Source organism: Mustelus asterias, chromosome 4 (assembly GCF_964213995.1).
Source record: "Mustelus asterias chromosome 4, sMusAst1.hap1.1, whole genome shotgun sequence".
In the NCBI taxonomy this organism is placed as follows: Eukaryota; Metazoa; Chordata; class Chondrichthyes; order Carcharhiniformes; family Triakidae; genus Mustelus; species Mustelus asterias.
In genome coordinates this window covers 4,068,972-4,196,171 of record NC_135804.1, presented here as the reverse complement: position 1 = coordinate 4,196,171, position 127,200 = coordinate 4,068,972, and the positions used below count along the sequence as shown (strand labels likewise).

Below are 127,200 nucleotides of genomic sequence, written 5' to 3'. Positions count from 1 at the left end.
AAATTTATCCTTGCCTTAAAAACATTCAATGAGGTAGCCTCAACTGCTTCACTGGGCAGGGAATTCCACAGATTCACAACCCTTTGTGTGAAGAAGTTCCTCCTCAACTCAGTCCTAAATCTGCTTCCCCTTATTTTGAGGCTGTGCCCCCTAGTTCTAGTTTCACCTGCCAGTGGAAACAACTTCCCTGCTTCTATCTTATCTATTCCCTTCATAATCTTATATGTTTCTATAAGATCTCCCCTCATTCTTCTGAATTCCAATGTGTAAAACCCAGTCTACTCAGTCTCTCCTCATAAGCCAACCCTCTCAACTCCGGAATCAACCTAGTGAATCTCCTCTGCACCCCCCTCCAGTGCCAGTATATTCTTTCTCAAGTAAGGAGACTAAAACTGTACACAATACTCCAGGTGTGGCCTCACCAGCACTTTATACAGACATGGGGAGAATGTGCAAACTCCACACAGACAGTGACCCAAGCTGGGAATCGAACCCGGATGCTTGGCGCTGTGAGGCAGCAGTGCTAACCACTGTGCTGCCCCATGTGGTTGACTCTTAAATGCCCTCTGAACAAGGCACATCCATACGTAGAACATAGAACAGTACAGCACAGTACAGGCCCTTCGGCCCACGATGTTGTGCTGAACCTTTTCCAAAACCAAGATCAAACTATCCCACTCCCGATCATTCTAGTGTGCTCCATGTGCCTATCCAATAACCGCTTGAAAATTCCTAAAGTGTCCGACTCCACTATCACAGCAGGCAGTCCATTCCACACCCCAGATAGTTCATGATCATCCCATGAATGAATTTTTATTGGCTCAAGAAGACACTGACTCCGACTTTTATTTCTTATGGGGATTAACCTAATAACCTGCTAAAACATTCACACTGAGACTCAAAGGGCACTGCTTCCTCACAGCAGGTTGGATTCCTGGTTTGGGTCACTGTCTGTGCGGAGTCTGCATATTCTCCCCATGGCTGCGTGGGTTTCCTCCGGGTGCTCCAATTTCCTCCCACAGTCTGAAAGATGTCCTGGTTAGGTGCATTGGCCACGCTAAATTCTCCCTCAGTGTACCCGAACAGGCACCGGAGTGTGGCGAGTAGGGGGTTTTCACAGTGACTTCATTGCAGTGTTAATGTAAACCTACTTGTGACTAATAAATAAACTTTTAACTTTACTGATCCAGTAACAAAATGAACCTTAACTTTCTTTTTTAATGTTGAAGGAAAGTTACATAGAGAATGGGGAAAAAACACAATTAAATCTTGGATCAACCTTTCCAAGCCTAAGGCTGTTCTTTCCCACATTGCAACTTGAAGAGTTTAAACCACTCACTGGTGACATGAGGTCCCTGTAGTGTTCCGAGTGTTTAGTCACTGGAGATCAGTAAACCTTAGCTCCTCACTAATTGACTCCTTGTCTATTGGTTTTATTATACGTGGCATTCCAAGTTTCTGGCAGCCTGGTGTTTTGTCAGTTGATACCAGGTGGGATCATTGTGTTGGATAGATACATTTCTCCTCAATTCTGACTTGCAGATGGGCCTCAATCTAAGTTAGTATTCCCTCACCTCCAGATCACACTCAACAACCTCAGATAGTTCATGATCATCAGATACAGTTCTGCCTAAATACAGAGCTATTTTTGTCTTCAATTATTGCAATGGGAGCCAACTGGACTTCACAAAATCACCCCCAAGTCAACACAGGATGCTGCTTCACTTACCCTCATTTCAGCAGTGACCTTACTTTGAAAGTATTTCATTGGCTCTTTCATTGGGATGTCCGAAGGTCATGAAGGATGCTTTAGAAACTTGAATTCTTTCTACTGATAATGTATTATCCTAACCTCGGTGGGTAGCTCTCCCAGTTACTGGGTTCAAGTCTCATCCCAGCCTACTGAGCACATAGTCCAAGCTAACACTTCAGGGGCAGAAACCGAGGGAGTGCTGCCCTGTCAGAGGTGGTGTTTCTTCAGAAAGACTCTAAACCAACACCTTGTAGAATTTCCCCGAGCACAATTTGAAGTGTCCTGGCCAATGTTTATCCTTCAGCCTAACTGAGAAGAAGTTATCAGTTTCCTCAAGGAAATCTGTGTTCACCAGAGCAAAGAATAGGAGAACTGGGGAATGTGAACATTTCAACTAGCAGGTACCCTGTGTCTACCACTCCCAGGTCAGGTAGAAAGCAGCGGCAGGTGCAGAATGGAACTCCATATCTTGTGTTCACATGACAACTCTCAAACCTGATGTGGAGATGCCGGCGTTGGGCTGGGGTAAACACAGTAAGAAGTCTCACAACACGAGGTTAAAGTCCAACAGGTTTATTTGTAGCAAACTAGTATATTTGTAGCAAACATTTTGTAGCAAAAATTTGTAGCAAACATAGCTAGTGGCTTTTGCTACAAATAAACCTGTTGGACTTTAACCTGGTGTTGTGAGACTTCTTACTGTGCCAACTCTCAAACCTGCCATCTATGTGTCAGAAAGAACATGGGAACACAATTTTTCAGCCTATTCAACCTGTTTTACCATTCAGATAGATCATAGCTGATCTGTTTCTCAGCCCCATCTATCCACTTGGGCGGCACGATGGCACAGTGGCTAGCACTGCTGCCTCACAGCACCAGGAACACGGGTTAAATTCTGGCTTTGGGTCACTGTCTGTGTGGGGTTTGCACGTTCTCCCCATGTCTGCATGGGTTTCCTCCAGGTGTTCCTGTTTCCTCCCACACTCCAAAGATGTACAGTTTAGGTAGATTGGCCATGCTAAATTGCCCTTTGGTGTCTCAAGATGTGTAGGTTAGGGGGATTAACAGGGTAAATGCGTGGGGTTAGCGAGATGGGACCTGAGCAGGATGCTTTGTCAGAGAGTCAGTGCAGACTCAATGGGCCGAATGGCCTGTTCTGCACTGTAAGGATTCTATACGTGTCGCTTGATACTGTTTGCCATCAAAAATCTATTGATGTTAGTCGTGAAATTTCTATTCATGCCCCTTCCTCACTAACCCCCACCCCTCAGCCTCAGGTGATTTTTGGGTGAGAGAGAGTTGTAAATTTCCACTCCTCTTTGTGTGAAGAAGTGCTTCCTAACATCACCCCAGAATAATGTGGCTCTGAGATTACGAAGCTAAAGTAGACTCTTCGCAGCTTTGGTATCATATTTGACACTGAGATGAGATTCCAGCCTCATGTCTGTGTCATCACTCTATTGCCACTCTATCGCCTGCCCACACTTGGGCAAATCAGACCATAAGGCTGTGCTCCTGCTCTCGGCTTACAAGCAAAAACTGAAGCGGGAGAATCCATCAAAGAAAGTTGTGCAATGTTGGTCTGAGGAATCGGATGATCTCCTACGGGGCTCTTCGAGTCAGTAGACTGGTCAGTATTTAAAAACTCTGTGACCAGCCTGAACCAGTACGCCACTACAGTAACTGACTTCAGTAGTAAGTGTGTAGAAGACTGTGTGCCAAAGAGGCAAATCAGTGTGTTCCCCAACCAGAAACCATAGATGAACAGGGATATCCACCGCTTGCTGAAGTCCAGGTCTGAGGCGTTCAAGTCAGGCAACCCTGACCTGTTCAAGAAATCCAGATATGATCTAAGGAGATCCATCAAAGATGCCAAAAGACAGTACCAGGCCAAGCTAGAGTCCCAGGCTAGCCACACAGACTCACACCAACTATGGCAAGATCTGAAAGACATAACAGGCTACAAGATGAAGGCATGTGAAATTGCCGGCTCCAACGCACCCCTCCCTGATGAGCTCAATGCATTCTATGCCCATTTTGAGTAAGAGGTCAGTGAGAGCATGCCCTCCACCCTGGAAGCCCTGGATGAACCTGTATCTGGGGTCACCATTGCCGACGTCAGGGCAGCCTTCTCAAAAGTCAACCATGGAAAGTGACTGGACCGGATGGGGTACCCGGATGAGCACTCAGATCCTGCACGGATCAGCTGGCGGGGGTATTCACAGACCCCTTCAACCTCTCTTTATGTTGATAGAATAAATATTCCCCCATTGACACTTGATCTCTTGACCCAGCTCATTTCCAAGAACCAGGTCTATCCTTTCTTGTTGGACTGGATACTCTCCATAACATTGTTCAACTCTTCCCCTGCCTCAGATCATTCACTGCTGAAAGCCTCATTCATGCCTTTGTTATCTCTATACTCCCCTATTAACAAACTCCTGTGCACTCCTGTATACAGTCAATAGGATTGGGGACAGGTACAGATTGGATTGTGGAAACAGGATGTTGTGGCAATAACAGAAATCAAGGAAGGGCAGGACTGGGTGTTAAATATTCCTGGGTACAAGTAGTTCAGAAATGATAGCAAAGGAAGGAAAGGCTGGTGGTATTGTTCAGGGAGAGCACTGCAGTGCTGGAGACAGAGGATGTTCCAGAGAATTCAAGGACAGAATCAATTTGGCTGGAGCTAAAGAACAAAAAGGATGCTTGGTGAAGTCTATAGACCGTCAACTAGTGAGAAGGATGAAGAACACATCTGCAGCAAAACTACAGTGAGATGCAAGCATCACGAGAACAGTTTAATGGGGAGGTTTCAATGATCTAAATGCAGGCTGGGACAGTGGTGGCATAAACAGCAGAGAGGAGCAAAAGTTCCCAGATTGTGTTCAGGGAAATTTTCTACAGTAGTGCAGCATGGTGAGACAGTGGTTAGCACTGCTGCCTCACAGCTCCAGGGACCCGGGTTCAAATCCAGCCTCGGGTCACTGTCTGTGTGGAGTTTGAACATTCTCCCTGTGTCTGCGTGGGTTTCCTCCGGGCACTCTGATTTCCTCCCACAGTCCAAAGATGTGCAGGTTAGGTGGATTGGCCGTGCTAAATTGCCCCTTAGAGTTGAGAGGTTAGCACGGTAAATACATGGGATCACAGGGATGGGGCCTGGATGGGATTGTTGTTGGTGCAGGTTCGATGGGCCAAATGGCCTCCTTCTCCATTGTAGGGATCTATGATTAGTATGTATCCAGTCCAACAAGAAAGGATGGACCTGGTTCTTGGAAATGAGCTGGGTCAAGCGATCAAGTGTCAATGGGGGAATATTTAGGAAACAGTGATCATTGTATTGTGAGGTTTAGGATGATGATAGAAAGGGACAATAGGCAATCCAGAGTAAAGATCATTAACTGGGGGAGAGCGAACTTCAATGGGGTAAGAATGGAGTTGGGCTGGTTAGACAGGAAGGAAAGGTCAGCGGGAAACACTGCAGCTGAACAATAGGCTCCCTTCAACACAGAAATAGTCAGGACACAGTCAAGGTACATTCCCTAAAAAAGGGAAAGGTAGGGGAAACAAAACCAGAACTCCCTGGATGAAAAAGGAAAAAGAAATTAAGATAAGGAAGAAAACGTGTGCTTGTGTCAGGTAGAAAATACAATTCAGAACCAGGAGGAATACAGAAGGTTCCGAGGGGAGGTGAAAAAGATCATTTGAGAAGCAAGGAGGGATGATGAGAAAAGACTGTCAGCCAACAGTCTCCTGTCGGCAAATCAATAATGAAAAGGTGGTAAAAGGAAGAGTCGGGCCGATTCGGGATCTGAAAGGGACCTGAAGGGAAAAGGGGACATGGCTGAGGTATTAAATGAATACCTTGTGTCTGTTGTTACCATAGAGGTAGATGCCACCTGGGACAGAGTGACAGACAAGGAAACTCTGTCCCGAGAAGGGTTCAAAATTGATAAGGTGGACGTGTTGAATAGATGGGGTGAACGGGGCCTGGGGGGGTGGGGGCTTGGGGTGGGGAAGGGAGAGGTGGAACCTGGCCTCAGGGAGAAGTGAGTGAGTGAGAGATGAGAGTGAGTCAGTGAGTCAGTGAGTGAGTGTGAGAGATGGGAGTGAGTAAGTGAGTGAGTGTGAGTGAGTGAGTGTGAGTGAGTCAGTGAGTCAGTGAGTGAGTGTGAGAGATGGGAGTGAGTGAGTGAGTGAGTGTGAGAAATGAGAGTGAGTCAGTGAGTGTGTAGGATGTTTGCAGATGGTACAAAACTTGAAAGTATCGTAAACTGCGAGGAAGACTGTGTAGAACTTCGAAAGGACATAGACAAGTTGTTGGAGTGGACAGATTGGTGGCAGATGATGTTCAATGTGGAGAAAAGTGAGGTGATGCATTTCTGTAGGAAGAACATGGAGAGACAAAATAAAATAAGGAGTAAAATTCTTAAAGGATTGCAGGAGCAGAGGGACCTGGGTTATATATGCACAGATCATTGAAGGTGGCAGGACAGGTGGAGAGGGCAGTTAATAAAGCATACAATATTCTGGGCTTTACTAACAGGGGCACAGAGTACAAGAGCAAAGAGGTTATGCTGAATTTATACAAGACACTAGTTAGACCTCAGCTGGAATATCGTGTACAGTTCTGGGTGCCACACTATAGGAAGGATGTGAACACATTGGAAAGAGAGCAGGAGAGGTTTACAACAATGGTCCCAGTGATGAGGAACTTCAGTGGTGAGGATGGATTGGAGAGGTTGGGACTGTTCTTGGAGAGAAGAAGGTTAAGAGGATATTTGATAGAGATGCTCAAAATCAGGTCTGGAATGCACTGTTTGGAAGCATGCTGGTGGAGGAAGGTTCAATCGAGACGTTCAAGAGGATTTTAGATGATAATTTGAATAGAAACAATGTGCAGGGGTACAGGGAAAAGGCAGGGGAATGGCACTAAGCCATGATACTCATTTGGAGAGTGGGTACAGACACAATGGACCAAATGGCCCCCTTCTGCTCTGTAACAATTCTGTGATTCCTCGTCGATCTTCCATTTTCAATCTTCTATAAACTTGGGGTCATCCAGAACTCTTGTCTTAACTCACACCAAGGATGGGATTTTCCAGTGTCACTCACCCCAAAACTGGAAAATCCCGCCTGGGGTCAACGGACCTTTCCATGGTCTGTCCCGCCACCCCCCCCCCCCCCCCCCCCCCCGCCACCCCCCATTACCATTCCCGTGGTGGGCAAGGTGGAAAAATTCCCCCCCAACTCTCATTACTGAACATCAGGTTCTGGTTATCGATCGGTCAGCCAATGGAAACAGTTTCTTTTCATTTACTCTGTCTGAACTTTTTGTGATTTGATGAAGCCTCCACCAATCTCCTCTCCACACACTGTCATTCCTCACTCTTAGAAACATTCAGGATCCCCTCAAAAACCCTTCATCCCCCCTTAACGTCATTGGGTTTTTCTTCATTCTTTCATGGGATGTAAAGTTTATTTATTAGTGTCACAAATAGGCTTACATTAACACTGCAATGAAGTTACTGTGAAAATCTCCCAGTCACCACACTCCGGCGCCTGTTTGGGTACACTGAGGGAGCATTTAGCATGGCCAATCCACCTAACCCGCACATCTTTGGAGTGAGGGAGGAAACCGAAGCGCCCGGAGGAAACCCACGCAGATACGGGGAGAACATGCAGACTCCGCACAGACAGTGACCCAAGGTTGGAATTGAATCCGGGTCCCTGGTGCTGTGAGGCAGCAGTGATAACCACTGTGCCACCATGCCATCCCAAAAAAACTTCAAAAAAGGCATTTCACTGACGGGGTTGGGTGGGGGGCGACACTTTAGAAAGTCCTGGGGTCACGCAAGGTGTTATAGGAATGCAAGTCTTTCTCTCCAGAGATCAAGGCTGGAATTTTACCGCCTTGGGAATCAGAGCGGGCAAGGGGCGGAACATGGAAAGGTCCCTTTGACCTCGGGCGGGATTTTACAGTTTCGGGACGAGTGAGGCAGTAAAACCCTGTCCCAAAGGTTCATCTCCGCAGTGTGACAGGGAGCAAATCCAACTCTGTCAGCAACAGAACTGGCATGTTTGGATCAAGATCGGGGTGGCATGGTGGCACAGTGGTTAGCACTGCTGTCTCACAGCTCCAGGGTTCCGGGTTCAATTCCCGGCTTGGGTGACTGTGTGGAGTTTGCACGTTCTCCCCGTGTCTGCGTGGGTTTCCTCCGGGTGCTCCGGTTTCCTCCCACAGTCTAAAAAATGTGCGGGTTCGGTGCATTGACCCCAACAGGCGCCCCTGGCGACTCAGGGAATTTCACAGTAACTTCATTGCAGTGTTAATGTAAGCTTTACTTGTGATCAATAAACTTTAGATAAAATATAAATGTGTCTCAGGGAGCTTATTAAATGCTTGGATAGGGTTCCTAAAACCCAGAAGTTGAAAAGCAGTTGGTATCTATTCAGAAACGCAGAGATGGGGTTATTTGAAAGGTTGATACATAATTGTGTTACATGCGATGTTGCTCCGAGGTACACGCCCTGGGAAGGAGCAGAGAGAGATAGAGGGGGAGGAAAGTGGCGCAGATCCCCCTCTCCAGGGGAAATCACCGACTGTTGAACGCGGCGAGAGAGAGGGAGAGAGCGGTGTAGGTAGGGCGGACTCTAGGGGGCAAGGATTGTTTGTTGTTGCGTTTGCAGCGTTTGCCAGGACTGGTTATGTACCCGGAGAAGATCTGACACACAGAGGATGGTGAATCTGAGCAGGAAACTGAGAATTACAACCGATGGGAGGCTGGCCCTACCAAGCCTGGGAAGAGATGGTGTTTAAACGCCCTGTAGGAAAAAGGCAGTGTTTTCCCGGGTTGCAGAGGCACTGCTCTCTCTCCCCATCCAGGACCCAATAAAACAGGGAGACAAAGAGAGGAATACATTGACATTTCTCCAGCAAATGCAGTCCTATGGATGAAGACCTGGCGCATGGAGGTTATCGCATACTTGTGCTCAGGTAAGGAGACAGATTACAAATACACCTCCATCTACATTTTGACATTGATCTGAAACAATTTTTTTTGTGTCTCTTGCTCTCAAACTTCATCCCCACTCAGTGTGCTATCATCCTGCTTTCCTCACACATATTCTGAAATATAACAGAAGAATGTGTTGGTCGCAGTTTTGCAAAGAAATATTTGTACATTTTTAAAGAAAGGCTGTTTTGTGTGTCTGGGTGGATGTAAAGGGGTTTCTCTCGAAATACATTGTATCCCACCCCACCCCCTCCCCAAGACCTTAACATCCAATTCAATCAAATCACATTACTCGGGTAGTAATGATCCCTCGGATTTTCCCATTGCCAAGTGTTTGCATGGCCAATATGTCTGTCCCATCGCCCCAGTTATTCTCTCTCAACTGTTCCCCTGGCTGTTTATTCCCCTCGCTCTCTCTCCCGGGGTAGATTAGGAGGTTTCCAGCAGGCGAGGGGAGGGTGAGAAAGGATTGATTTTCCCCTGGGGGTGAAGTAGTTAGATGGCCCTGGGCTCCCAGACCCATGTCCAGTGCATAGGGCTACAATCACTGGTGTGACTCTGTGCTTACATAATGCACTCAGCAACACACTTAAAACAAGTCCCCCTCTCTCTGCAACACAGCCAGATTCAAGTAGCTCAAAGCCCACAACATTACACTCAGAACATGGTTCAGACATTCTGCTTTCATGTTCTGTTTTGTTTGGGAAAGTAATTTTATTTCCAGGGATGTAGAATGTTAATTCAGTCAGAAGCATCCAGGCACCCCGAGGGTTTTTAGGCAGACTGTTAAATTCCCAGCACTGCCACTTCCAATCTTATTTCAGATCTGTAGAGGGACTGGAGAGACAATGAAGATTCACACTGTCACAGGGTCTGTATTGAGGGAGTGGTGCACTGTCAGAGGGTCAGTGCTGAGGGAGTGCCGCACTGTCAGAAGGTCAGTACTGAAGGAGTGCTACATCGTCAGAGGGTCAGGACTGAGGGAGTGCTACATCGTCAGAGGGTCAGTACTGAGGGAGTGCTGCACTGTCACAGGGTGAGTGCTGAGGGAGTGCCGCACTGTCAGAGGATCAGTACTGAGGGAATGCTGCACTGTCAGAAGGTCAGTTCTGAGGGAGTGCTGCACTGTCAGAGGGTCAGTACTGAGGAAGTGCCACACTGTCAGAGAGTCAGTACTGAGGGAGTGCCGCACTGTCACAGGGTCAGTACTGAGGGAGTGCTGCACTGTCAGAGGGTCAGTGCTGAGGGGGTGTTGCACTGTCAGAGGATCAGTACTGAGGGAGTGCTGCACTGTCAGAAGTTAGTACTGAGGGAGTGCTGCACTGTCAGAGGATCAGTACTGAGGGAGTGCCGCACTGTCAGAGGGTCAGTACTGAGGGAGTGCTGCACTGTCAGAGGGTCAGTACTGAGGGAATGGCGCACTGTCAGAGGGTCAGTGCTGAAGGGGTGCTGCAGTGTCAGAGGGTCGGTACTGAGGGAGTGCTGCACTGTCAGAGGGTCAGTGCTGAGGGAGTGCCGCACTGTCAGAGGGCCAGTACTGAGAGAGTGCTGCACTGTCAGAGGGTCAGTACTGAGGAAGTGCCGCACTGTCAGAGGGTCAGTACTGAGGGAGTGCTGCACTGTCAGAGGGTCAGTACTGAGGGAGTGCTGCACTGTCAGAGGGTCAGTACTGAGGGAGTGCCGCACTGTCAGAGGGTCAGTACTGAGGGAGTCCTGCACTCTCAGAGAGTCAGTTCTGAGGGAGTGCCACACTGTCGGAGGGTCAGTACTGAGGGAATGCTGCACTGTCAGAGGGTCAGTGCTGAGGGAGTGCTGCACTGCCAGAGGATCAGTACTGAGGGAGCACTGCACTGTCAGAGGGTCAGTACTGAGGGAGTGCTGCACTGTCAGATGGTCAGTGCCGAGGGAGTGCTGCACTGTCAGAGCGTCAGTACTGAGGGAGTGCTTCATTGTTACAGGTTCAGTGCTGATGGAGTGCTGCACTGTCAGAGGGTCCAGTAGCAAAGGAGTGCTGCACTTTCCGAGGATCAGTACTGAGGGAGTGCTGCACTGTCAGAGGGTCAGTACTGAGGGAGTGCCAAATGTCAGAGGGTCAGTGCTGAGGAAGTGCTGCACTGCCAGAGGATCACTACTGAGGGAGTGCCGCACTGTCAGAGGGTCAGTACTGATGGAGTGCTGTACTGTCAGACGGTTAGTACTGAGGGAGTGCTGCACTGTCAGAGGGTCAGTACTGAGGGAGTGCTGCACTGTCTAAGTTCTATCTTTGAGATTGGATCTTCAGCCAAGGCCTGCTCAGCACTCACAAGTGCACCTGAAGGTCCCAGGGCAGCATTTCAATGGAGGACAGAAAGATTCTCCTCGGTGTTCTGGTCAATATTCATCCTTCCACTGGGAAAACTATCTGGTCACCCTCAGCTTGCTGTGTGCAAACTGACTGCCACATTCCCAACACTACAACAGCAATTGCGTAACCAGAGTACCTGACTGGCTGTGTTGACCTTTATGACTTTGGGGCAGTGCGGTGGCACAGTGATTATCACTGCTGCCTCACAGCACCACGGACCCGGGTTCAATTTCAGCCTTGGGTAACTAATTGTCTGTGTGGAGTTTTCACTTTCTTCCCCCGTGTCTGCGTGGGTTTCCTCCGAGTGGATTGGCCATGCTTAATTGCCCTTAGTGTCAGGGGGATTAGCAGGGTAAATATGTAGGGTTTTGGGGAATGGGCCCTGTTTGGGATTGTTGTCGGTGCAGACTCGATGGATCAAATGGCCTCCTCCTGCACTATAGGGACTCTATGATTCTGTGCCATCCTAATATTGTGAATATTCTTTATAAATAAAGTTTTTCTTTAATCTTTTATCACCAAATGCACGTAGGTGATATAATGTGTGCAATTCCCCTCACTGTATTGTGTGTTTCGCGGTTAAGGGTGTGATAGAAAAGTTCAAAAGTCACTGGTTGAGTAACACCGTGCTCGATAATCTCGTGATTCTCTTTGCGAATGAACCTATTGGATTCTAGTATTGAAAAAGGAGGGAATAGTAAGAATGGTAAGGTGCCTCATGGCAGCACAGTGGTTAGCACTGCTGTCTCACCAGGGACCAGGGACCCGGGTTCGATTCCCGGCTTGGGTCACTGTCTGTGTGGAGTTTGCATGTTCTCCCCGTGTCTGTGTGGGTTTCCTCCGGGTTCTCCGGTTTCCTCCCACAGTCCAAAGATGTGCAGGTTAGGTTGATTGGCCATGCTAAAAAATTGCCCCTGAGAGTCAGAGGGACGAGTTAGGGTAAATGTATGGGGATTGTGGTCGGAGCAGATTCGATGGGCCAAATGGCCTCCTTCTGCACTGTATGATTCTAATAATCTTTGCACCAGAGTTTGAACAAATAATGATGTAACAAGTGAGCCATTGCAATGATGTTTGTGCTTGAAGAACAGGATGCATTAAACTGCCCAATGCGCAATGCAATTTCTGCTACTAACGTGTCACCATGTGCAGCTCCCTATGTAATTGCTTTGGCTGTCTGAGGTCAGCTAGAGGCTAATTGCCTAATAGCAATTCCTGACATCAATTACAGGTCAGGCTGCCTTTGCCTCCCTTGCTTCACTCTCATTCGTTAAGAGTGTCAAAGTCCTGTCTGCCCTTTCTGGGTGGGTGTAAGAATTCCCACGGCGCTACGAGCAGGGCAGCTCTCCCTGACTAACAATGCCTCGCAGCTAGAACCATGAACAATAAACCGCTTACCTGAAAATTATCACATTGCTGTTGTGGGAGCTTGCTGTGCACCAATTGACCCTTGTGTTTCCTGCATTATAAACCTGATTGCACTGTCATTGGCTGTAAAGTGCCTTGGGATGTCCTGAGAATGTGGATAGTGCAGTAGAAATACAAGTTTGTTTCCTCTTCTCTGCAAAGTCTCTGAATATCTATGCTGCTATGGAGGGAGGCGATGGCCTAGTGGTATTATCGCGACTCTATTAATCCAAAAATTCAGTTAATGTTCTGGGGACCCGGGTTCGAATCCCGCCATGGCAGATGATGGAATTTGAATTCAATAAAAAATATCTGGAATTAAGAATCTACTGATGACCATGAAACCATTGTCGGAAAAACCCATCTGGTTCACTAATGTCCTTTAGGGAAGGAAATCTGCCGTCCTTACCTGATCTGGCCTACATGTGACTCCAGAGCCACAGCAATGTGGTTGACTCTCAACTGCCTTTGGGCAACTAGGGATGGGCAATAAATGCTGTCCAGCCAGCGATGCCCATGTCCCACGAATGAATAAAAAAATATATTCCCCCAGTGTCTTTCTATTTCAGGTTGTAGGAAGATAAAAGATATCGTTCTGAAGAAAGCTGTGATTTTCTTGTTTTTCTTTGTTTTACAGTTAGTCTTTTCTACCTTCCTCTCATTCTCGGGAGCTCAATCCGGATTGGTCTAGGAGGGAATCATTCGAACCTCTGTGAGTGACTCTGGTCATGTGACTAATTTACCTGTATTTGCAGCGGGCGTTAATGGGACTGTTTCCCCATTGGACAGAAGAATGTTCAGCAATATATTCGATCCTCACCATCTTCCCCCGTGCCTGCCCCACTTTCTCCACACAGTCCCGACTTCTCACAGTGCCAGGGACCCGGGTTCGATTCCCAGCTTGGGTCACTGTCTGTGCGGAGTCCGCACGTTCTCCCTGTGTCTACGTGGATTTCCTCTGGGTGCTCCAGTTTCCTCCCAAAGTCCAATGATGTACAGGTTAGGTGGATGGGCCATGCTAAATTGCCCCTCAGTGTCAGGGGATTAGCAGGGTAAATATGTGCGGTAAAGGGGATAGGGCCTGGGTGGGATTGTTGTCAGTGCAGGCACAATGGATCGAATGGCCTCCTTCTGCCCTATAGCGATTCTATGATTCTATGATTTCCTCTCTGCTGAATGCATTCAGTTAGTTTCTGAATCCAATTCCAAATTAGTTTAAGTTTAAAGTTTATTTATCAGTGTCACAAGTAGGCTTACATTAACACTGCAATGGAGTCACTGTGAAAATCCCCTAGTCGCCACACTTCAGCGCCTGTTTGGGTACACTGAGGGAGAATTTAGCATGGCCAATGCACCCTAACCAGCATGTCTTTCAGACTGTGGGAGGAAAACAGAGCACCCGGAGGAAACCCATGCAGACATGGGGAGAACGTGCAAATTCCGCACAGACTGTGACCCAAGCCAGGAATTGAATCTGGGTGCCTGGCACTGTGAGGCAGCAGTGCTAACCACTGCGCGCCACTGTGCCACCCAAGTTGTTCTTCCCCAGGACTTTATCCCCAAGTTATGTGACCGGAAAAGTTCTCTCTGACTTCATTTCCTATTTCTAAATTTGTATCAGGTGTGGCTCAGTTTGAAGTACTCTCATCTCTGATTCAGAACACGGTGTCTTTGAATCCCACGCCAGAGTTCTGAGCTCATAATCAAGGCTATCACTCCCAGTGCAGCGTGAGGGAGTGCTGCATTGTCAGAGGTGCTGTCTTTTACATAAGATGTTGAATTGAGATCCTCTCTAGCTCTCAGGTGGATGTAAATGACCCAGAGCATTTTTGTTTAAATAGAACAGGTGATGTTCTGACCAATCCTTATCCCTCCACCAACATCACTAACATTGGTCATTCTCACACTGCGTTTTGGAGAAACATTGGCTGGAATTTTACCGGCACGTCTTCCCCGATTCCGGGGACGGGCGAGGCTCACAGAACGGAATTCTCCGTTCGCCTCGAGCGGGATCGTACGAATCGCGGGCGGACGTGTAAAATTCCGCTCATTGTGTGTGGAAATTGATTGCTAGCAGTGATTAACACATCAGAATGTACTGCATCCGTTATAAAGCACTTTGGGAGAGCCTCAGGGTATGGAAGACGCTATACAAGTAGAAAGTTTCCTTTCCCTTCCCAACACTCTCGCTTTCTTTTTTAAACTTGTGTCCTTTGGGTTTTGGGCCTTTCAACGCAGAGAGCAACTCACCTGGATCAACTTTACTGATTTCCTTCAGCAGAGGGTGGCACGTTGGCACAGTGGTTAGCGCTGCTGCCTCACAGTGCCAGGGACCCGGGTTCAATTCCGGTCTTGGGTGGCTGTCTGCACATTCTTCCCGTGTCTGCGTGGGGTTCCTCCGGGTGCTCCGGTTTCCACCCACACTCCAAAGATGTGTAGGTTAGATGGATTGGCCATGGTAAATGTGAGGAGTTACAGGAATAGAGTGGGGGAGAAGACCTGGGTAAGTTACTCTGTCAGAGAGTCGATACAGACCCGATGAGCCAGATGGCCTCTTCTGCACTGTAGGGATCCTCTGATTCTATGATAAATTACGCCCAACTTCCTCAACCTTTGCCTATCATTTAAATTTCTTATACCTGTAATCTTGTTTGGTGCCCCCTCCCTGTCCAAGGGTAGGTGACCAGAACTGTTCAGATACACTGAGCAGAGTCTGCCCAGTACCCATCAGCTTAGGCCAAGTGGCAGCATTTCCAGCTCCACATCCACCTTCAGGCGGCAGACGAGGCTTAGGTTTCACAAGCCAGACAAAGGATGGCAACTCCAACAGTGCGGAACTCTTTAATTGCCGCACAGGAGCCTGGATTTTGTGCTCAAGTCCTGGAGTGGGATCTGAATCCAAAGCCTACCTGTTCAGAGTGATGATGTGGAGATGCCAGTGTTGGACTGGGGTGGACACAGTAAGAAATCTTACACCAGGTTAAAGTCCAACAGGTTTATTTGGTGCTACCCTGTTGGACTTTAACCTGGTGTTGTGGGACTTCTTACTGTGTTCCGAGTGAGACCAGGAACAAGCATTCCTCCATCTTTCCACATGGGCTTTCTACGCATGCCCGTGCCAATAACTGAGCGTGAAATCTCATTAGGATCAACGATATCCGTTAACGTATTAAAATGACGTTATCCCACATTTCACAAGGGTATTTTTTTCCGTGCAAAAAGATGGTTGTACTTCATTAAGGAGCAGGGATTCTCACTGGTTTCCAGGGACTTGTGTATCCCAGTGGGAACAAGTTTCCAAATGAAGGTGAGACCCCAACCTGCCAGCGAGTGATATGTCAGCAAGGCTCTCCAGAGAGATTGCAAAGAGAAAATTTCAAAGACCAAAGATGGAGAAATAAGGAGGGGTGATCATAAACTGGGTCAACAAATTGGGTTTCAAGGAAAAATTGTTACCCTTTATCCCTGGTGCTGTTAAAGTTGCATTTGATGCCTGGGATAAGTCATCTAGTTCCAATGCCACCAGGCTTGATACCATCATTGATTCCATCATTGGGTGGCACAGTGGCACAGTGGTTAGCACTGTTGCCTCACAGTGCCAGGGACTCAGGTTCGATTCCCAGCTTTGGGTCACTGTCTGTGTGAAGTTTGCACATTCTCCCCGTGTCTGCGTGGGTTTCCTCCAGGTGCTCCAGTTTCCTCCCACAGTCCAAAGATGTGCGGGTTAGGTGGATTGGCCATGTTAAATTGCCCCTGAGTGTCAGAGGGAATAGCTGGGGCAAATGCATGGGGTTATGGGGATAGGGCCTGGGTGGGTTATGGTCAGTGCAGGCTCGATGGGCTGAATGGCCTCCTTCTGCACTGTAGGATTCTATGATTCTATGATTATCTCCTTAGCACAGGACACATGTGAGTCAGGAAGGTGGGTGCAATGAGAAGAAAGGATTTCAGGGTCACTGACTGACTCACCTCTGAGTTAAAAGGACATGGAAGGGTTCAGTCCTGACCAAAGACTTGAGCACTTCCAGAGCAGTACTGAGGGAGTGCTGCACTGTCAGAGGGTCAGTGCTGAGGGAGTGCCGCACTGTCAGAGGGTCAGTACTGAGGGAGTGCTGCACTGTCAGAGGGTCAGTACTGAGGGAGTGCTGCACTGTCAGAGGGTCAGTAATGAGGGAGTACTGCACTGTCAGAGGGTCAGTACTGAGGGAGTGCTGCACTGTCAGAGGGTCTGTACTGAGGGAGTGCTGCACTGTCAGAGGGTCAGTACTGAGGGAGTGCTGCACTGTCAGAGGGTCAGTACTGAGGGAGTGCCGCACTGTCAGAGGGTCATTACTGAGGGAGTGCTGCACTGTGAGAGGGTCAGTGCTGAGGGAGTGCCGCACTGTCAGAGGGTCAGTACTGAGGGAGTGCCGCACTGTCAGAGGGTCAGTGCTGAGGGAGTGCCGCACTGTCAGAGGGTCAGTACTGAGGGAGTGCCGCACTGTCAGAGGGTCAGTGCTGAGGGAGTGCTGCACTGTCAGAGGGTCAGTACTGAGGGAGTGCCGCACTGTCAGAGGGTCATTACTGAGGGAGTGCCGCACTGTCAGAGGGTCAGTACTGAGGGAGTGCTGCACTGTCAGAGGATCAGCACTGAGGGAGTGCCGCACTGTCAGAGGGTCATTACTGAGGGAGTGCCGCACTGTCGGAGGGTCAGTACTGAGGGAGTGCCGCACTGTTGGAGGGTCAGTACTGAGGGAGTGCTGTAATGTCAGAGGGCCAGTACTGAGGGAGTACCGCACTGTCAGAGGGTCAGTACTGAGGGAGTGCCGCACTGTCAGAGGATCAGCACTGAGGGAGTGCCGCACTGTCAGAGGGTCATTACTGAGGGAGTGCCGCACTGTCGGAGGGTCAGTACTGAGGGAGTGCCGCACTGTTGGAGGGTCAGTACTGAGGGAGTGCTGCACTGTCAGAGGTGTTCTCCTTCAGCTGAGATGTTAAGCTGAGGCACTGAGGGAGATGGAAGATCCCACAGCCACTACATTGAAGAAGAGCAGAGGGGTTACCTGGTCCTCTGGGCTTGAATCTATCAATAAACCAACATTACTAAAAACAGATGATCAGCAGACTGCCGTGACCAGGTTGTTGCTTGTGGGATCTTACTGTGCACAGATTGGCTGCTGTATTTCCTTCACTACAAAAGGGGCTGAAATTAAAAATGTGCATCATTGGCTGTATAAGCTCTTTGAGTCATCCTGAGGTCATGAAAGATGTTCCAAAAAAGCATGTTCTTTATATCATTAAGCCTGGGATTAATGTTCACACCCCTCGCTTCGGAATGGTCAAAGTTACACGATATGGTTCCAAAAACCAATGAATTAATTTTCAAATTGATGTTTGGATTCTCGTAACTGCCGAGTGATTCCATTTCCAGAAATTAGTGAGTGTTTGTGCAATAACTAGCCTTAGACCTGTATGCAGGTGAGGGCAAATAATCAGCTCGTTGTTCCCAGTGCTGATCGCAGACAAGGCCTGGCTGTGAGGCATTCCACAGTCGAACAGCCTCCTGACACACAGTTTCTTGGCTTGTACGTAAGAAAATACAACTATAGAGTGAGTTAAGTTTGGGGCATAACTATCCACAGCTTAGAGGTCACTCCTTCCTGGAAACGTGGTAATTGGGAGCTCTGGAAGATAGGAACAGAAAGAGGCCATTCAGCCCCTCGAGCCTGCTCTACCGTTCCATTAGATCATAGAATCCCTACAGCGCAGAAGCTGGCCAGTTGGCCCATCAAGTCTGCACTGACTCTGCGAAAGAGCATATTTCCCAGACCCTTTTCCTGTAACCCTACATATTTACCCCACTAATCCATCTAACCTACACATCTTGGGACACTAAAGGGCAATATTGCATGGCCAATCCCCTAACCTACACATTTTTGGACTGTGGGAGGAAACCCACGCAGACACGGGGAGAACGTGCAGACTCCACACATGGTGGATTTCTACCTCCATTTACCTGTCTTTGTTCCACATCCGTTAACTTTGTCAAACAAAATTTCTCCCAATCTCAGTTTTGGAGTTTTCAATTGACGTCCAATCTCGACAGCTTTGTCAGGGAGAGAGTCCCCAATCGCCGCTATCTTTTGTGTGAAAAGGGTCTAAACATCAGCCCTGAAAAGAACCTCGTGCTAAGTTTAAGATAATGTCCAAAAGAGAAAATGCTGGAAAATCTCAGCAGGTCTGGCAGCATCTGTAAGGAGAGAAAAGAGCTGACATTTCGAGTCCAGATGACCCTTTGTCAAAGCTGGTCATCTGGACTCGAAACATAGGTTTATAAAATGATGAAGGGGACAGATAGAGTGAACGTTCAAAGATTATGTCCTCGGGTGGATGGAGCTATTACAAGGGGGCATAACTATAGGGTTCATGGTGGGAGATATAGGAAGGATGATCAACGTAGGTTCTTTACTCAGAGTGGTTGGGGTGTGGAATGGACTGCGTGCAGTGATAGTGGAGTCAGACACTTTAGGAACATTTAAGCGGTTATTGGATAGGCACATGGAGCACACCAGGATGATAGGGAGTGGGATAGCTTGATCTTGGTTTCAGATAAAGCTCGGCACAACATCGTGGGCCGAAGGGCCTGTTCTGTGCTGTACTGTTCTATGTTCTATGTTCTATGTACCCAAACACATCCTTTAATCATCAAGTGGCTATTCCTTACAGAGGGCTAGAATAATTGCAAGGACTGAATGGCCACATAACACGGAGGAGTCTGTATTATTAAATGGTTTCAAGAACAAGATAGGTATATTTCTGATAAAAAAACGGGGTTAAAGGGACATGAGCAATAGGTGGGGAGGTGGATTTGAGACCAGGGAGAGATCGACCATGATCTGATTGAATGGCGGAGCAGGCTCGAAGGGCTGAATTGTCCACTTCTGCTTCTAATCCCTATGTTCCTCTGTTCCTACCTGAGCCAGGTGCAGACTGGCGCTGGAGGTGCCAGGTGAGGAACATTAGCATGCTGGACTGGTGTGGGGCAGAAGGATTCCTTTCCCTAGGACGCTGGTGCCAGTTCTGGCATAGCGATGGGGTCCACCTAAACCAGGACATGTCCTAATGGAGAGGATGAGCAGGGAGGTGGGAAAGGCTTTAAACCGGGAAGATGGTGGGAAGCAACCTACAAGGGACATGAGCAATCAATATGTGAACAGGAGAGATCGGGAAATAACCAAGTCAGCGAGAACATGGATACCATGGGAATGAACAGAGTTCTAGAACAAGAATCCAAATAGATGGTTAAACATAAAGTGAGAGGAAATCCTATTAAAAATGAGTTAAATTATCGATAATAAAGGAGGAGAGATCATTTGTTGAGTGGAATCAGACACATTAGGGAATTTCTGAGACAAAACAGCAGAAAACTCAGGGCTGGTAATTAAACATTGCACGGTATAAAATATTTAGAGAAGATAGAGGAGGAAAAGGAAAGATAAAGCAGCGTATTGGGGATAACAGGTAGTGACAGCAGCAGAATGAGATATAACAGCAAAAGAAAAACAGAATCCTTATTGATAAAGATAAAAGGTGATAAAGGATCAATCACACTGACTGGTATCGGCTGTAGGCCATCTCATAATGAAAGGGAAAGGGGAGAAGGCAAATGGCGGGACTGATGTATGAGGAGAGATTGACTGGGTTTGGATTGTTTTCGCTGGAGTTCAGATGCATGAGGGAAGATCCCATAGAGATTTATAAAATTCTAACAGGACTAGACAGGGTAGATACAGGGAGGATGTTCCCGATGGTGGGGGAGTCCAGAACCAGGGGTCACAGTCTAAGGAATCGGGGTAGACCATTTAGGACGGAGGTGAGGAGACATTTCTTCACCCAAAGAGTGGTGAGCCTGTGGAATTCATTACCACAGGAAGTAGGATGACAAAACATTGGATGTATTCAAGAGGCGGCTGGATATAGCACTTGGGGCGAATGGGTTCAAAGGTTATGGGGAGAAAGCAGGATTAGGCTATTGAGTTGGATGATCAGCCATGAACGTGATGAATAGCAGAGCAGGCTCGAAGGGCCGAATGTCCTCCTCCTGCTCCTATCTTCTATGTTTCTATGTTTCTATGTAAAATATATAGAACATAATTCATAGAACAGTACAGCACATAACAGGCCCTTCGGCCCACAATGTTGTGCCGAGCTTTATCTGAAACCAAGATCAAGCTATCCCACTCCCTGTCATCCTGGTGTGCTCCATGTGCCTATCCAATAACCGCTTAAATGTTCCTAAAGTGTCTGACTCCACTATCACTGCAGGCAGTCCATTCCACACCCCAACCACTCTCTGCATAAAGAGCCTACCTCTGATATCCTTCCTATATCTCCCACCATGAACCCTATAGTTATGCCCCCTTGTAATAGCTCCATCCACCCGAGGAAATAGTCTTTGAACGTTCACTCTATCTATCCCCTTCATCATTTTATAAACCTCTATTAAGTCTCCCCTCAGCCTCCTCCGCTCCATAGAGAACAGCCCTAGCTCCCGCAACCTTTCCTCATAAGACCTACCCTCCAAACCAGGCAGCATCCTGGTAAATCTCCTCTGCACACTTTCCAGCGCTTCCACATCCTCAGGATTCCATGCAGGCAGATTAGGGAATTGAGCAAAAAACATAAAGTAAATCTTGTGCCCCACCCCCCCACCCCACCCATCTCCCCCCCACACACCCAGCTTTCAGAGCGGCGAGCAGATATGAGGGAATAAAAGTGGATGGCGGAGCGGAAGGCTTGGGGGTGGATTGAGAGGCAGATGCCATTTGTCACCTACCCTCTTCATTGAGATTTTACCAGTGACAGGGTAAGTATGTGGCATCCCATCTGCCCTTGGACCAATTGCTCGATTAATGGCCACTTCAGGGCCTTCTTGTACTGCCGCTGACATTTTACCAGCAGTGGGGAGTGTCCGTGCCACGTCCTGTTCAGGCATCCTGTGCCCAATGGGGAACAAAGAACAAAGAACAAGAACAAAGAACAATACAGCACAGGAACAGGCCCTTCGGCCCTCCAAGCCCGCGCCGCTCCCCGGTCCAGGATTGAATCCTGAATCCAGGATCCCCGCCCAATTTTCCAGCCTATCTACATACTAATATCCTGTCCACCGAGCTGTCCCTCACAGCTACGATGCTTTGTTCATCACAACCTATTAACTCACCCCCACCCCCCCAGAACCTCCTCTCAGAGGGAAGGACCGCCTCCACATGTCCCCACCCCCCAAAAAAAACTTTCAATCACCACACCTGACCCCCCCCCCACCCCCCCCACCCCCCCACCCCCCCACCCCCACCCCCAACCCCAACCCGGCCAGGGCCTGCCTAACTGGCACCACCAAAGCCTCTGGACGTACCTGGTCATGGGCTAACTGCAGTGCCAGGAGTGGCCACTGCTCCCGGTGGCACTGCTGGAACTGGAAGGCTGCCAATCATCAGATTGGCCGACAGGTCTTGGAGTTGGAGCTTCCTCCCACATGGGGTCAGGAGCATAACCTAAGGCAGTAAACGGTAAAGTCCAGTTGTGGCTTACGCGACTGGCAGAGGGGGGCACACTCCTGACTTTTCAAAGGTTGGCACTTCCTCCATAAAAATTTCCAGCCATAGAGTAACAATCATGGGGGATTTAAACTACCCTGATATCAGGTTGGACAGGAGAGGAAGGTAAAGGAAACAGGGGAATGGAGCCTTCACAATGTGTACAGGACTCTAATCCAATATTCAGAGTCGGTTAGCTCAGTTGGCTGGACGGCTGGTTCATGATACAGAGCGATGCCAACAGCGTGGGTTCAATTCCCGTTTCAGCTGAGGTTATTCAGTAAAGTCCTGCCTTCTCAACCTTGCCCCTTGCCTGAGGTGTGGTGACCCTCAGGTTAAATCGCCACCAGTCAGCTCTCCCCCTCAAAGTGGAAAACAGTCTATGGTCCTCTGGGACTATGGCAACTTTACCTAATCCTATACCCGATGAGGAATTGGATCCAATAATGATGAATGAACCAAAGCAAATAAGAGGAGTAAAAGTAGGGGAGCATCCTGGCAATAGTGACCTTAACATAATAAACTTTAAGGTGGTGGTAAAGGTGAATGTAAGGATAATGAAAAGCATAATGGGGAAAAGCTGCTTTTGAGGGAGTGTGAATAAAACTTGGGAAAGTAAAATGGGAGCAATGCTGGCAAACGGGGATGTAGAACAAGATTGGGAAACACTTAAAATTGTGTTCAACGCAGTGCAGGAAAAATATATTCCACTACAAGGAAAGAACAAACTAAAGACCCGTGGGACTCCATGAATGAATACAGGTATAATGAAACAGCTGAGGAAAGGAAAAAAAGGCAGACATTAAGTACATAGATTTCAGAGGAGTGCATGATCAGACAAAACATGAAGAGATTAGAAAAGTCATAAAAACATTTAGGAAGATAAAGAGGAACTATGAAATTAAACCATCTGGGGAGAAAAACAACAAAATACTTTACGGGCAAGTCAATAAAAAGGGAAGGTTGTATTGGGAATAAGACTATTAAGAGATAGACAGGAAAATGTTACAGGTTGTGTTAGAGAGATGACAGAAAAATTAAATAATTCTTTCACTTTGATATTTACCATGGAGATAGAACCTGTCGACATGATACTGAATTATTTGTTAGAAACATGCCAGAGTACTGGTGGATAGCTAATGTAATTCCGATAATTCAGACAGATGCCCAGGGACTTACAGACCAGTCAGGTAACTTTGGTGGCAGGAAAAATAATGGAATCCTGATTGAAGGGGAGAATTGAAGAGCATCTAGGAATGAAAATTAAAATAGTGATAAGTCAGCACAGAATTCAAACAAACTTTGGTTTGAGCAAACTTGGGAGTACGTGTGCAGTTCTGGTCACCATATTATAAAAACGATAGAGAGGTCCTGGAGAGGGTTCAGAGAAAATTTACAAGGATGTTCCCAAAAATATCAGGAAAGGATCGGCCCACAGAGTCAAAGTTCACAATGCAAAATGAGGCCATTCAGCCCATCAGGTCTGCACTGGCTCTCTGAAAGAACATTCCACCTAATCCCATTCCTCTGCCTTATCTCCGTCACGTTGCACATTCTCTCTCTTTAGATAACAATCCAATTCCCTTTTGAGTACCTCGATCAAACCTGCCTCCACCACCTCCTCAGGCAGCTCATTCCAGACTCTAACCACCCTCTGGATAAAAACATATTTCCTCACATCACGTCTATTCCTTTTGTCCATTATTTTAAATCTGTGTTCTCTTGTTCTTGATGCCCTCTTGAAAGGGGACAGTTTCTCACTACTTACCCTGTCCACCTCCTCAAGATCTTCACTATCTCTATCATGTCTCCTCTCAGCCTTCTTTTCTCCAAGGAAAACAGTCCCAACCTCTGCAATCTATCCTCACAACTCCAGTTTGATCCTTGGAATCATTCTTGTGAATCTCCTCTGTGCTCCCTCCAATGTCTTCACATCCTTCCTCAAGTATGATGCCCAGAGCTAGAGGCAGTCTCCAGATGAGGCCCAGCTAGTGTCTTATACAAGTTCAACATGACCTCCTTACTCTTGCACTCAATGCCACAATTAATAAAAGTTGAGGCTGTATATTCTTTATTAACTGCTCTCTCACCATGTCCTGCCACCTTCAATGACTGATGTACACACTGAGGTCCCTCTGTTCCTGCACCTCCTTTGGAGTTTCCTGCTGGCTTTCTTTAATTATCCTACACCTGTCGAAGTGACTACTAATTTTGTCCAGAATTATAGTTTCCAGAAGATTCCCAGTCACTGAAGTCAAACTGACTGGTCTGTAGTTACCAGCTTTATTCTTCGTGAACAAGCGTGTAACATTCGCAATTCTCCAGCCCTCCAGCACCACCCCTGTGTCTAAGGAAGACTGGAAGATTATCACCAATGCCTCTGCAATTTCCACTCTCTCCTCCCTCAGTATCCTTGGTAAGATGCTATTTCGGAGAGTTGGTGCAGGATTGGTGGGCCGAATGGCCTTCTTCTGCACTGTAGTGATTCTGTGATTCTAAGTGCCCCACTGGCATTGGGCGCTGTGGCATTTTCAGGTGAACAAACGAGCTCACAAATACCTTAACTGGTCCATCAAAATTAGAATTTCCTACATTTTTCTCCCAACATCCATTCCAGCAGCTCAATCTTAAACAAAAGATTAAACAAAAACGGGGCAGCACGGTGGCAGAGTGGTTAGCGCTGCTGCCTCATGGCACCAGGGACCCGGGTTCAATTCCCGCCTTGGGTCACTGCCTGTGTGGAGTCTGCATGTTTTCCCCATGTCTGTGTGGGTTTCTTCCGGGTGCTCCGGTTTCTTCCCACAGTCCAAAGATGTGTGGGTTAGGTGGATTGGCCATGCTAAATTGCCCCTTGGTGTCAGAGGGACCAGCTAGGGAAAGTGCATGGGGTTATGGGGATAGGGCCTGGGTGGGATTGTGGTCGGTGCAGACCAGATGGGCCAAATGGCCTCCTTCTGTACTGTAGGATTCTATGATTTTAGACAGCGGTGACTTCATTCCCAACTTATGGCATCATCTCCAAGTCAGCCTTGATGGTGGGATGAACTTTGGAAACTTGACACTTGTTATGTGCTTGGGTTGGTAACAAAATACAACTGGATTGAATGAGAAGGGGTTCGGGAGTGTTTACAATGGGAATGAATGGGTAGGTGTTTGCAGCGTTGGGATTGATGTAATGGGAGTGGATGGACATGTTTTTGCATTCTACACAATGGGAGTGATGGGGGAAAGGGCTCCCATGGGATTCGATACATTGGGGCTGAATAGGAATGGATGAGGGCCATTGGAATTCTGTACACTGGGAATGAACAGGAATGTGTTGTCACAATTCCATTCTGATGTATTGATCAGGAACTGACTTTGACTCGTTCTGCAGCAGAACTTATGTCCACTTCCTTTCATTTCATCAGCTGAACAAAACATACTGCCGTGTAAGAAGGAAGAGCTACAATGTGGCGGCTTGTGTCTCCTCAACTGGTTGCGTTGTAACTACAGGAAGGACTGTGGCCGAGAGTATACCTCCATCAAATTAATTTGTTCAAGTAAGTTCTGTCTTTGGACCTATTTCACGCCACAATGTGTACCAGGAATCAGACACAGCTAAATAAACATTGAATCCAGCCAATTCCATTGACCCTCCTCATCATATTCCTGTCCTCACTTTCCTCATTGATATACAAACTCTCTGTCTTGTATGTTTGAGTGGTTCCCCTTCCAAACAATTCTCACCCGTCATCTCCCAAATCTGCTGAGGTTTGCTGGGATAGGGATCTCCTGGGTGTCACTTGGCCAGGTGATCTTTCACCATGCACAAGTCTCCCAGCTATGGGCAAATTGTCTTGTGGATGATACCTTGGGAGAGATGAAGGCAAAGGGAGTAAACCCTGATAGCACACCCAGAGGAGAGCCCAAAGGCAGATTGATGCCAAACTCTGTCATCTTTCCAATAACTCCTGTAACCAAGCAAATGCTCTGCATTTCTTTGGCATTAACTGGGGAGGTTGAGAGGGGACATTGAGGTTTGGACAGGCCAGAATCTATATAAATTTGCTCCGTTGAAAGGAAACGCCAGTTTTGTTGAACGCAGAGTTGACTACCAAAGCGCAAAGCGTTGTCTCACAAGTTGGATGACTACCAGAGAGAGTACGTGTGAGATAGTTATTTAACTAGAATATTACAACCAAGACCAATCCTGTGCTCAGAGACCATTCAGCCCAACTACTCCATGTTGGAATTCATGCTTCACTTGAAACTCCTTCCACCCTGCTTCACCTCACTGCTATCCACATATCTTGCATTTCATTCTCTTTGCTGTGCGTATCCGGGTTCCTCTTCAATGCAATTATATCATTCACTCAACTCTTCCAGATTCTCACTCTTCAATCGGTACAGAGATTTCACCTGAATTCCTTCTTGTGTTCATTGGCTGGAAAAAGGAGGCAGTTGGGATGCCAGGATTGGGCAGCCTTCATCTCCAATAGAGAATACAGGACCCCACCCACCCCGCCCCACATGCACAGGAAAATCCGCCCCGCCCCCCAACAAATAGAATCCCGGCAGTGCAGATGGAGGCCATTCGGCCCATCGAGTCCACACCAACAGCAATCCCACCCAGGCCCTCTCCCCGCAACCCCACGTAATCCCCCTGACACGAAGGGGAAATCCCACCCAGACCTGTTGCCCGTAACCCCAAGTATTTACCCCGCTAATCCTCCTAACCTACACATCTTGGGACACTAAGGGTCAATTTAGCATGGCCAATCCACCGAACCAGCACGTCATTCGGACTGTGGGAGGAAACCGGAGCACCCGGAGGAAACCCACACAGACATAGGGAGAATGTGCAAAGTCCACACAGATAGTGACTCGAGGCCAGAATTGACCCCAGGTCCTTGGCACTGTGAGGCAGCAATGCTAACCACTGTGCCACCATGCCACATGTGTGGAAAGGGAACCCCCCCCCCTCCCCCCACCCCCGCAATGGAACTCCCCTGAGGACCACCCTCCCCAGCACTGCCCTCTGGCACTGCCCCCTGGCACTGCACCCAGAGTGCCAATGGGCAGTGCAAGGCCCCTGTCCCCCCAACTCACCCAGCACTGCCAGGCGTGTCCCTCTTCCCCCAAGATCAGGACTTACCTGTGCACCCCCCCGCACCACCACCACCCCCCCCCCGCACCCCCCCCCCCCCCCACCCCCCCACCCCCCACCCCACCCCACAGAGTATTCTCTCCGCCTGGTTTTCAGTTTTGATAAACAGTCACACACCAAGTTCCAAAAGAGGGAGAACAATATGATAGGGAAGCCCAGTAATTATATTAAAATTTATTGAAATAAGGTTACCAACCATCCCTGGACAGGAACCTCATTACATCACCAATGGGAGGGGTTGGAGCGGAGATGCGGAAATCGAGAACTCACCAGCAAGATTCCCGTTTTCCAAGTCTTGTGAGATGTTGTGTTCCAGTCCTTGTTTGTGCTCATGACGAACACAGGCACAAAATCACGGCACGTATCTCGACAAACCAGCTTGGTGTTGTGTTTACGTTTCTTTATTGACCAAGTTTGTGTTTGTTGCTGTTGTGGTTGGAGCATTGGTGTGTTTTCCAGTCAATGAATGGTGTTTATATTGTGAAATAATGTACAGTGATCACTGGAGGGATGTGTATATTTACACCCTCAAGCAACATGGATCTTGCAGATATACAGAGGGTAAAATAAGAACAATGTGGGGGAAACACTCCGGTCCGACACCGTCTGCTGGAAGAAAAACAGAGTTAATGGCTGGGATTTTATGATCTCGCTCGGGCGAGGCTCATAAAACCCCGCCTGAGGCTAACGGAGAATTCCATTCTGCCAGCCTGGGGTGCCAGGGCGGAATCGGGGCGGGCGTGGCAGTAAAATTCCAGCCAATGTTTCAGATCAATGACCTTTGATCAGATGCCCATGTTGTTGGCCAGGGCCCCTCTTCCTGCACGCTGACTCTTTCTGCCATCTTCAGGAATCTGCCTTATTGCTGACGTTTCGAGTCCATATGACCCTTTATCGAAGCTTTGAAAAAGGGTCATCCGGACTCGAAACATCCGCTCTTTTCTCTCCTTACAGATGCTGCCCGGCCTGCTGAGATTTTCCAGCGTTTTCTCTTTTGGTTTCAGATTCCAGCATCCGCAGTAATTTGCTTTTTTCCCCAGTACAGGGTTGTAGGAAACTCTGATTTGAATCCACCTGCAGCACTGTGTCCAGTTCTGGGCACTGCACCTCAGCACAATATACTGACCTTGACGAGGAGGCCCTTCAAACTGAGAATTGTATTGGGGCTAGACAAGGACAGGTTGTACTGATTAGTCTTTAGCATCCTTGAGATTAAAAGGCCTCCCAATCAAGGTGTTTTAGACATGGGCGGCACGGTGGCACAGTGGTTAGCACTGCTGCCTCACAACGCCAGGGACCCGCGCTTGGGTCACTGTCTGTGTGGAGTTTGCACGTTCTCCCCATGTCTGCGTGGGTTTCTTCCAGGTGCTCCGGTTTCCCCCCACAGTCCAAAGTTGTACGGGTTAGGTTGATTGGCCATGATAAATTGCCCATTAGTGTCAGGGGGAATAGCAGGGTAAATACTGGGATCGGGCCTGGGTGGGATTATAGTTGGTGCAGACTTGATAGGCCGAGTAGCCTCCTTCTGTACTGTAAGGATTCTATGATTCTATGATATGATTCACTGCTGCCTCACAGCACCAGGGACCCGGGTTCGATTCCTGACTTGGGTCACTGTCTGTGTGGAGTTTGCACGTTTTCCCTGTGTCTGCATGGGTTTCCTCCGGGCGCTCCAGTTTCCTCTCACTCTCCAAAGATACGCAGGTTAAGTGTTTTGGCCTTGATAAGTGCATGGGGTTATGGGGATGGAGTGGAGGGCAGGACCTGGGTAGGATGCTCTTTCAGAGAATCGGTGCATTTTCGATGGGCCGAATGGACCTTTTCTGCACTGTGGGGATTCTGTGATTGATTCTATGATTAGCTGTCTTGAAAGGGTAGTTAAAGGAAACACAGCAAAACATCCCAAGGCATGTCACAGTCAGGAGCCACGTGCAATATTAGAGAAGGTTACCGAAAGCAGCCAGCTTAATCAAGGACCCCCACGCACCCCGGACATTCTCTCTTCCACCTTCTTCCATCGGGAAAAAGATACAAAAGTCTGAGGTCACGGACCAACCGACTCAAGAACAGCTTCTTCCCTGCTGCTGTCAGACTTTTGAATGGACCAACCTCGCATTAAGTTGATCTTTCTCCACACCCTAGCTATGACTGGAACACTACATTCTGCACTCTCTCATTTCCTTCTCTATGAACGGTATGCTTTGTCTGTATAGTGCGCAATAAACAATATTTTTCACTGTATACTAATACATGTGAAAATAATAAATCAAATCAAAGAAAGCTTGATCAGAGAGGTAGGTTTTTAGGAATGTCTACAAGAGGCAGAGAGGGGGAGAAAGTTTAAGGGAGGGAATTTCACAGCTTAGAGCCTAAACGGCTGGAAGCATCACCACCAATGGTGGATGGAAGGAAACCGGAGATAGAGGTCACAACTGGATGAACACAGAGATCTCTGTCTGTCTCACCTGCAAGTTGATGAATGTCACTGATATTGCCTGTCATTTTGTATCTAACTGTGTGCTCCCCAAGTGCAGAGCATAGAACAGTGAGCAGGTGTGTGTGTGTATTGATATATTAATGAAATAAATTAATTTTAGATTCTTGAATCCTTTCTCGTGCTAATCAGTCCGGCGTTCCGCATTTAATTAACCCACTTCCAAAGGTATTTGACCTGACAAGACAACAGATTTCCCAGGAGATTAAAAAACTCCAGTTAAAATGGTGCTAAAAGTGGGTTAAGCAAATTTCAAATTAGATTCTCTGAGAAATTGTTTGCATTTAATTTGCTTTGGTACAAACTTTCTTAAAAAAATCATATTTCTCAGCTTCTGATGTCTGAAATATATTTTCATTTATTCCTTTCTTTTTCCTGTACGTAATCCAATCCCTCCCCTGGATTATCTGGGGTTTTTTTTAAGATATATTTTTCAGAATACTGCCTCCTTTTATTGTCAGTGAGATTTAAACCTGGCCTCCTATAAACCCTAAGAGAGAAAATGCTGGAAAATCTCGGCAGGTCTGGCAGCATCTGTAAGGAGAGAAAAGAGCTGACGTTTCAAGTCCAGATGACCCTTTGTCGAAGCTTTTCCCCAGTAAATCCTTTTGGCCCTGAGGTGGTTCAGAAGAGGTTCACCAGATTGATTCCAGAGATGGGGCGTTTGATTTACAAAGGGAGATTAGGCAGTTTATGCCGATACTCCCTGGAATTTAGAAGAAGGAGATGAGATCTAATTGAGGTGTGAAAGATGATAAGTGGGATTGACGAAGTAGCTGTAGACCGGATGTTACCTCTGATGGGGCAGGGTTGGACAACTCGCTGACGATTCACACTCCCAGCCAATACATCGCTATTTAAATAGACCCTGCAAGGATCAGAACAGATCCATTGGACAAATGTCAAGGGAGAGGTTGTTTTTTGAGCGATAGGGTCTTAGTTACTGTTCCTTCACTGTCACCAGGTCAAAATCCTGGAACTCCCTCCCTAACAGCACTGTGGGTGTGCCTACACCACAGGTACTGCAGCGGTTCAAGATGGCAGCTCAGCATCACCTTCTCAATGGGCAATTAGGGATGGGCAATAAATGCTGGCCTGGCCAGTGAAGCCCACACCTCTTGAATGAATAGAACAAAGATTCAGAAGAGTAAGACGGAACTCAGTTGTACTTATAAGATCCTGATGAGTCCTTGACAGGGTGGCTGTGGAGAGGATGTTTCCTCTTTCACTAGAACGAGGGGTCATTGTTTCCAAATAAGGAAATTGTTTCAAAATAAAAAGTGCCTATTTTGACAGAGATGCGAATACGGTTTTTCTCTCAGAGAGTTGCAAGTCTTTGGAGCTTCTTCCTTTTTAAGGCCGAGCTAGATAGGTGCTTGGTGAATAGAGGGGGGAGGTGAAAGGTCACCAGGTGTAGGCAGGAGGTTCCAATCAGATCAGCCATGACCTTATTGAATGGCAGAGCAGGCCCGAGGGACCGAGTGGGCAACTCTTGCTCCTAATTTATATATTTGCATTGTTCTTATGTGCAGGGAGGTTCATAAACTGCATAAAACATTAATTAGCCTATAGCTAGCATACTGAATACAGTAGGTAAACATCGCATTACATGAAGGATGTGACCACACGAGGCAGGCTACAGAAGAGATTTCAGAGGAGTTTGCTAAAGATGGGGTGTTTTAGCCTCGAGAGATTGGATAGACTGTTTGTTTCCTTTCGAACACAGTAGTCTGATGGGAGGTTTAACTGGAGGATACAAAATTGTGAGGGGCTTAGGTTGGATCGATAGAAAGGACATTGTTCCTTTTTGCAGAAAGGTCAGTCACCACACGGGAAGGGTTTAAAGTTATTGGCAGAAGATCAAAGGAGAATTTGGGAAATTCTTTTCAGCCAGAGCATGGGGCTATCTGGAACTCACTCTCTAGAGAGATGATGAGGACAGAAACATCCATTGCATTTGAAAAACTCAGGACAGGATGGCAGACTAAGAGCTGGAAGATGTATCAGACTGAATAGCTTTTTCTCAGCTAGAATGAAAATGACAGTGCATTCCAGATCCTTCTCTCTTTTAAATCTTTCTATATTTGTGTGTTCTGTCGGCATTTCTAGCCGTACCAGACAACATCAGAAAGAGATTCACAGAATTGCTACAGCAAAAAAAAGAGGCCATTCAGCCCATCATGTCTGCACGAGCTCTCCAAATCAACAGTTAATTTAATGCCATTGTACCACCTTCTCCCCACAGCCCTGCACATTCTTCCTTTTCAGATAACAGTCTAATTCCCTTTTGAATATTTTGATCAAATCTGTCTCCACGACAGGTAGTACATTCCAGATCCTAACCACTCACTGTGTGAATCTGTCTCCACCGCACTCTCAGACAGTACATTCCAGATCCTAACCACTCGCTGTGTGAATCTGTCTCCACCACACTCTCAGACAGTACATTCCAGATCCTAACCACTCGCTGTGTGAATCTGTCTCCACCACACTCTCAGACAGTACATTCCAGATCCTAACCACTCGCTGTGTGAATCTGTCTCCACCACACTCTCAGACAGTGCATTCCAGATCCTAACCACTCACTGTGTGAATCTGTCTCCACCACACTCTCAGACAGTGCATTCCAGATCCTAACCACCCGCTGTGTGAATCTGTCTCCACCACACTCTCAGACAGTGCATTGCAGATCCTAACCACTCGCTGTGTGAATCTGTCTCCACCAGACTCTCAGACAGTGCATTCCAGATCCTAACCACTCGCTGTGTGAATCTGTCTCCACCACACTCTCAGACAGTGCATTCCAGATCCTAACCACTCGCTGTGTGAATCTGTCTCCACCAGACTCTCAGACAGTGCATTCCAGATCCTAACCACTCGCTGTGTGAATCTGTTTCCACCGCACTCTCAGACAGTGCATTCCAGATCCTAACCACCCGCTGTGTGAATCTGTTTCCACCGCACTCTCAGACAGTACATTCCAGATCCTAACCACTCGCTGTGTGAATCTGTCTCCACCACACTCTCAGACAGTGCATTCCAGATCCTAACCACTCGCTGTGTGAATCTGTCTGCACCACACTCTCAGACAGTACATTCCAGATCCTAACCACCCGCTGTGTGAATCTGTCTCCACCACACTCTCAGACAGTGCATTCCAGATCCTAACCACTCGCTGTGTGAAACAGATATTTTTTCACATTACTTTCGCTTCTTTCACCAGTTAATTCAAATCTGTGTCCCCCTCATTCTCGATTCTTTCACAAATAGGAACGGTTTTTCCCAATCCACTCTGTCTGGACTCCTCAAGATTTTGAACATCTCTATCAAGTCTCTTCTCAGCCTTCTTCTCTCCAAGGGGAACAGTCCCAACCTTTCCAATCTCTCGTCATAACTGAAGTTTCTCATCCCTGGAACCATTCATGTGAATTTTGTCTCCACTCTCTCCGGTGCTTTCATCCTTCCGAACGTGCAGTGCCCAGAACCTGCTGCAGTGCTCCAGCTGAGGCCAAGCTGTGCCGTGTCTTTTACAAGTTCAATAACACTGCTTTGCTCTCCACCAGAACTGCTGTGGTGTCTCAGGCCTGCATGCTGATGTTTTCATCAATGGAAAGGGTGGCCACCTGCATGGAACATCAGACCCTGTCAGAGATCGAGTGCGTACTGACCCTGACCAATGTTCTGCACACTCAGGATTGCGGGAACCCTCAGGCTGTGAGTTCTGTGCTTCACTCAATCGCAGCGAGGTGCTCACCAGCTCCTACCCAACAGGGGACAGTAGCTAGGCATGAGAGGGAAGATGGAGGGAGGAGACATGGGAGTGGGAACTCTGCTCCAGGTGCTGTCGGCTCCTCTCCACTTGCTCCATTTAGGTCCAAGCCGCACCTGCTGCCTTCTGTTCGGATAGCTGAGCCTGGCTCTGGGCTAGTTTTGAGTGGGGGATGGTGGGTGGTGGGAGGGGTGGGGGGGGCGGTGGGGGGGGGGAGCGCAGTGGTGGGGTCAGGCTCCGAAACCCAAAGGATGTCATAGAATAAAACACCTGCAGTGCAGAAGGAGACCATTCAGGCCTTCAAGCCTGCACCAACAACAATCCCACCCAGGCCCTATCTCTGTGACCCCACATATTTACCCTACTAATCCCCCTGATACTAAGAGACAACTTAGCACAGCCAACCAACCTAACCCACACATCTTTGGACTGTGGGAGGAAACCGGAACACCCAGAGGAAACCCACACAGACACGGGGAGAACGTGCAGACTCCACACAGACAGTGACCCGAGCTGGGAATCGAATCCGGGTCCCTGGAGCTGTGAAGCAGCAGTGCTAACCACTGTGCCACCGCGCCGCCCCAAAGCCACTCACACAGCTGCCTGGGATGTCAGCCAAGAACATCTGAGTGGTCAGAGCAGGGGAACAAGTAGCCTATCGCTAACTCTGCTGGAGCTACAGGATAATAGGAAAAGAACATAGAACATAGAACCTTACAGCGCAGTACAGGCCCTTTGGCCCTCGATGTTGCGCCGATCAGTGGTACCAATCTAAAGCCCCTCTAATCTACACTATTCCAATATCATCCATATGTTTATCCAATAACCACTTGACCGCTATAGAAAGAGAAAGGATTCATCACTGCACAAGTGAAGCCACTCGGGAATTTAAAATTGTGCTTCATTGTCACTTTTATCTCAGTGTTTATGCATATTTCAAAGCTCTTTTATCCAACCACCTCCATTGGTGCCTGTTTCCTGCCAAGTAACTTTCATGATGTGGAGATGCCGGCGTTGGACTGGGGTAAACACAGTAAGAAGTTTAACAACACCAGGTTAAAGTCCAACAGGTTTATTTGGTAGCAAAAGCCACACAAGCTTTCGGAACTGCAAGCCCCTTCTTCAGGTGAGTGGGAATTCTGTTCACAAACAGGGCATATAAAGACACAAACTCAATTTACATGAATAATAATTATTCATGTAAATTGAGTTTGTGTCTTTATATGCTCTGTTTGTGAACAGAGTTCCCACTCACCTGAAGAAGGGGCTTGCAGCTCCGAAAGCTTGTGTGGCTTTTGCTACCAAATAAACCTGTTGGACTTTAACCTGGTGTTGTTAAACTTCTTACTGTGAAGTAACTTTCAACCTTGGGAAAGATGGTCGGACAAGAAGCTGAGTAATGGCTGTCAGTGACGGGGGTGGATTGTTGATTGAGGAAGGGGATGATGCTGGTGAGTGTGATGTAAGTATGGGGAAACACAGAGAGTTCAGTATTAATGTGCCAGATGGTTACACTGCCTCACATTCGCTGAAATTTGCCTGAATGAGAGTGTCCCGCGTATCCCGGGCAGCTGTGTGAGCGGTTTCAGGCATCCCGACTGCTTCATATTCCCTCCTAATCCCCATCATTCCTCCTCTTCCTGCTCCTCCTCCAGCTGCAGTGAGGAACAGTTCTCCAGTTGTGTGTACAGACCCGCGGTTGAGCAGGAATATTTGATTAGCCACATCCACCACACACGATCGAGATATTTCGCACTGCTGCCTCAATTCTCAGCTTGGGTCACTGTCTGTGTGGAGCTTGCACATTCTCCCCGTGTCTACGTGGGTTTCCTCCGGGTGCTCCGGTTTCCTCCCACAGTCCGAAAGATACGTTGGTTAGGTGCATTGGCCGTGCTAAATTCTTCCTCAGTGTACTCGAACAGGTGCCGGAGTGTGGCGATCAGGGGATTTTCACAGCAACTTCATTGCAGTGTTAATGTAAGCCTACTTGTGACACTAATAAGTAAACTTTAACTTAACTGCTCTACACATTGGGGCGGCACGGTAGCACAGTGGTTAGCACTGCTGTTTCACAGCTCCAGGGTCCCGGGTTCGATTCCTGGCTCGGGTCACTGTCTGTGTGGAGTTTGCACATTCTCCTCGTGTCTGCGTGGGTTTCCTCCGGGTGCTCCAGTTTCCTCCCACAGTCCAAAGATGTGCGGGTTAGTTTGATTGGCCAGGTTAAAAATTGCCCCTTAGAGTCCTGGGATGCGTAGATTAGAGGGATTAGTGGGTAAATATGTGGGGGTAGGGCCTGGGTGGGATTGTGGTCTGCACCGACCACAATCCCACGATGGGTCGAATGGCCTCCTTCTGCACTGTAGGGTTTCTATGATTCTTCTATGACATATCCTACATTTCCACATGTGTTGATTGCTGTTGAGAGCATTCAAGGTTTGTACCCTGATGGGTTCTCAATGCTCAACTCCGTTAGTGGCTTAGCAATCTTGTCCAAGTCAAACTTTTATTTATTCATTCCTGGGACATGGGTGTCGCTGGCTGGCCAGCATTTATTGCCCATCCCTAGTTGCCCGAGGGCAGTTAAGAGTCAACCACATTGCTGTGGCTCTGGAGTCACATGTGGGCCAGACCAGGTAAGGACAACAGATTTCCTTCCCTAAAGGACATTAGTGAACCAGATAGATTTTTCCGACCATCGACAATGGTTTCATGGTCGTCAATAGGTTCTTAATTCCAGATATTTTTAATTGAATTCAAATTCCACCATCTGCTGTGGCAGGATTCGAACCCGAGTCCCCAGAACATTAACTGAGTTTCTGGATTAATAGTCCAGTGATAATACCACTAGGCCTTTGGCTTTCTGCTGTTTCACCTTGATTTTCTCACACACACCTGTTATTACTTCACGCATCAGTAGCTTTTTTTTTATTGGAAGAGTAGTTTGGATGCAGTATGACCTTAGTCTTTGGACTAGAACTATCCATGCCTACAGCTAGTGTGTCTGTCCACTTGAGGATTGCCCTGTTATAATCCTGTGCTAGATTCGCTCTGTTTCTTGACGATTCCTTTGATGATTCTCACTGTTGCCTCAGCCTTTACATGCAGCTGGGGATAGTGCAGGGATTATTGCATAGTGCTGAATTCCCCAATCCTTTGTGAAGCAGCTGAACTCTTCATTCATGAACGGAGGGCCATTGTCACTTGTCACAATGTCGGAATGCCGGAAGTGTGTTTTCAGTCATTCGACAGTCTCACCATTGACATCAGCTGGTCTAACACCCAGTCGTCAGAATGGTAATAACTAGCTCCTGCTGTAGTGAAGAGGTCTATTTCCAGCTTCATCCATTGTCTGTTTGGGATGTCCTGCGTCATCAACAGTTCTCCAGCTTGTTTAGCACTCATTACAAACTCCACGCTGGCTGATGTGGGCTTCAATTTCATCGACCATGTTTTTTTTAATTCATTCGTGAGACATGGGCGTCGCTGGCTGGCCAGCATTCATTGCCCATCCCTAGTTGCCCTTGAACTGAGCGGCTTGCTAGGCCATTTCAGAGGGCAGTTAAGAGTCAACCACATTGCTGTGGCTCTGGAGTCACATGTAGGCCAGACCAGGTAACGACGGTGGATTTCTTTCCCTAAAGGACATTAGTGAACCAGATGGGTTTTTCTAACAATTAACAATGGTTTCAAGGTCATCAGTAGATTCTTAATTCCGGATATTTTTTATTGAATTCAAATTCCACCATCTGCCGTGGTGGGATTCGAACACAGGTGCTCAGAACATTAGCTGAGTTTCAAATTAATAGTCTAGCGATAATACCACTAGGCCATTGCCTCCTCTGTTTGTCCAGTCGAGCACTTCTCTGGCCTTCCTCAGACGTGACTCAATTCCTTAATAGCTGAATGGATGTTCTTCCCTCATCCTAATGACGCTATTTCCTTTGTACAAGATGCCATCTTGAGCTGTCTAGTTATCCCTGAATGCCCAGTGTGTTCCTATGACCCTAGGCATGTCCATGATGTCTAAGACCAACCTTTCATCACTACTCCTTGTAGAACTTGGAGAGTTGCACCATGTGGGGCAGTTCGCTTGACCCGAGCAAGGTGCTCCCACTGGACTCTGCCCTGGCACTGCCCCCGGCACAAGTTTGTTTTGTTTTGCTGAATATTGAAGGGAATGGACCACCGTGTGCCAGTGTCACATCTTCCCAATCTTCATCCGGCATCTCTGAGAAAATGTGGCTTCACTCAAGAAAACATAATATTTAACGTTTACCAAATTCAAACAAAGTCCAATACAACAATGTTCTCTGGAATATGATGTATTATTACACACAGGTTCTGACAGTCTCTGAGAGGGCTTGTAACTTCATGGGGCTTTTTATTGAACACCTGAAAGAGCCTTGTTGCTTTTGTTCTGTTGAAATCTTTAATCAATACTGAACAACGTAATGGATCCAACATAGAGGCCATTCGAAATGAATCATTCTGTTCACATTCTGTTCCAATTTATTCAACTCTCCAATAACGAAATTGTCCTTTGACCACTCTATTTTATTGTATTCATTTACTTTGTTAGTGTCACAAGTAGGTTTACATTAACACTGCAATGAAGTTACTGTGAGAATCCCCTCGTCACCACACGCCAGCACCTGTTCGGGTACACTGAGGATCAATTTAGCACGGCCAATGTACCTAACCAGCATGTCTTTGGACTGTACGGGGAAACCGGAGCACCCGGAGGAAACCCACACAGACACGGGGGGAATGTGCAAACTCCACACAGACAGTGACCCGAGCCAGGAATCGAACACAGCCCCCTGGCACCGTGAGACAGCAGTGCTAACCACTGCGCCACTGTGCCACCCCTATGTAAGCCTACTTGTGACACTACTAAATAATAATAGTAAGCAAGATTAAACACACGAGAGGGAAAAAGAACTGATGGATATGCTGACAGGGTGAGATGAAGCTGGGTGGTGAGCGATTCACAACTGACCCATTTCTCTGCTGTAAATTCAATTTAAAGATTCTTAACAAAGGGAGTTCCTGGAGTGTAGATTAGAAAAGCTGAAAATGCAGGTGGAAAAGGCCATATAATGGGAAATGAGGTTGTGTGTTTTATGGATGGAAGCATTGAATAGAAACACATGGAATTAATGTTGAATTTGTTTCATTTGAGTATTGCATGGGATTCTGAGCAACCCACCGAAGGAAATATGTTAGTGCCACTGATTGGGATAGCGGAGATTCTCTGGAATTGAACCAGGAATGAGAGGTTTTAGTTACGAAAAGCTTGGAGTATTGGGTCTCATTTTGCAAGGAGGTTTAAAGGGGTATCGGGCAAACAAAGATTGTTCCCATATTGTGGAATATCTCGGAGCTCTGCAGAGATGACACTCGTTTCCATGTATTGCAGGTTTCCTTCACAGTGGGGGCAGTCTTACCATTTCACCCCACCAGCCGATTGGTCCGTGCGGAGTTGGGGTTGGGGGAGGGCGGTGTGATAGGCAATAGCAGGGGGGGGGACCGATCGGCCAGAGAGAGGCCGCGGTGTGAAACAATAGCTGAGGAGGGACCGATCGGCCATGGAGGTTAATGGTAGCTGGGGGAGGCAGTGACAGACAGATCTCTACATCTCAGAGCACAGAGATCTGAGCATGTGCAATCGTGCTCTCTGCCTCAAGCTGCTGGCTAAATTGCCCCTTAGTGTCACAAAGATGTGCAGGTTAGGGGGATTAGCCATGGTAACTGCATGGAGTCATGGGGATAGGGTGGGGGAGAGGGCCTGGGTAAGATACTCTGTCAGAGTCGGTGCTGACTCGATGGGCTGAATGGCCTCCTTCTGCACTGTTGGGATTCTAAAAGGGAATTGGATGAGCACCGAAAGAGAAAGTAATTGGCAGGGATACAGGGAAAGGGTGAGGTAATAGGATTAGCTGAGAGCTGAGTTACTTTTTCAGCGAGCCAGTACAGAGGCGATGGGCTGAAAGGCCCACTCTGTGCAGTAACCACTCTATGATTCTCGGTTGGGTGAATAGTTAGCTGCCACGTTCCCTGAATTTTGACAATGACTCAATGTACTTTGGGACGTCCCGAGGTGGTTACGGGGATCAGGCGGGTAAGTGGAACTGATCCACTTCAGATCAGCCATGATCTTATTGAATGGCGGGGCAGGCTCGAGGGGCTAGATGGCCTACTCCTGCTCCTATTTCTTATGTTCTTATGAGAGATGCAATCGGAAATATAAGTTGTTTTAAACCTGTCACTGTACATACCTCACTGCGGCCACGCTCCAGTGAGTCACAAACACCAGGGTCTGATACCAGAGTGTACAACCCTCGGCCCAACTGGGAATCAGCCGCATGGCTTCAGTGAAGCTAAAGTGAGGGGGTCTCTGTTGATTTGGAGAACTTTAATTAAGCCTCTTCAGGTGATTGAAAACCCTGGTGGATTCTGCGCACCAACGAGCAAACTGGAGAGAAGCGACATGAATGATTTCACCAATGCTGCTCAAAGTATCCTGAAAGACAGAGCAGTTGGTCCAGGGCGCCTTGCTGCTACGAAGCAATTAATGATGTCGCAGATGGCTTGGTGTCGACACCAGGTGTCACTTAAATCCTCTCTGTGCTCTTCAAAAGAAACCCAATTTTCTTCATAATTAGTGGTTTCTTTTTAATTACCATTGAGAGAGATTCGCCGATCTGTGAGAGGGCAGCAAGGTGAAACCTGCCCTTCCTAAAGATGGGGTAATATAAACTGCCATTGTTGGTCCCATTGTTAGTCTATCTCCCTCTCTCTTACTAACCACCGTACTTAGTCCCAGTTCTTTTTCTATCTCCCTTCCCTTTCTATTTAAATGTTGATCTTTCGGTTGTTGGAAGCCGTCATTATTAAACCGTTCCAACCTTTGTCGGTCTGCGTGGTGTGTGTGTATAATTGGAATAGATAGAGAGGTGAGAAATGGGACTCTGGGAGATCTTTGCTTTGTCGAGAGGGTAAACTAAATGAGCAAAGATGAGTGTGTGAATGTTTAATGATTTGATATTAAATCCATTTAGCCCCCTCTTTAAGCTGAGGCATTAACATTGCTTGTTTGCAAACAGCCATTCCCTTCGTTATAAGTCAATATGAATGAATTGAAAGCCAGTGCAGACTGCATTCAAACAACAATCTTTGCATCACATAATTAATTTGATTTGATTTGATTTATTATTGTCACATGTATTAACATACAGTGAACAGTATTGTTTCTTGCGTGCTATATAGACAAAGCATACCGTTCATAGAGAAGGAAACGAGATATTGCAGAATGTAGTGTTACAGTCTTAGCTAGGGTGCAGAGAAAGATCAACTTAACGCAAGGTAAGTCCATTCAATAGTCTGACAGCAGCAGGGAAGAAGCTGTTCTTGAGTCGGTTGGTACATGGCCTCAGACTTTTGTATATTTTTCCCGACGGAAGAAGGTAAAAGAGAGAATGTCCGGGCTGCGTGGGGTCCTTAATTATGCTGCTGCCTTGCCGAGACAGCGGGAAGTGTAGACAGAGTCAATGGATGGGAGGCTGTTGGGGTGACATGGTGGCACAGTGGTTAGCGCTGCTGCCTTAATTCCCAACTTGAGTTCAATTCCCAGCTTGGGTCACTGTCTGTGTGGAGTCTGCACATTCTCCCCCGTATCTGCGTGGGTTTCCTCCGGGTGCTCCGGTTTCCTCCCACAGTCTGAAAGACGTGCTGGTTAGGTACATTAACCCGAACAGGCGCTGGAGTGTGGCGGCTAGGTGATTTTCACAGTAACTTCATTGCAGTGTTAATGTAAGCCTTACTTGTGACTAATAAATAAACTTTAATTACAAAGCATTAAAAGCCTTTAAATATTAATGACATGGCTGCTTCAGGAGTAGCAAGGAAAGAAACAACTTGCATTTCTATAGCACCTATCCCACAGCACAGACTGGGCTTTAGTGTAACATTTCATCTGAAAGGCAGCAGCACTTTTGACAATGCTGGACTCGCTCAGTACTACATTGTAGTGTCAGTCTAGATTTTGTGGGCAAGTTTCTGGCACAATGATTAAATGTACTTTGGGATGTCCCGAGGTGGTGAAAGCTACATACCGTACATACCTCACTGCAGCCACGTTCCAGTGAGTCACAACCACCAGGGTTTGATCCCAGAGTGTACAACCCTCGGCCCAACTGGGAATCAGCCGCATGGCTTCAGTGAAGCTGAAGTGAGGGGGTCTCTGTTGATTTAGAGAATTTTGAACCCACGACCTTCTGTCAGAGACGAGAGTGCTACCTACAGACCAGCTCTCATAATAATGGCCATAACTCAATATTTCCATTGGTTCTTCGTATATTCTGGCCAATTTCCAGTGAAATTTCACATGGCGAGTCCGAAGGTTAACATGTTTTTTGATTTGATTTGATTTGATTTATTATTGTCACATGTATTAACAAACAGCGAAAAGTATTGTTTCTTGTGCGCTATACAGACAAAGCATACCTTACTTAGAGAAGGGATTGTGTGATGGATTAGGCTACATTCATGACCTTTTGTAGTTCCTTGCGGTCCTGGGCAGAGCAGGAGACATACCAAGCTGTGATACAACCAGAAAGAATGCTTTCTACGGTGCATCTGTAAAGGTTGATGAGAGTCGTAGCTGACATGCCAAATTTCCTTCGTCTTCTGAGAAAGTAGAGGCCTTGGTGGGGCTTTCTTAACTATAGTGACGGCATGGGGGGACCAGGACAGGTTGTTGGTGATCTGGACAACTAATAACTTGGGAGCTTTCGACTCTTTCTATTTCGTCCCCGTTGATGTAGACAGGGGCATGTTCTCTTCCTGAAGTCAATGACAATCTCCTTCATTTTGTTGACATTGAGGGAGAGATTATTGTTGCCGCACCAGTTCACCAGATTCTCTATCTCATTCCAGTACTGTGTTGGGTAAGATTCTCCAGCCTCCCAGCCACGTGCTTCCTGCCGGCGGGAGGTGACACATTGTTTGCTCACGGCGGGATTCTCTGGTCCCTGTCTCTGGGAATTCCCATTGACATCACCCAACCCCCCCACACTGGCGGGAAACCCACGAGCGGGTGTGCGCTGCCAGTAGGACCGGAGAATCCCACATGCGTGAATGACCGGAAAATTCCGGCCTTTTCATATTCATGAACATTATGCCACGTGATGCCTGAGGATCCTATTCTGCTGCTAAGATGGAGCTGTGTTTAAAGTGGCCTCTGTTTCAATGCACTAAATTCCATTGGTTGTCAATGCTGTGGTGAGTTAGAGATTAATTGTGATGGGGAAGCTTGCCGAGTGCCAGGTGCTTAAACATTTCCCACTCCAATTCGGAAGAAAATCGCCTGCACATCTTTCATTTCCTTTCCTATTCCCGGCAATTTGAATTCTGACACCAGAAAAATGATGACTGCCCCCTAAATGCTGAACTTGTTAAATTTATATCAACTATTACATGCCACTGTTTACTGCTGGGCAGAGGATGTCTGTTCCATAAGTACCGGGATTTTGACTAGAAAATGCATAATGCCTTACTCTACTCTGAAAGCAATACTGTACATCCACCTAATGCAGCCATGTCCAAGCCTTTACCTTCAGGGGACCTATAAGCTCGCGTTACAGTGTCTTCGGGGCAGTGCGTAAACTTTAGGTCCTTTTTTTTATTCGCTCATGGGATGTGGCCATCACTCGTTCAGCCAGCATTTATTGCCCATCCCTAATTGCCCTTGAGAAGGTGGTAGTGATTGGCCCTCTTGAACTGCTACCATCATATGTTTTCGAAACACCCACAATGCTGCTGGGGAGGGAGTTCCAGGATTTTGACCCAGCGACAGTGAAGGAACAATGATATATTCCCAGATCAGGATGGTGTGTGAATTTGAGGGGAACTTGCAGGTGGTGGTCCTCTAATGTACCTGCTGCCCTTTTCCTTCTATGTGGTAGAGATCGTGAGTTTGGAAGGTGCTGTCATAGAATCATAGAATCCCTGCAGTGCAGAAAGAGGCCATTCGGCCCATCGAGCCTGCACCAACAACAATCTCTCCCAGGCCCTATCCCTGTAACCCCATATATTTACTCTGCTAATCCCCTTGGCACTAATGGACAATTTATCATGGCCAATCCATCTAGCTCGCACATCTTTGGACTGTGAGAGGAAACCGGAGCACCCAGAGGAAACCCACACAGACACAGGGAGAACGTGCAAACTCCACGCTGATAGTGACCCAAGCCCAGAATTGAACCCTAGTGCTAACCACTGTGCCACCGTGCTGCCCTGTCAAAGGAGCCTTGGAGAGTTGCTCTACTGCATATTATGGATGGTACACATGGCTGCCACTGTGCGTCAGTGATGGAGGAAGTGAATGTTTAAGGTGGTGAATGAGTCAAACCTGGGTGGCATTGAGCTTCTTGAGCGGTTTTTGCATCTGTGTGGCATCCAACTTAAGATGCCTGACATGTGGCTCCAGTCTGTGAGATGTATGGTGTGTGTGATGTGGACTTTCTGCCGTTGGACTGGGGTAGGCACAGTAAGTATTCTCACAACACCAGGTTAAAGCCCAACAGGTTTATTTGGTAGCACGAGCTTTTGCAGTGCTGTCCCTTCACTCACCTGATGAAGGAGCAGTGCTCCGAAAGCTGGTGAGACCAAATAATCCTGTTGGACTTTAACCGAGTGTTGTGAGACTACAGACTATGTATGGTGCGATCTTTGCTGCGTGATAAAGGAGTTTGAGTTGACACTGGACCTCTTGAGCCTGCTCTGTCATTCAGCAAGATCTTGGCCGATGATTTGCCCCAGTTCTGCTTTCCCATCTTATCCCCATGTTCCTCGATTACCCAAGTGTCCAAAAACCTATCAGCCTCAATCTTAAACTGGCCTAAAGTCTGAGCATCCACGGTGCTCTGAAGAAGAATCGCAATCTGAAAAGGCCATCACCTTATCCTGATTCCCTGCCTCCTCTCCAACCACAGACATAAGGAAAGGATTTGTATGTTTTCTACCGCCTGTGATCAGTATATTTTGTATGGAAAGGGGGGTGTGCTTTATTAACCTTGGTGTGTGGATTCCGATTAAATAATTCAGCAACAAACTTTTGTGAGTTTAAAATAACGAAGATTATTTATTCTCACACACTTACCCCGACTTAAACATGACATCCCACACACTCGTTCACACACACACAAAGGTTAAATACAGATACGGTAATATTCTTTTACAGATTATAGTTGCCTCAGTCTCTGGTTTGCCAATTCTTGCCTCCCACGTGGTCGGTTTGTGATTTCTTGGATGGCTTTGATGCTTTAAATTTGAAGTGAGAGTCTGTTGAAGCGAAGAGTTCCCGACCAGTTGTGGGGTTTCTTGCAGTCAACTAGCCAGGAGGCTGGTTCTCGGGCAAGCTGCAAAACTGGGACAGGTTAGGTACTCCGGCAGGCTGGTGTCTCGCAGTTTCTGTGAGTCTGGTTCGCAGACTGGCTGAACCGATAGTTTGATAGCTTTTGGATTTTTGAAACCAGACAACAACATGATCCCCTACCGCCTCCCCCCCCCCCCCCCCCCCCGCCGCCCCCCCATACCCGCTACTGTCCTCACCACCTGACCTTCGACATGTTCAAGGCATTTTCAAACTAAGAGTGGGTGTTCATTTTGATTCTGACAACCTGTGTTGTATTTTAACACCTTTGAGATTCACCCATTTCTAGTTTGGATGGTAAAACCATCATGATACAACGGAAGGTAGATAGTGACCATTCAATTCCATCTGCCACAAATTGAGTTCCCTTTTTTCCCAGCACCAAGCAAGGAGACAGACAGTATGGAGGTGCGATAGTTTAATGTTGGGCCATCCTCAACAAAGAGACATCTAAATTCTCGGGATGACTGTGAATGTCCACACTCGCTGGAGATTTGCTTTTGTTTGTAGCTCAAATGCCTAAGATCACATGATTAACAGCAGCCATTTTAATAGCTTGCTGGTGTCCAAATTTTAAAAGTATTGACTGAAAGTTGACAGTACGATATCCCTGTACCAGCATGACAACAATCTCACAGCTGTCAAATCCACCTAGGATATTATACATTTAAGGGCAACATGGTGGCACAGTGGTTAGCACTGCTGCCTCAAAGCTCCAGGGACCTGGGTTTGATTCCCAGCTTGGGTCACAGTTTGCACATTCTCCCCGTGTCTGCGTGGGTTTCTTCCAGGTGCTCCGGCTTCCTCCCACAGTCCAAAGATGTGCGGGTTAGGTGCATTGGCCATGCTAACTTGCCCCTTAGTCTCCCGGATGTGTAGGTTAGAGGGATTAGCGGGGTAAATATGTGGGGTTACACGGATAGGGTCTAGGTGGGACTGTTGTTGGTGCAGACAACTGTCAATGGGCCAAATGGCCTCCTCCTACACTGTAGGGTTTCTTTGATTCTGTGATTTCTATGAATGAGATCATCTCTTATTCCAGAGAATCTATGCCATTTTTAATCAACCTCTCATCATAGGACAACACTCAGACCCCAGGAATCAATCTCATGAACCTGGGTTGCACTCTCTCTCAAGCACATACATCCTTCCTCAGATAAGGAGACCAAAACTATACACCAGACCCAGGTGTGATGACACCAAATTCTTATTTGTAGTTCCATGCTGATATCTTCCAGATTGATATTTCTTTGTAATGCATTCTATAAACAACAAATATCTGCAGTTGAGGTTGATGTTTTTTGTGGGGTTCTTCAACTGAAGATGGAACATATTTCCAAACTGGAATCCATTGTCTATTTAACTGTATCCTGCCCAGGTTTAATCTGAATTGTTGCAATGTAAAGCTCCCTCTATTCAACCCCAACACCAAGTCCTTCCTTGCAGTCTCAAAAGGAACTGAATACAGACGGGAGGATGTTCATAGGACTAGGAACTAACTCCTGGCACCATTACTGGCATTTACAGTTGGCATCCTTCATTGCTCAGAGATGTAGACTGTTTAAGGGGAGGTTGTTATTTTACGATACACAGGTGAAGGGTATCGTTTGAGTCAATACCTCGAGTACTTATAAAGGGATAAAAGCAAATTACTGCGGATCCTGGAATCTGAAACCAAAAGAGAAAACGCTGGAAAATCTCAACTGGTCTGGCAGTATCTGTAAGGAGAGAAAAGAGCTGACGTTTCAAGTCCAGATGACCCTTTGTCAAAGCTAAAAGGCACAGAAAGTGGGAGATATTTATATTGCAGGGGGAGGGAATGAAAAATGAGTCATAGCCACAGAAACCAGGGGAAAAAACTGCTAATGGCTGCCCACAGAGAGAATAAATGGCCAAACGGCAGAGAAAGGGTAAGCTGTGACAGATGGGAATGTTGGGGGAGGTGGGGGAAATGGGACAGAGTAGAATGTAGAAGAGGGCAAGCGGGGGGAGAAAAGGTAAGGGGAGGGGGGGATGAAGTGGGGGGAAAGAGTGGAGGGGGAGAAAAATGAAGAAAGACAATAAAGAAATAAAAGGTAGAGAACAGAAAAAAATTAAATAAAATAGAATGAAAACTAAGGGGGCCGAGTTGGGGTTGAGCAAATCATCTGAAGATGATTTTAGCTTTGACAAAGGGTCATCTGGACTTGAAACGTCAACTCTTTTCTCTCCTTACAGATGTTGCCAGACCTGCTGAGATTTTCCAGCGTTTTCCCTTTTGGTTACTTTGGAGACTGATGGGACCATGGCCTAGTAGGTAGGAAGCAGACAGATGTAATGCTGCATTCTGTAAATAAACCTCTTATCAAGAAAAATATGAATGCCCAGTTTCATAGTTCACCAAGATGGTTTGGAATTAATTTAAGATGGACTCTTAGCACCAAGGCACATGTTCATACCTGTAAACCGCTAAAGCTTTGTTCTTCCCCCATTTTCACTTATTTTGCACCTTTTGATACTTCTGAGTAAACACCCCAGAACCCTTTTAAAATCTATTTGAACTTGTGATGTAGGCATTGATGGCTAGACCAACATTTATTTCCCATCCCTAATTACCCCTTGAGAAGGTGGTGGTAAGCTGCTGCCTTGAACCGCTGTAGTCCCTGAGGTGTAGGTACACCCACAGTGCTGTTAGGGAGGGAGTTCCAGGATTTTGACCCAGTGACAGTGAAGGAACGGTGATATATTTCCAAGGCAGTTTGGAGTGTGACTTGGAGGGGACCAGGTGGTGATGTTCCTATGTGTCTGCTGTTCTTATTCTTTTAGGTGGTTGAGGTTTGGAAGGTGTTACCTGAGGCATTTTGGTGAGTTGCAGCAGTATATCTTGTAGATGGGACACATTGCTGCCACTATGTGCCATGTGGTGGAACGAGGGAATGTTGAAGGTAGTGGATGGGGTACAAAACGTTTGAACTAAGAGCAAGTGTTATGGTTCAGAGCAGAAACTCCAAAGTGTTTTATGGAGCCCGCCTGAATCATAAATTTTGCATCTTGAATTTGGCTCGGAGAAGCATGATAGGTTTCACTTCAGGTATGATTCATATGACCCACTCGGGAGCTTTTATCAAACAAAGTTTATTTAAGAATATAGTTAACATGTATAGTAAGAAAATTAGCAAGAACTTTTATCAATTACAAACAAAAAGAAAACAACCACTATAATGTATAACACTTAGAGCCCCTGGAGTGTTGTTGGAACTGCACTCATCCAGGCGAGCGGGGAGTATTCTGTCACACTCCTTGTGCCTTGTAGGTGGTGGACCGACTTCTTCAAATAGTTTCATGGGATATTTAACACCACCCGCATGTTACCTCCATTTAATGTTTCATTTAAAGGGCAGTAAGTGTTCAAAGCTCAATGAGGGAACTGTGCGCAAAGATAAAATTGTTCATTACCAGAGAGAGGCTTTTCCCCTCCCTCAGACCTCATGAATCTTGGAAATTAATTTATGGGAAATTAAAAACTGTGGGACAGGAGGGTGATGTGAACAGATGTCGGTTGGTATTGGTTTCATGCGTTAGGAATATAGAATTAGTGTGCCAGGCAGGGTCCTGTCATTAACCGTGAATTAGCCGCATCGACTGGCTTATTGGAGGTATTATTTTCAGGGATAAGTTTGGCCTGGTGGATTGCATATTGACCTGTTGACCAGTGTTGAGTGGTGAAGTGTTATGTAATAGTCGCAGTGATTTTCTGGAAGTGGATATTGATTGATGAGTGAAACTCAAGGTCTGCTCAAGGTTTGAAATGATCAGATTACCGGTTTGATCGACACCTTCTTCATTTCTGCTCAGTATCAGTCGCTGCATCTGCGAGCTGTCTTCCGAGACCTTCAAGTGGCTCAGTCACTTGAAGGACAAGGCTGAAAGTTAATGAAGTCAGTCTTCATCTCTCCCTTCAGCATAAGACAGCATATGTCTCTGTCTTTCTCTCGCTCTCTCAGATACACGGGTAAGATGGGTATAGAGGGATATGGACCGAACGTGGGCAATTGGGACTAGTTTAGTGGTTTAAAAAAAAGGGCGGCATGGACAAGTTGGGCCGAAGGGCCTGTTTCCATGCTGTAAACCTCTATGACTCTCCCAAATAATCACAGATATATCTGTGTGCAAACTTACATATATACACAGACATTATATATGTGCACACATATGTGCACATGAAGGGGAGACAATGTCCTAATGGTATTATCGCCAGACTATTAATCCAGAGCCTCAGCGAATGTTCTGGGGACCCAGGTTCACATCCTGGCACGGCAGATAGTGGAATTTAGAATCATAGAATCATAGAAACCCTACAGTGCAGAAGGAGGCCATTCGGCCCATCGAGTCTGCACCGACCACAATCCCATCCAGGCCCTACCTCCACATATTTTACCCACTAATCCCTCTAACCTACGCATCCCAGGACTCTAAGGGGCAATTTTTTTTTTAACCTGCCCAATCAACCTAACCCGCACATCTTTGGACTGTGGGAGGAAACCGGAGCACCCGGAGGAAACCCACGCAGACACGAGTTCAATAAAAAATATCTGGAATTAAGAAAGACATGTTGGTTAGGGTGCATTGACCCAAACAGGCGCCGGACTGTGGCGACTAGGGGAATTTCACAGTAACTTCATTGCAGTGTTAATGTAAGCCTACTTGAGACTAATAAGCTTACTTAACTTAAGAATCTACTGATGACCATGAAACCATTGTCAATTGTTGGAAAAACCCATCTGGTTCACTAATGTTCTTCAGGGAAGGAAATCTGCCGTCCTTACCCAGTCTGGCCGACATGTGACTCCAGACCCACAGCAATGTGGTTGACTCTCAACTGCCCTCAGGCAACTAGGGATGGGCAATAAATGCTGGCCAGCCAGTGACACCCGTGTCCCACGAATGAATAACAAAAAACACACGTCATGGTCAGAAAAGGTGAAAAAAGCAAAGCTGAGATGAGGAATATGGATCTATCACAAAGTCATTTCAGAATATGGAACACACCACCTGGTATCCAATCGTCACAAGGAAATTGGATCGAAAGAAATTGCAAGCTTTTGATGAAAGAGTGGGATAATGGGACCCACCTCTCTCCCCACCCCCCCGCCACGCCCCTCCCCCACCACCCCACTCCATGCCCCCCCCCCCCCAACCCCCGCCAGCCCTTCATACCAGACACCCCTGCCTCCCCAAAGGGTGAACTGCGCTTTGAAAGAGTCAGCTTGGTGGTGGGCCAATTATTTCCCTTCTGCTCTGCAGCATCCCATCCATCTCTGATTGTAAAAAGCAGATCTGTATAATTGGAGCGGGGCTGCTCGGGGGTCATGTCAGAAGCACTTCTTCATACAAAGGGTAGTGGAAATCTGTGACTGTCTTTCTAAAAATCTACTGAGGCTGGGAGACAATTGAAAATCCAAGAACAGGAAGTGACCTCAAGGCAGCATTTGGCTGAGAGTGACATCACAGAGCCCTTGCAAAATTGAAGTCGCTGGGAATCAGGGAAAACTCTCCAATGGTTGGAGTCAGACCCAACACAAAGGAGGATGCTTGCGGATATTGGAGGCTAGTTATCAGCAGGACAGAGCAGGACCTCAGCCGGACAACCTTCAGCTGCTCTATCAATGACTCCTTCTCTCCATCATAAGGTCAGAAGTGAGGTTGTTCACTAGGATGTTCACTAGGAGTCTAGGATCGATGCCAGATGGCATCTATCTTAGACTCCTCAGGGAGGCAAGAGATGAAATTGCTGGGCCTCTAACAGAAATCTTTGCCTCTTCACTGGACACAGGTGAGGTCGCAGAGGATTGGAGGATAGCAAATGTGGTCCCATTATTTAAGAAGGGTAGCAAGGATAACCCGGGTAATTATAGGCCGGTGAGCTTGACGTCCGTGGTAGGGAAATTGTTGGAGAAGATTCTTAGAGATAGGATATATGCGCATTTAGAACTGAATAATCTCATTAGCGATAGACAGCTTGGTTTTGTACCTGGGAGGTCATGCTTCACAAATTTGTTTGAGTTTTTTGAGGAGGTGACAAAAACGATTGATGAGGGAAGGGCCGTGGATGTCGTCTATATGGATTTTAGTAAAGCGTTTGACAAGGTCACTCATGGCAGGCTGGTGCAAAAGGTTAAATCTCACGGGATAAAAGGTAAGCTAGCTAGATGGGTGGAGAACTGGCTTAGCCATAGAAGACAGAGGGTAGCAGTGGAGGGGTCTTTTTCCAGTTGGAGGTCTGTGACTAGTGGTGTTCCGTAGGGCTCTGTACTGGGACCTCTGCTGTTTGTGATACATATAAATGATTTGGAGGAAGATGTAGCTGGTGTGATCAGTAAGTTTGCGGACGGCACGAAGATTGCTGGAGTTGCGGATAGTGATGAACATTGTCAGAGAATACAGCAGGATATAGATAGGCTGGAACATTGGGCGGAGAAATGGCAGATGGAATTTAATCCAGATAAATGCGAAGTGATGCATTTCGGTAGATCTAATGTAAGGGGGAGCAATACAATAAATGGCAGAACCATCAGGAGTATAGACACACAGAGGGACCTGGGTGTACAAGTTCACAGATCATTAAAGGTGGCAGCACAGGTGGAGAAGGTGGTCAAGAAGGCATATGGCATGCTTGCCTTTATTGGACAGGACGTAGAATATAAAAGTTAGCATATGATGTTGCAGCTGTATAGAACGTTGGTTAGGCCACATTTGGAATACTGCGTCCAGTTCTGGTCGCCACACTACCAGAAGGACGTGGAGGCTTTGGAGAGAGTACAGAAAAGGTTCACCAAGATGTTGCCTGGTATGGAGGGTCTTAGCTATGAGGTGAGATTGGGTAAACTGGGGTTGTTCTCCCTGGAAAGATGGAGGATGAGGGGCAACCTAATAGAGGTGTATAAAATTATGAAGGGCATAGATAGGGTGAACAGTGGGAAGCTTTTTCCCAGGTCGGAGGTGACGAACACAAGGGGTCACAGGTTCAAGGTGAGGGGGGGCAAGGTTCAACACAGATGTCAAGGGGACGTATTTTACACAGAGGGTGGTGGGGGCCTGGAATGCACTGCCAAACAAGGTGATTGAGGAGGACACGCTGGGATCGTTTAAGACTTATCTAGATAGCCACATGAACAGACTGGGAATAGAGGGATACAAACAAATGGTTTAGTTGGGCACATGAGCGGCGCAGGCTTGGAGGGCCGAAGGGCCTGTTCCTGTGCTGTATTGTTCTTTGTTCTTTGTTCTTTGTAATGATGCACAATGTTCAGCACCCTTCATGATTCCTCAGATACTAAAGAACGAAGAGAACAAAGAAAATTACAGCACAGGAACAGGCCCTTCGGCCCTACAAGCCCATGCCGATCATGATGTCCGAGCTAAACTAAAAAAATTCTTCTGCCGTTACTCAGTCCTAATCCCTCTATTCCCTGCCTGTTCATGGACCCATCCAGATGCCTCTTAAATGTTGCTAATGTTCCTGCTTCCACCACCTCCTCTGGCAGCGCGTTCCAATCACCCACCACTCTCTGTGTGAAACACTTCCCCCACAAATCTCCCTTAAACTTTCCCCCTCTCACCTTTAACCTGCGCCCCCTTGTAGTTGACATTTCCACCCTGGGAAAAAGCCTCTGACTATCCACCCTGTCTATGATTCTCGGCTTTGTACATTAAACAAACTCACTGCAGCAAGTTCGAGTTCATCATCAATATTGCAAGTTACTTTGTAACAACGGGATAATTATTAATGTATTGTCAATCCCATTAACATCTTACCTGGAAAAGAGACAACTTAAACTTGGAGTGTTGTTGCTTCTTTTGAGTGATTTTAACAATTTTACCTGAAAACGTTTTGCTTACTTTTCCTTTCTGACTTCTTATTTCTTTCTCCCATAATCCAATCTTTCTTTCCCTCTCTTTGCTTCTTTTTCATACCTTGGGGTGGCACGGTGGCACAGTGGTTAGCACTGCTGCCTCACAGCATCAGGGACCCGGGTTCAATTCCAGCCTCGGGTCACTGTCTGTGTGGAGTTTGCACATTCTCCTCGTGTCTGCGTGGGTTTCCTCCGGGTGTTCCGGTTTCCTCCCACAGTCCAAAGATGTGCAGGTTAGGTTGATTGGCCATGCTAAATTCTCCCTAGTGTCAGGGGGACGAGCGAGGGTAAATGCGAGGGATAGGGGCGAGGTGGGGTTGTTGTCGGTGCAGGCTCGATGAGCAAAATGGCCTCCTTCTGCACTGTAGGGATTCTATGATTTAACTGTAAGCCCTGCTCCAACTCCATTGTTGTTTTGTTTCTTTCCCAGCCCTTAAATCTTATTAAGTAAATAAACCACTGCTCCCACTAATCCCAGATTCCCTCTTTACCGTTAACACATACAATCATCAGCTGATGTATCCAGCAGCTTAGAGCACTGAATAATGCAGGTGGATGTCTCACTGAGTACATTGCGAGGTTTGCTTTCGGTGCAAATATTGGCAAGTACCCAAGGGGAAACCTCTCTGCTCTTTGTTGAAATGGGACAATAGGTTCTCTCGGGTTCCCCTGACAGAGCGGGCAGGGTCTTGGCTGAATGTCTCAAATGAAAGACAGCAGCTCAAACCATGCAGCACTCCTTCATGCTGCACTGACGCTAAGTATTAATAGGATTAATGGAGATGAACTTGAACTCTGATAGTACATGCACTGGCCTCTCATGGTGTGAGATGAACTTGTTGATTGAATGGGAAGCAGCGAAGTTGATGCCAAAACATTGAATGTATTCAAGAGGTGGCTAGATATAGCACTTGGGCGAATGGAATGAAGAGCTTGTCGTATGAGGAACGGTTGAGGACTCTGGGTCTGTACTCGTTGGAGTTTAGAAGGATGAGGGGGGATCTTATTGAAACTTACAGGATACTGCGAGGCCTGGATAGAGTGGACGTGGAGAGGATGTTTCCACTAGTAGGAAAAACTAGAATCAGGGGCACAACCTCAGGCTAAAGGGACGATTCTTTAAAACAGAAATGAGGAGAAATTTCTTCAGACAGAGAGTGGTGAATCTGTGGAGCTCTTTGCCGTAGAAGGCTGTGGAGGCCGGGTCATTGAGTGTCTTTAAGACAGAGATAGATAGGTTCTTGATTAATAAAGGGATCAGGGGTTATGGGGGAAAGGCAGGAGAATGGGGATGAGAAAAATATCAGCCATGATTGAATGGCGGAGCAGACTCGATGGGCCGAGTGGCCTAATTCTACTCCTATGTCTTATGGTCTTATGGGATCAAAGGTTATGGGGAGAAAGCAGGATTAGGCTATTGAGTTGGATGATCAGCCATGATCGTGATGAATGGCAGAGCAGGCTCGAAGGGCCGAATGGCCTCCTCCTGCTCCTATCTCCTATTTTTCAATGCAGGCAGACAATCTCAGCAGGAGATAAAGTCCAGCAAAGAGATGACAGATGTGGGTCTACATTCACTGATTACAATCTTCTGTAAGGAGAAATTATAAGCTTAGGTGAATCTCATCAGAAGAAATAGACTTAATTTGAAAAGTTCCCTTTGGTCTGACCCTATCATTGAGCTGGTGTTTCAGAACAAACTCCCTGAACTTTCCTCCTCTTCACAAGGTGGAATTTGCAAACTGACGTTACAGGTGTAATACTGAGCCAGACGGAGCAGAACGAGAATCTCACGTGTTACACAGCCCATCATTGGGTTATCAAGGGGTTGTAATGTCACGCTTCAATATCACCGATATCTACAGCCTTCCCTCAAAAGATCCACACTGATTTGTACAACCTACCATTATATAGAATAACAGATACCCGGGATGAGTTACAGACTTGAATCTAATCGAGGGGTTCGGGGTGGTTTATATTTTAGAATAACAGATACCCGGGAGTGAGTTACAGGCTGGAATCTAATCGAAGGGTTCGGGATGGTTTATATATCAAATAACAGATACCCGGGAGTGAGTTATAGACTGGAAACTCATCAAGGCTTTGGGGTGGTTTATATATAGAATAACAGTACCCGGGAGTGAGGTACAGACTGGAATCTCATCAAGGCTTCGGGGTGGTTTATATATCGAATAACAGATACCTGGGAGTGAGTTACAGACTGGAATCTAATCGAGGGGCTCAGGGTGGTTTATATATAAAATAACAGATACCCGGGAGTGAGTTATAGACTGGAAACTCATCAAGGCTTCGGGGTGGTTTATATATAGAATAACAGATACCCGGGAGTGAGGTACAGACTGGAATCTCATCAAGGCTTCGGGGTGGTTTATATATCGAATAACAGATACCTGGGAGTGAGTTACAGACTGGAATCTAATCGAGGGGTTCAGGGTGGTTTATATATAGAATAACAGATACCCGGGAGTGAGTTACAGACTGGAATCTAATCGAGGGTTCAGGGTGGTTGATATATAGAATAACAGATCCCGGGACTGAGTTACAGACTGGAATCTAATCAAGGGGTTCGGGGTGGTTTATATGTCGAATAACGGATACCCAGGAGTGAGTTACAGACTGGAATCTAATCGAGGGTTCAGGGTGGTTGATATATAGAATAACAGATACCCGGGAGTGAGTTACAGACTGGAATCTAATCGAGGTGTTCAGGGTGGTTTATATATAGAAAAACAGATACCTGGGAGTGAGTTACAGACTGGAATCTAATCGAGGGATTCGGGGTGGTTTATATATAGAATAACAGATACCCGGGAGTGAGTTACAGACTGGAATCTAATCGAGGGGTTCAGGGTGGTTTATATATAGAATAATAGATACCCGGGAGTGAGTTACAGACTGGAATCTAATCGAGGGTTCAGGGTGGTTGATATATAGAATAACAGATACCCGGGACTGAGTTACAGACTGGAATCTAATCAAGGGGTTCGGGGTGGTTTATATGTCGAATAACGGATACCCAGGAGTGAGTTACAGACTGGAATCTAATCGAGGGTTCAGGGTGGTTGATATATAGAATAACAGATACCCGGGACTGAGTTACAGACTGGAATCTAATCAAGGGGTTCGGCGTGGTTTATATGTCGAATAACGGATACCCAGGAGTGAGTTACAGACTGGAATCTAATCGAGGGTTCAGGGTGGTTGATATATAGAATAACAGATACCCGGGACTGAGTTACAGTCTGGAATCTAATCGAGGGGTTCGGGGTGGTTTATATGTCGAATAACAGATACCCGGGAGTGAGTTACAGACTGGAATCTAATCGAGGGGTTCGGGGTGGTTTATATGTCGAATAACAGATACCCGGGAGTGAGTTACAGACTGGAATCTAATCGAGGGGTTCAGGGTAATTTGTATATGGAACTAACAGAGGCCTGTAAAACATTTTCAGTCAAATTAGTATCTTTTTTGCAGGAGTATTTCTTCAAATTCAGGATTTCTCGTGTATTTTCACCAAAGCCTTTCGCAGAAGCACAGGTTCTCACTCTGGAGAAATGCTAAATAAAGCTATCCAAGTGTAAAAACAGGGCTCGAACTATAAATACAAATTCTGACAAGAATCTGACCGAGTGCCTTGTTTATAGTTGTAGAATGTGAAATATAATAAAGAACTGATTTCCCCTGAGATTGAAAGACAGTTTCACGTCTGAGGAGTTCAGTATTATTTGTGGTATAAACACCTTTCCATGAATCTGCCTTCAATATCAGCATCTATTACTGAGGAAAACAGCTGCTAACTTCCAACCTTATTCCAAGACAATATCTTTGTTTCAAATTCAAGGTTCATAGCAACATTATAACTGCTTCTTCCTTGAGTCTATGTTTGTGTAGAATCCATTGGATTCCTGCAGTGCAGAAGGAGGCCATTTGGCCCATCGAGCCTGCACTGGGTCTCCAAAAGAGCATCTTACCCAGCCACCCCCCGCCCTCGCTGGTGCGGTGACACATACTTGGTGTTAGACTGTGTAGACAATCTGGAAAGGGAAAGACTGTTACCATCTCCTTAACATGTAGAATCAATGCCAATATATTCTTTAAATTCTCCTTTATAAAAATAAGCCTCACAGGCTTCATAAAAATAATTCATTCAACTCCAGTGAATCTTCATTTTTAACACAAGGAACAACATCTGACTAACAAACTGTATCAAGCAATTCTGGTGAGGCCACAGCTAGAGCACTGTGTGCAGTTCTGGTCGCCATATTGTAGGAAGGACGTGATTGCACTGGAGGGGGTGCAGAGGAGATTCGCCAGGATGCTGCCTGGATGGAACATTTAAGTTATGAAGAGAGGTTGGAGAAGCTTGAGTTGTTTTCATTGGAGCAGAGAAGATTGAGGGGCGACCTGATCGAGGTGTTCAACACTATGAGAGACATGGACAGAGTGGATAGGGAGCAGCTGTTCCCCTTAGTTGAAGGGTCAGTTACCATAAGACCATAAGACATAGGAGCAGAATTAGGCCACTCGGCCCATCGAGTCTGCTCCGTCATTCAATCATGGCTGATATTTTTCTCATCCCCATTCTCCTGCCTTTTCCCCATAACCCCTGATCCCCTCATTAATCAAGAACCTATCTATCTCTGTCTTAAAAACACTCAATGACCTGGCCTCCACAGCCTTCTGCGGCAAAGAGTTCCACAGATTCACCACTCTCTGGCTGAAGAAATTCCTCCTCATTTCTGTTTGAAAGGATTGTCCCTTTAGCCTGAGGTTGTGCCCTCTGGTGCTAGCTTTTCCTACTAGTGGAAACATCCTCTCCACGTCCACTCTATCCAGGCCTCACAGTAACCTGTAAGTTTCAATGAGATCCACCCTCATTCTTCTAAGCTTCAATGAGTATAGACCCAGAGTCCTCAACCGTTCCTCATACGACAAGCTCTTCGTTCCAGGGATCATTCTTTTGAACCTCTTCTGGACCCTTTCCAAGGCCAGCACATTCTTCTTTAGATATGGAGCCCAAAACTGCTCACAATATTCCAAATGGGGTTTGACCAGAGCCTTATACAGCCTCAGAAGTACATTCCTGCTCTTGTATTCTAGCCCTCTCGACATGAATGCTAACATTGCATTTGCCTCCTAACTGCCGACTGAACCTGCACATTAACCTTAAGAGAATCTTGAACAATGACTCCCAAGTCCCTTTGTGTTTCTGTTTTCCTAAGCATTTTTCCATTTAGAAAATAGTCTACACCTCCATTCCTCCTTCCAAAGTGCATAACCTCATACTTTTCCCCATTGTATTCCATCTGCCACTTCTTTGCCCACTCTCCTAACCTGTCCAAGTCCTTCTGCAGCCCCCCTGCTTCCTCAATACTACCTGTCCCTCTACATATCTTTGCATCATCTGCAAACTTAGCAACAGTGCCTTCAGTTCCTTCCTCTAAGTCGTTAATGTATATTGTGAAATGTTGTGGTCCCAACACCGACCCCTGAGGCACACCACTAGTCACCGGCTGTCATCCTGAAAAAGACCCCTTTAACCCCACTCTCTGCCTTCTGCCAGTCAGCCAATCCTCTATCCATACCAGGATCTTACCCTTAACACCATGGGCCCTTAACTTATTTAACAGTCTCCTGTGCGGCACCTTGTCAAAGGCCTTCTGGAAATCTAAATAAATCACGTCCACTGGTTCTCCTTTATCTAACTTCCTTGTTACCTCCTCAAAGAACTCTAACAGATTTGTCAAACATGATCTCCTCTTGACTCAGTCCTATTTTATCATGCACTTCCAAGTACTCTGCGATCTCATCTTTAATAATGGACCCTAAAATCTTGCCAATGACCGAAGTCAGGCTAACCGGCCTATAATTTCCCGTCTGCTGCCTCCCTCCCTTCTTAAACAGCGGTGTTACATTCGCTACTTTGCAGTCACGAGGGGATATAGCTTCAAGGTGCGGGGCAGGAGGTTTTGGAGGGATGTGAGGAAACGCCTTCTTACCCAGAGGTGGTGACGGTCTGGAATGCGCTGCCTGGGAGGGTGGTGGAGGCGAGTTGCTAACTTTCCAGCATAACCCTGGAGTCCAGGAATTGAAGATTAATCTCCGGGAGACAGCTGGAAGCAAAAAAAAGGCTAGGAGAGCAATCAGAGGGAGCATTAAGTGGAGTTGTGAGTCTTTATTTCATTTTCTTTGATTGGTTTTGTTGGTCGGCTGGATTGGAGATGAGAGTAAAAGCTGTTGTATCATCCAAAGATGTGCGGGATAGGTGGATTGGCCGTGCTAAATTGCCCCTTAGTGTCCCGGGCTGAGTAGGTTAGACGGATTAGCGGGGTAAATATGTGGGGTTATGGGGATAGGGCCAGGGTGGGATTGTTGTCGGTGCAGACTCGATGGGCCGAATGGCCTCCTTCTGCACTGTAGGGATTCTGTGATTCTATGATCCAATCATGTAATAAAGGGCCTGTTTGCTTTCTAATTGGTAATGGGAAGGTGGGTGGTTGGGGGGTGCGGGGGAAGGAGGGTGCAGGGGGAGGACGGTTGGGGGGGTGGTGAGTTGGGAGGGGTTGAGGAGATTTAGAAAGGAATAAACTCATTAACGATAGTCAGCATGATTTTGTGAGAGGGAGGTCATGCCTCACTGACCTGGTGGAGTTTTTTGAAGAAGTGACTAGAATGGTTGACGAGGGAAGGGCCGTGGATGTCGTCTATATGGACTTTAGTAAAGCGTTTGACAAGGTAGGTTGGTGCAAAAGCGTTTGACATGGTAGGTTGGTGCAAAAGGTTGGATCTCATGGGATAAAGGGGGAGGTAGCTAGATGGGTGGAGAACTGGCTTGGTCACAGAAGACAGAGGGTGGTAGTGGAAGGGTCTTTTTCCGGCTGGATGCCTGTGACTAGTGGTGTTCCGCAAGGCTCTGTATTGGGACCTCTGCTGTTTGTGATTTATATAAACTATCTGGAAGAAGGTGTAACTGGGGTGATCAGTAAGTTTGCGGACGACACGAAAATGGCTGGACTTGCAGATAGTGAGGAACATTGTCAGAGGCTACAGAAGGATATAGATAGGCTGGAAATTTGGGCAAAGAAATGGCAGATGGAGTTCAATCCAGATAAATGCGAAGTGATGCATTTTGGTAGAACTAACATAGGGGGGAGCTATACGATAAATGGCAGAACCATAAAGGGTGTAGATACGCAGAGGGACCTGGGTGTGCAAGTCCACAGATCCCTGAAGGTGACGTCACAGGTGGAGAAGGTAGTGAATAAGGCATATGGCATGCTTGCCTTTATAAGACGGGGCATAGAGTATAAACGTTGGGGTCTGATGTTGCAGTTGTATAGAACGTTGGTTCGGCCGCATTTGGAATACTGCGTCCAGTTCTGGTCACCACACTACCAGAAGGACGTGGAGGCTTTAGAGAGAGTGCAGAGGAGGTTTACCAGGATGTTGCCTGGTATGGAGGGGCTTAGTCATGAGGAGAGATTGGGTAAACTGGGGTTGTTCTCATTGGAAAGATGGAGGATGAGGGGTGACCTAATAGAGCTGTATAAAATTATGAAAGGCATAGATAGGGTGAACGGTGGGAAGCTTTTCCCCAGGTCGGTGGTTACGTTCACGAGGGGTCATAGATTCAAGGTGACGGCGGGGGGGAGGTTTAACACGGATATCAGAAGGACGTATTTTACACAGAGGGTGGTGGGGGCCTGGAATGCGCTGCTGGGCAAGGTGGTGGAGGCGGACACACTGGGAACGTTTAAGACTTATCTAGATAGCCACATGAACGGAGTGGGAATGGAGGGATACAAAAGAATGGTCTAGTTTGGACCAGGGAGCGGCGCGGGCTTGGAGGGCCGAAGGGCCTGTTCCTGTGCTGTATTGTTCTTTGAGGAGGGCGGGGGGGGGGGGGGGCTGGTGTTGGGGTGGGGAGGTGAGGGTAGTGAGATTGGGAAGAAGAATTGGTAAGATTGACATAGAACATAGAAAGCCACAGCACAAACAGGCCCTTCGGCCCACAAGGTGCGCCGATCATATCCCTACCTCTAGGCCTATCTATAGCCCTCAATCCCATTAAATCCCATGTACTCATCCAGAAGTCTCTTAAAAGACCCCAACGAGTTTGCCTCCACCACCACCGACGTCAGCCGATTCCACTCACCCACCACCCTCTGAGTGAAAAACTTACCCCTGACATCTCCTCTGTACCTACCCCCCAGCACCTTAAACCTGTGTCCTCTCGTAGCAACCATTTCAGCCCTTGGAAATAGCCTCTGAGAGTCTACCCTATCCAGACCTCTCAACATCTTGTAAACCTCTATCAGGTCACCTCTCATCCTTCGTCTCTCCAGGGAGAAGAGACCAAGCTCCCTCAACCTATCCTCATAAGGCATGCCCCCCAATCCAGGCAACATCCTTGTAAATCTCCTCTGCACCCTTTCAATGGCTTCAACATCTTTCCTGTAATGAGGTGACCAGAACTGCGCGCAGTACTCCAAGTGGGGTCTAACCAGGGTCCTATAAAGCTGCAGCATTATCTCCCGACTCCTAAACTCAATCCCTCGATTAATGAAGGCTAGTACGGCGTACTGTCGGGAAAGAGACTGGGAGCCAGGCTGGTTGGAGGCTAAGCCTCCAGGAGTATGTTGAAGCAGAGTTGGCAACCCCGGGGCTGAGGGGAGGACAGCGGGGAAGGCGTTTGCAGCAAGCTGACTGTGCCATTAAATGTCATGTCCATCACACTGTGTCAGGATGGCCCTTTACAAAGAGCACTTGGTCTCCATGGTAACTTATTACGTTAGCAGCAACTTAGCCTGCAGCTGTCAGACATAGCAGCGGGGCTTTGATGGATATATAATTAGCTTCCTGGTCCCTTAGTTGTCTGAAAGAAAATAAACACAAGGACTTTGTACAGCACTCGGTTCGAGGTGAGGGGCAGGAGGATTAGGGGGATTTGAGGAAACACTTTTTTACCCAGAGGGTAAGTTCAGGAGTTTCTCGCGTGTCGGTGCAGACTCGATGGGCTGAAGGGCCTCTCCTGCACTGTATGATTCTATTAGCACCTTCTCAAACACTGGATGTCTCAAAGCCCTTTCCAGCCAATCAAGTACTTTTTGAAGTGTGGTCATCGTGGTAATGTAAGAAACACAGCAGCCAATTTGTGCACAGCAAGCTCCCACAACAACGTGATATTCTTTTTATTCATTCGTGGGACATGGGCGTCGCTGGCTGGGCCAGCATCTATTGCCCATCCCTAGTTGCCCTTGGAGGGCAGTTGAGAGTCAACCACATTGCTGTGGCTCTGGAGTCACATGTAGGCCAGACTGGGTAAGGACAGCAGATTTCCTTCCCTAAAGGACATTAGTGAGCAGATCATCTGTTTATTGTAGCATTAATTAAGGGATTGATGTTTGTCGGTTCAGCAGAGACACTCTTCAAATAACGCTGTGGTATATTTCACACTTGAGAGAGTAGACAGGTCTTGGTCTGATGTCTCATCTGAAAGGTGGCATGTCCAACAGCGCGGCAGTCCAACAGCGCAGCACTGGATGTTTGTACACAATCCTAGCTAGAGTGGGGCTTGAAACTTCAGACTCTGGCAAGACTTCCACTGACACAGTGGGCAGAATTGCACAATCCCCCACCGGCAGGTTTGCAAGATGGGGTGATCTGTAAAATTCCCCATGTGAACCCTCCTATCACCCACTCTGATCTATCAGTAATTGTACAGGGTCGAAAGAGGCCCCGAATGCCCCTGCCAGCGCTCACCACAATGGAGGCCCTTAAGAGCCCTTTCCCAACTGGCCACAATGTTCGGCGAGCCAGTGGGAGAGGTTCAGGGGTTGGGAGAAACCCAGTACATCGCCCTGCTCTGGTTTCAGGCAAGAAGAAGAGGGTTTGTTTATTCATTCAAGGGATGTGGGAGTCGCTGGCTAGGCCAGCATTTATTGCCCATCCCTAATCACCCTTGAGAAGGTGGTGGTGAGCTGCCTTCTCAAGCTGCTGCAGTTTCTAAGGCGTAGGAACACCCACAGTGCTGTTAGGGAGGGAGTGCCAGCATTCTGACCCAGTGACTGTAAAGGAACAGCGATATATTTCCAAATCAGGATGTTGATTGGTTGGAGGGGTATTTCTAGGTGGTGGTGTTCCCAGGTATCCACTGCCTATGTCCTTCTAGATGATCATGATCGTGGGTTTGGAAGGTGCTGCCGAAGGAGCCTTGATGAGTTTCTACAGTGCATTTTTGAGGATTTGAGGATTATCACATCAGATCAGTCATGATCTCATTGAATGATGGAGCAGACTCGATGGGCTGAATGGCCTACTTCTGCTTCTGGAGGTGAGACTCGCTGTACGATTCTTAACCTCTGACGTGCTCTTGTAACCATAGTATTTATATGGCTAGTCCAGTTCAAATTTTTAGTCAGTGGTTCCCGCGGATGTTAATAGTGGGGGATTCAGTGATTGTAATGCAACTGAATATCAAGGGTGATGGTTAGATTCTCTCTTGTGGGAGATGACCATTGCTTGGCATTTGTCAGCCCGAGCCTGGATATTGTCCAGGTCTTGCTGCATTTGGACCTGGACTGCTTCCGTACCTGAGGAGTTGCGAATGGTGCTGAACATTGTGTAACCTTCAGCGAACATCCTCACCTTATAATGGAAGGAAGGTCATTGATGAAGCAGCTGAAGATGGTTGGGTCTAGGACACACCCATTACAGAACCCCTTTCAATCTCTCTAAGTTGGTACATCCTCCCCAGTGAGGGGCTGAAATCCCACCTCCAGCCAATTAACACTGCGCAGAGTGTTACATGGTTGTGGGGCAACCAGTATTAGTGGGGGTGCATTCTCCACCAGTGCTTCAGGTGGTGAAGTGGGATATATTTCTGCCCAGTGACAGCCCTGGCTGCATGCATTCTGAAGTGAGTGTGTGTCCTGTTCATTCACAGCCCAATGTCCTGCCAACAGAAACTGCCTTGCTCCTTTCTCCCTGCGATTAAGTCGAACAATTCTATCATTGTCCTTCGCTCTGTTAGGATTTTCCTTTGTGCCATTTTAGTACTCGCTGTGCCTGCCCCTCCCCCACCCGACCGTCACACCCTCTCTGTCGACAAGCTAGAATCCGAAATTAATGAGAAGCTGTTGTAAAATCCCAATGGAATCCGTCTGCCTTCCGGTCATCTACTTGGATTGGCAACAAACCCAGCAGTTGTCTTTTTGTTTGTCGAGCAATAAACTCTGCTGTCATCGCAAAGCCAATCTACTCGAAGAACACTGGCATGTGACTGAAACACTTACTGATTTCGGTGTGTCTCCTGAGGGATTAGCAATGAGAGGCATCACCATAACTTGGTGGATAACACTCTGACCTCTGAACCAGCAGGCTGCAGGGTTCAGTGTGACCGCAGGGCGGCACGGTGGCACAGTGGTTCGCACAGCTGCCTCGCCGTGCCAGGGACCCGGGTTCGATTCCCAGCTGTGTGGAATCTGCACGTTCTGCCCGTATCTGCATGGGTTCCCTCCGGGTGTTCAGGTTTCCTCCCACAGTCCAAGAGACGTGCTGGTTAGGTGCATTGATTTGATTTGATTTGATTTATTATTGTCACATGTATTAACATACAGTGAAACGTATTGTTTCTTGCGCGCTACACCGACAAAGCATACCGTTCATAGAGAAGGAAACAAGAGAGTGCAGAATGTAGTGTTCCAGTCATAGCTAGGGTGTGGAGAAAGATCAACTTAATGCGAGTTAGGTCCATTCAAAAGTCTGACAGCAGCAGGGAAGAAGCTGTTCTTGAGTCGGTTGGTATGTGACCTCGACTTTTGCATCTTTTTCCCAAAGGAAGAAGGTGGAAGAGAGAATGTCCGGGGTGCGTGGGGTCCTTAATTATACTGGTTGCTTTGCCGAGGCAGCGGGAAGTGGGAAGTGGCCATGCTAAATTCTCCCTCAATGTACCCAAACAGGCGCCAGAGTGTGGCGACGAGGGGATTTTCACAAAACTGGAAGGAAATTGAGTAGTGAGTGTGATACCTGTGGCTTCAGGACATTTCCTTCAATCACAGGAGATAACACAGCGAGTGATTAGTCAGTTTATCAAAAGGCAGGAAGGGGGGGGAAGAAAGAAAGTCTGCAATTCACTCAAAGCACAGACAAAGCTTTAATCCTCAAGATCAGCAAATGATTCGCAGCCCTCTGAAAGATATTGCTTTGCCTCGGAAAATGTTTTCTTTCTGAAAATCCCGTTTAATGAGCTTTCTCCTGCACCCTCAGTGTATGGGTTTGTCGGGCAAATGATGTTTCAGCTTTTCCACCATTTTGGATGCAAGATGATGTTTTGGTAATGAATCTCGACCCAGCCACCAATGAAGGGAACATCTGGGCAGACGGTATTCTCACGATCATCAACCTGACTGCAATGGGCCTGAATCTCACAGCATTGTCACATTGCCAATAGCTTCCTCTCACACTCCCTGTAATTTGTCAAAGATGCCCAGGAGGGACAAGAAGCAGCTTTTTCATTATTGTCCTTCCCGTGCTGATCAATGTAATGGGTGTCACCACGGAGAAAGTCAAGTTTTGTACCCAGGCATCTAGACGGACAACCTCCAATCAGGTACAGCAGAGCGGTGGCACAGTGGTTAGCACTGCTGCCTCACAGTGCCAGGGACCCGGGTTCGATTCCTGCCTTGGGTCACTGTCTGTGTGGAGTTTGCACGTTCTTCCCCGTGTCTACGTGGGTTTCCTCCGGGTGCTCCAGTTTCCTCCCACATTCCAAAGATGTGCGGATTAGGTGGATTGGCCATGCTAAACTCTCCCTCAGTGTCAGAGGAATAGCAGGTTAATACATGGGGCTATGGGATAGGGCCTGGGTGGGATTGTTATCAGAGCATTCTCAATAGGCTGAATGGCCTCTTTCTGTTCTGTATGGATTCTATGATTTTATGAGAGGGTTAGACACAAGTAAAGCTCCCTCTACACTGTCCCCATCAAACACTCCCAGGACAGGTACAGCACGGGGTTAGATACAGAGTAAAACTCCCTGCACAGCGTCCCCATCAAACACTCCCAGGACAGCTACAGCATGGGGTTAGATACAGAGTAAAGCTCCCACTGCACTGTCCCCCATCAAACACTCCCGGGACAGGTACAGCACAGGGCTAGATACAGAGTAAAGCTCCCTCTGCACTGTCCCATTTAAGTTATGCTATGGGCCTACCACACCAACTCTAACCAGCTAAGTGTTGCTATTTCCCAATTAATATTTTGCCCCCTGTCAGTTATTCCTCTTACTCCATTAACAATAACTTATTCTTCTTTACATGAAGAAAGATAAAATATGGGATTGTCTTGGCAACAAAGCAGTTTGTCTCATTTTGCTGCATTGGGAGGCACCCTGCTGACAAAATGCCCAGACAATCCCAGGCTGTTTAACTACGTCAGTGACCTTCTGAGTAAAGTTTGTGTAAGGTCGCTGTGTTCAGAAACGTCTCGGAGACAATCGAAATGGACATTCCTCCATAGAATCAGACAGCAGTGGATTATAACTGGATAATCTGTCTGAGTATTGTTGACTGAGGGATAAATATAAAGCAGGATACCAGGAGGAACTCCTCTGCAGCTCTTCAAAATAGTGTCGTGGGATCTTTACCCCACGGGGAGTGCCGGTCTGACAGCATCTGCGGAGAGAGAGCAGAGCCAACGTTTCGAATCCAGTTTAATATCTCTTCTGAAAGATGGCATCTCTGACTGTGCAGCACTCTCGCAGCAGAATCATAGAATCGGTACAGTGCAGAAGGAGGCCATTCAGCCCATCGAGTCTGCATCGACAACAATCCCACCCAGGCCCTATCTCCGTAACCCCACATATTTACCCTGCTAATCCCCCACTAAGGGGCAAATTAGCATGGCCAATCAACCTAACCCACGCATCTTTGGACTGTGGGAGGAAACCGGAGCACCCGGAGGAAACCCACACAGACACGGGGAGAATGTGCAAACTCCACTTGGACAGCCACCCAAGGCCGGAATTGAACCCAGGTCCCTGGCACTGTGAGGCAGCAGTGCTAACCACTGTGCCACCGTGCTGGCTCAACTCTTAGTGAATACACTCTTAGTGAATACCTTCAAAACTGTGAGGAAGGAGGAGTGGGTTAGGAGAGGGTTAAAATCCACACACAGGGCTGGATGTTAAGGTGCAGTCCCCTTTGCCCAAGCCCCCAGCTAAAATGTCTGTGTGGTGTCCACCCGCAATCTCAAAGCACTGTGGGAAGGATTAATTACTTCAAGGCGAGACCTCCATCCCTATCTCAGGAAAACATCTCGTCTTAGAGGGCAGCCAGCCAATCAGATGGCCAACAGCTCTGTCATCCCAGCAGCACCTGGTTGGCATGGAAGGATCCCATAACACCCAATTGGTCAGCATGAATGGGCCTATCGCCAAGTAATTCACTGATGTTGTTTTATTCATTTGTGCCACATGGGCGTCGCTGACTGGCCAGCATTTATTGCCCATCCCTAGTTGCCCTTGAACTGAATGGCTTGCTGGGCCATTTTAGAGGGCAGTTAAGAGTCAACCACATTGCTGTGGCTCTGGAGTCACGTACATAGAACATAGAACATAGAACATTACAGCGCAGTACAGGCCCTTCGGCCCTCGATGTTGCGCCGACCAGTGAAACCAATCTACAGCCCCTCTAATCTACACTATTCCAATATCATCCATATGTTTATCCAATAACCATTTGAATGCTCTTAATGTTGGCGAGTCCACGACTGCTGCAGGCAGGGCATTCCACACCCTTACCACTCTCTGAGTAAAGAACCTACCTCTAACATCTCTCCTATATCTCTCACCCCTCAATTTAAAGCTATGTCCCCTCGTGCTAGCCAACACCATCCGAGGAAAAAGGCTCTCACTATCCACCCTATCTAATCCTCTGCTCATCTTGTATGCCTCTGTTAAGTCACCTCTTAACCTTCTTCTCTCTAACGAAAACAACCTCAAGTCCCTCAGCCTTTCCTCATAAGACCTTCCCACCATACCAGGCAACATCCTGGTAAATCTCCTCTGCACCCTTTCCAACACTTCTACATCTTTCCTATAATACGGTGACCAGAACTGTACGCAATACTCCGAGTGCGGCCGCACCAGAGTTTTGTACAGTTGCAGCATGACCTCATGGCTCCGAAACTCAATCCCTCTACCAATAAAAGCTAACACACTGTACGCCTTCTTAACAACCCTATCAACCTGGGTGCCAACTTTCAGGGATCTATGCACATGGACACCCAGATTCCTCTGTTCATCCACACTACCAAGTAGGCCAGACCAGGTAAGGACAGCAGATTTCCTTCCCTAAAGGACATTAGTGAACCAGATGGGTTTTTCTGATAATCGACAATGGTTTAATGGTCATCAGTAGATTCTTAATTGCAGATAATTTTTATTGAATTCAAATTCCACCATCTGCCATGGTGGAATTCGAACCCGGGTCCCCAGAACATTAGCTGAGTTTGTCTAGCAATAATACCACGAGACCATTGCCTCAGCAATGCCTTCAGCTATCTGGGCCCTAAGAGCAGGAACTCTCTCCCAAACCTTCCCCATTGCTTGACCTCTTTCTCCTCCTTTCAGACAATCTTTAAAACCTAACTCTCTGGAAAACCACTTTCTGATCAGTCTGATATCTCCCTATGCGGCCCTGCACAGCATCCTGGGATGTTTTACCATATTGAAGGCTCTATATAAATGCAGGAAGCTCTGTTTTAATTATTGTGTTTTAAGTATTCTCAAGACATGGGCTCTGCTGACAAGAGGAGCAGTTATTGTCCATCTTTAGTTGTCCTGAGAACTTAGTACAAGGAACTTTGATACAGCAATGATAAAAATGTCTAGAACACATATTTTTATGATAAATGTTGGACAGGACAGCAAGGGAACTCATTCTGTTTCCCAAAATATTACCTTGAGATATTTTATATCCATCTAAGGTGGTAAACAAGTCTCCCATTGCCAACCAAAAGATGGTACATCTGACAATGTGAGTTGATAAATTAATCCCAAACCAGATGGTGGTGTGAATCTAGATGCAATCCTTTCCTTGATAGAATGCAGCATTACATATGTCTGCCTCCTACACTAACCCAGTGTTCCAGCGGTCTCTCTTTATAAGTGCTCTAGGTAATCAATTCAATTATAATGAACGCAGAATTCACTCAATATTGCAATGGGACTGTGAGCCTCAATTCCAAGGACATTTCCTGGTGCCCTGGCCAACATTTATTCTGCAACAACATCAGCAAACAAGATTATCTGGTCATGATCACATTGCTGTTTGTGGGAGCTTGCAATGCACACATTATTGTCTGCTGTGTTTTCCACATTACCAGAAACCAGTAATGCATTGGCTATGAAACACTGTGGGAAATCCTGAGGTGGTGAAAGGCGCTAGTGAAATGCAGGTTTCTTCTTTCAGTTAGGATTTATCGATGCTACCTGGATGGCCGGTGAGTAGCCTGTCTTTCTCTCAGTGCTCCTGTCAAGTTCCCCGTCAGAAACCAGAGTCGCTGGTTGGATTCTCAGTGGGAGTGTAGAGTACATTACTGTTTGCTCGTCTCTCTTCGTCACTGTCAGGATTTCAAAGTACATCGAATGTAGCGACATGCTCCAAGTGACAGCTGGAAACACAACCGAGCCCTCGTCGCATTTGCCAGACTTAAAAAATATCGGGTAATCTTTGAATGAAATGTTTGGAGTTCTTCGCTCTGCTAAAAGCTTCTCTCTCTCTGTTCAGAAATTCATTCAAACCAGACTGGTAGCCACAATGGATATCCACACTACAACGAGGGCAACAGCGATGCCAATTTGCTCGTGTCGCCCCTGGTGGTGGCAGGAATTGTGATTGGACTGGTTCTCTTCCTATCCTGCATGACCATCATTGTGGGCAGCCTGAGAAAAGACGGCCGCTTAAGAAACTCTCATATCAGGACCGAGGCCAGTTACGGTGAGTCCCTCGCAAGCTGCAACCTCCCCCTTAGCGCTCCGAGTCCAACCACATCGTCAACTCTTCACATCAAAGAGAGACGTCCCTTTGCTGTGTTCCCCCCCAACCCCGCTCCCCGTCTCCAGATGTTTTCTAAGCAAAGACCTCCTCCCGTGAAAGATCGATCTGGACATTGTCTCAATGGTGAGGAGCTAGGAACCATGGAGGAACAGACAGACTCATGGTCCAACTACAGAAATTGCAAAGGAGGTGTACAAAAATAATTCAATAAAGAAATGCACAGTGGTTAGCACTGCTGCCTCACAGGGATCTGGGTTCAATTTTGGCCTCGGGTCACTGTCTGTGTGGAGTTTGAACTTTCTCCCCGTGTCTGTGTGGGTTTCCTCCGGGTGCTCCGGTTTCCTCCCACACTCCAAAGATGTGCAGGTTAGGTGGATTGGCCGTGCTAAAGTGTCCCTTAGTGTCTAAGGGTAGGTTAGGGGAATTAGCCATGGGAAATATGTGGGCTAATGGGGATAGGGCAGAGGGGAGATCCTGGGTGGGATGCTGTTTTGGAGAGTCAGTGCAGACTCGATGGGCCGGATGGCCTCTTTCTGCTCCATGGGGATTCTATGGTTTGAAATATTTTTTTGTTTTTTTTATTCAATCATGGGATTTAGGCATCGCTGGCTGGCCAGCATTTATTGCCCATCCCATGGTCCCCAGAGCATTACCCTGAGTCTTTGAATTACTCGTCCAGTAACAATACCACTACTCCATCATCTCGCCTAATGTCAGGACTTATCTCAAGGGAGCTGGATCAAGACCACATCTGGAGTAAGGGCGTCCACTTCTGGGCACCATATCTCAGGAAGGATATATTGACATTAAAATGGATGCAAGTCTTGTAGTTCAATGAGTAATACCCCTACTTCTGACCCAAAAGCTCCGAGTTCAACTCAGGACATGTGGCCTCAGAAGGAGTTGAGTTAGATCTTCCATGGTGTAGATTCCTGTCGGCAGTTACGGATGGAAATGAAATGTTGGGTTTGATGTTGGAGACCGGACAGTAACAGTGGGACTCTACCCGAGGAAAGATTGGGCTGTGTTGTGAGAGGAGGAGATAAGGGAGAGGAAATTGGAGGAAGCAACAGTGACTGCTGAACCGTATTCTGAACGAATCCACCAATCGCTGACAGCTCATATTCATTTATATAGCACCTTTAACATGGTAAAACCTTCTGAGATATTTCACAGGAACATTAGCAGACCGAAATTGACACCAAGCCCCATAAGAGACAGTAGGACCAATGATTAAAAGCTTGGTCAAGGAGAGGGAAGGTGATAAACGCAAAATACTGCAGATGCTGGAAGCCGAAACAAAAACAGAAAAATGCTGGAAAATCTCAGCAGGTCTGACAACATCTGTGGAGAGAGAATAGAGCTAACGTTTTGAGTCTGGTTGACCCTTCATCAGATGAAGGGTAATCTCAACTCGAAATGTTGGCAGACGAAGGGTCATCTAGACTCGAGGCGTTGGCTCCACTCTCTCTCCGCAGATGCTGTCAGACCTGCTGAGATTTTCCAGCATTTTTTTGTTTTTGTTTGAGAGAGAAGATGAGCTGTTTGGGCCGGGAGTTGAGGATCTTTACTGATCGAGGCACAGTGGTGAATGGTGGAGCAATTAAGATTGGGGGCGTTGAGGAAAACTAGATGAGTACAGAGATCTCGGAGGATTGCGGGGCTGGAGGGGATTAGAGAGATAGGGATGGATGAGGCCACAGTGGCTCTCGAAAACAAGGATGGGAATTTTAAAATCCAGCCGTTGCTGGACCGGGAGCCAGTGAGAGTCAGTGAGCACAGCGGGTGATGGGTGAATGGGATTCGGGCTGGGTTCGGGTACAGGATAGCAGAGTTCTGGATGAGCTCACAGAGGGTGGAAGATTAATTGGAATTAAAAACAAGGCAGCCAATCACAAACCACATTTTGAGGGTGGCAGAGAGCGATTGGACAAGGCACAGGATTCCATCCAAATGTTGTGTCATGTAGCATTCAGCACCTCCCAGTTCAGTAGCCTTTGCCACATAGAAACATAGAAATTAGGCGCAGGAGGAGGCCATTCGGCCCTTCAAGCCTGCTCTGCCATTCATTCTGATCATGGCAGATCATCCAACTCAATAGCCTGATCCCGCCTTTTTCTCAAACCCTTTGATCCCCCCTCACCCCAAGTGCTATATCTAACTGCATCTTAAAAACAATGTTTTGGCCTCAACTGCTTTCTGTGGTACCAATTGCCACAGGTTGACCACTCTCTGGGTGAAGAAATTTCTCCTCATCTCTGTCCTAAAACATCTATTGTGTATCCTCAGACTGTGACTCCTGATTCTGGACTCCCCACCATTAAAAAAAAACAAAGAACAAAGAAAATTACAGCACAGGAACAGGCCCTTCGGCCCTCCAAGTCTGCACCGACCATGCTGCCCGACTGAACTAAAACCCCCTACCCTTCCGGGGACCATATCCCTCTATTCCCATCCTATTCATGTATTTGTCCAGACGCCCCTTAAAACTCACTATCGTTTCTGCGTCCACTACCTCCCCCGGCAGCGAGTTCCAGGCACCCACCACCCTCTGTGTAAAAGACTTGCCTCGTACATCTCCTTTAAACCTTGCCCCTCGCACCTTAAACCTGTGCCCCCCTAGTAATTGACTCTTCCACCCTGGGGAAAAGCTATCTGACTATCCACTCTGTCCATGCCCCTCATAATCTTGTTGACTTCTATCAACCTCCGTCGTTCCAGTGAGAACAAACCAAGTTTCTCCAACCTCTCCTCATAGCTAATGCTCTCCATGCCAGGCAACATCCTGGTAAATCTTTTCTGTAACCCTCTCCAAAGCCTCCACATCCTTCTGGTAGTGTGGCAACCAGAATTGAACACTATATTCCAAGTGCGGCCTAACTAAGGTTCTATAAAGCTGCAACATGACTTGCCAATTTTAAACTCAATGCCCCGGCCGATGAACGTTCATCTTGCATCTACTCTGTCTAGTCCTATTAGAATTTTATCGAGAATTCTATGAGACTCCACCCCCCCCCCCATTCTCCTGAACACAATCCAGTGAATACAATCCTAACCGACTCAATCTCTCCTCATACATCAGTCCCAGAGATAGTGAAAATTGACAATAAATCACTCACCCTGGCCATAAATTGTGAGCTTTGAATAAAATCAGGAACCCGCGTGAACCATGAGATTGTGAAACACGCCACCAGGGAACTATCAGGCTCTGTGCTGACCTGAATTTAAATTTGCAGTGGTCATGTTGATCTAGCTCAATTGGTCGCACCTTGTCACCCGGATCTGCAGCTGCTGCGTTGTTGGACGCGTCTGGGAATGTGATTCACTTCGAATGGTTCAAGGTCGCAGACAGAAACTCTGCTGAGTTCAGGAACTTGTATAAATCTCCAGTTACCCGACTGTTTCTACGATGCAGCTTGTGCCGTTTGGCACATTATTGTCGAGAGAGCCACGGGCTAAATTTATTCCTGTTGCAGTACGTTACATCAATGGGCATCTTGATTAATGTGTAGTAGGGACAAGGGACCAATCTTTTGCCTCGAGCTCAGGTTACTAGACCGGGGGAAAGTCATTCCTTTTCAAACATCACTCACTCCTTCCTGGCTCCACAGCAGGCTGGCACGGTGGCACAGTGGTTAGCACTGCTGCCTCGCAGCGCCAGGGGCTTGGGTTCTATTCCTGGCTCGGGTCACTGTCTGTGTGGAATCTGCACGTTCGTCCCGTGTCTGCGTGAGTTTCCTCCGGGTGCTCCGGTTTCCTCCCACAGTCCAAAGATGTGCGGGTTAGGTGGATTGGCCATGCTGAATTGCCCCTCAGTGTCAGGGGGACTAGCAGGGTAAATGTGTGGGTTACAGGGCTTTGCTGGGATTGTGATCGGTGAAGACTCGATGGACCGAATGGCCTCCTTCGGCACTGTCGGATTCTAACAGATCAGGTGACCCCTCCGCACTCTCCACACACATCCAGTGAGCTGGAAACTGAACAGTGATAGAGTAGGAAATGCCTCTCTGAGAGTGTACCACATAGCAAAACCAGAGCCAGTGGTGAGGAGACACCTTTTAATTGAACTGAGTGGCCGATTAAACAATTCCAGAGGATATTAATTGTCAACCACATTGCTGTGGCTCTGGAGTCACATGTCGGCCAGACCGGGTAAGGACGGCAGATTTCCTTCCCTAAAGGTCATTAGTGAACCAGACGGGTTTTTACAATGGTTCCATGATCATTGTTGCTGTTACTATTATTTCATTCCAGATTTATTTAACGAATTGATTTTATCTTCCCTATCTGCTATGTTGTGATTGCAACTCACGTCTCCGATTCATCAGGCTTAGCTTCTGGATTGTTGGTCTAGTAACATGACCATGGGACGGCACGGTGGCACAGTGCTCAGCACTGCCGCCTCACAGTGCCAGGGACCCGGGTTCGATTCCCGGCTTGGGTCACTGTCTGTGTGGAGTCTGCATGTCTCCCCGTGTCTGCGTGGGTTTCCTCCGGGTGCTCCGGTTTCCTCCCACAGTTTGAAAGACGTGCTGGTTAGGTGCATTGGCCATGCTAAATTCCCCCTCAGTGTACCCGAACAGGCGCCGGGGTGTGGTGACTAGGGGGATTTTCATAGTAACTTCATAGCAGTGTGAATGTAAGCCTACTTGTGACACTAATAAATAAACTTTTTTTGACCACTCTGCTACCATGCCCAGACAGTAATTAACACCATGATGTATTCTCCATGTTTCTATTCCACAGCCCCAGATGGCTTCTCATTTGGAGAATCGGTTGGAGAGCTGCGATCAACGTGTATTGAAGAGTATTCCCCCAATTTCGATTTTGACTCCTATATTGAGACACTGTCACAGATCAATGTGATGTATCAGGATTCCCCTCCACAGTGAGTATCTGCCTACTCTGCTGCCGCTCCCCAGGGAGCCCTGCTATCAGCAACAACAGAAAAGCCAATAAAATATTCTCACGGGGACTGATTCCGATGGGCCACTACCTCGTCCTAACCAGGGTGCTGAGTTTCCAAGTCTACACCTCCAATTTCTCTCACAGTTACACAGCTCTCCTCCATTCAAAGGATCAAAATCGCCCAGGTGTACAGATCTCAACGAGGCTTAACAGGTTTCTTGCGTGCCATATTAGCCGCGGTTTCCAAACTGCATTGAACAAATACTTGAAGGGGAAGCCATTTTTGCAGGCTATGGGAAAAGAGAGGAAGGGGTGGCGTAGTGGTATTGTCACTGGACTAGTAATCTAGAGACCCACGGGAGCCGGGTTCAATATTACAGAGTGTACATATTACAGAGAATGAGGTGCTGGAACCATAAGACCATAAGACACAGGAACAGCATTAGGCCACTCAGCCCATCGATTCTGCTCTGCCATTCAGTCATGGCTGATATTTTTCTCATCCCCATTCTCCTGCCTTTTCCCCATAACCCCTGATCCCCTTATTAATCAAGAATCTATCTATCTCTGTCTTAAAGACATTCAATGGCCTGGCCTCCACAGCCTTCTGCGGCAAAGAGATCCACAGATTCACCACTCTCTGGCTGAAGAAATTCCTCCTCTTCTCTGTTTTAAAGGATCGTCCCTTTAGCCTGGGGTTGTGCCTCTGGTTCTAGTTTTTCTTACTAGTGGAAACATCCTCTCCACATCTACCCTATCCACGCCCTGGAAGTCTTAAAGCACACCAGGGTAGATAAAGTCCAGGGACCTGATGAAGTGTATCCCAGGACGTTGTGGGAGGCTAGGAAATTGCGAGTCCCCTAGCAGAGATATTTGAATCATCGATAGTCACGGGCGAGGTGCCTGAAGATTGGAGGGTGGCAAATGAGCCTTTGTTTAAGAAAGGCTTTCAGGGAAAAGCCTGGGAACTACAGGCCGGTGAGCCTCACATCTGTAGTGGGTAAATTGTTAGAAGGTATTCTGAGAGACAGGATCTACAGGCATTTAGAGAGGCAAGGAATGATTAGGGACAGTCAGCATGGCTTTGTGAGTGGCAAATCATGTCTCACGAATTTGATTGGGTTTTTTGAAGGGGTAACCAGGAAGGTAGATGAGGGCAGTGCAGTTGATGTTGTCTACATGGACTTTAGCAAGGCCTTTGACAAGGTGTCAAAGGTGCATGGTAGGTTGTTGCATAACGTTAAATCTCACAGGATCCAGGGTGAGGTAGCCAATTGGACACAAAACTGGCTTGATGACAGAAGACAGAGGGTGGTTGTAGAGGATTATTTTTCAAACTGGAAGCCTGTGACCAGCAGTGTGCCTCAGGGATCGATGCTGGGTTCACTGTTGTTTGTCATTTATATTAATGATTTGGATGAGAATTTAGGGGTCATTGTTAGTAAATTTGCAGATGACACCAAGATTGGTGGCATAGTGGACAGTGAAGAAAGTTATCTCCGATCGCAATGGGATCTTGATCAATTGGGCCAATGGGCTGATGAATAGCAGATGAAGTTTAATTTAGATAAATGTGAGGTGATGCATTTTAGTAGATTGAACCAGGGCAGGACTTACTCAGTTAATGGTAGGGCATTAGGGAGAGTTATAGAACAAAAAGGTACAGGTTCATAGCTCCTTGAAAGTGGAGTCACAGGTTGACAGAGTGATGAAGAAGACATTCGGCATGCTTGGTTTCATTGGTCAGAACATTGAATACAGGAGTTGGGAAGTCTTGCTGAAATTGTACAAGACATTAGTAAGACATTAGTGAGAGGGGAGAGATACAAAAGGGTCCAGAGGGGTAGCTTTTTCTCACAGAGAGTGGTGAGTGTCTGGAACAAGCTGCCAGAGATAGCAGTAGAGGCGGATACAATTTTGTGTTTTAAAAAGCATTAGGCAGTTACATGGTAAGATGGGTACAGAGGGATATGGGCCAAACGCGGGCAATTGGGACTAGCTTCGTGGTTAAAAAAAGGGTGGCATGGACAAGTTGGGCCGAAGGCCTGTTTCCATGCTGTAAACCTCTATGACTAAGGGCCCGATTTCACCATCAAGTTGTGCCCGTTTTCGGGTGTGAGGCAAGTAGCGCGATCCACACCCGTCTCCGCGCCGATTCCCCCTTTACCAATTGCTGAAAGTGGACGTGATTGGGACCGCACCCGAAACAGTCACGCCGACCATTTAAATGTACTTGTATGCATTTAAATTGACTTATTGGGCTGCACACCCAAACTTACCGGCATTTTCCCCTTTACCGCCGCGTTCGCCCGTCCAGAATCGGCATGAAACAGACATGCTTGGCAAAGGTTTGTTTCGGGCGCTTCAGCTTCTGAAGAGGTAGGTTCAGAGCTTCCGGCGGCTCTCTGACTCAGATCGGTGGTGGGGGGTGGGAAGTGGGTCAGATCGCTCTTTGGTGGGTGTGCGGGGGTGTCCGCTGCCACTCTGCATGCAATCAGTGGGGCGGAGGGGGGATCTGCTGCCACTCTGTATGCGATCGGTGGGGGGGAGAGGGGGGATCTGCTGCTACTCTGCGTGCGATTGGTGGGGGGAGGGGGGTCTGCTGCCACTCTGCGTGCGATCGGTGGGAGGGAGGGGAGTCTGCTGCCACTCTGCGCGGCAGGGGGCCACAATCGGTCTGGGTAGCGAGGGGTCGGGGGGGATAAGGGGGTCAATAATGTTGTGGGGGTGGGACAATGTCTGTGGGGGCCAAGGGGTGAGGTGTTATCCGGTCCAGAAGCGATGTTGCATGGGAGTGTTTTTCTATTTTTTTTACTACGCATGCGCAGTTGAAGGCTCCGATCGGAGTGATAATCCCCACCCACAGGCCTCTGCAGCGCGATTCGGAATCACTGATATTTTTTCAGGCAGAGTGCGTATGGGGGCGCCTGAGAACGGGTCTAAAAGTCGGATCTGAAATGCTCTCATTTTAGCACTTAGAATCAAAATGGTAAAATCGGGCCCTATGACTCTAAATCCCACCATGGCAGATGGTGAAATTTGGAATCAATAAAAATCTAGGATTAAAAGTCGAATGATGACCATGAAAGCATGATTCTTCAGGGATCAGTGCTGGGACCTTTGCTGTTTGTAATATATATAAATGATTTGGAGGAAAATGTAACTGGATTGATTAGTACGTTTGCGGACGGCACAAAAGTTGGTGGATTTGCGGATAGCGATGAGGACCATCAGAGGATTCAGCAGGATATAGATCAGTTGGAGACTTGGGCGAAGAGATGGCAGATGGAGTTTAATTCAGACAAATGTGAGGTAATGCATTTTGGAAGGTCTAATACAGATAGGAAATATACAGTTAATGGCAGAACCCTTAAGAGGATTGATAGGCAAAGGGATCTGGGTGTACAGGTACACAGGTCACTGAAAGTGGCAATGCAGGTGGAGAAGGGAGTCAAGAAGGCATACGGCATGCTTGCCTTCATCGGCCAGGTCATTGAGTTTAAAAATTGGCAAGTCATGTTGCAGCTTTATAGAACCTTAGTTCGGCCGCACTTGGAATATAGTGTTCAATTCTGGTCTCCACACTACCAGAAGGATGTGGAGGCTTTGGAGAGGGTACAGAAAAGATTTACCAGGATGTTGCCTGGTATGGAGGGCATTAGCTATGAGGAGGGGTTGGAGAAACTTGGTTTGTTCTCACTGGAACGACAGAGGTTGAGGGGCGACATGATAGAAGTCGACAAGATTATGACGGGCATGGACAGAGTGGATAGTCAGAAGCTTTTCCCCAGAGTGGAAGAGTCAATTACTCGGGGGCACAGGTTTAATGTGCGAGGGGCAAGGTTTAAAGGAGATGTACGAGGCAGATTTTTTACACAGAGGGTGGTGGGTGCTCGTTGCCAGGGGAGGTAGTGGAGGCGGATACGATAGTGACTTTTAGGGGTGTCTTGACAAATACATGAATGGGATGGGAATAGAAGGATATGGTCCCCGGAAAGGTTGGGGTTTTAGTTAAGTTGGGCAGCATGGTCGGTGCAGGCTTGGAGGGCCGAAGGGCCTGTTCCTGTGCTGTAATTTTCTTTCTTCTTTGTTCTTTAGTTCACTGTCCTTTAAAGAATGAAATCTGCTGTCCTTACCCAGTCTGGCATCTGTGTAACTCCAGACCCCCAGCAATGTGGTAGACTCTCAATACCCTTTGAAATGGCCCAGCAAGCCACTCAGTTCAAAGGCCTTGCCAGCGCGGCCCTCAATCCATAAAATAATTTTTCAATTGCCTGATTGAATTGCTCTTTCAAAGGCACCAACCTGGCCGTGCCAACCTGTGCCGGAACTATATTTACCTTGACATCCCCGGGGAGACCCCCACGACAGGTTCATGTCTGGGTGAACCTGTTTTGAATCTTATGATAGGGGACCAACATGCAGCACAGAGTTAATAATATTTAAATCTACTGAAATGCCTGTAAATCAGATTCATGTCCACATCACCGGTAAGGAGTGGGGAAGATCTGAAATTGCGATCACGCCAGTGAGACCTGTCACTCCCAGACCTTGAACCCTGCTAACGTTCACACAGAGGGCGAACGTGGGCTAAAGATCACCCGCCCCCCCCGTCCTCCCCTCCCACTCCCGCCATAGTGTTCTCAGAATGAATACAAGAATTATCTGACAGATATTGTTAGCTGTTTGGAGCGGGAGAGAGTTAAGTGTATTTAGCCATTCAGATGCATGTATAATGGGATGAGAATGGACAGTTGTCTGGTGTCTGAGCGTCAGTGTGTCTCCACGTCCTGTGCTGTAATGAGATGTAATCAGATGAAGCGCCCGGCAGCAGTGATGTGTTGACCTACTAATGTCACTTTGCAGCGAGCTCCCCGAATTTGTGTTTTGAATTCCGTGCAGTGGAGATAGATGACAGCCTGTGCCACAACAGCTATCCGCTGTCGAACTGCCAGTTAGTGTTTCACTGGACGTTGATTATTTGGGAATCTCAGTTCTTTTTGATTTATCGCGGGCAGCAGCTGGATGGGGAGCGTTGTCACCTCAGAGTCAGAAAGTCATGGGTACAACTCCCCCTGCAGAGACCTGAGTGCAGAATACTCCACATTACGGAACTCGGGGAGCCCTGAATCATTGATGCAGTGTCCTGATCATTGTTCAACCCTCAGCCAACACCTAAAACAAATCCAGGGGTTATCACGCTGATGTTTCTGGGAGCTAATTGTGAGCGAGTTGGCTGTTATTCCCTACGGTGTTGCAATGACAACAGTTCCAAAAGTATTTCCGTTGACTGCGAAATGCTTCAGGACAGCCTGAAGTCGGGAAAGGTGCCAAAGTCTTTCGATAAGAGTTTGGTACGTGGCCTGGATTTTCACTCCCAGGCTGGCTGTGCAGAGTCGGAATGTTTAGTCATTGTGTTTTCCAGCACAGAACGAGGCCCTTCAGCCCATCATATCTGCACCAGCCATCAAGCTTCGATCTATTCTAATCCCATTTTCCTGGTTCGTAGCCTTGTATGCTGTGGTGTTTCAAATGTTCATCTCAATGTTTCTTAAATATTGTGAGGGTTCCTGCCTCTAACACCCTTTCAGGCACCGAGTTCCTGATTCCCACCACCCTCTGGGTGAAAAAGCTTTTCCTCAAGTCCCCTCTAAATCTCTTGCCCCTGACCTTTAATCTCTCACCATGGTTATTGACCGTTCTACTAAGGGGAAAAGTTTCTTCCTGTCCACCTATCTATATCCCTTATAATTCTGTACATCTCAATCAGGTCCCCCTCAGCCTTCTCTGCTCTAAGGAAAACAACCCCAGTCTAACCAGCCTCCCTGCATCGCTGAAACGCTCCAGCCCAGGCAACATCCCAGTGCATCTCCTCTGCATTCTATCCAGCGCAATCACATACTTCTGTGAACCCAATCTGGAAAAAGAGGCCCAGAAGGCCGTGGGTGGATGGGCGTGGCTGGATTAGACATTGAATCCATTGCCCCCAAGTGATGTACAAAGGAAGCCGGGTGAGGAGCTGGGCTGGCCAGAGTGTGATAGATTGAAAAAAAGAGACAAAAAATAGCTCTCACCCCACATCCCTCCCCCCTGCCCACACACACTTGCCATGTCCCATCCATGCCACCTCATTCCCTCACCCACTCCTCAAGTCCCCAAGCCCCCATGCCAACCTATGTCCTTATACACATCCCATGGGCCCTCATACTCCTTCTGCCATTCTGTGCCCCTTTACCCATCCCCATACCACTCATACTCCCATGCCAACCACTCCCTTTATTCATCCCATGGCTTTTTACTGCCCCAATGCCAACTTAGTGCTAACTCATGCCAACCTATGGCCCCCACCCGCCATCCTTTGCCCTTACCTCTCAATGCCAACTCATTTAATATCCATGATCAAACCTCAGGAGCCATGTTGTGTGTATATTGATGACTATTGACAGTTATGACAGTTCTAATGAGTTTTAACAATTCCCAAGAGTTTTGACAGTTCTTTGACATCTTGACAGTTCTTTGATAGTTTTGACCATTCCAATGAGTTTATACACTTTATATGCACATTTATGCTATTTTTAACAATCTCAAAGGGCACCTGACCTCACCCAATGGTGCCCAGGGACTCAATCCAAAGGGGTACCTTACTGTTCAGTAGGTATCCTGTTTACTCAAACAAACCTGTGAGGTTCGGACCTGCCTCTGCAATGTCTAATCTGCACATTTCGAGTTTCAGGCACCTACTTCCCCAAAGTCACACGAGTGGAGGCAGCTGCTGATTTATATCGGCAACTGATTCCAGGAACCACGGATTGGAACTCCCTCCCTAACAGCACTGTGGGTGTACCTACACCACATGGTCTGCAGCGGGTTCAAGGAGGCAGCTTGCCACCACCTTCTCGAGGTCAATTAGGGATGGGCAGTAAATGCTGGCATGGCCAGCGATGCCCACATCCCATGAGCAAATAACAATATACAATTCAAAGCCTGCCCCCATCAGGCTTCTGTTCGTGCAGTGAGGCCTCCATTGTGGCAACCCGCACTAAGATCCAAGTCGTTTCTAGGTCAGCAGTCACAAAATGTTTGTTTCGTTCTGCCGGAGCTTCACTCTCTCCTATGGGATTTACTGAGATTTAATACTAATTCCATGGAGATTATTAACTCTCAACTGCTGCCGTGATAGGTTTAAGAGGGAAGGAGTCTACGCTGTTATCCTGTGCAGCAAATGGTTCAGTTTGATCCGGGTTATTTGAGAATTAAAGACTTGCATTTCTACAGCACCTTAGTACAAAGCATTTTTCAGCCGGTGAAGTAATTTTGGAAAGACAGGTGATGACATAGTGATGTTGTCACTGGGCTAGTAATCCAACAACGCTCTGGTGACCCAGGTTCGAATCCCACCACAGCAGATGGTGAAATTGGAATTCAAGAAAAATCTGGGATTATTTGTTATTAGTATCACAAGTAGGCTTACATTAACACTGCAATGAAGTTACTGTGAAAAATCCCCTAGTTGCCACACTCCAGCACCTATTAGGGTACACTGAGGGAGAATTTAACATGGCCAATGCACCTAACCAGCAACTCTTCCGGACTGTGGGAGGAAACCGGAGCACCCAGAGGAAACCCACACAGACATAGGCAAAACATGTAGATTCCGCACAGACAGTGATCCAAGCTGGGACCCAACAGTGCTAACCACTCTGCCACAGTGCCGCGATTAAAAGTCTAATGATGGATAATGTTATGAATGCGAGGTTATCCACTTTGGTAGCAAAAACAAAGAGACAGATTATTATCTGAATGTTATCTATACGAGAGAGAGGGGAATATGTAATGCGAGCTGGGTGTCCTTGTACACCAGTCGCTGTAAGTCAACATGCAGATGCAGCAGGTGGTAAAAAAGACAGTTAGTCTTCATAGCGAGAGGATTTGAGTGGAGGAGCAGGAATGTCTTGATGCAGTTATGATGTGGAGATGCCGGCGTTGGACTGGGGTAAACTTGATGCAGTTATACAGGGCCTTGGTGAAACCACACCTGGGATATTATGTTCAGTTTTGGTGTCCTTATCTGAGGAAGAATGTTCTTGCTCCAGAGGGAGTGCAGTGAAGGTTAACCAGACTGATTCCTGGGATGGTAGGACTGGCATATGAGGAGAGATTGAGTCTGTTTGGAATATATTTGCTGGAGTTTATAAGAATGGGAGGGTATCTCATAGAAATCTGTAAAATTCTAACAGGACCGGACAGGGTGGATGCAGGAAGGATGTTCCCGATGGTGGGGGAGTCCAGAACCAGGGGTCACAGTCTGAGGATGCGTGGTAAACATCTTAGGACTGAGATAAGGAGAAATTTCTTCACCCAGAGGATGGTGAGCCTGTGGAATTCACTACCACAGAAAGTATCTGAGACCAAAGCATTGTAGGTTTTCAAGAAGGAGTTAGATATAGCTCTTGGGTGTGCTAAAGGAATCAAAGGATACGGGGAGAAAGCGGGAACACATTACTGAGTTGGATGAACAGCCATGATCATAATAAGGCAGACTTGGCAGGAAGGGCCGAATGGTCTCCTCATGCTCCTATTATCTATGTTTCTGTGACCTTGATTTAATGTCTCGTCTGAAAGGTGAACCTTCCACAGAGCAGCTTTCCCTGCAGTACCTCACCGGGAACGCCAGCCTGGATTTTGTGCTCACGCCTCATGAGTAGAAGCGAGAGTTCAATCCATTGAACCACAGGAAGGAACAGTCTCTGAGCGCTGTCTCCTTCTTAAGTTGCCCCTCTGTGCCAGGCGGGAATTCCAAGCAAAGGGGGAGACCCCGATATTTAAAGGGCCACGTGGCTTGCTTTTAATGTCTAAAGAAACCTAGATCTCAGAACGACTACGATATCTCCAACAAGTGTTACGACTCAAAAGTATGTCAGAGGAATGTCCTTGTAAAATTCTCCTTCCCCTCCCCCTACACCTCAGTTCCTGCGTCCCTCATTCCCTGTTCTCCAATTTGTAATTTATCAACGACTGTTAAACGAGCTATTTTTTTTTGGTTTGGTCACCATGGCAACGCAGCGATCTTATTAGTCACTGCAATCCGATCTGACAAGGTGGAGAATTCCCCTCCTCACCTCCGCAACATTTTTATAAGTGTGATGTTCTTTTAACCATTATTTTCTTTGCACCTCCTGTGCTTTTGACGTTTGTTCAATGTGACTGTCCCGATAGCCGGATTTTGAAGCCTGGAGTTTAGGCCGCAAATCAATGGGCCCTTTTCTCATACAGAGAGACTCTAATAGCCTTGCGATGTGGCCATTACGGTCTGCCCTTGCTCCTGTACTGTGGAGCAGGCTGTGAATTAAACTGTAATGAGAAAATGAAGGTGTGAATAATTTTTAAATTATCTCCTATCTCGATAACCCAATTGCAAAGCAATCTTCACTGATGCAGAGACCGAATCTTGCTTGCCTGTCCACTGACCTAAATGTTAAATGCATCGAATCTTCAAGGAATTAAATATTAATCATAAAGGAAACAAAAGCCCACTTAAACCAAGAGGACCTGGGCAAGTTGCTGTACTGCAAACCCTCCTGGCTTTCGAAAGGGTGGATGTGTATAAAGGCTTCATTTAAACTAAATATTTCCCAGTGACCTTCATCTGTAACCATTTAACCTTCAACTAATTTAAAAAGATGGTGGTAGAATCCTCATTATTTGAGTATGTCCAAGTAAGTGACACATTCTCGAATAGCGAGGAGTATACCACCATATTTATAAATGAGATGTTGAGGTGTCGAATGTTTGGGGATGAAGGTCATTGGGAGATATTTGTTTAACTTAAAAATGTAACCAGCTGTTGGCCAGATGAAAATATTTGGCACCATCTGGATGTCGGTCTAGATTCCAGCCTCCCTCACTGCCCCGAGGAAATTCAGCAAGGAAAACAACCACATTGCAATTACATGGCACCTTCAATACAGTGTGCAGTTTTAGTATCCTTATCTGAGGAAGGATGACCTTGCTATAGAGGGAGTGCAGCGAAGGTTTACCAGGCTGATTCCTGGGATGACAGGCCTGTCATATGAGGAGAGACTAAGTCGGTTAGGAATATATTCACCAAAGTTTGGAAGAGTGAGAGGGAATCTCATCGAAACTTACAAAATTTTAACTGGGTTAAACAGGGTAGATTCAGAAAGGATGTTCCCAATGGTGGGGGAGTCCAGAACTAGCTGTCATAGTTTGAGGATGAGGAGTAAACCTTTTAGAACTGAGGTGAGGAGAAATTTCTTCAGCCAGGGGGTGGTGAATGTGTGAAATTCACCACCACCGAATCTAGTTGAGGCCAAAATGTTGTCTGATTTCAAGAAGAAATTAGATCTAGCTCTTGGGACGAAAGGGATCAGGGGATATGGGAGGAAGGGGGGTCAGGATATTGAATTCGATGATCAGCCATGATCAAAATGAATGGCAGAACAGGCTCGAAGGGCCGAATGGCCTACTCCTGCTTCTAGTTTCTATGTTTCTATGTAACATGTTCCTCACAGGAGGGTAATCTGTGGATGTTTGACTCTTGAGACATGCAAGGAGATATTAAAGGACCGGTGACCAAAACCTTTATCAAAGGCATGGGATTCAAGGAGAGTCTTAAAGCAGGGGAGAGAGAGGCAGAAGGTTGGCAAGATGGAAGGAGGGAGAGAATTCCAGAGTTTGGGCGTGAAGGCCAAGCTTCCAGAGGTGAAGCGATAGAAATTGGGGACCCACAGGAAGGCAAAATTGGAAGAATTCAGATATTTCAGAGGGTTGGGGGGGCGGGGGGTTTGGGAGGGGGGGGCTGCTGGAGGAGATCATATACACACAAAACGAGAGCAGGAGGTGATGGCCGAGTGGTATTATCGCTAGACTATTCATCCAGAAACTAAGCTCATGTTCTGGGGACCCGGATTCGAATCCTGCCACGGCAGATGGTGGAATTTGAATCCATAAATCTGGAATTAAAAATCTACTGATGACCATGAAACGATTGTCGGAAAAACCCATCTGGTTCACTAATGTCCTTTAGGGAAGGAAATCTGTCACAGCAATGTGGTTTCAACTGCCCTCTGAACAAGGGCAACTCGGGATGGTCAATAAATCCTGGCCAGCCAGCGACGCCCATGTCCCATGAATGAATTAAAAAAACAGTAGGCCATTAGGCCCCTTGACCTTGCTCTGCCACTCAATAAGACCATAGCTGGTCAACTCCACACCCCCACCTCCCCAAACAATCTTTGGCTCCCTTTGTACATCAAGACCTATCTAACTCTACCTTAAAAATATTAAGTGACCCTGCCTCCACCATTCTCTGGGGACGAGAGTTCCAAAGGCTCACGACTCTCCGAGAGAAAACATTTCTTCCCGTTTCCATCTTAAATGGGAGACCCCTTGTTTTTAAACTATGCCCTCTGGTTCTAGACACTCCACAAGGGGAAATATCCTTTCAGCATCCACTCTGTGTAGTCCAAACACACAGAGGTTATAGCGATAGGGAGGGGCGAGGCAATGGACGGGCTTGAAAACTCAGATGAGAATTTTCAAATGGAGCCAATGTCTGTCCGTACGTCAGTCAGTGGGGATAGCACATGAATGAAAGTTGATGCGAGTTAGGATGCAAGGCAGAGAGTTGTTCATGTTTACAGGAAGCAGAATATGGTTGGCTAGCCAGGGGTGCCTCAGGGTAGCCCAGTCTCATAGTATCAAAAGCATAGATGAGGGTCTCAGTAGAAGATGAGCTGAGGCAGTGGCAGATAGGGGTTACATTACAGAGGTGAAAGTTGAGGTTCTTAGTGATGGGGAGTCCTGTGTTATTGCATCAGGCTTCAGAAAGGACTATATAAATGTGATCTAATCACGTGCACCGAGAGCACTACAGAGGGAGTGCTGCATGGTTGGAAATGCCATCGTTAAGATGAAATGCCAAGTTGAGGACTGCTTCTCTCTCTCAGGTGGATATAAAATATCCCATGGTGGTATTTGGAAGAAGATTAAAAAGGGAGTTCCCCCTCTATGCACTGCTTAATATTTATCCCTCAACCAACATCCCTCCAAAATAACAGATGTATCTCATTGCTGTTTGTGGGAGCTTGCTGTGCACAAATTGGCTGCTCCATTCCAACGGGGTGCATGCCCTCCATTGACTGTGAACCACTTTGGGACATTGTGAGCTCGTGCAGGGTTAAAGGGGACTTAATGTCCTATAGGGAAGGAAATCTGCCATCCTTACCTGGTCTGACCTACATTTGACTCCAGACCTACAGCAATGTGGCTGATTCTTAAATGCCCTCTGAAATGGCCAAATAAGGCAGTCAGTTCAAGGGCAATTAGGGAAGGGCAACAAATGCTGGCCCAGCTTGTGTCGTTCATATCCCATGAATGAACTTTGTAAAAATTTAAGGCAGCGATCTTACCAAAAAAAGGTCTATGTGCAGATCGAGTGCAAAAAGGGGAGAAATTCGCGCCGTTTTTTGGGTGACTTAAAAACCATACCTTACCTGACTTCATCAAAAAAATCAAGCCAAACTTGAATTCCGCTGGCAGGGGTAGTGGGCGGGGCCTTAATCGCCCAAAAGCCAGCTGCTGGCATCAGAGGGCGCCATTGCACATGTTCAGATTTCTGCAAGGCTGATCTCACCAGATATCCAGTGCTGGCGGATCGCGAGAAGCGAGAAATCAGTCTCTCTCATGATCTCACCAGCTCGCCCTGCCCATCGATTGGGGGGGTGAGAGGGTAAGATCGCCACCTAAGTCTTTGAAATTCTGACGGAATTTGAGCAGAAAGTGTCAGCGGAGGACACAGATTTAAGGTAATTGGTAAATGAAAACAGAGGGGGAGGTGAGAATTATTTTTAAACAGGGAAACTTGTTACAATTGGAAAGAATAGTGACTCAAGGATAAGTTTCAGATTTGCTTTCCATTCAAGGAATGTGGGTGTCGCTTGGCTAGACCAGCATTTATTGCCCATCCCTAACTGCTCCTTGAGGAGGCGGCAGTGAGCTGAATACTTAAAAAAGAATAAATTGAAGAGATATGCGGGAAGAGCAGAAGGAAAAACCAGTTCAGGATTGTCAAATCGCAGGAAGAATCAGTAATTCTGGAGTTCCATTGGAAGGTTATACAGGAGCAGTTTCACTGTATGCTTCAGTTCCAAGTTTCTCTGGACGAAGGATGGTGGGAATAATCTTCCAAAGAGCTGGCATGGGCACGAAGGGCCTCTTCTTCAGTGTTGGGAGAACGGTGACATCTATGGTGAATTTCAGTTGGCGCTGTGACACAAAACAACAGCAGAACCCTCGGGCGGGATTCTCCTATCTCATCTGTGACGGGACCCGCTGCGAGCGAGAGACAGAAAACTAGGATAGAAGACTTCGAGCACAGAACATGGAAAGAGGCCATTCTGTCCCTCGTTCTTCTGCCAGCTCTTTGCAGAGTTGTCTTATTCATAGGTGCAGAAGGAGGCCATTCGGCCCATTGAGCATACACCGACAACAATCCCACCCAGGCCCTATCCCTGTAACCCCACATATTGATTGGGTGGCGCAGTGGTTAGCACAGCTGCCTCACAGCGCCGGGGACCCAGTTTCAATTCCGGCTTTGGGTCACTGTTTGTATGGAATCTGCACGTTCTCCCCATATCTGGGTGGGTTTCGTCCGAGTGCTGCGGTTTCCTCCCACAGTCTGAAAGATGTGCTGGTTAGGTGCATCGGCCGTGCTAAATTCTCCCTCAGTGTACCCAAACGGGCGCTGGAGTGTGGTGACTAGGGATTTTCACAGTAACTTCGTTGCAGTGTTAATGTTTGCCTACTTGTGACACTAATAAATAAATAAAATATTTACCCTGCTAATCCCCCTGAACACTAATGGAAAATTTATCATGGCCAATGCACCTAACTCACACATCTTTGGAGTGTGGGAGGAAACCAGAGCACCCAGAGGAAACCCAAGGAGACACGGGGAGAATGTGCAAACTCCACACAGACAGTGACCCAAGGCCGGAATCGAACCCGGATCTCTGGCGCTGTGAGGGCAGCAGTGCGAGCCACCGTGCCACCCTCTACCCCCATACATCGGTAATTGTTCCCTTTTCGAGTTTATAACTGGTTCCCTTTTTGAATCTGCTTCCGCTGCCCTCTCTCGGGGTGCGTTCTAGATCATAACAGCTGGCCGCACATCGACAACATCTCCACATCTGCTGAGTTCTTTTGCCAGTTATGATGTGATAGCAAATCAGTCACCTATCATTAAGCTGCACCTGAATTTCCTCACCCGAGATGCAGTTCATCCTGAGCGCTTCTTGGATATCAGCAAGAAAATATCTCAAAAAGAGTCGTTACAATTAAGCCTGCTTTGCTTTGCCCCAGTTAAGCCTGCAAGGCAGGAGAAGAGGCAGTGTTCTGTTATATGTACTCCTGCTGAGATACTCAAAGTGTCTAATTTTTTGGCATTAATCTTCATTCCCGATGAGAATAAGTGGAGCCTCCTGGATGATTTCCATTATTCTATATAATCTATTTCAATCCTCGCTACTTGCTGTATTACTAACGCTCAATACAATTTCCTTTCTGATAATCAGATCAAGTAAAAACAAAATACACAGGAGATGGAGCCAGGGAGTTTATTAAATGATTGGTAAGCGGAATTTAGACTTTCTCAGACAGGAGCTTCCTGGCCTTTAACTCCGGAAGGTTTGTGCCCATTAAGCCTTTGCACATCGACCCTGTGTCCTTTTATTAAAGGTAGCCTGCGCACTGAGAAGTTCCATCAATCACTGTAATGGGTACAATCCTCGCTGAGTCATGCTGCCTTTAAATTATTCATGGCTGCAATCAAACCATCTTGAAGGCTCCGGCAGCCATTTTGCTTCATATTCCCCGGCCAGAGAAAAAAACAAGATTAGTTCTTAATGGCTTCATTACTTAAACAAAAAGGTCCCTGCATCCCTGCCGCATCCATCACAACCATTAGATGACTCAAAGCACTTCACAGCAAATGAAATACTTTTTGAAGTGTAGAAACTGTTGTAATGTAGGAAACTGGCCACCAGTTTTTTTCATTTTCATTCGTGGGACATGGGCATCGCTGGCTGGGCCAGCGTTTATTGCCCACCCCTAGTTGCCCAGAGGGCAGTTGAAAGTCAACCACATTGCTGTGGCTCTGGAGTCACATGTCGGCCAGACCAGGTAAGGACGGCTGATTTCCTTCCCTAAAGGACATTAGTGAATCAGACGGGTTTTTCCGACAATTGACAATGGTTTCATGGTCATCAGTAGATTCTTAATTCCAGATATTTTTTATTGAATTCAAATTCCACCATCTGCTATGGCAAGATTCGAACACAGGTCCCCAGAACATTAGTAGAGTTTCTGGATTAATAATCTCGTGGTAGTACCACTAGGCCATCGGCTCCTCTTGTGCACAGCGAGATCCCAAAAACAGCACTGTGGCAGGGGCCAGATAATCTGCTGTGCGTGTTGTGAGTTTAAATGGATTGCGTTGATATGCTACCTAGTAAATCAAACTACTTCACGAACAGTACATTGGGCCAGGATTCTTTGGCTTGTCGTATGAGGAACGGTTGAGACTCTGGGTCTGTACTCGTTGGACTTTAGAAGGATGAAGGGGGATCTTATTGAAACTTACAGGATACTGCGAGGCCTGGATAAAGTGGACGTGGAGAGGATGTTTCCATGAATAGGAAAAACTAGAACCAGAGGGCACAACCTTAGGCTAAAGGGACGATCCTTTAAAACAGAGATGAGGAGGAATTTCTTCAGCTAGATTGTGTTGAATCTGTGGAACTCTTTGCCGCAGAAGGCTGTGGAGGCCGCGTCATTGAGTGTCTTTAAGACAGAGATAGATAGGTTCTTGATTAATAAGGGGATCAGGGAATATGGAGAAAAGACAGGAGAATGGGGGATTAGAAAATACCCTGCGGGGGAAATCTGGAACATTCCACCGGTCGTCTGTTGAGCTGCTATTGCAGTTGTTATGCAGTATAATTGCATGGCGGAGCAGACTCAATTGGCCGAGTGGCCTAATTCTGCTCCTATGTCTTATGGTCGTATGGTCTCTCCACGCCAGTGGGAAATTCCAGTCCCACCAAAAGTGACCCACCCCACCCCCCACCCCCGCCCCCCCCCCCCAACCACTAGAGCGGGTTCCCCGGTGGCGTGACAGGAGTGCCACACAAAATGCTGTGGACATCAGCGGACTGGAAGATCCTGCCTGTCGCCAATGGGGAGCTGCCTCTACTGCTGGAAAATACCCTGCGGGGGAAATGTGGAACATTCCACCGGTCGTCTGTTGAGCTGCTATTGCAGTTGTTATGCAGTATAATTGCATACTCAGCAAGCTCTCACAGACTGAATAACATGCTATTTACAGCACAGGAACAGGTCACTCAGTCTAACTGTCTGTACTAGAGTTTATGCTCTGTGAAGCTTTCCCCTGTCTAACAGCAGGGTGGGTGTACCTACACTTCAGGGACTGCAGCGGGTTCAAGAGGACAGCTCAGCACCACCTTTCTAAGGGCAATTAGGGATGGGCAATGAATGCTGGCCGCAACAGTGACGTCCACGTCCCATAAGTAAATAAAAAGTGTTGGAACCTTCAGGAGAAGAATAACTTTGTGTGGAGAAAGATTCAAAGAAGCTGGGACAATTCTCCGCGAGGAATGGAAGATTTAATAGAGGCATTTCAAATCAGGAAGCATTATGTGTAGAAGGAGATGTTGGTTTGAGGGTCAGTAACCAAAGGGCTCAGAATTAAGATCATCGCTGAAGGATTGGAAGGTGAGCAGATGCACTTTTTATGCAGTACACTGTGATTAATTGTCTGAAAGGTTAGTGGAAGCAGATTCAATAGTAACTTGGGAAAGGAAATTCAATAATTGAATTGGGGAAAATTAAACAGAGAAACAGCCTGAGCTGGGGAATTGCGTTCAGATCTGAGTCCCACTGGCGAGGAAAGACATCGAGGTGTTAGAGAGACTGCAGGAAAGATTGATGAGAATGGTTTCCAGGGATGAGGAATTTCAATAGGAAGATTGGAGAGACTGCGACTGTTCTCCGAGGAGAGGGCAGGGTTGAGAAGAGATCTTATCCAGGTCATGAGGGGGGTGGATGGAGAAACTGATCCCGTTGGTGGAAGGAGCGAGAAGCAGATCACATGGATTTAAGGTAATTGATGCAATGACGGCAGCACGAGGCGGAACTTCCTCACACAGCGAGTGGTTAGGATCTGGAATACACTGTCTGAGAGTGTGGTGGAGACAGATTCACACAGCGAGTGGTTAGGATCTGGAATGCACTGTCTGAGAGTGTGGTGGAGACAGATTCACCCAGCGAGTGGTTAGGATCTGGAATACACTGCCTGAGAGTGTGGTGGAGACAGATTCACACAGCGGGTGGTTAGGATCTGGAATACACTGTCTGAGAGTGTGGTGGAGAGAGATTCACACAGCGAGTGGTTAGGATCTGGAATGCACTGTCTGAGGGTGTGGTGGAGACAGATTCACACAGCGAGTGGTTAGGATCTGGAATACACTGTCTGAGAGTGTGGTGGAGACAGATTCACACAGCGAGTGGTTAGGATCTGGAATGTACTGTCTGAGAGTGTGGTGGAGACAGATTCACACAGCGAGTGATTAGGATCTGGAATGTACTGTCTGAGAGTGTGGTGGAGACAGATTCACACAGCGAGTGGTTAGGATCTGGAATGCACTGCCTGAGTGTGGTGGAGACAGATTCACACAGCGAGTGGTTAGGATCTGGAATGCACTGTCTGAGAGTGTGGTGGAGACAGATTCACACAGCGGGTGGTTAGGATCTGGAATGTACTGTCTGAGAGTGTGGTGGAGACAGATTCACACAGCGAGTGGTTAGGATCTGGAATGTACTGTCTGAGAGTGTGGTGGAGACAGATTCACACAGCGAGTGATTAGGATCTGGAATGTACTGTCTGAGAGTGTGGTGGAGACAGATTCACACAGCGAGTGATTAGGATCTGGAATGCACTGTCTGAGAGTGTGGTGGAGACAGATTCGCACAGCGAGTGGTTAGGATCTGGAATGCACTGTCTGAGAGTGTGGTGGAGACAAGTTCATTTGAGGCTTTCAATAAGATTGTTATCTAAAAGGAAAAATTGCAGGATTATGGGGAGAAGGCAGGAGAATAACATGGGATGAATTGCTCATTCAAAGAGCCAGCACAGACACAATGGGCCCAATGGCCTCTTTCTGTGTTGTAACCATTTTGTGAGTCTACAATTGGAGAGTTCTCAAAGAGTTGACACAGGCAAGATGGGCCGAATGGTCTCATTCCATGCTGTAACATTCTATGATTTTACGTTTTCTGGAATCAGCCAAGGGGCTGTTACTCCTCTTCCCACCATTGCATTTCTGTGAGTGCCCATCCTTTATCTGGCAATGTGTTTAAAATAGATCCAGCCAGCCCTGGAAAACAAAGTTAAAAAACAAGTGAAAAGCTGAACCATTCCGTGCCCTGTGTACACTCACATTCACAGAGGCAGAAACAAGACAACAGGTCTCAGTCAGCAGTGCGGTATATGAGGATCATTGCCCTGGATTTCTGCTCGAGATTTTAATTGGATTTCAATCTCATATTCACAAAGCTTCAAGGGGCAATTAATCTACATTAAATTCACATGTCCCATCATTCATCGCAATAATGACTCGTTCCAAACCAGGAATTAACTATTCTCCATCAGAGAAATCGTAACATTCCAGACCGAAGTTTACAGTAAATATCAAAAACACAAGAACACAACTCAGAGGCCACGTCCACCACAGAAATCGGGGAGGGCGAGGGGCGGACATTGGGAAGGTCGATTGAAATCGGACGGGATTTTACAGTTTCTGGACGAGCGAGGCCACAAAATCCCACCCAGAGTATTTGGTAGGGACAGTGTAGAGGGAGCTTTACTCTGTATCTAACCCCGTGCTGTACCTGTCCTGGGAGTGTTTGATGGGGACAGTGTAGAGGGAGCTTTACTCTGTATCTAACCCCGTGCTGTACCTGTCCTGGGAGTGTTTGAAGGGGACAGTGTAGAGGGAGCTGTACTCTGTATCTAACCCCGTGCTGCATCTCTCCTGGGAGTGTTTGATGGGGGACAGTGTCGAGGGAGCTTTACTCTGTATCTAACCCCGTGCTGTACCTGTCCTGGTAGTGTTTGATGGGGGACAGTGTAGAGGGAGCTTTACTCTGTATCTAACCCCGTGCTGTACCTGTCCTGGGAGTGTTTGATGGGGGACAGTGTAGAGGGAGCTTTACTCTGTATCGAACCCCGTGCTGTACCTGTCCTGGGAGTGTTTGATGGGGACAGTGTAGAGGGAGCTTTACTCTGTATCTAACCCCATGCTGTACCTGTCCTGGGAGTGTTTGATGGGGACAGTGTAGAGGGAGCTTTACTCTGTATCTAACCCCGTGCTGTACCTGTCCTGGGAGTGTTTGATGGGGACAGTGTAGAGGGAGCTTTACTCTGTATCTAACCCCGTGCTGTACCTGTCCTGGGAGTGTTTGATGGGGGACAGTGTAGAGGGAGCTTTACTCTGTATCTAACCCCGTGCTGTACCTGTCCTGGGAATGTTTGATGGGGGACAGTGTAGAGGGAGCTTTACTCTGTATCTAACCCCGTGCTGTACCTGTCCTGGGAGTGTTTGATGGGGACAGTGTAGAGGGAGCTTTACTCTGTATCTAACCCCGTGTTGTAACTGTCCTGGGAGTGTTTGATGGGGACAGTGTAGAGGGAGCTTTACTCTGTATCTAACCCCGTGCTGCACCTGTCCTGGGAGTGTTTGATTGGGATAGTGCAGATGGAGCTTTACTCTGTATCTAACCCCGTGCTGTACCTGTGCTGGGAGTGTTTTATGGGGACAGTGTAGAGGGATCTATCCTCTGTATCTAACCCCATGCTGTACCTGTCCTGGGAGTGTTTGATGGGGCAGTGTAGAGGGAGCTTTACTCTGTATCTAACCCCGTGCTGCGTCTCTCCTGGGAGTGTTTGATGGGGACAGTGTAGAGGGAGCTTTACTCTGTATCTAACCCCGTGCTGTACCTGTCCTGGGAGTGTTTGATGGGGACAGTGTAGAGGGAGCTTTACTGTGTATCTAACCCCGTGCTGTACCTGTCCTGGGAGTGTTTGATGGGGACAGTGTAGAGGGAGCTTTACTCTGTATCTAATATATGGATGGACCTTCGTCATCCTCAAATCAAATCAAATGTAGAATAGGGCTGAGGGGCTGAATAGCCTCCGCCTATTGCTGTGTCGAAACCTCACTGCTATCCTTATCTACATAACAACAGTCAGTGCACACCAACCATCATTCATTGGTTGTAAACAACATCAAACTGCATTTGTATAGTGCCTTTAACTGAGTTAAATGTCCCAAGCTGCACAGGAGCAGGAAATCAAACAACATGTGAAGCGTGAAGTCATGGACCGAATTGGAACCATAGAATCTACAGTGCAGAAGGAGGCCATTCGGCCCATCAAGTCTGCACCGACCACAATCCCAGCCAGGCCCTATCCCTGTAACCCCATGTATTTACCCGAGCTGGTCCCCCGACACTAAGGGGCAATTTAGCATGGCTAATCCACCTAACCCGCACATCTTTGGACTGTGGGAGGAAACCGGAGCACCCGGAGGAAACCCACGCAGACACGGGGAGAACGTGCAAACTCCACACAGTGGCCCAAGGCCGGAACTGAACCTGGGTCCCTGGCACTGTGAGGTCCACTGGGTCCACTGTGCCACCGTGCCACCCTCAACCAGTGTGAGTCTCTGAACAGAGGGGGCAGTGATGAACGAGACTTGGTGTGAGTTAGGAGATGGGAAGCAAAGCTTTGAATTGGTTCAATTTTGTGCAGGGTGGAAGGTGTGAGGCTGCACAGGATAATGCAAGAAAAAACTTTATTGAATGTTGGATCATTTATCATCTGTAAATTTTGACATATTTTTACCTATTGGCCTTATTCTGAATTCCTTGCTCTTCCTCTCTCTCTCTCTGTGCCAGCTATGAAGACTGTGTGGGACACGGAGCGTCAGACTTGTACCTTCCGGAGGAAGACCCTCCACCATACTCCCTGACTGACCCGTGGCAAAGGAGCGACTCGACTCATCAGACCCCCGCTGAGGAAGAAGCCAACCCCCAGAGAAACAGGGGCCCCAGGAGTGCTCCCACCGTCCCCCCCCATTACCAGCAGGTGGTCTCATCCATCTCCTCGAACACGCTGCCCCTGGGCCAGGCACCTCCGTATGAGCAGGCGGTCACCAGGAGACAGGACGTGGCCCTCCCACTGACCCCACTGGGTGGCCTGAAGGACACGCCTGAGGAGTGCCGGACTGTATCCCGCACCATCGTGTAAAAGTCGGTCCCCGCACCTGCAGAAGGCAAAGAGGGAGTCGCGACGCACGCCCCACCACCCCTCCCCCGGCACCCACATCCCTCCCCCAGCACAACGGGACGTGCAGGAAGCTGAGAGAACCAGGGAACTGGGGATGTGCATCGCATTTAGCCAAGGGCGATACGCAGAGCGAATGGGAGGACTTTCCAACCTTCCGAAAAGACGGTAGAACCAATATGGAATGAGCTGCTGCTTAAATGCTGCAAATTACCAAGTTAACACCTCTAGTTGAGTGTCAGCTGTGTCTCAGTTGGAAGCACTCTCCTGTGTGAGTCAGGCGGTCCTGCTCCAGCGACCAAGAGCACAAAATTCAGGCTCGACACTCCCTGCGTTGAGGGAGTGCTGCACTGTCGGAGGTGCTGTCTGCTGGTTGAGTTGTTAGACCCAGTCTACCACCTCAGTCAGCCGTGAACAATCCCTGAGCATTATCTATTGGAGAGAAGGGGATTTCACCCCAGGTCCCTCGCCAATCAATCCCTCAGTCAATGTCACTGAAAAAGGTGATAATCTGCTCATTAATCTTGTTGCTGTTTGTGGGATCTTGCTGTGCACCAATCGGGCTGCCGTATTTCCTACATTACAACAGTGGCCACGCTGCAAGAAGTATTTCACTAACTGAAGTGATTTGGGAATGCCCTGGGGTCGTGAAAGGCGCTATAGAAATGCAAGTATTTTAATAACACGTCAGTAATATATCCTCCCTTCTCACGTTGATGTTTTTGTGACAGCCCCTCCTATCTCCTCCTCATTGAGTCCCTAGGGAATGCGGAGTTATAAAAATCTGCTGTTTGTACCTTGCATTGTAATATGTGCTGTACATAAAATAGATAAAACACAATTTGTGCACCGTGCTCGTTTGTGCTCCTGTCAGATTTATGTCAACCTAAAAAACAACTCTGTGAGTAAATTTTACTTTGTCGGTTCTGGTCCTCTCCTCCTCCTCTTGAGCCATGAACCGAGAACATAAAATCTGTACAGTGCAGAAGGAGACCATTTGACCCATCGAGTCTGCACCGACCACAATCCCACCCAGGCCCTATCCCTGCAATCTCATGTGTTTACCGCAGCTAATCCCCCTGACACTAAGGAGCAACTTAGCATGGCCAATCTGCCTAACCTGCACATCTTTGGACCGTGGGAGGAAACCGGAGCACCCGGAGGAGACCCATGCAGACATGAGGAGAATGTGCAAACTCCACACAGACAGTAAGCCGAGGCTGGAATTGAACCCGGGTCCCTGGCGCTGTGAGGCAGCAGTGCTAACCACTGTGCCACCCTCAACCTCTTGATTGTATTGTGGAATCCTAGAGCGGACAGGGTCCATTATACTCTTGGTATTCCATGGAAAATTGATCGGCTCTTCCACCATGGTAGGCCTCATTCCACACTGCCCTCGTCCAATATCTCACAGAGCGAAGAGGACTTCATTGGCTTGCTATTGTGAGCTCCCTCTGCCCCCTCTCTGCACCCACCCTGCCCCAGAGTCCAATGGCACTGGTACCAATTGTAGCATAGCTGACCAATGATTACTAGTTGACCTAGTTGAGAATCCTAGGCCCGGATGCTAACAAGAAATAATGGGGACTGAATCCCAAGAGTTTCTTTTTTTACTCATTTGTAGGACATGGGAGTCGCTGGCTGGCCAGCGCTTATTGCCCATCCCTAGTTGCCTGAGGGCAGTTGAGAGTCAACCACATTGCTGTGGCTCTGGAGTCACATGTAGGCCAGACCAGGTAAGGACAGCAGATTTCCTTCCCTAAAGGAGATTAGAGAATCAAATAGTCATCGACTTCAGGAAGCATAGTGGAGAACATGCCCCTGTCAACATCAATGGGGTAGAAATGGTCGAGAGCTTCAAGTTTTTAGGTGTCCAGATCACCAACAACCTGTCCTGGTCCCCCCCATGCCGACACTATAGTTAAGAAAGCCCCCCAACGCCTCTACTTTCTCAGAAGACTAAGGAAATTTGATTTGTCCACTAAACTCGCACCAACTTTTACAGATGCCCCATAGAAAGCACTCTCTGGTTGTATCACAGCTTGGTATGGCTGCTGCTCTGCCCAAGACCGCAAGAAACTACAAAGGGTCGTGAATGTAACCCAACCCATCGCGCAAACACAGCCTCACATCCATTGACTCTGTCTACACTTCCCGCTGCCTCGGAAAAGCAGCCGGCATAATTAAGGACCCCACGCACCCCGGACATTCTCTCTTCCACCTTCTTCCATCGGGAAAAAGATACAAAAGTCTGAGGTCACGTACCGACCGACTCAAGAACAGCTTCTTCCCTGCTGCTGCTGTCAGACTTTTGAATGGACCTACCTTGCATTAAGTTGATCTTTCTCTACACCCTAGCTATGACTGTAACACTACATTCTGCACTCTCTCCTTCTCTGTGAACAGTATGCTTTGTCTGTATAGCGCGCAAGAAACAATACTTTTCATTGTATGATGATACATGTAACAATAATAAATCAAATCAAATAATATTTTACACCAATCAATGATAGTTTCATGGTCACCATTACTGAGACTATGTTCCAGATTTTATTAATTGAATTTAAATTGCACCTGCTGCCACAGTGAGATTTGAACTCATGTCCCCAAAGCGTTCGCCTGGCCCTCTGGATTACTGTTGGGGTGTAATTAACAGTACGCTACCATCTCCCTTGCTGATGGACAGTTTAATAAATGATTGACATAAATCCTCCCCGAGACAAGATGGATAAATGGATTCTCGGGAGGGCAAAGGGTGGAAGGGAACTTTACCAGGTCGACCTTGCTGGCTCCAGCCTCGGTTAACTCAGGAAGACTGAAGGAAATGGGAGAGACTGCTACTTGCAGCCGCGGAGACCAGCTCCAGATCCCCTAAACCTCCAGGACCACGTAGCAAGTGCTGGAAAACAGGATTAGGTTGGGTGGTCAGTGCAGACAGGGAGCAGAGTGGCTTCATTCTGAGCTGTACATTTTTCTACTAAGAATGTGCAGCGGCGAGGGGAGGAGGGTGGGAGAGTGTTAGTGTGTGAACTGGGAGAACCAGCCCCAACACGATGGGCCAAATGGCCTTCACCTGTGCTGTGGCCATTCTCACTTGTTTTGGATCTTTGGGTTTTTTTTAATTCTTTGTTCAACTTTGTTAATAAATCTGCTTTAAGATCACCAGAGACTGTGACCCTGGTTCTGGGTAATCTGTGACTCTCAAACCAAAGTCCCGACAGTGGGAGGATCCCATTCCAGCATTGGGGATGAGGGTTAGGCTGGGCTGCCACACGGCCCGTGGATTCATTCAGAGCATCACACTCTGGGATCTGTCCCCAGAACGCATCCTATTTGCTGATCTTGGCCAGCGCAGAAACGGGGTGAGCTCGAGTTGGCCTCAGTGCCCTGGGGAAATCAGCCCAAGCCACTTCATTGCCCCACCCCCAGCCTCCACTTCTTGCCCATAGAACCATAGAATCCCTATTGTGCAAAAGGAGGCCATTCAGCCCATCAAGTTTGCACCGATTCTCTGGAAGAGCATATTACCCAGTCCCGCAACCCCCCCAGCCCCCCTGCCCCCCCCCCCACTACCCCCCCCCCCCCGCCCACCATCCCCCCCACACCTGGCGTTGTGAGGCAACAGTGCTAACCACTGTGCCACCGTGCCGCCCACAGCCTGGCATATCCAGAATATTGTACACAGGAGGACATAGGTTGAGAAAAGAATCAGATTTGGAAGTGATGCCCTCTGCAGATGAATAGCCAACTGGCACTGGCTGTCTAACTTCCTGCATGAAAGAATGGCCCCTTCAATGAGGCGTTGGAGTAACCCAGAGGCAGCTGTGGGGCCCCTGCATGAGTAACCCCTTCAGGAGAAAGGGGGGGAGTCAGGGATGGTGGAGAGAAGTGGGATATTCAAAGGGAGGCGTGTATATTGTCAGGGCTTTAAGGGTTAAATGCTATTTCAGAGAATTCAGGACACGGTAAGAAACCAGCCCCAGTCTGACTTGGTTACTAACGTGTCTGGAGAGTGAATTACTGACTTACTTTCATTTACTCCCTCAGGGATACCCTCAGCAAATAGAAATGGAAGCTAAATAGATCCACTTCATCACAATTATCATCAAAGACTTCTAAAAAAAACAGTATTCTTGTACACACATATTGCACCTGCATTTCTATAGCGCCTTTCACAACCGCCGGTCATCCCAAAGAGCTTTGCAGCCAATGAGGTGCTTTTGAAGTGTGGGCACTGTTATAATGTAAGGAACACGGCAGCCAAATTGTACATAGCAAGATCCTACAAACAGAAAGGAGACATTGAATAAAAGATCTGTTTTAGGAACACTGTTTTGGGAGATAAATACTCCACTGCGTGTGAGATTACTTTACATCCATCCAAGAGAGCAGGTGTGGCCTCAGATTAACATCTTGTCCAAAAGATGGCACCTCTGACAATGCAGCACTCCCTCAGCGCTGCATTGGGATTTAAACCCACAACCCTCTGATCCAGAGATGAGAGTATTAGTGGCAGAGTGGTTAGCACTGCTGATTCACAGCGCCAGGGACCTGGGTTCGATTCCCGGCTTGGGTCACTGTCTGTGTGGAGTCTGCACATTCTCCCCGTGTCTGCCTGGGTTTCCTCCGGGTGCTCCAGTTTCCTCCCACAGTCTGAAAGACATGCTGGTTAGGGTGCATGCTAAATTCTCCCTCAGTGTATCCGAACAGGCGCTGGAGTGTGGTGACTAAGGGATTTTCACAGTGACTTCATTGCAGTGTTAATGTAAGGCTTACTTGTGACACTAATAAATAAACTTTAAACTTATTATCCACCGAATCACGCCACACACCTCGAGGGCTCGATCTCACCAAGCTCAGTTCCTTCGATGGCTCGGTGAAGTGGAATCACGCTGTGCAGCATAAGAAGATCCATTTGATATTCAGTTGGCTGATCACAACATAGGGTGAGGGTAGGGACAATGCTGTAAAGGTCAGAGAGGGCGGGGAAACCCAGTCACTGCCAGAAATGTGTCTGCATGTCAGGTGAGGGCAGGAGCAGGCCTGGATACACCTCCCATGGGTCCAGAGGGACAATTCTTTCACTCAGAGGGTGGTGAGTGTCTGGAAGGAGTTGCCAAAGGCAGTAGTAGAGACGGGTACAATTTTGTCTCTTCAAAAGCATTTAGACAGTTACGTGGGAAAGATGGGTATAGAGGGATATGGGCCACAAGTGGGCAACGAGCTTAGTGATTTTAAAAAAGGCGGCGTGGACAAGTTGGGCCGAAGGGCCTGTTTCCATGCTGTAAACCTCTATGACCAACCCAAAGGGTTGTGAATCTGTGGAATTCCCTGCCCAGTAAAGCAGTTGAGGCTACTTCATTGAATGTTTTTAAGGCAAGGACAGATAAATTTTTGAACAGTAAAGGAATTGAGGTTTATGGTGAGTGGGTGGGTAAGTCCACAAAAAGATCAGCCATGATCTTATTGAATGGCGGAGCAGGCCCGAGGGGCCAGATGGCCAACTCCTGCTCCTAGTTCTTATGTTCTTATGACTCTATGAGTCTAATTGCCCAGCTAACGTGAGACGCATGGTCAGCTGGTGAAGAACAGGACGGTGACCGGTGTATCCCGTTGCTGCTAAATAAAACAAACTCCAGAGAATGGGAAAAATAAGTCAGCACAGGTTTAATGCGATTGGTCGAGGGGTGAAAGTTGGGTGGATGAGACTGGTGACTCAGTGTTGCCCTCTGGTGCTGAATGTGATCACTGCAGACTGACAGCACCAGGATACAGCGAATCAGACCTTCCGTAGCTGTATACCAGCCCACCATCGCTCTCCCAAATAACCTGCTGTGCCCTGTGTGTGCGTGTGTGTGCACGTGCGTGTGCATGTGTGTGTGCATGTGTGGGTTTTTAAAAATTAATTCCTGGAATGTAGACATTGCTGGCAGGGTTAGCATTTATTGTTCTATTCTAATTGCCCCTTTTCTTGAACAGTATTTCCTGTAACAGCTTTACGCTCCGCTGCCCAATCCACTTCAGAGGGCAGTTAACATCCAACACTCCAGGTTTATCCCAAAGTCGCCAAGAAATCGAGATTGAAGCATAACAGACAAAACAGGGATGTGGGTCAAAGTGTGATTGCTCTTGCAAAGGGTAAACACAATAAGAGTTTTAACAACACCAGGTTAAAGTCCAACAGGTTTATTTGGTAGCAAATGCCATTAGCTTTCAGAGCCCTGCTCCTTCGTCAGATGGAGTGGAAATCTGCTCACAAACAGTGCACAGAGACACAAAATCAAGTTACAGAATACTGATTAGAATGCGAGTCTTTACAGCTAATCAAGTCTTAAAGATACAGACAATGTGAGTGGAGAGAGCATTAGGCACAGGTTAAAGAAATGTGTATTGTCTCCAGACAGGACAGCCAGTGAGATTCTGCAGGTCCAGACAAGCTGTGGGGGTTACCGATATTGTGAAATGAACCCAAGATCCCGGTTGAGGCCGTCCTCATGTGTGCGGAACTTGGCTATCAGTCTCTGCTCAGCGACTCTGCGCTGTCGTATGTCGTGAAGGCCGCCTTGGAGAATGCTTACCCGAAGATCAGAGGCTGAATGCCCGTGACCGCTGAAGTGCTCCCCCACAGGAAGAGAACAGTCTTGCCTGGTGATTGTCGAGCGGTGTTCATTCATCCGTTGTCGTAGCGTCTGCATGGTTTCCCCAATGTACCATGCCTCGGGACATCCTTTCCTGCAGCGTATCAGGTAGACAACGTTGGTCGAGTTGCAAGAGTAGGTACCGTGTACCTGGTAGATGTTGTTCTCACGTGAGATGATGGCATCCATGTCGATGATCCGGCACGTCTTGCAGAGGTAGCTGTGGCAGGGTAGTGTTGTGTCGTGGTCACTGTTCTCCTGAAGGCTGGGTAGTTTGCTGCGGACAATGGTCTGTTTGAAGTTGTGCGGTTGTTTGAAGGCAAGAAGTGGGGGTGTGAGGATGGTCTTGGTGAGATGTTTGTCTTCATCAATGACATGTTGACGGCTCCGGAGGAGATGCCGTAGCTTCTCCGCTCCGGGGAAGTACTGGACGACGAAGGGTACTCTGTCCACTGTGTCCCGTGTTTGTCTTCTGAGGAGGTCGGTGCGGTTTTTCGCTGTGGCGCGTTGGAACTGTTGATCGATGAGTCGAGCGCCATATCCTGTTCTTATGAGGGCATCTTTCAGCGTCTGGAGGTGCCTGTTGCGATCCTCCTCATCCGAGCAGATCCTGTGTATACGGAGGGCTTGCCCGTAGGGGATGGCTTCTTTAACGTGTTTAGGGTGGAAACTGGAGAAGTGGAGCATTGTGAGGTTATCCATGGGCTTGCGGTACAGTGAGGTGCTCAGGTGCAAAGGGTCAGCAGAGGAAGAGTGGGCCAAATGGCCTCCTTCTGTGCTGTAAGCTTCTATGCTTCTGCGTATCTCCCAGACAATATCAATATAATATCAATCTCTCCATGCAATAAATTCCTGGAATACTATCTTTGAACGGGAGCATCACCACCTCCGAGTCACTCACCATCCTGACTTGGAAATATATCGCCATTCCTTCACTGTCGCTGGGTCAAAATCCTGGAACTCCCTCCCTAACGGCACTGTGGGTGTACCTACACCACATGGACTGCAGCGGGTTCGAGAAGGCAGCTCACCGCTCCCTTCTCAAGGAGTAATTAAGGATGGGCAATAAATGTTGGCCTTGCCAGTGACACCCAAATCCCATGAAATAAAAATGCTGGCGTGTCTGAACAATTCCAATCTGTGCTCACGTTGCCAATGCCCATATTCTTGCCAAGGCAGTCAGGGTCAGCAGGCTGACTGACCAGTGTGTGAGGGAAAGGGGCAAGAAGAGGAAGGGGTGCAAGGCCACCCCCTACTCTGCACCTGGTTAGCGTCCATGCAAGAGGAACAGGATAGCAACCAGGAACAGAACTCTGTCTAATTACTGCTGTCTCGCCTCAGGATGCTGAGACCAATTGCAGTACCTCACTGCCACCCAGTCTGAGATCGTAAGACTAGGTAAGGGCATTAAGATAGAGATCAGCCTGGATTCGAATGAATGGTAGAACAGGCTAGAAGGACTGAACTGGCTCCACCTGTTCCCATGTCACTATAGGAAGGACTCACCTGATTAAAGAGCTTGAGACTCCAAAAGCTAGTGCTGCCAAATAAACCTGTTGGACTTTAACCTGGTGTTGTGAGACTTCTTACTGTGTTTACCCCAGTCCAACGCCGGCATCTCCACATCATCACTATAGGAAGGAACACAGGAACAGGTGGAGTCCATTCAGCCCCTCAAGCCTATTGTGTCGTTCAGTATGATCATGGCTAATCTATACCTAATTCCATTCACTTAACTTGGATCTGTGGACCTTAATATGCTTAACACAAGAGTCCACCTATCACAGTTTTGAAATGTTCAATTGAAACCCCAGCCTTGGACAGGAGACAGTTCCAGATTACTGCTTCTGACATCACCCCTCAACAGCCTGGCTCTCATTTTAAGATCACGCCTAATCTTTCTGGACTCTCAGTTTCAGACGAAATAGTATTGTTCTATCTGCACTGTCAAATCAAGAACACAAGAACTGGGAGTAGAAGTAGACCATTCGGCCCTTCGAGTCTGCTCCACACTTCAATATGGTGGGCCACTCGGCCTTCAAGACACACAACGCAGAATCGCCGAGCAGAAACTGATAGCCAAGTTCCGCACACACGAGGACGGCCTCAACCAGGACTTTAGGGTTCATGTCACACTGCATGTAACCCCCACCATTTGGCCTGGGCTTGCAAAATCCTACTAACTGTCCTGGCTTGAGACAACTCACACCTCTTCAACCTGTGATTATCCTTCTCTCCACTCACACTGTCTGTACCTGTAAAGACTTGATTAGTTGTAAAGACTCGCATTCCAATCACTCTTCACATTCCAATCTGTAATTATCTTGCAGCTGTGTCATTGTCTATATATGCCGTGTTTGTGAACTAACCTCCACTCACCTGATGAAGGAGCAGCGCTCCGAAAGCTCATGATACCAAATAAACCTGTTGGACTTTAACCTAGTGTTGTGAGACTTCTTACTGTGTCCATTCAATATGATCATGGCTGATCTTGGCCTTCACTCCATTTCCGGCCTGCTCCCCATATCCCTTAATTCCCCAAGAAATTAAAAATCTGTTTGTCCCACAGTCGTAAATACATTCAACGATGGAGCATCCACAACTCTCTGGGGTTGAGAATTCCAAAGATTCACAACCCATTCCTGTGAAGTAATTTCTCCTCATCTCAGTCCTAAATAAAGTCCTTAGAATAAAAGGGAGTCACTTTAGAACAGAGATGAGGAGAAATTTCTTCAGCCAGAGAGTGGTAGGTCTGTGGAATTCATTGCCACAGAGGGCTGTGGAGGCCGAGACGTTGAGCGTCTTCAAGACAGAAATTGATAAATTCTTGATTTCTCGAGGAATTAAGGGCTATGGGGAGAGAGCGGGTAAATGGAGTTGAAATCAACCATGATTGAATGGTGGAGTGGACTCGATGGGCCGAATGGCCTTACTTCCGCTCCTATGTCTTATGGTCTTAAAGGACCAGCCCCCTTATCCCGACACTGTGCCCCCGTGTTTTAGATTCCCCAACCAGCAGAAATAATCTTTCGGTGTCCGTCCTATCGAATCCCTTCAGAATTAACTCCTTCAATCAATTAGCTCAGCACGGGATTGAGGTTATCAATAACCCTGTGCTGTACAACTCTGTGCCTGAGCCGGTGACACATTGACCCGCTGCGAGTGGTTGTTGTAGATGTTTGATGAAGCTCGGGTCAATGTCACATGTTCACTGCTAGTCATCAATCATTGGCTATCATCATTAGGAAATAAAATGAAGAGGATGTGGTTAGAAATCTCCATTTCCGACTTGCTCAGGTGGCTGGAGCGATTATAAGCTCAGACATTTATATTTGCACTCACTGCAAGTGGAGTGTCACCCTCGGTTCTCTCGGTAGAATTCTCGCCACACACTCAGCAGTTCATGAGTTCAAACCTGAATATGAGCACGTAATTCACACTGACATCTTAATGCTACACTTACAGAAATTGTTACAGCCCAGTGGGCCTCCCAGGTGGATGTAAAAGACCCCACGGCGCCGCTGGTAGGAGAGTACAAAGCTATCGCAGTCAGTATTTATCCTGCAAAGAACAGGATTAAGAATGGGGTGGCACAGTGGTTAGCACTGCTGCCTCACAGCACCAGGGACCCGGGTTCGATTCCCAGCTTGGGTCACTGTCTGTGCGGAGTCTGCACGTTCTCCCCGTGTCTGCGTGGGTTTCCTCCGGGTGCTCCAGTTTCCTCACACAGTCCAAAAATGTGCTGGTTAGGTGCAGTGACCATGCTAAATTGCCCCTCAGTGTACCCGAACGGGCGCCGGAGTGTGGCAGACATGGGGAGAACGTGCAGACAGACAGTGACCCAAGCCAGGAATCGAACCCGGGTCCCTGGAGCTGTGAGTGCTAATCACTGTGCCACCGTGCCGCTGTGGTGTGCACTGTACGGCATTGAGAACTGGACAACATGTGCTAGGCAGGAGAGAAAGCTGAACAACATCCACCTACACTGCCTCAGACATATCATCAGAGTCTCCTGGCAGGACAAGGTCGCTAACTCAGAGGAACGTGCCAATTCAGTCAGTGTAGACCCATTGCTAAGCCAATGTCTGCCCTAACTTGGCAATGCTCATCAGATGGATGCTGACTGTGTGCCCAAAGACCCTCTTCACAGTAAGCTGCTCACTGAATCACAGCCTCTTGGGTGATCAGACCCCCGCCACAAACAAGTGAGATCTGAAGATGGCGGATATTGTTGCTGACACTGGGAGACAGCCACCACCGGCAGGGACCTCTGGGGGCTGACTGTTTGGAAGGGGATTGGAAGAGTCCAGCAGAAACTAAGGCCGGAATCTTTCCCCGTCCTGCCGCAGCGAATGGGATTCGGCTGGCCGCAAAATTCTCCGGTCTCGCTGCAGCGGGAGCTTAGCGCGAACGGCCGGGAAAATCGCACCCTCAAAGTTCAACTGAGCGAGTAGAGGGCCCAGAGAGATCGGAGTTCAGCGAATCGTGCAGCTTCCCGGCTCACCGTCTACTGGGCAGCGAGTGGAGTAGAGAGACTGGCATTCCAGAGCGGCGGAGGGAGTGGGGGGGGGGGGGGGGGGGGTGGATCCTGGGCACACCAGGATGTGTTTAACATGGAGGTGACCGGAGACACCGCAAACCATCGTCTGACAAGACGGACTGCTGCCACTCAATGAAAGCCCGAATTGTGTGGTCCAGATGGGGGTTAAGGTTTGACGTTGCCTCTCACTCGAGCACGAGTAGGAAATTCTCTGCGCCCTCTTGCCCGATATTCCTCTCCCCCAATCCAAAACAAACCAATCACACCCAGTCTGGGATCTCACTGTGCGCAGAATGGCTGCCACGTCAGTCCATGCTTCACAACACCAGGTTAAAGTCCAACAGGTTTATTTGGTAGCACGAGCTTTTGGAGCACTACCCCTTCATCAGGTGAAGGAGCAGCGCTCTGAAAGCTCGTAATTCCAAATAAACCTGTTGGCTTTTAACCTGGTGTTGTGAAACTTCTTACTCTGCCCCCCCCCAGTCCAACACCGGCATCTCCACATCACATCAGTCAATGCAACAGCTGTCTGTGAGGTAAATTGTAATGTGGAGCATTTTCATTCTTGTGCTCTCTTGGTTTGTAGATTTATTTTACAACAGGCTTTGCCTTGTTTAATGGAGATCAGAGTCGCTCCCTTCCTGCTGTCAGAGAACGGGGAGCTCAGCATCACCCCCCAGTGGCAATGTGATAGAACTGAAGGTCTTCAGTGCCGAGACAGTGTGGGGTGCAGGCACTGACAGAGTCGCAGAATGGAAGGAAGAGGAGCTGAAGCTATCTCCCCTCAACCTGCTGCACCGTCCAATCAGACCATTGCTGATCCCCCACCTCAACTCCATTTTGCAGCAATATCTCATAATTCCCTTGGTACCTCAATAATCTCCCAAGCTCCATCTTGAATATCTCCAAAAACTGAACGTTCACAGCTCCATGGGGCAGAGAATTCCAAAGATTCACAGTCTCCTGAACGAAGACGTTTCTCCTCATCCCAGTCCGAATTGGCTAACCTCTTCTTCCATGATGGGCGGCACGGTGGCACAGTGGTTAGCACTGCTGCCTCACAGCGCCAGGGACCTGGGTTCGATTCCCGGCCTCGGGTCACTGTCTGTGCAGAGTCTGCATGTACTCCCCGTGTCTGCGTGGGTTTCCTCCGGGTGCTCCGGTTTCCTCCCACAGTCTAGAAATGTGCAGGTTAGGTTGATTGGCCACGCTAAATTGAGTAAGAAGTCTCACAACACCAGGTTAAAGTCCAACAGGTTTATTTGGTAGCAAAAGCCACTAGCTTTTGGAGCGCTGCCCCTTTGTCAGGTAAGTGGGAGTTCTGTTCACGAACAGGGCATATAAAGACACAAACTCAATTTACAGAATAATGGTTGGAATGCGAGTCTTTACAGGTAATCAAGTCTTAAAGGTACAGACAATGTGAGTGGAGACAGCGTTAAGCACAGGTTAAAGAGATGTGTATTGTCTCCAGACAGGACAGTTAGTGAGATTTTGCAAGCCCAGGCAAGTCGTGGGGGTTACAGATAGTGTGACATGAACCCAAGATCCCAGTTGAGGTGGTCCTCATGTGTGCGGAACTTGGCTATCAGTTTCTGCTCAGCGACTCTGCGTTGTCGTGTATCGTGAAGGCCGCCTTGGAGAACGCTTACCCGAAGATCAGAGGCCGAATGCCCATGACCGCTGAAGTGTTCCCCATAAGGAAGAGAACACTCTTGCCTGGTGATTGTCGAGCGGTGTTCATTCATCCGTTGTCGCAGCATCTGCATGGTCTCCCCAATGTACCATGCCTTGGGACATCCTTTCCTGCAGCGTATCAGGTAGACAATGTTGGCCGAGTTGAAAGAGTAGGTACCGTGTACCTGGTGGATGGTGTTCTCACGTGAGATGATGGCATCTGTGTCGATGATCCGGCACATCTTGCAGAGGTTGCTGTGGCAGAGTTGTGTGGTGTCTTGGTCACTGTTCTCCTGAAGGTTGGGTAGTTTGCTGCGGACAATGGTCTGTTTGAGGTTGTGCGGTTGTTTGAAGGCAAGAAGTGGGGGTGTGGGGATGGCCTTGGCGAGATGTTTGTCTTCATCAATGACATGTTGAAGGCTCCGGAGGAGATGTCGTAGCTTCTCCGCTCCGGGGAAGTACTGGACGACGAAGGGTACTCTGTCCACCGTGTCCCGTGTTTGTCTTCTGAGGAGGTCGGTGCGGTTTGTCGCTGTGGCGCGTCGGAACTGTCGATCGATGAGTCGAGCGCCATATCCTGTTCTTATGAGGGCATCTTTCAGCGTCTGAGGTGTGTGTTGCAATCCTCCTCATCTGAGCAGATCCTGTGTATACGGAGAGCTTGTCCGTAGGGATGGCTTCTTTAACGTGTTTTGGGTGGAAACAGGAGAAGTGGAGCATCATGAGGTTATCCGTGGGCTTGCGGTATAGTGAGATGCTGAGGTGACCGTCCTTGATGGAGATGTGTGTGTCCAAGAATGCAACCGATTCCGGAGAATAGTCCACGGTGAGTCTGATGGTGGGATGGAACTTGTTGATGTCATCATATAGTTGTTTCAGTGATTGTTCACCATGAGTCCAAAGGAAGAAAATGTCATCGATGTATCTAGTGTATAGCATTGGTTGAAGGTCCTGTGCAGCACCCTAAACACGAAGGAGCAGCACTCCGAAAGTTAGTGGCTTTTGCTGCCAAATAAACCTGTTGGACTTTAACCTGGTGTTGTGAGACTTTTTACTGTGCTTACCCCAGTCCAACACCTGCATCTCCACATCATGCTAAATTGACCCTAATGTTCAGGGGGTTAGCTGAGTAAATGTGTGGTGTTACGGGAATAGGGCCTGGGTGGATTGTGGTTGGTGCAGACTCGAAGGCCTGCATGGCCTCCTTCTGCAGTGTAGAGATTCTATGATTCTCTGAGACTGTGATTCCATCTTCTGGATTCCCCAGCCTGGCAAATCAGTATCTCAGCATCTATCCTGTCTCTCCCCTCATTCTCCTCAACTCCAATGATATCAGCCCATTCTGCTCAGAGCTGTTCTGATTCTGTTTTCAGAGAGTTTACCACAGCAGTTCTCCCAGTGTTGTGGAAATACGATGTTGCAGCATTAACAGGGAACTGGCTCAAGGAAGGGCAGGGCTGAGTGTTGAATATTCCTGGGTGCAATGAGGTGGCCCAAACAGATTGAGTGTCGGTGGGGGAATATTTAGGTGACAGTGATCATTGTATCGTAAAATAGAGCTCTTGGGGTTACAGGGATCATGGGATATGGGGGGATTAAATTAAATTTGATAACTAGCCATGATCAAAATGAATGGCGGTACAGGCTCGAAGGGCCAAATGGCCTCCTCCTGCTTCTATTGTCTATCTTTCTATATTTCTATGTATTTGATTTGATTTGATTTATTATTGTCACATGTATTAGTATACAGTGAAAAGTATTGTTTCTTGCACGCTATACAGACAAAGCATACCGTTCATAGAGAAGGAAAGGAGAGAGTGCAGAATGTAGTGTTACAGTCATAGCTAGGGTGTAGAGAAAGATCAACTTAATGCCAGGTAGATCCATTCAAAAGTCTGACAGCAGCAGAGAAGAAGCTGTTCTTGAGTCAGTTGGTACGTGACCTCAGACTTTTGTATCTTTCTCCCGACAGAAGAAGATGGAAGAGAGAATGCGTGCGTAGGGTGCGTGGGGTCCTTGATTATGCTGGCTGCTTTGCTGAGACAGCGGGAAGTGTAGACAGAGTCAATGGGTGGGAGGCTGGTTTATGTAAGGTTTAGGATGATGATAGAAAAGGACAATAGGCAATCCAGAGTAAAGATCATTAACTGGGGGAGAGCGAACTTCAGTGGGGTAAGAATGTGAGTTGGGCCGGTTAGACAGGAAGGAAAGGTTAGCGGGAAACACTGCAGCTGAACAATAGGCTCCCTTCAACACAGAAATAGACAGGATACAGTCAAGATGTATTCCCTAAAAAAGGGAAAGGTAAGGTGAAGTCGGGAATGGATTAATGAACTTTGTCACACGTAAGCATTAAGACCCAAACTCTGTGATTTTGTTGAGAACACTGCAGAGTTCATGTTTTTGTCAGAGTTCAGTGTTTTTCATGTCTGTGCCAGATAAGAAGCGTCGATCGTAGTCATGATGTGGAGATGCCGGCGTTGGACTGGGGTAAACACAGTAAGAAGTTTAACAACACCAGGTTAAAGTCCAACAGGTTTATTTGGTAGCAAAAGCCACACAAGCTTTCGAAGCTCTAAGCCCCTTCTAAGCCCAGGCAAGACTGTTCTCTTCCTGTTGGGGAGCACTTCAGCGGTCACGGGCATTCGGCCTCTGATATTCGGGTAAGCGTTCTCCAAGGCAGCCTTCGCGACACACGACAGCGCAGAGTCGCTGAGCAGAAACTGATAGCCAAGTTCCGCACACACGCGGACGGCCTCAACCGGGATATTGGGTTCATGTCACACTATTTGTAACGCCCACAGTTGCGTGGACCTGCAGAGTTTCACTGGCTGTCTTGTCTGGAGACAATACACATCTTTTTAGCCTGTCTTGATGCTCTCTCCACTCCCATTGTTTTGTTTCTTAAAGACTTGATTAGTTGTAAGTATTCGCATTCCAACCATTATTCATGTAAATTGAGTCTGTGTCTTTATAAACTCTGTTTGTGAACAGAATTCCCACTCACCTGAAGAAGGGGCTTAGAGCTTCGAAAGCTTGTGTGGCTTTTGCTACCAAATAAACCTGTTGGACTTTAACCTGGTGTTGTTAAACTTCTTACCAGATAAGAGGAACAGCGATTCTTGTTATTAAGAAATGCGATTAACCCAGCTCGAAATAAGCTAAACAGTCTCCATTTTTATGTACCTTTGTTTAACACGATGGAGTTGACATGTATGCCTTCTGTCTTTGAATCACCATAGATTCATATATATATTCATCATACGTTATTCATCGTATCCTGATATAAAGTATTATACAAACCTGTATGTATATTAGTTAACTTGTTTGTGCAAAACCTGTGATGTTGTTTCAAGGATATAAATGATGAACAATTGTGGCCTTGGAGATCGAACAAACTACGCAGAGGAAGATACTGCTAATACAACAAGAATCTCACCATGAACAATGACAGACATCTTAGAGAATTGCAATGTAATGAGGGCGGGGCCCGGGACATATATAAACTCTGTTCTTACTTGTGTTCAATGAGAAGGCTGGGGGTCCACTGTTAGGAACCTCACTTCTCCCACAATTGTGAAAATAAACACTGTATTTTGAACCACTAATAGTGTCAGAGGTTTTTTACCTACAACATAAGGGAAACAAATCCAGAATTCCCTGGGGATGAAAAAGGACATTTATTTTAAAACTAGCTTCGTCTTGTTTTATGACGATCACAGTCGCTCCTTGTGGGCAGGATAACCGTTTTTCAAACCTGTAAGCCTAGCCATGATCGACAAAGCCAATGAGCAGAGTGGATGGGGCAAGCTGCCAGCATTTTCTGTTTCAGTTTCACATTCCAGCATCCACTAGCTTTCGCCTTCCTTTCCATGAGACCATAAGACATAGGAGCAGAATTAGGCCACTCGGCCCATCAAGTCTGCTCTGTCATTCAATCATGGCTGATATTTTTCTCATCCCCATTCTCCTGCCTTTTCCTCAAAACCCCTGATCCTCTTATTAATCTTAAAGACACTCAATGACCTGGCCTCCACAGCCTTCTGCGGCAAAGAGTTTCACAGATTCACCACTCTCTGGCTGAAGAAATTCTTCCTCATCTCTGTTATAAAAGGATCATCCCTTTAGCCTGAGGTTGTGCCCTCTGGTTCTAGTTTTGCCTACTACTGGAAACATCCTCTCCACGTCCACTCTATCCAGGCCTCGCAGTATCCTGTAAGTTTCAATAAGATCCCCCTTCATCCTTCTAAACTCCAACGAGTACAGACCCAGTGTCCTCAACCGTTCCTCATACGACAAGCTCTTCATTCCAGGGATCATTCTTGTGAACCTCCTCTGGACCTTTTCCAAGGCCAGCACATCCTTCCTTAGATACGAGGCCCAAAACTGCTCACAACACTCCAAATGGGGTGTTTCATCCATCTCCTTGCTTGCTCCAAAACCCAATTCACGTTCAAATTGAATCCAGTTCATGGTCTGAACAAGAGAGACATTTCAGACCCAATCTGAAAGCTGCTGTTCCAGTTGAGATACGTGTGTCCTCAAAGGCAAAACCCCGAAAGGTGACAGATAACTTAGAATGGACTCCATTTTCATTGGAAGGGAAGTTACTTGCTGCGGTATTAAGGAAGGTATAATTATATCAGCTTGGTGTTTCAATCATTGTGAAATTATAATGAATTTGAATTGTAATTTATAATGTATTTGAACAAAGAACAAAGAAAAGTACATTGAGAAGTCTCACAACACCAGGTTAAAGTCCAACAGGTTTATTTGGTATCACGAGCTTTCGGAGCGCTTACTCACCTGATGAAGGGGCAGCGCTCCAAAAGCTCGTGATTCCAAATAAACCTGCTGGACTTTAACCTGGTGTTGTGAGACTTCTTACTGTGCCCACCCCAGTCCAACGTCGGCATCTCCACATCAAAGTACAGCACAGGATCAGGCCCTTCGGCCTTCCAAGCCTGTGCCAATCATGATGCCCTAACTAAAAAAAATCTTCTGTTCTTATTCGGTCCGTATCCCTCTATTCCCTCCCTATTCATGGACCCATCCAGATGCCTCTTAAATGTTGCTAATGTGCCTGCTTCCACCACCTCCTCTGGCAGCGTGTTCCAGGTACCCACCACTCTGTGAAACACTTCCCCCGCACATCTCCCTTAAGCTTTCCCCCTCTCATCTTAAACCTGTGCCTCCTTGTAATTGACACTGCCACCCTGGGGAAAAGCCTCTGACTATCCACCCTGTCTGTGCCTCTCATCGTTTTGTAGACCTCTATCAGGCCTCCCTTCAGCCTCCGTCTTTCCAGTGAAAACAATCCTAGTTTTTTCAACCTCTCCTCATAGCCAACACCTCAAGACCAGGCAATTTGGATGAATTATTCAAATAAAAAGAATGTTGGGACTCTGAAATAGGAAGCTGACAAGAAAAGGCTTTGCACCTGATCTCAAGCTCGATCTTAGCCAGAAGAGGCAGCAAGGTGGCACAGTGGTTAGCACTGCTGCCTCACAGTGCCAGGGGGCCGTGTTCGATTCCCGGCTTGGGTCACTGTCTGTGTGGAGTCTACACGTTCACCCCTTGTCTGTGTGGGTTTCCTCCAGGTGGTCCAGTTTCCTCTCGCAGTCCAAAAAAATGTGCTTGGTTAGTTGCACTGGCCGTGCTAAATTGCCCCTCAGTGTACCCGAAGAGGCGCCAGAGTGTGGCAGCTAGGGGATTTTCACAGTAACTTCATTGCGGTGTGAATGTAAGCCTGCTTGTGACCAATAAATAAACTTTAACTTTTAACTTTACATCGGCCATGCTAAATTCTCCCTCAGTGTACCCGAACAGGCGCTGGAGTGTGGCAACTAGGGGATTTTCACAGCAACTTCATTGTGGTGTTAATGTAAGCCAACTTGTGACTAATAAATAAACTTTAATTTTAAACTTTAACTTTACATTGGCCATGCTAAATTCTCCCTCAGTGAACCCGAACAGGCGCTGGAGTGTGGCGACTGGGGGATTTTCACAGCAACTTCATTGCAGTGTTAATGTAAGCCTATTTGTGACAATAGCAAAATAAAACTAATCAAATAAAAGACTTTAAACTGGAAAGGCGATGCCCTTCCCGGCTGAATATCCTACCCACGCTGACTCTTGTAGAACAGCAGCCTGTGTGTCGGTGCGGGAGGGGAGGGGAAGGAGATGTGCCCTCCCGAGCCAGTTTCCGCGGGCAGGGCTCTGAGTGAAACAAGTGGTGAGTGAGGAGCTGCAACATTGCGCAGAGATACTTTCACTTTGGCAGCGGCCGGCAGCAGGCAGTGGGGGAAAGTTGTGTCCCCGCTTCCCCCCCGCCGCTGGCCCGGGGCTGGGAGAGTTGAGTGAAGCGGGCGGCTGGACACAGTGTAGCGGCGGCGGGGGAGACACGGATACATTGCAGAAACTGACACTCTGGGGAATCCCCCACCCCGGGCCGCCCGGAGACATGGGCAGCTGCAGCAGGACCCAACTTTACCAAAACTTCCTGGCTTGCCACCAGAAACACTTCGCCTCCGGCACCCTGGCACCCTGCAGCGGGCAGGAGCAGCTGCGCCTGGGCAAGGACTTTCTGGACTCGGTGCCCGCTCCGTGCCAGCGCTTCCAGCGGCTGGATTTCTACCGCCTGGCCCGGGACTATGTGGCAGGCCAGGCGGGCAGGCAGCAGCTCCTGCCGGCAATGGGCAAAGCCTTCGAGCTGCTGGAGCTCATCTCCCTCAACCTGTACCTGTGGCCCTGGCGGAAAGAGATCAAATCAATCAAGGTCAGTGCCTTCAAGGGGGAGAGGGGTGAGGGGGCTGGGAGGGAAGAGGGGGGGAGAGGGGGGAGGAGGGGTGGGTTTAGGGCTGAGGGAGCTGGCAGTCTGTTCAGGCCATGGGAGTGTGTTGGGGGGGGTGTTTTCAGCAGTCAGGGTGTCCAGAGGTTGGGGGTTTTTTGGATGGGGAATGGGTTCCAGGGTGGGTTGTTCAGGAGTTGGGGATGTTTTTTTTTAGTCATTTGTGGGACATGGGTGTCGCTGGCTGGGCCAGCATTTATTGCCCATCCCCAGTTGCCCTTGGAAGGCGGCTGAGAGTCAACCCCATTGCTGTGGCTCTGGAGTCACATGTAGGCCAGACTGGGTAAGGACAGCAGATTTCCTTCCCTAAAGGACATTAGTGAACCAGATGAGTTTTTCCGACAATCGACAATGGTCATCAGTAGATTCTTAATTCCAGATACTTTTTACAGAATTCCAATTCCACCATCTGCCGTGGCGAGATTCGAAGACGGCTCCCCAGAAGATTAGCTGAGTTTCTGGATTAATGATCTAGCGATAATACCACTAGGCCATCACCTCCCCAGGCGATGGGGGTGTCCAGATAATGGAGTGGCCAGGCGGTGGGTGTGTCCTGGGGGTGGGCATGTCCAGGGGGTTGGGCATGTCCAGGGAGGTGGGTTTGTCCTGGGGGTGGGTGTATCCAGGAGGTTGGGTGTGTCCAGGAGGTTGGGTGTGTCCAGGAGGTTGGGTGTGTCCAGGGGTTGGGTGTGTCCAGGGGGGTGGGTGTGTTCGGGGGGGGGGTGTGTCCTGGGGTGGGGTGGTCCAGGGGTGCCCAGTGGGTGGGGGTGTCCCAGGGTGGGGGTGTCCAGGGGTGCCCAGGGGGATGGGATGCCCAAGGGATGGACGTGTCCAAGGGGGTGAGTGTGTCCTGGGGGTGGGTGAGTCCCGGGGTGGGGGGGATCAAGGTGGTGGGGGTGTCAAGGGGTGAGGGTGGGGGTGTCCAGGGGGTGGGGGTGTGGGTGGGCTGGCTGTGATCTCTGCCTGGGCTGGGGATTTCCCTGGTCACTGGATGCTGACATTGTAAGTTCAGCCTAACAGGTATTTAAGGTGGAGGCACCTACTTTGGGTTGGGTTATTCACGCATCCCAATTACCCGCCCACTTCAGTTGCGCCAACAATACTAATTCTAACAGTTTCAAAGTAGGACTGAGTACCATCATTCAAACACTGTGCTTTATAACTCCGAATAATATGTCCAAATGTTACCATTTAAAAATAGTGCCCCATCCACAGGGGAGATCCTTTGTTATTGACCCAGTTTCTGCCCCTCTTTCCCTGAAGGTTTTATGATGCACTCTCCAGCCCCACCCCCAGTGCCTATTCCATCACAACCTCTGGCTGAAGATGCTATACACCAATGTCTGGAGACTATTCAGAGATCCAGGCATTGAAGCTTACGTGGATATTTAACCTGGAGTAGCATCACAGAATCCCCACAGTGCAGAAGGAGGCCACTCAGCCCATCGAGTCTGCATGACCACAATCCCACCCAGGCCCCATTCCCATAACCCCACATATTTATCCTGCTCATCCTCCTGACACTAAGGGGCAATTTAGCACGGCCAATCAACCTAACCCTAATCTTGGACCAAGGGAGGAAGCTGGAGCACCCGGAGGAAACCCACGCAGACATGGGGAGAATGTGCAAACTCCACACAGTCACCCGAGGCTGGAATTGAATCCGGATCCCTGGCACTGTGAGCAGCAGTGCTAATCACTGTGCCACCTTGCCGCCCCGGCATAGTTGGGCATTATTACCAGCCTCCAGATACATCTTTATGAAGTGTCCATCCTATTTAATTCCTACATAAAAGTCAGTACTACAACTTGTATTTTTACAGCACTTTTAATGTCCTGATAATATTCCAGACTTTCACAAAAGGAGGTCAGTTCAGAGTCAGCTGTGTTGCTGTGGATTGGAGTAGAGTGGTAGCACAGAGTGAGGACACCAGGCTCCAATGTGAACCACATGGATTTCAATGACAATCCAAGTATGTAGAAAAAAAAGGAAATTTTAAAAAGTCAGTAAAAGTTACCATGGAGTTTTATTTATCTATTCATTCATGGATGTGGATGTCATTGGCTAGGCCAGCATTTATTTTCCATCCTATTCCTCTTGGGAAGGTGGCGGTGAGCCAGCTTTTTGAATCGCTGCAGTCCAGTGTGGTGTAGGTACACCCATAGTGCTGTTAGGGAGGGAGTTCTAGGATTTTGACCTAGCGACAGTGAAGGAACGGTGATATATTCCTAAGTCAGGGTGGTGTGGAGCTTGGAGGGGAACTTGCAGGCGGTGGTGTTCCCAGGTATCTGCTGCCCTTGTCCTTCTGGATGGTAAAGGTCACGAGTTTGGAAGATGCTGTTGAAGGAACCTCAGTGAGTTGCTGCACTGCATCTTGTAGATGGTACACACTGCTGTCACTGTGCGTCAGTGGAGAGAGTGAAAGGTGCTGGATAGGGTGCTAATCAAGCAGGCTGCTTTGTCCTGGAGCTTCTTGAATGTTGTTGGAGTTGCACTCATCCAGGCAAGTGGAGAGTATTCCATCACACTCCTGACTTTGCCTTATAGATGGTGGACAGACTTTGGGGAGCCAGGAGGCGAGTTACCACAGTATTCCTAGCCTCTGACCTGCTGTTGTAGCCATTGTATTTATATGGCTAGTCCAATTCAGTTTCTGGTCAATAGTAGCCCCCAGGATGTTGATAGTTGAGGGATTCAGTGATGGTGATGACAAGGGGAGATGGTTGAATTCTGTCTTTTTGGAGATGGTCATTGCCTGGCACTTTTGTAGTGCGAATTTTGTGTTATCAACCCAAGCCTGGATATTGTCCAGGTCTTGCTGCATTTGGACATGGACTGCTTCAGTATCTGAGGCGTTGCGAATGGTGCAGCGAACATCCCCACTTCTGACCTTATGAAGCCATTAAAAACGTAACTGGCTCGGAGGGGAGGGGAGGCGATGGCCTAGTGGTATTATCACTTAACTATTAATCCAGAAACTCAGCTAAAGTTCTGGGGCCCCGGGTTCGAATCCTGCCAGGGCAGAAGGTGGAATTTGAATTCAATAAAAAATGTCTGGAATTAAGAATCTACTGATGACCATGAAACCATTGTCAATTGTCGGAAAAACCCATCTGGTTCACTAGTGTCCTTTAGGGAAGGAAATCTGCCGTCCTTACCCGGTCTGGCCTACATGTGACTCCAGAGCCACAGCAATGTGGTTGACTCTTAACTGCCCTCCAAGGGCAACTAGGGATGGGCAATAAATGCTGGCCAACCAGCGATACCCAAGTCCCATGAATGAATAAACAAAAATGTCCTCAATGCAAGAAGCTGTTAGCTTGCACTGCCGACGGAGTGCCACTCTGCCCGCCTGCACTGCCGATGGAGTGCCACTCTGCCAGCCTGCAGTGCCGATGGAGTGCCGCGCTGCCCGCCAGCACTGTTAACAGAGCGCCGCGCTGCCAGCCTGCACTACCGACAGAGTGCCACTCTGCCAGCCTGCAGTGCCGATGGAGCAACGCTCTGTCACCCTGCGGACTGTTGTAATTCAGGTGAATAACTCCCTGACCTTGGAGACCGAATCAGCTCAAACGCGACCCTCTCACCTCACGGGGCAGCTAAATCAGAAGAGGAAAGCTCCATCAATGGAGAGAGAATTGTAGGATTAACTTTTTGACCACACAGACTTTTCATTGTGAGCCAGTTCTGAATAAAGGATATCGCCTTGACACATGGCCCGAATTCTCCAACCTCGCCCGCGGCCGGCATTCTCCAGTCCCGCTGCTGCGAATAGAGAGTTGGCTGAGTACCAAATTCTCCGATCTCGCTGGCAGCGGGAGTGGGGTTTATGACATTGGAAAATTTGGGACAGGAAACTCTGGTTCTCTCTCCACACCAGCTGCTGAGTGGCTTGCAGCATTTCCAGTTTGATGTCAGATTTCCATCACCTGCGGTGTTTGGCTTGTTTTTCTGAATCATGTTGTTTATCATTTTAATGTTTTCTGTTTTGGTTTTCCACACACGCACTTTCCATGGGAGATCATTGAACAGCAACCTCCCTCTGTCTCTCCATGAAAAAAGGTTCAATGTTCATTTATATAGCACCTTTCACACTTCAGGGGGTCCCAACACTCTTCACACTGATGAAGTAATTTTGAAACGCTGTTGTAATGAAGAAATGATGGTATCCAATTTACACATCGCAAATTCCCACAAGCAGCCTGATTGGTACCCCATCCACCACCTTCAACATTCCCTCCACCACTGACACACAATAGCAGCCGTGTGTACCATCTACAAGATGCACTGCAACAACTCACCAAGGCTTCTTTGACAGCACCTTCCAAACCCATGACCTCTACCACCCAGAAGGACATGTGCAGCAGACACAAGGGACACAAGTTTAAGTTTATTTATTAGTGTAACAAATAGGCTTACATTAACACTGCAATGAAGTTACTGTGAAAATCCCCTAGTCACCACACTCCGGCACCTGTTCGGGTACAGTGAGGGAGAATTTAGCATGGCCAATGCACCTAACCAGCACTTCTTTCGGACTGTGGGAGGAAACCAGAGCCCCGGAGGAAACTCACGCAGACACGAGGAGAATGTGCAAACCCCACACAGACAGTGACCCAAGCCGGGAATCAAACCCGTATCTCTGGAACTGTGAGGCAGCAGTGCTCACCACTGTGCCGCCCAGTGGAATTTTGGTCAAAGGTTAGACCTTATTAGATGGCAGAGCAGACTCAAGAGGCCTCCTGCATTTATTTCCTATGCCCTGGCGATAGAATTGAGGGGAAGAGGAGGCTGTGAGGAGGAGGAAGACAAGATGCTGGAGCTCAAACTGAGATTATATTTTCTTGAAAAACTAACACAAACGTATTTGTTTCAGACTTTCACAGGGGCATTTGTCTACTTCATCCAGCCCGTGTTCCCTCCTGACGTTCTGCAAGGGATCTTGGAAAAGATGGGATACACTCGGAAAGGAACCAGTGACTATGTGATGTCAAAACAGGTCAGCAAGGAGGAAATTGGTCAACTTGGGTTTGAGTTTTTCTTGGCCAGGGCCGAGTGTGAATTGATGCAGGAGACGCTGGACCGAGCAATGCAGAGTGGCTGTGAGGATATTCTGCAGGTGAGGTCCAGTCAGTCCCATAACCAGGCCGACTGCATCAAATACTTAAAAGGCAAGGAAGCTGGACCCAGAGGAATGGCTGAAGAGCTGGCTCTGGGTAATGAGGGGGCCTCAAAATCAGGCTTGCGTCCTGAAGAAAACCTTGCCAAATCTGAGTTGCCCAGTACGCCCTTGCTACTCACTGATGTCAACCATGAAGGAACCCTCGGGCTGCGGGTAGAAGCACTCGATAGAGAGTCTGATGCCACAAATGATCCGTTGTCCACCTCCCCGAGGTTACCATTAGACAGCCTTGACCTGTACCGTGAGTACACCGACATCACCATCAGTGCCAACATAAGATACCCAGAAACTCAGAAGCTGGTGGAGGCTGCCAGTCCAGATGGGAAACCGGAGCAGTGCGATTACCCACTCATCTTAGACGAATCGCTGATGCAGAAGGCTCGGACGGAAGCTCTGGTCAAACTCTCCCCAGGGCAAACTGGACCTCTCTCCTTAAGTCTCTTCCCCGATTCAACTCCCATTGCAACGTCATCAGAAAGTAAGAATTTGAAGAGTAAAGAACGGTCACCTTTCGATACCATTGACCCAAAATGCTCAGTGAGACACAGTGTGCTGGATGCTACTAACCAGATATATCCAGACGATAAAAGATCCAGCAAAAACTCTCAGAAATTAGATGGCACCTCATCTGTTAAGTACGGGAGCTTCCTAAACGATGCTGCCAACAGCCGGAAAAGGGATTATGTGGAAATTGAACTGAAGAAGATAGATAAAGAGAAACTGCCCTATCCAATAGCCGAGACTGCTGGGCCAGCTCCCTTCCTCCAGGCTAACCACTTCCAAACCCTGGAGTCCCAACGTGTGGAATTAAGACATCCTGAACCAACAGGAGTCAAACCTCATGGGCAAACCCAGACCCTTCGGCAGGTTCCAGCTTGTCAGACCCCCAACATTCCCGAGTGCTGTGTGTGCGCCCCAAGTGAACTCCTGGGGGTTCGCCCACTGCTGGATGACCCTGAGCTTGCGGGCAACACTCCACAGGATGTGGAAGACCAGATTGTCCGAGAGCCCCCCCAGTCTTTCTACATCCCGCCCAGCAGCCTGGAGGGCCTGCCGTCCTCAGCCATGTCCTGTGATAACTGCAGGTCTCCGATCTGTTCAAGCTGCAACTCCAGGCTCTCTGCGGGTCACGGCCAGGTCATGTCCAGGGATTGCCTTCAAATCCAGGAGCTGATGATTGGCGGAGGCACTGACCCTTATCTCTACGTGACCAAGTTAACCGACAAGAACATTAGCCTTGACGATGACATGTCCGTGAGATGCAATCGCTGTAACGAAGAGGAAGACATTTAAATCCTGTTCTTCAATGGAGGCATTCTTGGTGCATTGAGCCAACCAACTGAGCCAAGCCGACTGGTCAAGTCTCGATGTGCCAAGTTAGCTAACCGTAATTTGCTTGGTCGCCAAGATGCTACCATTGTCCCCCACCTCCCTACCCCGAGGGAGGGAGGGGAAAATTGGCCAAGATTCCTCCTCCTGTTCCCTGAAAAAGTAAAGAGTCTTTGGGAAGTGCCTGCATGTGGTCATCAATTGAAGCCATCCAGAGGTCTTCTGCCTTCCGTCTGGCCTTTCACAAGGAGAATGACCACGTGACTGATGCTCCAAAAGTATCTGCAAAGCCCGGGAAGAGTTAACGCCTTCAGGAGAGGAGGAGAGATAACACTGATCCAAATATCAAAGCCAATTATTGTTGAATACTTCAGTGAGTGGACCCCTCCTTCTGCCAAAGAGACTCTTTGCCCCAATGATGCCCTCAATTTGTTCTAAGGAAACAACCTGTGTTTTTATTGAGAAACTCAGAGTAAAAGCGGCGACCGTATTGAAGGGAGAAGGGTGACTTCAATGAAGAAACCATTGATGAGTGAACCTTTTGTTTTGAATTGGTTTTTGGGATGTGGGTGTTGCTGGTAAGATCAACATTTATTCCCCGTTCCTGGACCTCCCTGAGAGGGTGGTGATAGTGAGCTGCCTGTTTCAATGGTAACAACACAGTATAACTCGGTGCCTCACTCTGACAATCCAGGGGACAGTTAAGACTCAAGTATGGTGATGTGGGACTGGAGTCACCCCTAGGCCCCAATTGGATATAGACAGCATGTTTCCTTCCGGAGAGGACTCGGCTAACCTGCTGAGTTTATACAACAAAGCGACAGCTTCAAGCTCACTTGGCTGAAAACAGCTTTTTATTTCTAGACATTTATTTAAAAACAAAATTAAACTCTTCTCAAATTTCTGAATGGAGATTTGAGTTCACATTCTGCTACAAACCCGGTAACCAAACCACTTAACCAATGGAGGTGGATAATGAGTCACTCATAGTCTTCCTCAGTTAGATTAGTGTCCCTACTTAGTAAGTATGCTTGGATTCATATCTATCACAGGAAGACGGTTGTGGTTATTGAAGGTAAATCACCTCAGTCTCAGGACATCACTGCAGGAGTTCCTCAGAGTAGTGACCTTAGCCTAACCATTCTCAGCTGCTTCATCAATGAAGTTTCCTCCATTAGTTACCATAGACCAAAAACTGTATAAATACTGTGGCTACAAGAGCAGGTCAGAGGCTGGGAATCCTGCAGCGAGTAACTCACCTCCTGACTCCCCAAAGCCTCTCCACCATCGACAAGCTTCAAGTCAGGAGTGTGATGGAATACTCCCCACTTGCCTGGATGAGTGCAACTCCAACAACACTCAAGATGCTCGACCCCATTCAGGGCAAAGCAGCCGGTTTCAGATGGGAAATTAGGATGGGCAATCAAATGTTGACCATGTCAATGATGCCAACATCCCATGAAACAGTAAAAAGAACATACAAACATCTGAATTAGGAGCAGGGGTAGGCCATTCAGCCCCTCAAGCCTGCTCCACCATTCAATGATAACAAGGCTGGTCCAATGGTAACCTCAACTCCACATGTGAAAGGTTATCTATCCGGATAACCTTTCACCCTCTTGCTTTATCAAGAATCTATTTCTGCCTTAAAAATATTCAAAGACTCTGCTTCCACGGCCTTTTGAGAAGAGTGTTCCAAAGACTCTCACCCTCTGAGAGAAAAAAAGATTCTCCTCCTCTCGATTCTAAATGGGCCACCCCTTATATTTAAACAGTGACCCCTGGAGATGAAACATTCTTTCTACATCCACCAACAGTGTCTTGTATGTTTCAATCAAATTGCCTATTTCGCTTCAGACCTCTCGTGGATACCAGTCTAACCTGTCCAACCTTCCCTCATAAGATAATCTGCCCAATTCGGGTATTAGTCTGGTAAACCTCTGAAATGCTTCCAACATATTTACACCCTTCCTTAGATAAGGAAACCAACACTGTACACAATACTCCAGATATGGTCTGTACAACGCATGATCACCCTAATTTTATATTCAATTCCTCTTGCAATAAGCAATAACTTTCTATTAGCTTTCCTAATGACTTGCTCCCCCTTTTGTGATTCATGCACTCAGACAGCCAGATCCCTCTGCGTTTCAGAGCTCTGCAATCTCTCACCATTTAGATTATATTTTCATTTTTCCTGCCAAAACATACAGTTTCTCACTTCCCCAAATTATACTCCATTTGCCGGGTCTTTGTCCACTCACTTAACCCACCCGTATCTTTTTGTAGCCCGCCTGTATCCTCTTCACATCTTACTATCCTAGCTGTCAGTGTCATCAGCAAACGTTTCGTCCTGCCCAAGAGGAGCTACGGGTTTGAGGGGGTGATTACACTTCTCCAAGCCTTTCATTGGCGACGAGGCACTTTGGGAAGTTCTGACGTTGTAGAAAGCGCTGCGTAAATACAATTCATTCACTTCCTGCGTCAAGCTGACAACCTCCTGTCGCAAGATTCCCTTGTGACAGTGGGGAAGGGGGTCACTGTGCAGGAGGGGCACTGCCCTCCACCCCCACACAGCCCACTGACCCCCCCCCCAGCCCACTGACCCCCCCCACCCAGCCCACTGCCCCCCCCACCCAGCCCACTGACCCCCCAACCAAGCAACTGCCCCCCACCCCGCTCACTGCCCCCTTCACCCCGCTCACTGACCCCCCCCCACCCAGCCCACTGACACCCCCCCCACCCAGCCCACTGACACCCCCCCCACCCAGCCCACTGACCCCCCACCACCCAGCCCACTGACCCCCCCACCCAGACCACTGACCCCCCCCACCCACCCAGCCCACTGACCCCCCCCACCCACCCAGCCCACTGACCCCCCCCCACCCAGCCCACTGACCCCCCCCCCACCCAGACTGCTGACCCCCCCCACCCAGCCCACTGCCCCCCCCCTCACCCAGCCCACTGCCCCTCCTACCCAGCCCACTGAGCCCCCCCTCACCCAGACCGCTGACCCCCCCCACCCAGCCCACTGCCCCCCCCTCACCCAGCCCACTGCCCCCCCTACCCAGCCCACTGCCCCCCTACCCAGCCCACTGACACCCCCCCTACCCAGCCCACTGCCCCCCCCTCACCCAGCCCACTGCCACCCCTACCCAGCCCACTGACCCCCCCCACCCAGCCCACTGACACCCCCCCACCCAGCCCACTGCCCCCCCACCCCGCTCACTGCCCCCTTCACCCCGCTCACTGCACCCTTCACCCCGCTCACTGCCCCCTTCACCCCGCTCACTGCCCCCTTCACCCTGCTCACTGCTCCCCCACCCAGCTCACTGCCTCCCCCCCAGCTCACTGCCCCCCCCACCCAGCTCACTGCCCCCTTCACCCCGCTCACTGCCTCCCCCCCCAGCTCACTGCCCCCCCCCACCCAGCTCATTCTCCCCCCCCCCCCCACCCAGCTCTCTGCCTCCCCGTGTGACCAAGGGATAGGGGCAGAAAGAATCACCTCCCTCCTTTCCCAATTTTCTGCACACTGGATTGATTCAGGGAGAAGTTCTCCTGTTGGAAACTTGGGACAGAACTGGCCAGGTTCTCGAGGTGATCCTACCAAACAAGGTTCTGCATGGACGCCCGTTTGTAGAATCCACACACTCACAACTCCCGCATTTAAATGTCCTGTCCAGCCAGGCACTGAACTGAGAGATGGATACGATCTGAGGCACAGTGAGTTTATTTTTTTAATGGATGTGTCTGTAATCATTGGCGGTTCATCTGTTGTGAATTTGCCGCTCTGTTCGACCCAGGTGCCAAGCTGAGCCAGACTGTGGATGAGAGATAATTACACGTGTGTCATGGTGTGTGTTCATTGAGTGTAAACCACCTCACGGGACTGAACTCTGCTGATCTGCTCGGTACATTTGTAATGTTGATTTTGTCCAATAAAGCTCAATAAATATTAGAAAATGAATCTTAATGAGTTTCTGTCTGCTGGTTCTCAAAATCTGATTGGTGTGGGATAGTAGGGAGTTAGAATCAGAATTCCCACTGTGCAGAAGGCCATTCAGCCCATCGAGCCTGCACCGACAACGATCCCACCCAGGCCCTATTCCCATAACCCTACATATTTACCCTGCTAATCCCCCAGACACTAATGGATAATTTAACACGGCCAATGTACCTAACCAGCACGTCTTTCGGACTGTGGGAGCAAACCGGAGCACCCAGAGGAAACCCACGCAGACACGGGGAGAACGTGCAAACCCCGCACAGTGAGCCAAGCTGGGAATCGAACCCAGGTCCCTGGCGCTGTGAGACAGCAGTGCTAACCGCTGTGCCACCGTGCCGCATATTGATAGAGCACAGGAGGCCATGGCGCGTAAGAAACAATACTTTTCACTGCGTACTAATACATGTGACAATAATAAATCAAATCAAAAAATCCTTCTGGAACATTCTTAAAATACCACAGAATAAATGCTGGGGTGAAAGATTCGCAGTTAATTTCCAATATTAGCTCCCATACAGCACCAAGCAGGGTAGAGATGAATTCACTGTCCTCGTGTACTCCCCTGGTGTGTTACATAGCCAGTAAGTAGAGACACCACAATGCCTGAGGGAACATGAAATGATGGCAGAAAATTCGAGAGTTACTCAGTGGGACTGAAATGGGGACAGACGCTTCAGCTTCTTTGGTTCGTGGTGTCCCATTGGTACTCAGCTTG

At 47.8% G+C, this 127,200-nt stretch overlaps 2 protein-coding genes across 2 annotated transcripts; both read left to right on the top strand.

Annotated features, from left to right (window-relative positions):
• Window positions 1-8,697: 8,697 nt before the first annotated feature.
• Window positions 8,698-96,494, top strand: bean1 (brain expressed, associated with NEDD4, 1). Its single transcript, XM_078210530.1, has 6 exons — window positions 8,698-8,750; window positions 13,158-13,232; window positions 25,503-25,634; window positions 69,643-69,852; window positions 74,659-74,800; window positions 95,875-96,494. Exons 1-6 carry the CDS (start codon window positions 8,708-8,710, stop codon window positions 96,224-96,226), a joined length of 954 nt encoding a protein of 317 aa, XP_078066656.1. The 5' UTR covers window positions 8,698-8,707; the 3' UTR covers window positions 96,227-96,494.
• An 18,849-nt stretch (window positions 96,495-115,343) lies between these two features.
• On the top strand, window positions 115,344-125,265 carry LOC144492467 (uncharacterized). The gene is made up of 2 exons (XM_078210524.1): window positions 115,344-115,895; window positions 120,845-125,265. Exons 1-2 carry the CDS (start codon window positions 115,581-115,583, stop codon window positions 122,441-122,443), a joined length of 1,914 nt encoding a protein of 637 aa, XP_078066650.1. The 5' UTR covers window positions 115,344-115,580; the 3' UTR covers window positions 122,444-125,265.
• The last annotated feature ends 1,935 nt before the right edge of the window (window positions 125,266-127,200 follow it).

Coding starts and splice junctions, on each gene's coding strand:
- bean1 (XM_078210530.1), top strand. CDS start 8,708: ATGAAGACCTGGCGCATGGAGGTTATCGCATACTTGTGCTCAG. Junction 69,853..74,658: donor CAGGACCGAGGCCAGTTACG/GTGAGTCCCTCG, acceptor TCTATTCCACAG/CCCCAGATGGCTTCTCATTT. Junction 74,801..95,874: donor TATCAGGATTCCCCTCCACA/GTGAGTATCTGC, acceptor TCTCTGTGCCAG/CTATGAAGACTGTGTGGGAC.
- LOC144492467 (XM_078210524.1), top strand. CDS start 115,581: ATGGGCAGCTGCAGCAGGACCCAACTTTACCAAAACTTCCTGGCTTGC. Junction 115,896..120,844: donor AAGAGATCAAATCAATCAAG/GTCAGTGCCTTC, acceptor TATTTGTTTCAG/ACTTTCACAGGGGCATTTGT.